Source organism: Sphaeramia orbicularis, chromosome 13 (genome assembly GCF_902148855.1).
Source record: "Sphaeramia orbicularis chromosome 13, fSphaOr1.1, whole genome shotgun sequence".
Taxonomy (NCBI): Eukaryota; Metazoa; Chordata; class Actinopteri; order Kurtiformes; family Apogonidae; genus Sphaeramia; species Sphaeramia orbicularis.
Window position 1 is genome coordinate 10,246,688 of NC_043969.1, and position 144,179 is coordinate 10,390,866.

The 144,179-nt window shown below is 38.0% G+C and overlaps 7 protein-coding genes and 3 pseudogenes across 9 annotated transcripts; 7 read left to right on the forward strand and 3 right to left on the reverse strand.

The window, feature by feature from the left end:
- Positions 1-2,256: 2,256 nt before the first annotated feature.
- Positions 2,257-12,856, reverse strand: LOC115431233 (TRPM8 channel-associated factor homolog; annotated as a pseudogene).
- A 621-nt stretch (positions 12,857-13,477) lies between these two features.
- Positions 13,478-19,875, forward strand: LOC115431848 (bifunctional polynucleotide phosphatase/kinase-like; annotated as a pseudogene).
- Positions 19,876-22,280: 2,405 nt separating this feature from the next.
- LOC115431234 (complement factor B-like) lies at positions 22,281-39,247 on the reverse strand (annotated as a pseudogene).
- Positions 39,248-40,537: 1,290 nt separating this feature from the next.
- LOC115431941 (membrane frizzled-related protein-like) lies at positions 40,538-61,068 on the forward strand. 2 transcript variants are annotated; one of them, XM_030152662.1, is made up of 13 exons: positions 40,538-40,999; positions 42,184-42,292; positions 43,538-43,675; positions 43,820-43,987; positions 46,403-46,622; positions 54,286-54,416; positions 54,558-54,683; positions 56,084-56,160; positions 56,245-56,393; positions 56,550-56,680; positions 58,357-58,491; positions 58,718-58,845; positions 60,538-61,068. In XM_030152662.1, exons 1-13 carry the CDS (start codon positions 40,946-40,948, stop codon positions 60,760-60,762), a joined length of 1,791 nt encoding a protein of 596 aa, XP_030008522.1. In that variant the 5' UTR covers positions 40,538-40,945; the 3' UTR covers positions 60,763-61,068. The 2 variants fall into 2 exon arrangements, with proteins under 2 accessions (XP_030008522.1, XP_030008524.1); XM_030152664.1 differs by having other exon boundaries at positions 43,544-43,675.
- Positions 61,069-61,350: 282 nt separating this feature from the next.
- On the reverse strand, positions 61,351-67,935 carry LOC115431942 (uncharacterized). The gene is made up of 5 exons (XM_030152665.1): positions 67,845-67,935; positions 63,897-64,748; positions 63,683-63,815; positions 62,432-62,509; positions 61,351-62,164 (listed from the first exon to the last, which is right to left on the reverse strand). The coding sequence occupies exons 2-5, from the start codon at positions 64,745-64,747 to the stop codon at positions 61,979-61,981; spliced, it is 1,248 nt and encodes a 415-aa protein (XP_030008525.1). The 5' UTR covers position 64,748; positions 67,845-67,935; the 3' UTR covers positions 61,351-61,978.
- Positions 67,936-68,812: 877 nt separating this feature from the next.
- LOC115431006 (E3 ubiquitin/ISG15 ligase TRIM25-like) lies at positions 68,813-77,872 on the forward strand. 2 transcript variants are annotated; one of them, XM_030151234.1, is made up of 11 exons: positions 68,813-69,507; positions 70,817-70,912; positions 71,033-71,266; positions 72,131-72,293; positions 72,457-72,543; positions 72,631-72,681; positions 73,745-73,795; positions 73,902-73,943; positions 74,400-74,465; positions 74,562-74,764; positions 77,048-77,872. In XM_030151234.1, exons 1-11 carry the CDS (start codon positions 68,998-69,000, stop codon positions 77,381-77,383), a joined length of 1,839 nt encoding a protein of 612 aa, XP_030007094.1. In that variant the 5' UTR covers positions 68,813-68,997; the 3' UTR covers positions 77,384-77,872. The 2 variants fall into 2 exon arrangements, with proteins under 2 accessions (XP_030007094.1, XP_030007095.1); XM_030151235.1 differs by lacking the exon at positions 73,745-73,795 and having other exon boundaries at positions 68,814-69,507; positions 77,048-77,870.
- A 3,396-nt stretch (positions 77,873-81,268) lies between these two features.
- Positions 81,269-83,511, forward strand: LOC115431849 (complement C1q-like protein 4). Its single transcript, XM_030152519.1, has 2 exons — positions 81,269-81,350; positions 82,742-83,511. The coding sequence occupies exons 1-2, from the start codon at positions 81,269-81,271 to the stop codon at positions 83,173-83,175; spliced, it is 516 nt and encodes a 171-aa protein (XP_030008379.1). The 3' UTR covers positions 83,176-83,511.
- An 8,640-nt stretch (positions 83,512-92,151) lies between these two features.
- On the forward strand, positions 92,152-93,823 carry LOC115431851 (C1q-related factor-like). Its single transcript, XM_030152521.1, has 4 exons — positions 92,152-92,158; positions 92,396-92,491; positions 92,599-92,739; positions 93,089-93,823. The coding sequence occupies exons 1-4, from the start codon at positions 92,152-92,154 to the stop codon at positions 93,511-93,513; spliced, it is 669 nt and encodes a 222-aa protein (XP_030008381.1). The 3' UTR covers positions 93,514-93,823.
- A 1,020-nt stretch (positions 93,824-94,843) lies between these two features.
- On the forward strand, positions 94,844-96,017 carry LOC115432081 (complement C1q-like protein 2). Its single transcript, XM_030152885.1, has 4 exons — positions 94,844-94,877; positions 95,003-95,098; positions 95,193-95,330; positions 95,413-96,017. Exons 1-4 carry the CDS (start codon positions 94,868-94,870, stop codon positions 95,835-95,837), a joined length of 669 nt encoding a protein of 222 aa, XP_030008745.1. The 5' UTR covers positions 94,844-94,867; the 3' UTR covers positions 95,838-96,017.
- A 4,916-nt stretch (positions 96,018-100,933) lies between these two features.
- LOC115431918 (collagen alpha-1(VIII) chain-like) lies at positions 100,934-103,742 on the forward strand. Its single transcript, XM_030152636.1, has 7 exons — positions 100,934-100,996; positions 101,746-101,848; positions 102,153-102,332; positions 102,493-102,651; positions 102,759-102,847; positions 102,948-103,028; positions 103,114-103,742. The coding sequence occupies exons 2-7, from the start codon at positions 101,746-101,748 to the stop codon at positions 103,243-103,245; spliced, it is 744 nt and encodes a 247-aa protein (XP_030008496.1). The 5' UTR covers positions 100,934-100,996; the 3' UTR covers positions 103,246-103,742.
- Positions 103,743-144,179: the final 40,437 nt, after the last annotated feature.

Consider the following 144,179-nt stretch of genomic DNA (forward strand, 5'->3'; position numbering starts at 1 on the left):
TGCTTATATTATAAGCAAGTAAATCAAAACTTAACTGTTTACTTCAGAGTTTCAGTATAACGTTCAATACTAGTTTGTAATCACAGGGACTGTTTACCGTGCACCGCGCAGTCCGTCTATTTAAAGTGCCGTATAGAAAGAAGAACGCTCGTCGAAGGTTCCGGGATAAGTAAGATTAGACTCTTGGGTTGCATCCTGCACCAAAATTTCCGCTGGTTTATCACTCCAGTAACACTCACTCATAACCAAGAATATAAATCCAGTCTCAGAGCAGTTTTCTGAACAGCTTTGGCAATGCTAGTATCAACTTAACAACATCTGTAAACATATACTACATTCAAATCAAATTTTATTTATATAGCGCCAAATCATACAAAAGTTATCTCATGACACTTTACATATCGAGCCGGTCGAAACCAGACTCTAATCCAATTTACAGAAACCCAACAGAATCTTCCAGGAGCAAACACTTCTTGTGAGTGGTGACAGTGGAAGGAAAAAGTTCCCTTTAACAGCAGAAACCTGGAGCAGACCCAGACTCCTGGAGGATGGACGTCTGCCTTGACCAGCTGGGGTTAAAGTGAGAGAGTAAAGGAGGAGAAAGAGAGAGTGATAGAGATAGAGAGAGACTGGGGAGAGAGGGAGAAGGGGGGAAGAAGGGGGAGACACATGGATGGAACTGATGAACAAAAAACTGAACTAGAACTGTTAAAAGTAGATTAGCTGGTGTTAGTATAATTACTAGAAACCAGAACAAAGGTCCATGACTGTTAATATTGCTACTACAAATACAAGTACTAACAGTGGATATATTGCTACTACAAACACAAGCATTAGCAGTGGATATACTACTATTACAACAGTTAGTACAAATAATAGAAACCTCTACCATCTATGGGACTATATATAAACACTATCATAACTACATGGATAAGTGAATGGTGACAATGAAGGCAGGAGAGAGGCAGGACCACAGCAGCAGGTCCAGAGATGATTCAGAGAAAACCTGTGATGATCCTGGGAAAACCTGTGAGGCAATAAAGCATAGAGACTCCAGGGAAGTCAAGTCAGTAACATGAATTCACTGGGGCGTAAATAGAAGAGAAAATTAGGAGAGAAAAGGTCAGGGAGAAAGAGGAGCAGAGAGGAGGTCAGAGAGGAGGAGGAGCAGACAACTCAATGTATCCAGCAGAGGCGATTTCTCATAGGCTGCAAGGGAAGCTCGGCTTCCCCTAAAATTACGAAAATTAAATGGTTAAATATGTTCGGTTGTGTGTGACATTTTATTGACTACAAATGTGTTAGAACACGTTCATCTCACAGACAAGTTCGTTCAGAATCAGCTTTATCACAAATCAACGGACTCAATGTTGTTGATTTCTCATACATTCCCGTTGCGCGGTTTTCCATACGATCTATGGTCAGTGCATTTGCCTGTAGATGCCCGGTGTCCATGCACTTCAATGGGACTGAGTGGAACAGTTTTTTTCATTGCCTCAAAACTGGACGGTACTTGGACAAATGCCATGATGTCCCACCCCCGGACACTCGGCGTCTCTGGGGGTGAAAAAAGCTGTGGGTGGAACTTGGCTGGGCTGGATGCCAAGCTTCCACGCGCTGATTGGACGATCAGTCGAAAGGCTGCATCCCGTTTGATTGACAGCCAGCTTTCAGAGTTAAAAAATTTTTGGGGTGGGGTGGGGGGTTTGGAAGAAAATTAAAAAAAAAAAAATTACACAGGAGTGCTTAGAACTTTTGCATCAGAAATCAGGGCTAATGTGGTATTCAATATTAAGCCCCCTGCCCAGTTGTAGTCATGTATGATAGTACTTTGTTTTATTTTACAACAGATGGTTTTACAAAACAGAAAACTTGACTCATTTGTGGAATCAACCAATGTGAAAAGCTTAACTGAATTATTCCAAGAGATTATCTGTTCTTAGTTTGCGGTAAAACTTCAATGTTTCACTGAAATTCAAGAAACTGTGAACCAAAGAAAATAAATATCTGTGAAAAATCCATCACTAACACATAACAAATAAGCATTGGCAAGATGACAGCTCAAAGATATAATATATTTATATATTTTAAAAGCATTAGGTAGATTTGTTAAATGGTACATTTTAGGTTTATTTTGTTTTTGAATTATGGTGAACTCATTTGAACTACTTTCTACTTAATAATAATATATAGTAGTAGTAGAAATTAAAAGCAACTTCAACAAATGATCAACTCAGTTTATTTTATAAATACTGAGGAAAGAAATGAAGCCATAACCAAAGGAAAAGCAAAAGAAGTGCAAGTTAATGAAATTCCCCTCAAACTAATTTTACCAGATGCTCATCGAGCATTTCTGTCCGCATTTTAATCAACAGTTTGGTAAAACTCAGTCATATTGGACCATGGGGTGGTCCGTCCATGGAGGCAGCTTGGACAGTTTGTCTTCAGTGTCTCTTTCTATGGGCCAGCCCCAGGACTTAAAGAACCCGCTCAGATTCATCTCCACAGCCTGGGAGAAAGTCACAGCGTACAGGTTCATCTTTCCTTTGTTGTCTTTGGGGAAGTTGCTCATCTCATGGTAGGCAGCAAACACCCTCTTGAAAGCATCCCAGCCAAATTTATCCTGAGCTGCACATTGGACGAGACACAGAGTGAAATAGGAACCTTTTTTTTTCCTGTGAAACAATTTATCATCTTGTTGATAACACTCCAAAGCTTTGTACACTTAAGTTGCCACAAAGTTAGATCATAGGATAGTTTTTGTGTCAAGAGAAATATTAAGTAATTTACTCTCACCTGCATGTATGTCTCCAGGGCGACCCACATGCTCCATTTGCTCAGGTTCCTGCCCCCCTTGGCATACTGCTCTGCACGACTGTTTCGTTTTGCTAAAGTCATGTTTGGATGAGCCTGCACCATGAAATGAGGTAATTATAAAAAATTACATACCAGAGAAAAATTGTAAGTATTTTTTAAACATAGATGATTCTGAAGATTTATTTATTCCATACTCCACCTTTGCTCTGTGATTCCCAGCACCTCCTCATGTACATACACTGACCACAGGTTGCATGTGCACTCTGTGGTGTGTGATGGGAACTCCCAGCAGGCCCTCTGCTGGTTGTGTCCTAGCTCATGGATGATGCCCCAATGACCTTCAGTCTTTGCATGTTTAATGCTGACCAGTTCTCCAGCTGTAGATCTGTGTGCCATGACAGGATACCCTGCATGCATCCAACCTGAAGAAAGGAAGAAAAGAGGAAAAAAATAGCTTTGCTTAAACTAAGACATCTTAACTCTAGACATAATTTGTGGAGTTGTACACAAAAGATTACACTACTATATGTTACATATAAATGTGAAATACACTGTATTTGTACTCTTTTTGCATCTCACTGTCAGCGTATTTTATCCTGTTGCTCTGTGACAGGAAATGACACAGTTAACAGTCATGAGCTTACTGAGGTGGAAACTCTGAACCATCCATGGATGTGAATCTAAAAGAGTCTTTATGTAGAGCTCAGAAGACTGGGCACACCTTCAAAAACAAAGTAGTTGGGTCGACTGTACTAACAGAGAAAATACACAGATGGGTGACAAATTAAAGGGAAAACCAACAAAATGCCACAACACCATATTCCATGAGAACTACTTCATTACTCCCTGGCATTGATCCTAGAACTGTCTGAACTGCACAGGAGGGATGAATACCATTTTTCTAAAAATGTATTGCCTCATTGTGTTTTAATGATAGTGGTGAAGATTAACACTAACCCAACTAACACAGGGTCCAAAGCCTGACATAGGTGGCTGCAGCATATGATTAACAACATCATTTTCATACTCATTTCAAACTCTACTTTGGTCTCTATGGATGGAGCTTTATCATTCTGGATAAGGCCACTGACACCGGGGTTTCCTGTAATTTGTCACCTCTCTGTATATTGAAACCAAACATTCAGTAGGTGAAAAACTGAGCGTGAATGCATTTAACCAACATGTATGTAAGCTTCTGACCTCAAGTGCTTATTGTGCCTATTATAATCCTGTTCATCTGTTGGTGGCATTCCTTATCTTTCACACAGCCTAGGTCAAGGCAGGCTCCATCTGCCTGTGACACTGAAAAGAACTGGCTGACAATAGCATGCACATGCTGCATCAAAGCTAAACACTTACCATGAGAAATCTGCACATCAGTTACAAAACGCTCTTTACGAGCAAATTTATGCGGTATGACAGCTAGGTCGGCGACGCCCCTCATGATGTCGTTCCAGAGTGCTGCCAACTCATCAGGACGGTCCAGGTCCCGAACAAACTCCGATGGCACGGTAAAGATGATGTTATCAAACTCCAGCTCTGCCCAGGGGGAGGGGCTGAGCGCAGCAGTGACCAATCAGCAGCAGTTGTCACACCTGAAAAAAGACATAGATAAGAACACAACATTCATTAAGGCCACTTTACAGACAATCCTAATTTTTAAAGTGTTTGTGCTTAGTTTCACTCATGCTTCAGCCTATGTCTCCTGTGAAAGTTAACAGCTAATTGCACAAAACACAGTACATGCATGCTCTGGGTACTTTGTTTTTTTTGCTAATTGAAAAGTTGTATATCCACCCTGAACAACTGGTTTATCCTTAATGAATTTTTTAGAGGTATCATTTCATACATTTACACTGACACATTTAATCCCAAAAACTGATCAGTCCCCTCATATTCTAGAAATACATCACAAATAATTCATATTCAGGTCATGAAGACCACATCAGTTTAACCAACTCACCAGATTTATAATTGGTGCAGGTACAGCTATTTGCACTATGACCTCCACTCCCTCCACTCGTGTTTTGGGTGGTGCCACCAGGTAGATGAGACCCCCCCATAGGTTTCGCACATGCATCATCTCTGATGAAATGGGAAAACGCTCATGGACACATGGTGCTCTCTTCAACTCTTCAGCATTGAGTTTGTCTGTTTGACAGCCTACCTGGACCTGCAAATATATACGTAAACTACGTGTTACTGATTAAACACATACAAACATATCCATTAAAAATGCAGCTTATCTGGAACTATAAACAGTATTACAGCTAAATGTAAAAGTGACATAGAGTGATTTGTTATGCTTTATATAGTTGTATATTCTGTATTTCAAGAATCTGTTGAATACTTGTTTCTGATTTATCAGTGCCAGCTTCCTGTGCGTTACAGGACATGCAATGTAGAGAAACTAATAGACTATTTCTTTTGGCGAAAACAATAAAAACATTGCTAAAATGAATAACTTTATTTTTAAAAAATAGTTCTTGTGAATCAATGTGATAAAAGACCTGCATGATGCAGCTTCTCAGGCAATGTTTGCAGTTCTCTCCAAAAGTAGAACATTTTTCCTGCCACTAGATGTCCCCCTTGACCTTTTTGACAAGTAAGTTACACCTGTTATGTATGCCTGTGAAGTGTGGGGATTTGAAAACAATTTATTTTCTTGAAAAATTACATCTTCAATTTCTGCAATATATTCTCAAAGTGAAAATGGCCACCTGCAACAAAATGGTGTATGGAGAATTGGGCAGATTACCCATTAGCATAGTTATAAAAAAAGGTCCTGAAAGACCAGCATGCACGAAAATGGCAGAGTGAAATCAGGAACATGACTTCATGTGAAGTTAAATCGAAATATAAACTTGAAAAATATCTGTGATGTGAAAACCTTGGTTACAGGCAAGCAATTTGTAACTTTAGAACAAACAAGTCATCAGCCGATACAAAGGTTTGGAAAGAAGTCAGAGTCTGACATTTGTGCTATAATGGTTGTGTGGGAGACAAATTCCATGTTTTATTTGAATGTACTAAAGTACAGGTTGTTGAATTTAGGCAAAAGTATTTGCCAAAATACTACTCACAGCATCCATCAATGTATAAACTTGTAATGCTTCTTCAGTCCAAACAACCAAAAACAACCCATAAATAAAGCACTTTTTTGAAAAGGGTTTTACCTCTTTTCAGCGAATTTTGTTATTATTGAATGTATATTATTTTCTCTGTACGACATAATGTTTGTGCTCCATACATATTTGGTGATGAGCAAAATAAAATACAGAAAGAAAGAATGATTTCTTTTGTAAAAAGATGCCTAATACAGTCTTGGGGGTGACAAAGCCATCAGGGTTCATTTTGCCATAATGACCGGTTCATAAGTGATACTGTGATGTGTCTTATGTTAGCAAGATTTGCTTCAATTTGTGAGTCAAGAAATGGGTATAAAATAATGGTGTTTATTTTTATATATTAATGTGGTCCCTAGTCTGGCTCACAGGATGTACTCTGCTGGAATGATCCTGTAGCTATTTTAAATCACCAATGGGATGACTGGGATTCTTATTATTATCTTTTTGTTATTGTTATGAAATTCCCCCTTGTTATGTAGAAAAATAACAGCCTCAGCTAAGCAGCGATTACACACCGAAATTTAATGTTTTAACCAGAACACATTATTTTGTGGTGTAGAGACTTAGTCATAATACCACTGGACACGTGTTAATGTCTGGTTAAAACAACTTCTCTCCTGACACAGTTTCACAAAGGCGCTGTTGCTGAGACAAACTTGGTGTAAAAACAAGAGTCTACGTAGGCCCTGCCTCCCAAAAAAACACATTCTCCTCTGATTGGTCCATTCGTGAAGCAACGACACATAATGACCCAGTGATAGCTCATAACTTTTAGTAGCTCCTAGGCCCTCTGTAGGGGACAAAAAATTCAAGAAGCCATCTCATTGAATGCAATTTTCAGTTGTAACCCTGAGAGCAGGAAGAGTCATAATTTTGTTATTGTTTACAGGAACTCATAAACCATATACACAACATTTTTTGTCATCGTTGGGTCAGATACTGATATACAGCTGAGGTGTAGCAAAAGGCTGATGGCAGAAAACACAAATGTGATCTTAAAAATGTATCCATTTCTTACCTCCCATCCTTTGTTGACGATCTTCTGGTATGACCATGTAGGTCTTCATACCAGGGGACAGGTAGAGACCTGTACTGACCCATTCCTCCCCTCCTATTACATTCACACAAACAAATGTCAATATAAAACCACACCTCTACAACATATTACTTAACATTAGTTTGTAAAATGTATAAAATGCATATTTCCACAGCAGTAAGGCTCTGACCTGCTGTATTAACATTAACTTTGATCCGTTGGTTATAGACGACTGGCATTAAAGGGTTATTCTTGATCAGGTAGGGCAGGAGCTCATCAGGATTCAGGCAAACCTTAAACACTTCTGACCCCACATTGAGGAGGAGACGGTCCCTGGGAGTCTTCACAGGGCGGTTTCACACACCTTGAAAGAAAATCCATCATTCATGTTGTAAATAATGTGACAGAAGAGCAGCCATCAAAGCTCTGTAAAACTTAACAGGAATGTTTTTTTAATCCTTGTACCTGAGGCATTCCTGTCTTTTTCAAGATCTCAGTGAGGGTAGAAACCATCTGTGCGTAGGAGGAGCAGTCATGATTCTTCAAGTGCAAGAAGCAAGCACAATCATTTCCCAACTTTCCAAGACACTCTTCCTCATGTTTGGTAAGCTCTTTGCCTTGGGTGACATGACCAGCAAAGCGATACAAAAGGTGGCGGAAGTGGTAGGTGTCTTTGACGGCCCGGCTTGGGACAGGGGCCTTGTAAATCCCTCCACTGATCGTAGCTTCCAAAATGCTCAAGCCCATTCTGTTAAGGATCTTATTCCCTGAAAGAAAGTGTGTGGAAAAATCAGCTTTATCTACTACATTGTTATTGATAACTAAAGACAAGCTCTACCAAATACCTGGTATTTAACTGATCATATGACTGAACCTGGTCTGTTATGAAAACATTGGTTATTATTATTTTTTTTACTTGAAATTCAATATGTGAAGATGCACCTTAAGTAGTGTTAACATGGGCCTGATCTGGGTTACTGCATTTGTAGTGTTCACTGGATGTGCCTTGTATGCAGTACTGTACATTATGAGTACAGTTGCCATGAATGTCTTGATGTTGTTGTCTTTTTCTATTAATTCTATGCCACTATTTTTGGGTAAGATCTGACACATATGACTATTTATTTATTTATTTATTTATTTATTTATTTATACAAAGCCCTCACCTCAAATGCTAGGTGTCTTAAAAAATGTAACACTTTAGTTTTTTTTAAATATCAACAAAAAAACAAAACTGCAAGGCAGGGAATAAAGTAACATGCATTAGATGAAATGTATCATAGCTGTCACTTTGACCTTTGAGTCACTTCACTGAAGAGGGGGGAATCAAAATGTGAACCCCCCACCACCACCTCCACCATTTGCAATTGTGCATGAGTAATGATATAATAATGTCCATTTCCAGAAAGAGCATCGTAGGATTTATCAGGCAAACAAAAGATTCTCATTCAACCATAACATCGCTTGTGATGTGACTGAAACTAAAATGAGTCAGTTGTAAGTTTAGCTGACATAGACATTGTTCACTGATGGCGTGGGGAGGGGCTCTAAGCTTTGACGAAAGACATCGTTTAAAAACCAACCAAGCCAAATGTCTTTGACAAGTTGATCAAAAAACAGGGTTAAATCAGGGTACTGAGTCAAGTTTGAGCTGCCCAAAGAAAAAGAATGTATAGTTGAAAGGTCCAATGCCCTGGTTGATCTAAATCGCCCGTCAATGTGAACATGAGAGTGAATGGTTGTTGGTCTGTATTTGTCAAATAAATACTGTAACGAAAAACATGTTTAACATACCTGGGAGACAGAATTGATTTATCACTAGTAGTGCACAGTCACAAAAGAGGCGGTTCACATTATGATGCCTGTGTTTGTACCGCAATGAGTGGAAGATCAATTATTTTTATAGGTGACACCTGAGATGCAGACCTTGTTTACCGTACTTGTTCCTGTTACTCACTCTGCAATCTTCTTGAGATTAGAGATAAAAAAAAAAAAAAAAAAAACATTGTGTTCATTTTTCAGACACCCTGTATATGAATTATTGACTGCAATGAGCACAAAAGTACAAATACAAGTGCAATGTCTTGAGATACGGAATTGGTTCTCCACTGAGGTTTCATTAAACCATAGCAGAAGTAGAGAGTGCAGCAGACGACATAATTAAAAGAGTTTCAGTCACATTTCAAATGATGGAAAATACTACAAACGTTTCTGACGTCAACGATCTGTTTTTGTAGAGGTACTGTATGTATAGTTAACTATCACAATTATGTAAATTAATTCTGGTTAAGAGAAAGTGTTTTGATTACAAAATCAAACACTTGTGGTGTATCATCATACCCGAGAAATCTGTCATTGGGTTTTTCCCCGGATGTGTCTGTGCCCAGTACCAGGCATGTCCACCAACCAGCAGGCCTCCTCCCTCTGCCACAAACTCTTGGATTTCATCCATATGATCACTGCTGTACGCTGTACACACAATACACTCAGGTCTTTCCTGAAGCTCGTCTTCACACACTTCAAACCTGATTTGCTAAGAACCTGGAGGGCATTATCTGGTACAATGCCAACAACACCATTCTGGCCTTCATCCAGCCAGTGAATGGCATTTATCCAAAACTGACTCAGTGCCTGTAATAAGGACAGTTGGAAAAAACAAAAACAGATATTGGCACTATGTCAATCTTTATGTATTTTGCTAATTGCTGATAAATGTACATTATTAAAGAAATATTAGGCCACAGCCCACCTCTTTTCTAAGAAATGCTTCATGTGTCACCACAATGACACGCCACCGCCCATAGTAGGCTCCTGCCAGGAATGCACGTCCATCACTGGTGGTCCCAATGGGGAACGCGAGTGGGCCATGGACCAGAACCTCAGAAGGCAAAGCTTCACCCTGGATGTCAAACTCTGAAACTCCCTGGAGTAAAAACTCTAAGTCCTCTTCAAAATCCTTACCAACTCTGTGTTTGAAAAAAGTAAAAGGTCCAGGAAAAGATTCGCCAGTTAAACATTATGTTAAACATACATTAAAGATAGTGTATTAAAAGATAGTTTTCAAAAATTACATCAATTTAGGTGTTTGCATTAATAACCCAAAATCAGATAGGTGAGCTTTGTTTCTTTATGGAAGAATCTGACAGCAGAAAAAAAGTTAGAGATCTAACATTATTTTCCTGCAATTTTGTTAGCTAGACAACAGAAAATAACTACAATGTTTAATATTCAGTCAACTAGGGATGTAACGATTACCGATATGACAATAAACCGCGGTAAAATTCCAGACGGTTTGTATTACTGTTTAAATTCTAATTATCATGATAACTGTGTTTGATTACCACACTTTGAAAACTAATGGTACTGCTCATTTCCTGGAGACACAGCAGCATTCCAGGTGCTATCTATCTATCTATCTATCTATCTATGAAAAAGAAACTCAAACAACTCAAACTTGATCTGGAAAATGGTCAAACAGTGGCCATAAGGTGACATCTTTAATGCACATTTGTATATTTGATTGTTTACATGTTAATATTTTGATGTTTCTGCCAACAGAAAGTAAATTGTGGCTATTATTTAATTTTATTTATTTATTCATTTTTCAAAATAAAACTTGGTTAAATTATTTCAGTGTGTGTATAAGTACTTTTTGAACATTTTGAGCACAATTTCAACAATATCGCGATAATAATGATAACCGTGATAATTTTGGTCACAATAACTGTGATATGAAATTTTCATATCGTTACATCCCTACAGTCAACATATATTCATACATGTTGGTATACATACTGGCATTCCATACAAATTAAACATCTGGCACATTTAAGAAACAGTGATTAACATTTAATGATATAAAGTAAACTTTGCATGTTATAAAATAATTGTAATAAATAAATAGGGCCTACACTCTGAAAACAATTTAAAATAAGTGATAAAACGGTGAGGTCAGGAATTAAAATATTTTCAGCACTCATGTAAAATTGCAAATTTGAACATCTTCAGATGTGAAATGAGACTTACTGTACAACCATCCAGGATGATGGGATTTGAGGATAGACTGGAAGGTACTCTGCCTCTGCATGATGTTCAGAGAAGTAGACCCCTGCCACTCCAGACAGCTTATTCCCTACAAACTGGAGCAGAGTATTTTCCTTTGGGTGATCTGCAGCCCAGCTCCACGCCTGCCCGGCTATCAGCGCCTCCTCCAGCTTTCAGAAATGCCACCAGGTCCTTCTGATCTGGACCCACACTGTAGGCATCTGTCACATACACACCAACCCCAGATCACGGCTGAAGGATCCCACAGTTCGGGTTTGGAAGAGGGGTGTGCTGACATTATGAGCGACTCCCTGGACGTTCTTGTGGATCCCCACAGACTGGTTTTCAGATCCATCTCCTCTCAGCCAGACCAGAGCGTTCTCTACCAGGGCAGGAAAGGCAGTCAGGTAGCTTTCATGGCCCAGGACCACAATCCGTCCAGATCCGTAGAAGGAGGCAGCCATCAGCACCTGGCCATGACTGTTCATGACCAAAGGAAAAGAATGGTCTCCAGTCAGAACTAGGTGACCAGGAACACTTGTGCCCCTAAGGTCTAGCTCTCTCACCCCTTTCATCAGGGACATGTAGCCTCTTTCCTGATGGGACTGAGCAGCCTTGGTCGTCATGGTGAGGATATTTGACGTTTTGCAGGGAAGCAGAAAACAGTTGTGTTGAGTCGGCTCTCCTGAGGAAATGCAGATTTAAATGTAATGGAAGGTGCATTTACACCACTAAAAAGGATATTTTCAAATTAAATATAACTGAACATGCATTTAAAGCAAAATAGATGCAAGAATATATCACAAAAACCTTTAAGCCGGTGATTGTTACCTTGAAGGGAAGACTGGTGTTTTACTGAAAGTGTCAGGCGCTGGCAGAAGATAGGAGAGGACAGATGTCAGTAAGAGCAAGAGCAGGTTTTAGGAGGAAAAAACAAAGACAACATGGGGGGGGGGGGGGGGGGGGGGGGGGGGGGGGGGGGGGGGGGGGGGGGTGGGGGGGGGGGAGTGCTTTAGTAGCAAAACACTATGAAAACAGACCTCAAATGATTGGTTTTGGATTACAGAACTGCTCGTCAACATTCCCAGACTGAGAGCCACCTACTGCTTAAACAAGATGCGGAACTCAGTATCCTCTGACTGTTAACTGCAAGAACAGGCCTATCCGCTATGGAAAGTAAATATTTTCTAAAAATTGTTTCTCACTGAAACATTTTCTACATAGTAAATAACACGAGACCAACATTATTCTATCACTTTTATATTGTTGTTTATCCTTTCATTATAATACCTCGGTTTTAGCAGACAAAGGGAGAGGAATTTAAAAAGATTATACAAATGTTGCAGTATTATCTTTGAAACAAGCCAACCTAACTTTAAAGTTAATAACATCAGCCTGCCCAGGGACTACAGGTGGAAATTAGCACTATGCTACAACCTGGCACACTACAGCTCTCCTTTTTAAGGTTAATGTATATTGTACATTGTCCTTGTCTAAATAAATAAAAAAATGAAAATGAAACAGGGTTTTTACAAAGTGCAAATATAGATTATAACACGTTCCCTTGTGACGCTACAGTTCAATACAGTCATTCATCAAACTGTTTTTAGTGAAAAACTCTACGTTAGACTCTTAAATGAACAGTACATGACATTGTGATAAATGATGAATAATTACTAAACTTGAGCCCCGACTCCTTCTGTAAACACACGCATCAGCTGAAGAAATCTATTTTTGCATACACACCTGGGAAGTCCGTCCAGATCACAATCCATGGACCCATAAGTGGTTTTTCAGTGGATTTCCAGGGTATGGACTTTATATCCACGCATGAATGACTTCATGGACTTTACTTTGTTACCCACATTCATAGCAATACGGATATGATGGGGCAACCCACGCAGATGACTATGTAAAGTAAATCTAATTATTAAATGCAGACAGGAGGGATCAACTCATGTAAGCACGATCATCACAAACATCACAACTATTATTACCCTTCCCCGCTTTTCATTTTCAACGTAGTAGGCTATATGTTTACAGATGTTAAGTTGATACTAGCATTGCCAAAGCTGTTCAGAAATCTGCTCTGAGACTAGATTTATATTCTCGGATATGATGAGTGTTACTGGAGTGATGAACCAGTGGAAATTTTGGTGCTGGAGTCTAATCTTACTCACCCCGGAACCTTTGACGAGTGTTTTCGTTTCTATACGGTGCTTTAAATAGCACGGTGCACGGTAAACAGTCCCTGTGATTTCAAACTAGTATAGAAAATGATACTGAAACTTCTAAGTAAACATTAGCTTATATACATGCTTATAATATAAGCAGCCACTTCCGCGAGGAGATTTTATTAATGTAGTTTAATTGTTCGGTTCATCCTTTCTGAAAACGTGCCCTTAATACCTCCAAACACTCAACTTAAAAGCCCCACTGTGGTTGGTCTTAGATGTCTTGTGCACTGATCAGCGCCTCTGGAGCCCGGGTCCCACTTGAGGACGGACGAGCTGTGACTCTGGGCCGGGGTCCGGACACCGGAGTCACCGACAAGAAATGTTCCAGGCACCAGGGTGAGAAGGAGTGGGCATGAGCCAGATGGTACATGTAAGCTGTTAAATAAAACCAGTCTGACCCTTGTGCAAAAGTACATGTAAATAAACTAACGGTAAAGTCATCATACAGAGCTTAACAAATGTATTAGACCACCACCCAGTGTGAGGGTTATACCACAGTTGCTCTAAATTAAGAGCACTGGTATTTACCAAAATCATTTTTATGTTTGTGCAATGCTTAATCCACCATTGTGTAAAGCTATTTAACCAAAATGATAATTTTAATGCTAAAATATAATTTTCATCTTTAAACCATGGATTTTGAAATTCAATGTTTTACAGGAAAACAGAATTAATAGACAAGCACTGGATTGTTTCTTGATTAAGATGTAAAACTATAGGCTAGTTATTTACTTGCATTCCTGAACAAACAAAAAAAATAGAGGTTGAATGTCATGCTTGATTAATTTATGACTTCTCAGAGAAACCCAGTAACAAAGGAGAGTAGGTTCTCTGTCAATAAACTAAAAATGAGTAAATAGTCTTATATAGGTGTGTTTCTGTAAGTAAATCATTTTGCTGTGTGCATTAATAATTGTGTTACCTGCAGTGAAGGTGGTGGGCTTCTTTTGTAGACAAGGCTGTGGTTGTAACTCAGGTATGAATCTCAGCCCAGTTCATATCTCAGTCAGTCTGTGTTTAAGGAACCAGGGTTCCTTAAACATAATTGTAATACAATATCCACACCCTCTCTTGTTATCTTGCTTGTCATAAAGTAGTTTATGGCTGTAAAATGCCTTCAGTCCAGAGTGTCTACATGTCCTGTTTTACTCCACAGTGGGTTCCAATCCAAGCTTTCTGGACAGTGAGAAGCTGACCCGGGGCCAGTCTGGTAAACTTAAGCACGGAGGGACTCTCTACCTGGTTAACCAGAACCACCCATTTAAGTTGCGTTACTGCTTAAGCTCCAATGGAACAGCCACCAGTGCCACACCTAAAGGGCTGAAAGCAAAAGATAAGACCAAGGGAGGAAGGAATGAAAAGGAGGCACAGTCAAGTCCGACACCAAAGCGGAGTATAAAGGATTTCTTTGCTACGTCTCCAATGAAGGTAATCTGTGACAGAGTTTTGTCGTCTTTCTGTAATGTTACATCAATTGAAAATGAAGTAACTGAGAGACAGTGTATTTTATCTGAACTGTATCTGTTTTGTCTTTAGTCTTCCAAGAGACCACTGAGCCCAGAGAGGGGGCAGCCTGAGGTGAAGCGCACACGAAGGAATGAGCAGGCCTCAGATGGGAAGCTGGAGGAAGAGGACGAGGAGAGAGACTGGCAGAGGAAAAGCTCAAACAGCTACAAGAGCTGGCAGAGAAGTCTCTGTCTGATAGGAGTAACACCCAGCCTTCATCTGCTGCAGCATCGCATCATCTTCAGTGGGATGTCTGAAGAACAGTTGGCAGCAGATAGGCAACCTGATGCTTTACACCGCTGCTGGTGTCAAAGGGAGCGACAAGGTAGGAACTGGTATAGGTGAAAAGAAAAGATTTAATTTAGATTTGACTTGAAGTATTTTGCATTCTTGCATTGCCTGAATAATTATAGATCATGTTTACGTGTGTTTGCAAAAATAGAGGTGAGCAGTGTGTATAGTCTCACCAAATGGCATAGGTCTTGTATGTTTCCTTAGTTATCCCACACACTACAAATCTGGCACTTTTCTTATAATACATTGGTTATGGGGCTGCTAACCCTCTGTTTAAAGACACATGACAAACACAGGCGTGGACAGCAGCGACTTTGAATCACCCAAGACATGTTATGATAAGGCGTTTACAAGGCCAAAGGTAAAGCCTTATTTAAAAGACACCTCATGTCTAAAGATGGGTTTACTTGTGTTAGATAATCTTTTTACTCCTATTAACATGGTTTATTTTTAAGTACAGTTCTGCATATTGTTTAAATGACATTGACTTTCATGTTTGGTCATTAACCAGTGTCATTATGCAGATTACACTCTTTCATCTTAACAGTAGAATCCCTCTTTCTGCTCTAGATCGCTGGATTCGACATCAATGGTTGCATCATCACCACCAAGTCCGGCAAAGTGTTCCCAACTGCACCAGATGACTGGAAGTATGTCTCTGCTTTAATTGTTTTCCAGAAAACAAATCATGTTGTTATTCTCATCTGTATTTCTATCTATAGTTTGTAATCACATTTAATCTTCATTAAAAGACAAGATCATTAAGAAACAATGCATGTGTGAAAAATGAGCACTATGTGTAGTAATTACTTGTCTCTCTTGTTTTTGAAGTTTGCCTGAACATTGGGTTGCAGTTCCACACTGCAGGAATTCTTCCTGGGCTGGAAGAGCGCCGTTTTCTATCATAACCACAAATAATACCTTTTTCATATCTGAAAATGTATGTTTGAATGTATGATATGAGGTGTCCTGAACTTTATTGTCTGTCTCAAGATGAGATAAAACTTTACTGATACTGGTCACAGCAGCTGAATAATACAGAAGGTAGCATAGAAAAATCATAAAACACATATACCCTTGCATTTGTCCTCAGCTGGAAAATCCACCTTCTTCCATACTCACATCATTCCAAAGGGCTACTTCTATGTCAACAGGGTGAGATAATCCTCTACGACAAATCGAAAAACATCTTTCCTGAAGTGGCTGTGACTATATTGTGACTAAATGCTAGTGTTGTGTTTTTGTGGCAGGATACACTTGGGTCGTGGCAGAGCTGTGTGACGGCGTGTGAGCGCGCTCTGAAGGAAGGCCGCAGTGTGGCTGTAGACAACACTAACCCAGACCCAGAGTCTCGCAAAAGGTAAAATAAGATAGTTCACAGCTTTCCTTGTGCTTTAGTGTTCTGTGCAGACAGTACAGTGTTTTCACAGGATTCACATTTATGCAAACAGAAGTTTTAAACAACTGAGGGTCATGGATAAATGAAGAATAAGTATTTGCAGAGAGATGAGTGTATTTACAGACAGGGTGGAGATCATGTACAGTGTACTTATTGTACAGATTTAGGTCAGTCTGAATACTTGGTCTCATGGAAGAACATTTTCATATTTTCTTAATACTACCTCAGTGGTACGTTAGACTCAGCAAATATTCCTCACATTACAACATTATGGAAATGATCCAGGTAAATATAATGAATGCATCATTTGCATAATGGAGCAGACCTTCATAAGAGCCCAAGGTTCACTCACTTTATAATCCCTGTAGGGAAATTTGGTGTCCACATTTTACCCATCCTAATACACACACAGTACCTAGCATTAGCATTAGCAATTAGCATGAGTACCTAGCACACAGCTGCCACTGAAGGAACTTGAAGACTAACTCCAGATCTTCATCAGCATCATGATCAGGGACACTGACAGGAGAATTAAAATCTATGTACCTGGAAAAGCTTGGATACAGAGATAAAAAGAATAGAGATTTCACTTTAACTTGGAACCCTTTTGTAAACTTTATTCAAGGCATCCCCTTCCAGTAGACTTCTTCATTCCTTCTCTTTTTTCATTTCAGTCCTCATCTTTGCAGTGACCCTTGGTATCATATAACTGTTTACAAAAAACAGACTATTAACGCAACCATTATGCATCAGACTGTAATCTTTATTTAAATTCTTTCTTTTTACATGATAAAAGTCAGTCTAACTGTGTGCCCCCTTTCTTTTCTTTACTTTCTTTTCATTTATTTTTCTTTCTCTCTGAGCCTTTGGGTGGGTGAGTGGGGTTTGATGTTTGTGTGTGTTGTTCTGCGCTTGGACTAGTTCATATGTCCTATGCTGTAGATGCTTATTTGAAAACTGAAAAATAAAGTCTTTAAAATAAATAAATATTTAAAAAAATATACTATATATACCTGTTTTTAATGGAAGAAGAAGAAACCAGCATGGCGTGAAGACAAAATAGGTAAACTCAACATACAAAGACTCCAGTCCAAATGAGAATCAAATTAAAAACCCTCTAGCTGAGAGGTGGAAGCGCTAACCACTATGTCACTGCACAGTCCAAAAGTGTAGATCAGCATAATTAAAGCCACATAACATCACAGAAGTCCTGCCCAGTATGTCAGAAGTTTTTACTCATAGAAATGTTACCAAAGAGTAAAGAGAATAATTTCACACTAACCCCCATCATGTGATCATTAAATTGTGGGGTGTAAAATTAACAAATGACAAAGAAACAGATGACCTGTCAGTTAATGTTATATGACATGAAACAATCAGAAAATATGAATATAAGTTTACAGCGATCAGTGATGTGATCAGAGAAAGACTGACTTGATGAATAAAGATGAAATGAAAGGAATACGAAAAAAAATTAATAAAGAGGGAACAGCTTTATATGAAAATAACACCTTTCTGAAAAAAAAGTGCTGTGTCTAAGATGAAGCAGATTAAAGTATGAGTATGTCATGAATATTAGCTTATATGCGACAGTAGATGATGTTAACAGCAGGTTATCTGACGTTGTTTGAGTCTGATCCGGATGAGAAGATCCCTCTGCTGTGGATGAATAAACTGATAAAGACAATAAAATAATTCACAAGCCATTATGATGAAAATAATGTAGAGACTAATTTTATATCAGCGTTGGTTCTGTTATGTGTATTTTGGAATGTTTTTCTTTCACATTAGATTGTAAATTCATTCAGTCAGCTGTTTAATAAGTCATTATGATGATCATACGGTTTCCAGAATATTAATGTTGCCTGGTTATCATTGTGTTATATTCCAAAATCATTCTTGAATGAAAGTGTTTTCCATTTGTGGATAAAGGCCAACTGTATGTCTGTCATACAGCAGGCCTGTCTAAACCGCTTGGAAATTCCATTCATACAAAACTCTAAAAATGACAAAATTAGTGGATGCCACAAATTCTCCGTCACTCATACGAGACATTTAAGAACAAACCTGTTTGTGCTTGTATGAGGCCCAGAGTGCGGACACTGTTCATGCAAATATTTCAGTCTGGATATGAGGAGACAGTGGAGGCAGCGAGACAACATCATCATAAGTCACCGTGGTGTGAAAGTGACTTCAGGATGATGAAGATTTCAGTTGTTTCAGGCAGTTAATCTATAGGAGATGAAGTTTAGTTTGAGACCACGGACAGAAAGGCACAGATCGTCAAATGTTAAATAGATCATGGAACAATAGTAATGTTTGAGGATCTGAGTGACCAATTATGCCGTAAGGATTACCAACTCTGTAAGGAATTCTGGGGCTTGCCAGAAACTGCCTTGTATGTTATTAATAGAATTTTCAGAAGATGATGGGATGCATGTATGAAGTGTTGAGGGCAGCCCCAAGAAAATGGTTTCACCAGCACGTTCTTCCAACAGTACATTTGAAGTTCCTCCAAGGAGCTGATTTAGTACGAATGGTCCACTAGAATTCTACCAAAACACAGTGCTTTATTCTGTTCATTAAGAAACAGACATAGAGGAACAGTCAAGGTTTGGACCATAAGCTGAGACTTTAAGACAAAGTTTCCAATCACAGTATTAATATGCGGTTTCCAGCAGATTTTGTGGTCCAAGATCACGCCAAGGAAATTAATTTCATAACCCTTTCTATGTTTACTTTATCAGTGCATACCTTTATGTCTGTATTTCTCTTCTGATTTCCTAATAATATAAATTTAGTTTGTTCAAATTTAAAGACAATGTATTCATTTCAAACCACTTTTACTTTATTTATTTCCTTTGTGACCATCCCCAAAAGCTGCTGCTATTCCTCACCAGAAGAAAAACTATTTGTGTCATCTGCAAATAACACAAATTTTACAACATTTGATACCGTGCAAATATCATTTATATACATAATAAACAATATAGGACCTTAAACTGACCCTTGAGGTACCCCACATGTTATTTTCATCAATTTAGATTTGTACAGATTCAATTGGACATATTGTTGTCTATTAAATTTGTAGCTCTTTAACTTCCCCTCACATAATAATAAAATATAAATGCTGTTACTTCTGTGTTTTTATTCAGCTAGTGTCTTGGTTGTGTTTTTCAGATATTTGGATGTGGCCAAAGCAGCAGGAGTGTCCTGTCGCTGTTTCCACTTCTCAGCTTCTCTGGACCAAGCGAAACACAACAACCGAGTATGACTCACCTCTCCACACTGTCTCTATTTGTTTTGTTTCATCTGGGCTGGTTGTGACGAGTGTTTTTAATACATTTTTGTTTCAGTTTCGTGAGATGGCTCCATCAGAGACCAAACACGCCAAGGTCAATGACAAGGTTTTCCCACAGCTACAAGTAAGTGACTCCCAGTAGTATGACCTATAATCTCTGAAGTTAGAATTCTGGACAGCACTTTAACGCTAAAATTCATGCATGTCATAAAAGTGTTTTAGGTTTCTGTTTTCATACAATATCAGAAGAAAACATCAGAGATAATTAAGGGAATTTTTTCAGTGTTTTTTTCCAACAGCTTTTTAGTTAACTCACTTTACTTTTAACACAAAAAGCTTTACTTTCTACCCTTCATATTAGAAAAAATGAAATAATAATTCATAATCTAAAAGATGAAATAGAAAACAAATAGACTATGTAGTCGAGGAAAAGTTATTGCTCATTATTTTCAGTATATGTCTCATTTTATTTGAGGTCAGAATGGGTTAATAGTCTGGATTTATATTAATGTAATGTGAGGTTGAGTTAATTTTGCACAGAAACAGCTGGTAGAAATGTCACTCAAAGGCCTAATCTTATATTTTTCCACTTTTTTTTTTACTTTTACACATGTATCTGTACTTTTGCTAGAGTAAAGACTGTGTGTAATTCTGTTTTTTTATACCTTGTAGTCTTGCATATTCAGACCCATTGCCACACTTCATTAGCACACTGCCACTTTTGTAATTAGGTCTGGTTCCATCCATTATCATTATAGAACAGAGGAATCATGGTTTATCTAAGTTGTTGTTCGGTGAGTTATTGGATGGTGTTGAGGACAAGATGCAACAACTGTGTATTCACAAAAGTATCAGAGTGAAGTTGTCTTGGTGAAACATCTGCATGTAAGGAAGCATGTCATGGTATTAAGGTTATCAATCCACGCAAAAGAAAATGAGGCTTAAGGGTATTTTCCCAAAATCCCCCAGTCCTCTGCTCCCCCAACCACTTGGAAAAAACACACCACCTGGTGTCAAAATATGACATCATGTAAACTCAAGGTAGTGGCATGAAGAAAAGAGAATTGTTAGACTATCAGTATGAATTCAAATTCATTGACCACACTGACCTGATATTGGCAGAATAATGGTCAGAGAACCAATTTTTTTCCCACAAAACTCCACCTAATGAATGAAAATGACCCCATATGAACTCTGGATGGTAGTGAGAAAATAGACATTTGTAAGACAATCAAGATGAATCAAATTTTATCTCAGCTGGCCTATTATTGCTTGATTTATGTCCAAAAAAACTGCTTTTCAACTAAAGTGCCGCCCATTTGGATGACTTGTAATACTCAAAGAGAAGCTGAAAACGATAGGGTTCTTCCACTAGGGGTCCCCTATGTTGGTTATCAAGGGATAAGAAATCCAATCAAATCTGTCCTAGTTATCTCGTTCACACGAAAGATATCCGGCAGCAGCAGCTGGGGTAAAACCATTATATCCTGAAACTCCATTTCGGGGATCTAATGACATGTAAAATGATGTGCGTGTCAGTAAAATCGTGCCATTTTTAGGGTGGCGTTCCAGCTCAGAGGTTGTTCTTTCACACATTGAGAAGACTTTCAGTTGACAGGTAGGGGTCGGAAGGAGAATGATAATCCTGCCACTGTGTAATGGAATACTCACCCTTATTGTAACAGAGTACATCCAGTGACTCAGATGATGGTATTAGTATTTCCCAGTATTTGTACTTGGTGATAGTCGCTGATAGTTAACTCAGGCGTTTTAATTAGAAATACGGACTTGAGGAAAAAATAAAACTTCGTTCTCCCATCCCCATCTAGATTTATACTTTTTCTTGCAGTTAATGTTTATTCCAACATTTATTGTATTGGACATGAAGTTTTATTCAAAGTATTTTTACTTAATGTTCATTTCAAGAATCACCTGTTTTTGTTTTTTTTCTGAAGTGAAAATATTCAGTCCATACATAGTTTAGTGTGATTTCACTGTCAAATTCTAGGGGAAGGATAATGGTGGTCATTAATCAGCTATTGGCTTTTTCCTCCTCCAAACTATTGTTATTGTCTCAGCCTTGTTCTGACCTTTCTGACCTGGTATTTCTCTCTGGACAGGAACACTGTGTGGCTCCCAGTCTCTTACTGAGGGATTCTCTGAGATCATCCACATCCACTTCAATCCCAAACTTCAAAGACAGCAAAGCAGAAAACCCTGTTCCCACAGTTTTCCGAAGGCTGATTGGACAGCACGTAGGCTAAGATTTGGACTTTGGACGGAGAAATAGATGCCTTTTACTGACTCCAGCCACGACATAATGTTAGGGATCCTAATGTCTGTATGTTCATTTTTATGCTCACTGTCTGACCTGAAGCTACTGGATCTGCAACACTCAATTAAAGCTGAGTTAGATCAGATAAGTCAGTCTTCCTTTAATAGGTTTGAAAGAGTATGCACACTTTTTACATGATTAGAAACAACAGAAAAATGAAAAAAAAAAGGTTAGTTTTTTCATGATTTGAGCAAAAAACAAATATAAGCCATTACTTGTGTGTTATATGTTTACGGTACTAAAAAAAACAAAAGACTAACAATAAAACTTTGGAACCTTGTGATATGTATGTGATGTTTATTGAACAGAAACACCTTCTGTATCTAAAGAGGTCACCCATCCACTTCAGCTGAATTCTGCATCTGATCTGTTTTACTTTATGGTCCCTGTCAGCTGATTGGTCTCAGTCATCATCTGGTAGGAACTGGATCTCACGACCCAAATGTGTTTTAAGCCATGGCATTATCTTAAAGACGTCAATGTGAAAGTCACGAGCGTCTGCTGGCGGTCTATCACTGCTGTATCTCCTGTGTCCTATGATGGGTGTTTTACAGACGTCAATGGTGCCCCAGCTCACTACCCCCACCTGGTGACGAAAGCAGGGCAGTGTCAGTGTGGTGTGTAGACGAGACTTCTTCTAAAGCACAGGTGTCTAACATACCAAACCATGCCAAAGGGTCCATTCCAGCATATGGGATGAATTTATGAAATTCATAAATTACACTGAGGATATTAACAATCAACGGTGTCAAACTCATTTTGCTTCAGGGGCCACAGACAGAACAATTTGTTTTAGTTTGTCGTGTTTTGTGTATTTGTTGATCCACTGAGATCTGTGAGTTGTGATGTATGTGTGTAAATGAGAAGCTGATGCAGAATATTGTTAAAATTTACCTATTTTTCTCAAGAAACTTCATTTTTTTCATGATTGTTCATGTTAATCACATTTTTTTCAAGGATACTTTAAAGATGTAAAAATTTTCATAATACAATTTTACATTTTTCACTCTAAAACAAGAAAGGTTTGGAGTTGACATTATTTATAGGTTATTATTTTATTGGTCCACCCCACTTCAGATCATTGTATGTGGTTGTATGTGGCCCTTGAGCTAAATGAGTTTTGATACCCCTTTAAAATTTAAAGGGAACTTGTGACTTGCTCACCTGAAAGTAGCGTTTTCTTTTTTGCAGGAACAGAGGTCCACCAGAGTCACCTGAAATAAAATGTCCACATATAAGTGTTAAATAACCTCTGTGTTTGTCATGTTGTCATATTGTCATTATCACATTGTCAGTCCAGACCTTGACAAGTGATTGCATCTTGTTTTCCTGAGGTGCCTCCAGAACAAAGAAATCTGTCTGGCACGTATTCCTCCAGCGTCACATCTGTTGGCGGTTTTTAGAGTTTGCCTGGCTTTCTCCACACATGCAGCCCTCTGCAGAAAAGTAAATAATGAAACAGTGAAACACACTTTATCACATACATGTGTATAAAAACATTTGATCTGGTAATAGATTCTTTTGGTTCTCACCTGAGTGTCTGCGTGAATATGTGTGTCTTTACGAACTTGTCCGTTTGTCGTCTTGTGGATGAAAAAGGCAGGTGTCTGCTTATAAGGAAGCAGTTCCTCCTCTGCTCACAGATGTACACACATATGTTTACATGTATTTCAGAGGAATTTCATAGGAAGAATTTCACAAATATTTACAAGTCAGTGAGTGGAACACAATTAACTTGTCAACCAGAGTTCATCCATTCAGGCTGAAAAAGTCCCACATGCTAAAATTTAGTTGGACTGCCTTTACTTTTTCATTAAAACTTGCATTCATTGTATGTTGTAAACATAATTTTTGACAAGTACTTATGCAATGTCACAACCCCCACCCCCTGGGAATTCTGCTTCTTGAAGCTATTCACCTAATTCTTTTCAAATTTAACACACGTTCTTTACCACTAGTAGAGGTGCAGTGCAGTTGACAGCTGAATTTAATTTTTGACTATATATATATATATATATATATATATATATATATATATATATATATATATATATATATACATACATACATATATATATATATATATATATATATATAGATTATATATATATATATATATATGTATATGTATATATGTAAATAAATTTTTGAAAATGTTTGAAACAATTGAAAGTTACAACTTGGCCAGAATGTTGTTCTTGGTTTGACGGAACTACCCAAAAAAGGACAGTTGTTTAGTTTAGTTTACAATTATGCTTAATTACAAATTCTGAATTAATCCCTGGGTGGCAGAGTATCTGTAAGCAGGAGGGGCAAAGTGTTCGTAAGCTCCATTTACTTTTTTTCTTGTTTCCATTGTATTTTGTTCACATAACGTTGCTGAACATTTCCGTCCTATGTTGCATGACTCTTTGGTCAAAACCTTGTATTGTGTTCTCAGTGTGGTTCAGGTCTAGACAATATGGTGTTCAATCCATGTGTGAAAATGACGTATCATGCTCTCTGAACCGCTCTTTCACAGTTTGATCCTGATGAATCCTGGTATTGTCTGTGCCATTATGAAAGAAAAAATCCACCGATGTTCAGACCTGGTCATTCAGTATTTTATGGACACAAAACGTCACTGAACCTAGACCTGACCAACTGAGTCAACCCTAGATCATAACTCTGCCCCCACGGCCTTGTACTGTAGGCACTAGGCATGATGGGTAAGAATTTCATCCACCACTCCTCTCACTCTGATCACTCTGGAACAGGTCAATCTGGACTCATCAGACCATCAAACTGATGGTTGTTTACATAATGAGAACCTACTCACTGCATCAGTTGGGGTTAAATACTTATTGCAGATGAAACATCACCGTGCATTAATTATCAAAAGGAGGATCTGAAATAATTGCTGAGTTGAATCCAGGTGGTGAATTCAGTGTCCAGGCTGTGTATATCTGATCTATCACATATTATGGTTCAGTCAAAGGTCACTTACTGTGCTGCAGACAGGTGGAGTCGATCCTCTTCATGGCTCGGCTGGCTGGTACGGTACATGGCAAACAGATAGGTCTGTGGTATAACACAACTGTAGTCAACACTGAAGACATTTTTACCAAGACACAATATTCCACTTTAGCGAGCAGCACAATGGCACTAAAACAAGAATGGATGTGCTCCTTTTTTATCCTCAAGATCTAGCTTTAGCTGTGTTTTGTTACTAAGATGTATTTGTGGTGGCTGGTACTTCACAGATGCTCTTCTGAATGCTTTACCTGGCCTTCCAGGAGAGAGGGAGGCTCTTATTCAGCCTCACCAGAGCTACATCATAATCATAGAACTCAGATACGTTTCTGCGTTTCAGTGCATTGACATTGAATCTGGGGTGCATGATGACTGAAGTGGACATCACAGGCGTGTTCTCACCACCTAGAAAAGAAGAGAAAAGAAAAGAAAAGAAAAGAAAAGAAAAGAAAAGAAAAGAAAAGAAAAGAAAAGAAAAAACTTCCTGTTTTTTATTACATTATGAGAGTGAGAGCAGTCCTTTTTCCTAAATAAGAGAGCATGTCTGGTACTAAAACATTCAAATTCTAAATCAAATGTATGACTTAATGCTCTTTTTAACATTAAAAGGGGTTTTGAATGACATTTGTGATCTGAAAAATGACAAATGAAAGCTGCCAGACAAAAATAGTGGTGTCAAATGTATATTATTTGGAATAGAAGTATAAAGTTGCAAAAATAGAAGTACTTGAGTAAACTACATCAGATTTAGACAAATACATGAGCTGAAGGAAATACTTAAATTCCACCACTGTTAAAATGAGCATGTGGTCATTTAGCAGATAGATAGATAGATAGATAGACAGACAGACAGACAGACAGACAGACAGACAGACAGACAGACAGACAGACAGACAGACAGACAGACAGACAGACAGATAGATAGATAGATAGATAGATAGATAGATAGATAGATAGATAGATAGATAGATAGATAGATAGATAGATAGATAGATTCCTTTTATTGTCATTGCAAATAAATACAACAAAATTTTAAAGCACAAGGTAAAAATGGAACCCATAAAAAAGTATAAGAACAATAAATACTAAAGAATAAATTATTGCATTTGTACTCCACCCCCGCACTACACACATGCATGCAAAACAAACAGGTAGTGCCTGGAAATATGCAGTGATCATAAAATAAGCCATTAATGCATAAAATAGTCCCAGATTATTGCACAGGCCCTTATGTTTTAGTGCATTATTTAGTTTGGTGATGGCTTGAGGATAAAATTTATGTAACAGTCTGGTAGTGCGTGTCTTTACTGGCTGGTAGCCCCTCCCTGAAAGTGGATTAAATCAATGACTTTAAGTTGGACATGTTGCACAAAGTTAGTTGGTACCGACCATATTTTATTTCCACCTGCTGAGGGACTTGATCTGTTCCGACTCGACCAAAGCAATGAGCAGACGTCAGCACCCAGTTCTGACTCACAATAGAGCCGGCGCATTTCTGTGACCTAGGTGTAGTCTACAAGAGAGGGCAAATGTGATCAGATAAATGACCACACTGAAATCTACCAAAACAAAAGAGGATTCTCTGTTAAGGCTTGAGCGTTTCTCTTACTCCTGGCAGAGTGACGTGCCATGGTTTGGTGTAACCTTCCTGCTCCTCTTCTGTGACGTCTTCCTGAGCCACTCCACACATCGTCACTGTCTTATCACCTGTAGCAACAAAATCATGGTAACTTCAGTCTTCAATTTGAGTCCTTTTATTTTCACAGTTAACCCATAAAGACCCAAACATCCACTGGCATCCAAAAGCATCTACTGATCTGTAATATCTAACACCTGTTGATCCACTAATCCTATCAATACATGGAAATAATTGGTGTAAAATGCAGTTTGTCATCTTTTCATGGTCATTAGATATGACCCATTGGACGTTCAGAGGCTCTATAGCAGGGGTGTCAAACTCATTTTAGTTTCAGGGGCCACACACAGCCTGATATAATATAAGTGGGCCAGACCAGAAAAATAATACAAATAATAGGATAAGAACTTTTGAGTGAAAAAAAAATAAATTCCGTTATGAAAATGTTTACATCTACGAATTGTGCTTGAACATAACATGAACAAATACACTACAAACAAAAGTTAAGGATATTCATTTTTTGGGGTCATTTCTTTGTCATTTTTGCCATTTGTAAATAAAACTATGGTCATTAAAAAAAATTGTTTCAATTCAATTCACACACACAAAAAGTAAGAAGCACTGTACAAGAATCCCAACTGAAAAAAATAGCCCAAAAAATAAAAATATCCTTAACTTCTTGTTTGTAGAGTATGAACAACCTGAAAATTCTTAGCAAAAATAAGTGTAATGTTAATAATATTATGCCTTAGTTTATCATTTATACATGTGCATTACAACTTAGAGATCACAGTGGATCCACAAATACACAAAACATTTACTAACAGGGAGAATATTATTAAAATTCCACATACTTCTCTTGAGACATTTCAGATATTCACTTTTTATATATATATATATAAAAGGCTAGTTTATTTATAAATGTAACTATTCTTGTGTAATGGAACTTTTTTTACACTAAAACAAAGAGAAAAAAATTGTAGTTTTCATAATTTATAGGTTATTATGATAGTATTTTACTGGTCTGATCATTTTTAGATTGAAATGAACTAAAATGATTTTAACATCCTTGATGGTTAATATCTTCGTTGTAATTTTTGCATTTCACAAATTCATCCCAGGGGCCGGACTGAATCCTTTGGCGGGCTGGTTTTGGCCCCCGGGCTGGATGTTTGACACCTGTGCTCTATAGTGAACATAGAAACACTGTCATTTTGTACAACACTGATTCACCAGTAAAACCCATAGTGTTTGACAAATGACATTGGATGGTGATGCTTGTTTTTATGTTCAGTTATTGATATCTTTGCTGAAAAAGTCACTTTTTCTTCATTTTTCTCTGTTTTGATAGAATAAGTATTGAATTTACTCTGTGTTTTCATGAAGATTTAATTAAATATAGGAAAATACATGATTTACAATGAAAAATACTAAATACAGAGGATAATATTATAATAAATGGTGATAAATCACATAAGAAACAAAAGTAGCACTGGGTGTTTTTGGGTTAACATTCAGCTGATGAATTGACAGCAAAAATAGTTGATGTAACCTGTTGAGAAAATCCTTCTACTTACTGATGATGCTGTTAAAAATCTGTCCCAGTACGCTGTAGCTTTGGACAATGAATACATGATTCTCATCACTTTTCTTTGAGGCCAAAGAGTTCAGCTCATCTTTTTTCACTTGTTCCCCAATTCCAAACACATAAACATCTGAAAACAAACACAGATGTACTTAGAACTGCCTGCATTACCACAATTAGTGAAATCTGTGTTTGTGAAAATAGGTATATCTATATGCATTTATGAATGTATGGTTGTACATGTAAATATTTGTTCAGATACATACGCGTATATCGTCGGCTTCCTGATAAAACCTGCTAAGTGACATTTTTGGTTGGGAATTCAAACCTGCTATCTCCCCTATTATAGCTTCAAATTTCAGTCTCCTGTGAAAGTTGTTTACATTCCGTCATAAGTACCAACATTAAAGGAACAGATATTTTTTTGTCATATTTTCACAGTTTCCTGTTATATAAATGTTTTTTTGTTTCTCCTGTAAAATTTGCCAAAAGTCACATAGCAGGTTTTATCAGGAAGCCGACGATATGTATGTGTGTAAACTGATGAATACTGATTTCTTCCCTTCTGTTTCTGTCATCAGGTGTATAAAATTCACACACATACACACACACACACACACACACACACACACACACACACACAAACTATTGCAAACACGTGAATAAGTCCTGGACATAAAGAAGATGCTCCGACCACAGGAAAAAACAAGATAAGCTACTCAGATATTTTTGAGTGAGGATACAAAAATATGTTATTAATAATAATATTATTATCTTATAAGTGTGTTAATATGATTTAATTAGTCGTGCAAATAATACTAACCTCACATCCCTCTGGTGCAGACAAAGCTTCATGTCCCCTGTGGATAAAGTTTACTCACAGACGCTTTTTGTTTCCTGCTATATCACTATATTTAGTAAAATACTGACCCAGTTTTGAGTTTAAGTCCTATTGTTAAACACAGCCAAAACTAATCCAGACTAAAAATGTGCTCTTTTATGGTCTGTAACCTCCACTGGATAACATTCATTTTATATTAAGGTTTAATGTCAAGGTTAAAGACTCACCTGTTCACTGCTGCCTTTGACTAAAAGGCTTTTTACTTTTTAAATTTTATTTTCTCCTTCGAAACTCTGCACTGCAACCTTTACTTTAATATGTGTGTGTTTTTATATTTTTGGGTTTTTATGTGTTGTTTTCTTCCTTGCTGTTTTTAATCACCTTTTACATGTTTCTTTTATAATGTTTTAAATGTGTTTCTTTTCCCCTTGTTGTTGTATTTCAATGTCCTGTGTGAAGCACCTTTTGCCTTGTTGCTGAAATGTGCTACGTAAATAAACTTACCTTGCCCACGTTCCTTTGAACTGATCAGTTTTCAGAAAAACTATGTCAAGTCATTTATAACAAATATACACATTTTGCAAATATTTTCCTCTAAAACCTATTTTCAGCATTATATTAGACTTATTTGTAGTAATGGTCGTGTTAGTTAGTTAACCCTCCGGTATCCCATCCAGCAAGGCCCTTATTAAGCACCAAGTGTGCCATTTGGCACACTTGTGGAATAATGTCAAAACAATTTTCATACAGTTCGTTTTTAATTCTTTTACACTTTTTTCTATTTCATCAACTTGAGCCGTAAATAAAAATACCAAATACTCAGTAATTGTCCCATTTTTTTTTAACCCTTTAAATGCCGTGTTTGTAATGTAAACTATTGTTTTTTTTATGCAAAAAACACACAAAAAATATTTTTTTCAATATACTACATAAAAAGTGGATTATATATTATTTGATTTTTTTCATCCTGGCATATGTCAGTGATTAACAGCAACATTGGATAATTTGCATTATTACTTTTGGCGCTAGGTCAAATGTTCAAAAATACTAGCATCTGTCACCAAGTGTGCCAAAATGGCACACCTATAAATCAAACTATTAAATATTATATATTGATTTATTTTTCTGCTCTAATTTGATTATATTTTGCAAATCACGGTTTTGCCCTAATCATCATACCTATCAAATAATCATTCATTTTAGATTTTTTTAACCTTTTAAACAATCTCTTTTCATCATGATGTCACTACATTTTTTCATGCAAAAAACACAAAATATGTTGTTGTTTTTTTTTTCAAAATACTACATAAAAATTGGATTACATATTATTTGATTTTTGCCGCCTGGCATATGTCAATGATTAACAGCAACATTAACAACATTAATAAATTAATTTAGACCCTCACCTCTCAAATGAAGCCCAGATATCAGTAAAAGCAGGATTTATGCCTTCATGGCTTTTGGATCAAAAACAGTGGTTATAATAGAAGAAATAGTGCGTTTTAGGCACACTTGGGAGACAGATGCTTGTCTTGTAATTTTCTTTTCTTTACAATGTGTAAATTTTAGTTGGTGGCCAGAATTTTAAAGATCATTCACAAATGAACAACTTTTGAATCTTAACCTTATTTAAATTGTGAAAAATAATCTGAAGTTTTTAAACACGAAGTGCAAAGTGTGCCTAAAAAGCACACCCAGATACCGGAGGGTTAAGAAAATAACATAGACATAAATGGTGCATGGGTAAATTTAACCCAGTAGTAGTTTTTAGTAGGTAACAGCCCCTGGTAGTTCTAGTGTCCATTGAAGTAAAAGGTAAATACAGTCCATATGTGGTGTTTAATTATATTTGATTATGATACCCAGCAGCCTCTCGTTTGTTGTGATCGGTGGCTGTGCTGCTATAGGCCCAGAATGTTCCGGATCCTGGCAGAGCTGCCGCCGGCTTGGAGCCTACGTTGGAGTATCCTACAGAACATACAGACGAACAGAGAAGAAAAGGCGGTGTAAAACCTTCCCTGCCTATGCTTGTATTTTAAAAATAATTTTCAACCACTGGAGACGCTCAGCAGATTGCTGTTCCTAGTATGAGCTTAAATTTTGTGTGTCTTTACCATCTGTTTGTAAAACAATAACGTTCTGAGTCTCATGAAATGGTTCCTGTGTCTGTTTTGCTTAAAAAAACTGATCAGTTCGTAGACGCGGATCAGCGCAGAATAGATGTTGGTGCCCGTCTTCTGCCCATGACTGCAGGTAAACAAATTCAGCACCTGAATAACTGGAAACAAATGAAACAATAATTGATTAACTTCTGAAATGACAATGTGCGCCTTACTGTGGTAGTTCAAACTGCTCCAGGTTCCATATAACGTGCTCTGCATTACCGCTTTCAACAGTTCGTCTTATGTCTGTGATGGTCTTTTGATTCACTAGCAAATGACAACACATGGTATCTAATTTGCACTTCATAACTGTCCAGCTAGAAAAAAGAAAACAACTTTATTTATTCAGTCACCCATCCATAACAGTTCACAACTGAATCACAAGTAGGCCTCAACTGGCCGACTCCTCAAGTTCTGGAAAAACTGAACAAACATGATTCAAATTCAAGAGGAAGATGGATTTTCCAGAGCTTTATATACAAAGCATGGCCAAAAAAAAGTCCCCCACTAGGATTTAACTCAATATTTCCGATCCTTCCACTGGATATTTGCAGCAGTAATTATGTTTCAGATCCAGTTCTTTATCTCGAACTGATGGAGTGGGTAGCTTCTCATTTTTTAACCCTTTCATGCATAGGCCACTCCAGTGGACAGTTCTTCTCCAGCTGTTCTCTTGTATATTCATGGGTTTTGATGTTTTAGTTCCATATCAGCCAACACAGTGAACACTTATGCACCATCCCATAACACTGACATTCAGACCACTACTGTAACTTTGCTGTTATTGATAAACCTAATCTGCAGTAACATGGTTAAGTGTAAATCAATTGTTATTTGTTAGACAAGAAGTTTTTTTTTGCCATATTATCTCCATGAAGTGAGTAATTACTAGCGTTAGAATATGTTTAAAATGTGAGAGACATCAGATTAGCAGCATTAAAAAAATTTTATTTCATTGTTTTCATATCACTTTCTGATATTGGGTTTTAAACACGTTTCTTTACTTCAAAAATTAAATGCATGGATATTTTTGTTACTCCATCGGCAAAAAAAAAACTCGATCGCATTTTTTTTTTCATGCCTAAGGAGGAATAAAAACACTGAAGAAAAAAATCTTGACTAAGGTTCTCACAATTCATGCATGAAAGGGTTAAACAACCATCAGTTTGATAGACAGAATAAAGATTGGACTATGTTTCAATGAAAAAAGGTCATGTGGTCCGATGAGTCCAGATTGACCGTGTTCCAGAGTGATTACCCATCATGCATAGTGCCAACAGTACAAGCCTGTGGGGGCAGTGTTATGATCTGGGGTGTCAGGCCTCGTATCGACAAAAAGAATTAAGGATTAGTGTTGTGATATTAATAAGATAATCAAAATGATGCCGTGGCATATTCGTGCTAAGTCTTAGCTAAAGGTAGCCCAACAAAATTACAATATTAGAGTGTTGGACTTCTTTTTTTTTTAACCAAACTGCGTATGAGTTAACTAGTTCACCAAAGAAGATGAGTTCATTTGCTACAGAACCTTCCTTAGTAAGTGCAATGGTGGCATTCCTGGATAATTCAAAATCCTTCTTTTTGATGCTGCCTGATGTATCCAATAAGATGAAGACATTCATTCGACTGCCTTCAGACACACGGAAGGATCGGCCAAATGTCACTAAAGGAGGAAAATGGGAAAATCACAATTCATGGTAAATACACCAGACAAACAAGCTGTAGAGTAAAACACTGTTGTGTAATGATACTGTTACCAAAGATATTTATCAGCTGCTTAATAATTTCTGTAAAAACCATTGTAATTGCATGAATGTACATACACAAGGACTACAAAATTTAGCTTTTTAAAATCTTGTTTACTGAAATAAAAGTAAGAATAAAAATTTGAGAAAACATTAGCTGTTTTTCTAGTTTTCCAAATTAAATTTTTCCAACTTTTTCACTTTCTATATAGGCTTTTTTCCCCCCTTAATATATAATAAACTAGGACGACAACTAATCTAAAACTACTCAAAATATAAAACATAATATAATATACATACCATTACACTTGTAAACTAACGGCCTGATCACAGTCAAGGTGTACAAGTATATTTGCATCAGTTATTAATCAGTATTGCAAAAGATCCCCCAAAACCATTCCCAAAATGTTTCTTTGGCCATCTTATTACTAGATCTTGCAATCCTCCAAATCGAAGTATGAAAAGTGCTATAGAAATAAAGTTTTGATTGACTGATTGATTGACTGATTCATTGAAAATCAGATAAAAACTGATAAAATGGCGACCCAATGAGCATGAAACATGTGCAACAATTTATTGTTATAAGAGAGCAAAATTATGTAGATAATGTTTTGTAACACAATAAATAATTACTACTCAACTCCTGTTGTCTTTTTATTACAAAATACACACATCACATTGTTTTTCATTTATTGATCATTTTTGTTGAACAGCTGTTTGATTATCGATTCTTATTTTCAGTATTAAGACAATCAACCATTTTGTTCTGAAAACCCTTCTTTTACAGCCCTTTAACTGTAATAATAGAATGGGAACCTGTTATTAAGTATTATTATGACTAAATATGCACAACTAGACAGATTTACTATGCTCCCTGGCTGCAGAAATTTGGTAACAATGTGGCAAACGGATTGTTACGTCGAACCACATGTTTTCAATGGTGCGTTGTTCACCAAAATTCATGTAGTGTCCGTACACCAATATACTTCCATCAATAATATGGCGTATATGCCTTATAGATATATTGTTATAACTTGTTCACAAATGTTCATTTGCTCCTGTACCAGGAAGACTTAGTTACAGATCTAACACAGATGTGACCATGTGGTAAGCCAGATTTCCATTCCAATCTTGCAGAGTCCGTACACCAAGTAGTGTCCGTACACCATATTCAAAATATGTGGGTCTAAATTTATTGTTTCTGTCAATATATGGAATTTTTCAGCACGCATGCTTTGGACATGACATCTATGCAATAAACAATGCATGATTATCCTGAGTGCTGAAACATTTCTATATCTGTCTGTACACTGAATAACTTCTGATTTGACAGGGGTACAAGCCTGTGAAATTTTTAAAAGACACCATAATACAAAAATATTTTGGACTTTAAAAGAGAAATATCAGACAATTAAAATGACCTGTCTGATTTTTTGATAGAGCATTATTATTTTTTATCTATTTGTGCACCCTTTCTGGTACCCTTGATTGTGATCAGGCCATAACAAAGACACTAAAATGAAATCTGTTCTGGAGCTACAAGGCTATAACAAAATAAAAACTTAACTTTGCTAGAAAGTTTGATGCATTTTTAATGTCATTTGTTATTGTGATATAATATTGTTTAGATGTTAATATGTTCACGTCAAAGCAGCTACACCAACCTTTCTTTATGGAGTCTGGTGTCAGTACATCCATGACTCCAGCCAGTGACCCTGCCATGGCAGCTGCCACTGTGCTGGGGGAGTCGAAAGTGTATGGGCCTGCGATGAAGTACCAACGTTGAATCATAATTCGATAGAGCACAGGTTACAGAGTACAGAGCTTTCAGTTCAGTAGCTGTAAACCCACCACTGGTAATGACTATATTTGTACAGGAATGTCAAGAAGCTGCTCATTAACGCAGAGAAAATGCCTGTAAAAAGTCCAACTCTACTCTACTTTGACAGCGTGGTGGTGAGCCGCTCCACTCTCTGTTCTCCAGGCAAACCCTTTCATCTGATCCCAGCAGATCCAGACCAGACTGACACCTGTAGATCACCTTCTCTCCAGTATGAAGTTGGCCTGCTGACCTGTGGGCTCCTGGTGGGGTACCTGGGTCATCACAGTCACCATCTGCAGAACAGGAACAGTAAGAGAAATAAAAATAAACACAATAGGTCATTCATCTTGAGACCTGAAAGAATTTCAAATGATATGCAGAGATCCAAGCGTATAAATGATGGTTAGGGATTGTGATGTTTTACACTTACGAGGCAGGGAGGCAGACACCCTCTCTACGTTTAACGGTAGGCCGCTGAAAACTTTTCTGTTCGATGAAAATTGAAGCGGCTCAGGCTGCTCTTAGTTCTGCTGCTATAGGCTTAGACTGGGAGACTCATGCACTGCAAAAATCTAAATCTTACCAAGTGTAATTTTCTAATTTTTTGTCAAAATTTCTCATCACACTTAAAATAAGACATAAGCACCTAAAGTGTAACTTGTAAGTGAGATGTAAGAACTTATTTTTATGCAATGGATCTTGAAAATTTTATTTCAAGAAATCTTACCAAGATAATTTTCACTTGTTCCTTTGGCATATTTTTTTTTGCTTAGTTCAAGAATTTTTTTGCCTAATTCAAGCCAAAAAACCCCCCCAAAAAACCCCAAAAAAACCAAGATCTATTGTCTAAAAATAAGTTCTTATATCTCACTGAAAAGTTACTCTTTAAGTGATTATGTCTTATTTTAAGTGTGATGAGAAATTTTTACTAGAAATGAGAAAAATACACTCGGTAAGATTTAGATTTTTGCAATGTGATACACTGACCTCCCCTCTGCTCCTCTTCTTCTTTGACCCCCTCTCTGCTTATCCTCCTCTCTGCTCCTCCTCTCTGCTCCTCCTCCTCTCTGGCCTCCCCTCTTCTCTGACCTCCTCTCTGCTCCTTCTCCTCTCTGACCTCCCCTCTGCTCCTCCTCCTCTCTGCTTCTCCTCTTTGCTACTCCTCCTCTCTGACCTCCCCTCTTCTCTGACCTCCTCTCTGCTCCTCCTCCTCTCTGACCCCCCCTCTGCTCCTCCTCTTTTCTGACCTCCTCTCTGCTCCTCCTCCTATCTGACCTCCCCTCTGCTCCTCCTCTTCTCCTCTATTCATGCCCCAGTAAATACATGTTACTGACTTGACTTCCTCCCTGGAGTCTCTGTGCTTTATCACGTCACTGGTTTTTCCTGGATCATCTCTGGATCTGCTGCTGTGGTCCCGCTTCTCTCCTGCCTTCATTGTTACCACTCATTTATCCATATAATTGTGCTAGTGTTTATTACATACTTACATAGACGGTAGAGGTTTCTATTATTTGTGCTACCAGTTGCAGTAGTAGTATATCCACTGTTAATACTTGTATTTGGAGTTGTAGTATTAACAGTTACAGACATTTGTTCTAGCTATTGGCAATTATACTAGCACCAACTGTTCTTACACCAGCTGTTTTAGTTTTTAACAGTTGTACAGTTTGCTGTTTGCATCCCCCCCCCATTTTCTCTCTCTCTCTCTCTTCTTTTAACCTTCTCTCTTTAACCCCAACTGGTCAAGGTAGATGACCATCCTCCAAGAGTCAGAATCTGCTCCAGGTTTCTGCTGTTAAAAGGACGTTCTTCCTCACCACTGTCACTAAGTGTTTGCTCCTGGAGGATTCTGTTGGGATTCTGTAAATCGGCTTAGACCTGCTGGTTTAGACTAGCCCTAAATGTAAAGTGTCATGAGATCGTTTTTGTTATGATGTGACGGTATATGAATAAAATTTGATTGATTGATTGATTGATTGATTGATTGATTGATTGACTGATTGACTGACTGACTGATTGATTGATTGATTGATTGATTGGACTTATGCTCCAGTCTAACCGTGGTTATCACAGACAGGAATGGTTCCGGTCCACTCCCCAGACAGGGTGCAATTTCTCTGAGCCGACCCATGCAAGGTGAACCCTTCCTCACAGGAGAAACTCTGCACACTCCCAACTTTGAACCACTGGTCTCTGGGCCAGAGGTCACCATGATCCAGCTGTAGCTGACCTGGACACAGCACATCTGGACAAGGCAGAAGCACACAGACAGAAGGGTGGACGATGAGAAGACGATGCAGGTAAAAAGGGTAGAAAGACTAAAACACAGTGGTTCCCAACCTTTTTTAGCTCATGACCCCATTTTAACATCACAAATTTCTGGTGACTCCAGACATTCAAAACAGAGACATTTTTTTTTGCTAAAATTAATTTGTTTTTAATCATGTAATAGTTTACCACACTATGTTGCAGATAAAGGTTAATTTTAGATGACATTAGTCTATATAATGAATATTATTATGGACAGAGGCAGAAAAACCAGGTGTAGATTACTGCACAAAGGGAGAATTTTATTTTCCCTGGTCAGGATATGTACAGTCAGTCCAGCTTGGATTTACAAGGCTGACAATTAATACTGAACAAACAAGAACTCAAACTATGAATTATGAAAGAGCTGCAGCATCTGAAACCGACCACAATGAACATTTGACAGATAAACAGAACCACAGTGCTTCAGTTTCATCTTTACAGTTTGTCTTTTATGGATTGGGATTGTCTCTGTCAACTCAACATATGTTTTTTATTTGTAAGGTTTTTTTTTTTTTTTTTTAATATCAATTTGTAGAAATTTCAGGCGACCACAAGATTGAAAAACACTGCTATAACAAATGAAGCATAAGAATACCTTTACATGTTGCCCGTGTTGCCAGTCTGCCACTGGTCAGCCTCATGGGTGACCACTCCCCATGGGCATCGCAGACACGGAGGCTGACCGGGAAAGGGTACTGCCCAGGTCTGCAGTGGTACGTCAGCACACTGCCCTCCAGCCCCCCCTGTGGAGGAAACACATGGTCCCTTTGAGTCAAGGATTCCAGTAAAGGGTTGTGTTCATGTTTGTTTCACTTTCAAGTCCATCTAGTTCCTTTTATTATGAAAAAAAGACTTACTTTTACACTGAACTTAATTTTACCTCATTATATTATTACTTCATTCCTTTACACCATTAAAAATATAATCACTGGTTACTTAAAAAATATAGAAACAAACTGACAGGCAATGTTATCTTTAATTTTTTTTTGCTAATTTATCTTTCACTGAATAAACAATTAACTAAAAAAAATATTAGGTAATTAGAGGATCTAAAACCACTTAAATGTGTTAAAAAAAATGAAATTTGATTTAAAAATTGTTGGATTCAGTTGGTTTAACAGAAAAAGTTAATGAGTTCTAATATAGTATCTAAACCTGTTAGGTAAGAATCATTTTCTTTTGTTAATCTATTTTAAGAAATTTTCAAAAAACATATTAATTATCAAAATACCACTAAGAATCAAAGACAACCAAGTCTAAACAAAGGGAAAATTTAGATGAATGATGTAAGAAAACATTAAAATGGAAACATTGCTGAAACCAGTGACTGAAATGAAAAGGCTGTATTTTGTTTTCCACAATATTATATTGTAACATTTTTTTTTCTACTGAAATTGGTTACATTTTAATTTATAATGACCCTAATGTTTAATTCTACTTAACATTTGTATGATTTTATTCAGTAATGTGATTTCATTTATTTACTCTGCACTTATTTACCCCAGTCTCAGCTTCTTTAGTGTGTACATTTGTTTTTACATTTTATATTTAATAATATATTTCTTCTTTTCTTTCTTTGTTTTCTGTTTGTGTACCACTGTTGTGATACTGTTTATTTGTACCTGTGAGTAGGAGACATGTCCACCTCTAATGCTCTCTGTGGTTGAACAGTTTAGAGGCTGAGGATCATCATATGTTTCATCGCCATAATCATACTCTTCTTGTTGCAGGGAAACTAGAAAAAACATGGTGAAAAATTTGCAAAAGCAAGTTTCCTCCCCTCATCACTGTAAATATTTTATATCTCAAGTTGCGTAGATCCCACATCTTGGCACCAAAAGCACACATATTCAACATGATCACGCACAAAACTACATTATCCTGTTCTGTAACTAAAGCATTAAACAGAAAAACTCACCCCTTAGGACAGACACAAGTAAGATCCAGAGTATGAACCTGACAAACATGACTGGATTTGAAATCAGCTGCTTCTTCGAGTGTCAAAAACCACGGCCTGAGTGCTGAGTGATCGGCAGTCAGCTGCTTTATTTGATATCTGATTATTTATTAACACAGGACCAAACAGGGAAGGAAAGATTGAGCAATTTCGGACAGAACCCAGATTTAAACTCTCATTCTCATTCTTTTGGCTGCACTTGGTTCATGTTCCTCTTGCTGTAAAAAGTATAGTTACTTGGTGTGATCACTTCAACTGCCAGAACGGCCTCATAAAAGCTGCTCTAGGCCTTTCCAGTTTAAACACATTAGGACATACACTGTAAAAAAAAATGACTGTAGAATTAACACCAAAAAGTTGTAAAATTGCAACATAAAAAAACTGTAAGTGACAATACAATGCAAAGTTGTTTATTTGAAAAAAAAAAAATTGTGTTTTAAATCAAATATAGCTGTAGTTTTTGCAGGAAGAGTATGTGAACAAAACCAGATTTGTATGTAGAAATGATGTATTTCTATTGTTTTTAGAAAATAAACTGTAAATTGAAAAACAATGTGGTGCCGTTTAAACTGCAAAGACTATAATGTTGAAATAACAGCATATTTGCTTTTTTATATATACATAAAAAAGTTATAAAAAGTAAACTTTTAACAATGTGACATTTTAAATTTGTAAATTAATGGGTTGGTAGAGTTGGTAGAGCGGCTCGTCCAATAACCAAAGGGTTGGTGGTTCGAATCCTGGCTCTGACTGTCCATATGTCCAAGTGTACATGGAAGACACTGAACCCTACATTGTTTCCAGTTGGACCTGGTGGTTTTGGAAAGTGCTTTGGACACCATGAAGGCAGAGAAAATGTGCTAAATAAGTACAGTCTATTTACCATTTAAATCCAGTGTTAAATCTACATGTTTAAAATGTTAAATCTACATGTTACTTGGTAAATATGTTTACAGTTGGATGTGTTTTTTACAGTATTGTTCTGGAAACCACAGCTGCCAGTTTTTTTTTCCATAAAAACAACAGGATTTTTTTTTACAGTGTAGATTTGGGTAACCACTGCAGTTACAAATCTTACAATCTCTATAATTGTTCTCACAAATGCCAAATTACCTGCAGGGAAAAAATAAATAACTGACTGCGATGTGGGTTTAAAAAGCTTGTTTGTATTTGTATTAGTGCACCTTGCAGTTTATGTATTTGTTAATGTATGCATGCATGTGGATTAAACATTTTAGGAGCTTAAAAGATCATTACGGGGATTATGGAGGGTTAACAGGGACCACCATCTTCACCCTCACCCCTTCTCCTCCATTCACCTCCCTCCACCTCCTCCTCAGGGCTCAGTCGTCTCAGCTGACTCGGCTTTGTTCAACACTGTGAAGGAGTTTCTAAAACTCTTTTGTAACTACCCACACACCATCAAAAACTCAAGGCAAATACAGATCCAACTCAGACCAGCAGTAAATGTGGATATATTGATAGTTTTGGTCTGAATATTTCATGTGATTTCCATTTTTTTTTTGTTTTTCCTCCACATTTTTATCTGGATCATGTTGATGGAAATAGAGCGGCTCTGCCATGCCGGAGGGTCGACAGCTGTGAGGTGTCAGTGGAAGTCGACAGTCACAGCGAAGAAGTGAACACATGTGAAGAACACCCTGGAATACATTTTTTAACATCTCTGATCTCAATGTGGCCACTTTTGGGTTTATCAGAACAGAACCCTTGAGAAGAGGAGAGCTGACTGGACAGACAGAAGGACCAGCAGACTAAAGATGTCCGACCTCAGCCAGGTAGAAGTGTACTCAGACTCCTCAGATATTTACAAGGTGAGTGGTCATGATGGTAGAACATGTCTGATGATCATGATGTTCCACTGAGGTCAAGGCCAAGGTCAAAATCTTTCTGTTTGACAGATTTTATTGAGCATCTTCTTTTTGTTGTGTTTTTGATGCTATTTATCTTATTACTGTGTATCTGTTTGTTTTTGTTGTTTTTTTAATCAGTTTTAGTATATGTTGTATTTTTTCTTATTTTACTACTTTTAAATATATCTTACATTTGAATCTGCAGACTTGTACAGCACCTTGGACACTTTGCGTTGTTTTAAATGTGCTATATAAATTAACTCGACCTTGACCATGATCATATACAAGTTCAGATCATCATTTGATACAGTATAAAATATGTATAAAGCAAAATTTCAATCCCAGTGTTACTGTTAACACCTTGCCAATTTAACTTGTATTTCTCAAATGCTGGTCTTGCAACTTACAGTATAATCCTGCCACTCAGCTGTACTTTTCATCATGTTCCAGATGTTACTTTCTTCTAACCTACATTTGGTCCATCAGGTTCAACATATAATACATGTAATAAATATTGCTATCTATACAGATTACATGTCTTTTAGAATGCATATTAAGCTCCTAGTAAAGAAACCTGGGGTCACTCTGGGTTTTTACTCAGACAGGGAAAATGTTTGTACAGTCTCTATTTTTAAGTGTTATAAACTACAAATACATTATTTATGTGAACACCACTTCTTCTTCACTGCAATATTTGGATTCTGTATGAAACAGTGTATTGTGTTTTATATCTGATGCATCATTCAGCGTCCATCACTGTGTAGTCTGTGATATGGTTTTCTGTCCACCATTAAGCACCAATGTCATATTTTTATTTACAAAGTATTACTTAGTACACTTCCATCTTATTTGTGTAAATGTAATTTTATATCATTAACAATAGCCTTTAGGACTTTTGCACCTCTATACAAAGTTCTGAAGATTTAGACAGAATTTGGTAGAACAGTGTTCTCTTATTTCCCTCCCTGGTCTTGGAGTGATGTAAGAATACTTTATAGCTACATAATTTTGTGTCCTCCTTGGATATATTTGAAAGAGATTTTATTTTCCATGGATTTTCTGTATAAATAGAGGTTAAGTAAATAAATAGAAATATAATGTTTATGAAGATTTTCTTTCTCTCATCCCACTTTCGTTTTCCTTAGAATGTGTTCTGTAACCCAGCATTTGAACTGGAGGGGGAGCGAGAGGAGAGGGTGGAGGGATTCAGGACATCCTCATCCACCCCTGAACCAATCAAACCTCCAGCAGCTGGTGAGTCAGCCAATCAGCTGGCTGCTTTGTGTGACCACACTTGAATTAGGTTAGACTGTGTGTTGGGATTAGTCATTTTAATACCAATTGCTGACCACTGCACATTGCTGCATTTGGAGTAAAGAAAATGTGTATAAAACTTGTGTGTGATAAAGAACCAAATTGAGTAATTTATTCAAAATTTGAATGTAGTAAACATGATTACATCAAAAACAAGTGGTGCCAGGCACAATAAACCTCCTCGCACGTATTGTAGCTTATTTTGGCATGGATCCAGCTGATGTCATCATGTTTATGCCTGTGCTGATGTCAGCATATCGATTGCCTCTATACATGAGCCAAGTTTAAAGTAAATTGAAACAAAATTTATGTTTTTATAGACATTGGAAATTTTGCCCAATATAAGTAAATGACAGAAAAAAAAGATTTTAAAAATTCATAAAAAATTTGAACTTAAACCTAAGTTTCCTAAACTGTACCCACATCTGTTCTGGGTCACTGGCAATCTATAAACTAAATTTAGTATGAATTCAACCAGTAGTTTTGCTGCTACAGACATGTGAAATTTCACTCATTATAAGTAAATTGGGAAAAAAAAAAGATATGAAAAAGTCCTTAAACAATTGAACTTTGACCTATTTTTCCCAAAATGTAATCAGATCTATTCTGGGTCACTGGCAATATATAAACCTAATTTGGTATGAATTCAACCAACAGTTTTGCTGCTGGAGTGTTAACAAACAAACAAACAAACTAGAAGCACTTGGAGAGTGCAGACCTCCACCGAGGCAGATCAGTGGGCCCCTGTGGCCCCCCCACCCACCCCTGATCACCACCAAAATTTAATCATTTGTTCCTTGTACCAGTATCATTTCCTGAAATTTTCATCCAAATCCGTCCATAACTTTTTGAGTTATCTTGCACAAAAACAGACAGACAAACCAACATCGACAAAAACATAACCTCCTTGGCAGAGGTAACAAACAAACAAACAAACAAACAAACAAACAAACAAACAAACAAACAAACAAAACAAACCTAAAACAATACCCCTTGCCTCCCCTTCGGGGGGCGGGGTAATAATGACTTCAGTAATTTGCAGTTTATTTTTTAGATTCTATGTTGTGTTGCTGTTCAGTGTTCTAAAGTATATAAAATGAAGATAAACCACGCTGATGACACTTAACACAAAAGTGCATGTTGTGCATGTGTCACTAAAGTGCATGTTGTGCATGTGTCTCTGAGGCCCAGGTTGGTGTCTCTTTGGAGTGTGTTCAATGCGACTGCGGGGCCTGGGCTGTGGCTGGGGGGCCGTGTTGGTCTCTGCTGCTGCTCTGCTTCTGGTAGCTGCCCTGGGACTGACCCTCGCCCTCATCCTCACACGTGAGTCGCACCTCAGATAAGAACAAAATACCTGGTCATAGAATCTCTGTCATTCAGTCTGAGAATATAAATGAAATGTGAGGCTACAGGATGTGTGAATATGATGACTTTACAAACAGTATATACTTCCTATTCCTGCTTTAGAGATAAAAGACCAATCAGCTGAGGAGGAGTTGGTGTCCACCACCCCTTCAGACCTGCTCAGCACAGGAGAGGAAGTGTCCCATTCGTTACCCACAATCCCTACCAGCATTAGTCAAAGGGATGGTACAGCTGCACCACAACCAACCAGACTGCCTACATCTGAAACACGTAGGACATCCAGGTTTTCTACAGTGAAACACACTGTCAAAGCACTCATCCATCCATCCATCCATCCATCCATCCATCCATCCATCCATCCATCCATCTATCCATCCATCCATCCATCTGTAAATAATATAAACACAGAGGTGTTCATTTCAGTTATTTATGATAGACATTATATATTATACTTCTTCCTGCAACATTTCAGCCACTAATATCTATTTCTTATGAATCTACTGTATATGTTCCTGCTAATCCTTATGTCGGTGATTTAATTATTACCTGTTGAAAATAAACGGTCGAAAACCAAAATTAACTACTTCACATCAAGACAAGTTAAGTTTAAACAATGCATCTTTTCCTTAAATGGGGCAGAGGAGGTAGAGGGTTGGTAGTTTGAACCCTTCTCAGTCCTAGTCATTTGCTGTCTTGTTCTTGGGGAAGACATTTCACCCACCTTGCCGCCACTCACACTGGTGTATGAGTGCTTGGTGATGGGTGCAGACTGGTAGCCACACTGCCACCAGCCTGCCTCAGGACAGCTGTGGTTACAGATGTGGTTTACCACAACCAGTGTGTGCATGTGAGTGTGAATGGATAATGAATCTAAAATATAAAGGGCTTTGTGTGCCTTGAAAAGCACTATAAGAAATCTAATCCATTTGTGCACTAGAAAAAATCTAAATCTTACCAAGTGTATTTTTCTCATTTCTATTCAAAATATCTCATCACACTTAAAATAAGACATAATCACCTAAAGAGTAACTTTTCAGTGAGACATAAGAACTTTTTTTTAGACAGTAGATCTTGAAAATCTTATTTCAAGAAGTCTTACCAAGATAATTTTCACTTGTTCCATTGGCAGATTTTTTTCTTGAAATAAGCAAAAAAAAAAAAAAAAAAAAAAAAAAAATTGAATTGAATTGAATTGAATTGAGAAAAAAAAAAAAAAAAAAAAAAATCTGCCAGTGGAACAAGTGAAAATTGTCTTAGTGAGATTTCTTGAAATAAGATTTTCTATTGTATAAAATAAGTTCTTACATCTCACTTACAAGTTACTCTTTAGGTGATTCTGTCTTATTTTAAGTGTGATGAGATATTTTGACAAGAAATTAGAAAATTACACTTGGTAAGATCTTGATTTTTTCCAGTGTATTATTGTAAAATTAGGTTAGATATATTAGAAATGATAAGAAAAATGGGTAAAAGTCCACATTTACCCACACTGTTCAGAGTCAGATCCCATTGTTTACACCTGTCAGCTTCATCTGGGAGTTATTACTAATGCATTCCCTCTAAACCAGAGGTGTCGAACATGCGGCTCGGTGGCCAAATCGGGCACGCCAAAGGGTCCAGTCTGGTCCGTTGGATTAATTTGTGAAATGCAAAAATTACGCAAAAGATATTAATCATTTTCTCTCCGGGTACTCCAGCTTCCTCCCGCAATCCAAAGACATGCACTGATTGGTTAACTGGTTAATCTAACTTGCCCGTAGGTGTGAATGTGAGAGTGATTGTTTATCTCTATATGTTCAGCCCTGCGATGAACTGGCGACACGTCCAGGGTGTACCCCGCCTTCGCCCCTGTGTAGCTGGGATAGGCTCCAAGCGACCCCCGTGACCCTAGTGAGGATAAAGCGGGGTCAGAAAATGAATGAATATTAATCATTTTAGTTTAAGTTCCACATTCAGACCAATTTAATCTCCAGTGGGTCGGATCAGTAAAATACTATCATAATAACCTATAAATACTCACAACTTTTCTCTTCTAAATGTAAACATTTTTATGTCATTTTACTGTATTTACACTAAAACAAACTATCATTTCACAAAAAGCACAAATAACCTGAACAAATATGAAAAAATTGAAATATCTGAAGTGTAAGTTTACCAATATTCTGCCTCTTTATTAAATGTTTTGTGTATCTGTCAATCCACTATGATCTGTAAGTTGTTATTTGCATGTGTAAATGATAAACTGAGACATAATATTGTTGAAATTGCACTTAGTTTTCTTAAGAATTTCAGTTTTTTCATGTTATTCACATTGTTTTAAAGGAGAGTTGGTAGATGTAAACATTTTCATCACATAATTTTACTATTTTAACTCTAAAACATAGAAGAAAATTTGGAGCTGACATTATTTATATATTATTATGTTATTATTTCACTGGTTCGGTCCATTTCAGATCAAATTTGGCTTAATATGGCCCCTGAACTAAAATGAATTTGACACCCCTGCTCTAAACCACCATCAGCATGTCTTAAAATGGACAGACCTTACAAACAAGACAAATCGTCAGTTGCATGGGGGGGCTTTGCTTTAGTTAATGTGGCTTTGTTTGGACCCTGGTAGGGAACTACTGTACTTTATTGTTGATGATGTTTTATCCTGCAGTGTTTTTTTCTCCCATCTCACAGGTTGTGGAGGGGTATTAACCGACTCAGAGGGCAGTTTCAGTTCACCAAACCATCCTGGCTCTTATCCCCCCAACTCCTTATGTGTATGGGTCATTCGAGTCCCACCCCCCTCCTTGGTCCAGATCCACATTTCCTCCTTAAACGTAGAGGGGCCGTCTCCATGTCTGTTTGACTGGCTGGAGGTGCAGGAGCAGATGGATCAGAGCTCTGTGGTCACCAGGTCAGTCAGATACCACTGGTCTGCATCAGTTTAACACATACAACAGCAGGGCAGTGAAGGACTTCAGTATTCATCTAATCATGACTGCAAGTGATGGAAATAATTGAGTACTTTTACTGAAGATGAATACCTCTAAAGCACAGGTGTCAAACATGCGGCCCAGTGGCCAAATCAAGCCCGCCAAAGGTTCCATTCCGGCCCGCAGGATGAAAGTGCAAAACTTAACCTGAACAGTCAAGGTTGTCAAAATTATTTTGGTTCAGATTCCATATACAGACCAAATGTGATCTCCAGTAAAAATAACAACACAATAACCCATAAATAATGACAACTACAGATTTTCTTTGTGAAAAATTATGTGGAAAAAAATTAAATGAAAAAAAGATTTCACTGTGAAAATATTTACATTTGCAAAACTATTTTTTCCACAATAAAACACAAATAAATACATAAATAAAAACAAAGATGAACAACCCAAAATGTGCAATTTTAACAATATTCTGAATGTTACTAAATGTTTTGTGCATTTAGGGATCCATCCCATCCCATCCCATACCATACCATACCAACTTTATTTATAATGCACTTTAAGAACTTTACAGCTAGCCAAAGTGCCGTACACCAAACATAAAACAAGGGATTAAATAAGTAAATAAGTAAAACTAGTGATAACACAGGGTGTAAAATGGGCTAAGAACAACAAAATACAACCATCATAAAAACAAGACAAATTAAAATCTGATAAAAACAGCATTAAAAAAAAAAAAAACAGGCATGTCACTCATTGATTAAAAGCCAATGAGAAAAAGTGCATTTTTAGACGTGATTTAAAGACAGGTAGAGACTGAGCCTGTCTAACAACTAAGGGCAACTGGTTCCACAACTTTGGGGCGACAGCAGAAAAGGCACAGTCCCCATGGAGCTTCTTTTTATTTTTTGGAACCACAAGTTGTAGCTGATCTGCTGACCTGAGAGCACGAGGGGGGGCATAGGGGTGGATCAGGTCAGACAGGTAGGAGGGGGCAAGGCCATTAAAACATTTAAAAACAAATAGAAGAATTTTAAAATCAACTCTAAAACGCACTGGCAACCAATGGAGTGAAGCTAAAACTGGTGAAATATGTTCATGTTTCCGTGTCCCTGTTAAAAGCCGAGCTGCAGCATTTTGGACCAGCTGCAGTCGGGAAAGTGCGTTTTCACTCAACCCAGCATGAAGTGCATTACAATAGTCATGTCTAGTAGTTACAAAAGCATGGATCACAGTTTCAAACAGATCCCTGGGCAGAACAGATTTTACTTTTGCAAGCTGTCTTAAGTGAAAGAAACTGGACTTGACCACATCACCAATTTGGCGGTCGAGTTTAAGATTGGGGTCCATTTTAACACCCAAATTTGACATGACCGGTTTAACCATCCACTGTGATCTGTAGTTGTGTTAATAATAAGAGATGTAATATTGTAGAAATTGTTCAAATTTTAGTTCCAAATTCCAAAATTTTAACAATATTCTGCCTGTTACCAAATGTTTATGTAACATTGTGTGTAATGTACATGTATAAATAATAAGCCGAGGCATAATATTGTTCAAATTGCACTAATTTTTCAAATGAAATTTCTGTTTTTTCAGGTTATTCACATGTTTTTTGTAAAATGCAAATATTTTCATAATTTAATTGGGGTTTTTTGCACTAAAACAAAAAGAAAAACTTGGATTTGTCATTATTTATAGGTTATTAAGTCATTATTTTACTGGTCTGGCCCACATGAGATCAAATTGGGCTAAATATGGCCCCCGAACCAAAATGAGTTTGACACCCCTGCTCTAAAGTAACTGAGTATTTACATTGTGTACAACTTTATACTACTTCAGCTCATTTACTAAAAATACTGCAATTATTTCTTGACTCTTTTTCCACTGGAGGTATTTTAGTGGCGGTATTAGAATTTTTCCTAGATACCAATTACTTGTCAGGTTGTGTTTTTTGACACCTCTCAAGATGAAAATGTCATATCTTTTATTTTGTATGTTTGAGATAAATTGTTGAATGTTTCTTTATGAGTTGAGAAAACTGACCTGCCTCTTATGCTGAAGTATTTTTTAAACCCTTTGGATTTTCTGGAAAATGGATGGTCACAAAGTTGCAAGAAGGCCTGTTTTTATGAGCTAAAAAAATTACATTGGAGTTACGTGGTTCTCACAAAAATGTGAAATGATTTGATAGAACATGATACTCTAAATTAAAGTACTTATTAAAGGAATTGAATATTGACAGCTGGAGTAAATAGCTGTACAACGCAGCATACATGTATCAAAACTACAGTATATAAATGAATAGTGAAACACAAGACAGACCATTTTAGTGCACAATGACTATTTTTAAGAATGCATGGAAACATTCATGTCGTTACATGAAATTGTTGGTAGATGGCGCAAAAGTTCTTTCCATAAATATGGGACTTCTAGGGACTGATGTCAACTTGGAATGAATATTTACATATTTTGATCTTCTCTTATGCTTGCATTTTTGGATGAGGCTGTAACAGGATTTGTGAAATTCTAAAGTGTGTGTATACATATCTTGTTCATGAATTCTTTTTAGGATTAACTGTGCAAAGTCCACACGAAAGTGAACTGTAATCTGAAGAAAAGATTTGACTTGAACATTTACAGAGTTGACAAGTCACTGAGTGTACGTATTTAAAAAATACGAAGTGAAAAACAGTATTTAGAGTTTTAATCAGGTGGTAATTGGTGGTCCACATTGGTCTTGGTCTTGTTTCTGACAATAAAGACTCAAAATTCTATTTTTTATTTATTTATACATTTACATAAACATATACTCAGACATAAAACCCACACAAACACAACACAAAAAAAAAAAAAAAAATTACACAACAAACCAACAAACCTATTAGACAAAAGAAAACAAGGCAAACTCATACAAAATACAACAACGAAACAAATAAATTATATGAACTGCTCTTAACGATGCTCAGGGCTGATTGAGAGTTAATATAATGTATACTAACAACTAATTTCTCCATCAAGAGGACAAAGGAGACAGCAGGACACTCTTGTTGACAACAGAGAATAAAGGATTCCATTGTTGATAAAACAAATTAATGTGTCCATGAACAGAAAACTTAATCTTTACCAACTTTTAAAACAAAAGTAAATCGTGCACCCATTGCGCACAAGTGGGTGAAAGCAAATCTTTCCTCTTAAACAGACTCATACGACAGGCCAATAGTGTACCAAAGGATATCGAGTCACTTTGGGCTTTGGACAATCCCAGAGCCGGTGAAGAAAAACCAAAAATGGCCATTAGGGGGCATGGTTGGACTGATTTACCCAGAGCAGTGTTAATTAAAGCAAATATATTATTCCAAAAAGTATTAAGTTCTGAGCAGGACCTAAACATGTGAACATGGTTGGGGGCAGCACCACACCAGTTACAGTTTGGCTTTGGATCAGGAAAAATCTTTGCCATCTTTTGGTTGGTCCAAAAATAACAATGTCAAATTTAACACTGTATAAATGACTGCTTAGCACAAACAGAAGATGTGTGAACCCTCTTTAAAATGCTAAGACAAAGACTGCCGCAAATTGCTAAACTTAACTCAGTTTCTCATTCTCTTTTTAGAACTGAGGAAAAGGAATTTTGATTATTTAAAAATGAGAGTATTCCCTTAAGTGCTTGGGGTCATTCTGAAATTGAGTCACATGCATTTTTTGCCGGGGCATTAGGAAACTGAGGCGTCACTTTGGACATAAAGTCACAAATCTGTAAATAACAGAAAAAGTCGCTGTTTTGGATTTAATTTTTATCAATAAGTTTGGTGAAAGACATGAATATGCCATTGTCAAAGAGATCAGAAAATGTCTTAATCCTCCTGTCCTCCTAATCAGAAAAGGCTTTATCCAAAAGAGATGGTTTAAAAAGATGGTTTGAATGGATAGGAGCTTTTAGAGAAATTGACGTCCAATTAAAATGATGCTTGAATTGAATCCAAATTTTAACAGTATGTTTCACAGTAATGTTCTTAGTGTAATCAGTTGGAGGAGTTGTGTTTGAAAAATCTGTATCTGTATCTGCACCTGTACCTGTGTCTGTGTCTGTGTCTGTGTCTGTGTCTGTGTCTGTGTCTGTATCTGTATCTGTATCTGTACCTGTATCTGTAACTGTATCTGTACCTGTACCTGTACCTGTACCTGTACCTGTATCTGTACCTGTACCTGTACCTGTACCTGTACCTGTATCTGTGTCTGTGTCTGTGTCTGTGTCTGTGTCTGTATCTGTATCTGTATCTGTACCTGTATCTGTAACTGTATCTGTACCTGTACCTGTACCTGTACCTGTACCTGTACCTGTACCTGTACCTGTACCTGTACCTGTACCTGTATCTGTACCTGTATCTGTATCTGTATCTGTAACTGTATCTGTACCTGTACCTGTATCTGTATCTGTGTCTGTGTCTGTGTCTGTATCTGTATCTGTACCTGTACCTGTACCTGTATCTGTATCTGTACCTGTACCTGTATCTGTACCTGTACCTGTGTCTGTATCTGTATCTGTACCTGTACCTGTATCTGTACCTGTACCTGTATCTGTATCTGTATCTGTACCTGTACCTGTACCTGTATCTGTATCTGTACCTGTACCTGTATCTGTACCTGTACCTGTGTCTGTATCTGTATCTGTACCTGTACCTGTATCTGTACCTGTACCTGTGTCTGTATCTGTATCTGTACCTGTACCTGTATCTGTACCTGTACCTGTACCTGTGTCTGTATCTGTACCTGTACCTGTGTCTGTGTCTGTGTCTGTATCTGTATCTGTATCTGTACCTGTACCTGTACCTGTATCTGTACCTGTACCTGTACCTGTACCTGTATCTGTATCTGTATCTGTATCTGTACCTGTACCTGTGTCTGTATCTGTATCTGTATCTGTACCTGTACCTGTACCTGTACCTGTGCCTGTGTCTGTGTCTGTATCTGTATCTGTACCTGTACCTGTACCTGTGTCTGTACCTGTATCTGTATCTGTACCTGTACCTGTATCTGTATCTGTATCTGTACCTGTATCTGTATCTGTACCTGTATCTGTATCTGTATCTGTATCTGTATCTGTACCTGTATCTGTATCTGTATCTGTACCTGTACCTGTGTCTGTGTCTGTGTCTGTATCTGTACCTGTACCTGTACCTGTACCTGTACCTGTATCTGTATCTGTACCTGTACCTGTGTCTGTGTCTGTATCTGTACCTGTACCTGTATCTGTACCTGTACCTGTGTCTGTGTCTGTATCTGTATCTGTACCTGTACCTGTATCTGTATCTGTATCTGTACCTGTACCTGTATCTGTACCTGTATCTGTATCTGTACCTGTACCTGTATCTGTATCTGTATCTGTATCTGTACCTGTACCTGTATCTGTATCTGTATCTGTACCTGTACCTGTATCTGTACCTGTACCTGTGTCTGTATCTGTATCTGTACCTGTACCTGTACCTGTATCTGTATCTGTATCTGTACCTGTACCTGTATCTGTACCTGTGTCTGTGTCTGTATCTGTATATGTACCTGTACCTGTACCTGTGTCTGTGTCTGTGTCTGTATCTGTACCTTTACCTGTGTCTGTATCTGTATCTGTATCTGTACCTGTACCTGTATCTGTATCTGTATCTGTATCTGTACCTGTACCTGTATCTGTACCTGTACCTGTGTCTGTATCTGTATCTGTACCTGTACCTGTATCTGTATCTGTATCTGTACCTGTACCTGTATCTGTACCTGTGTCTGTGTCTGTATCTGTATATGTACCTGTACCTGTATCTGTATCTGTACCTGTATCTGTATCTGTATCTGTACCTGTACCTGTACCTGTACCTGTACCTGTACCTGTACCTGTACCTGTATCTGTATCTGTACCTGTACCTGTGTCTGTGTCTGTATCTGTATCTGTATCTGTATCTGTATCTGTATCTGTACCTTTACCTGTATCTGTATCTGTATCTGTACCTGTACCTGTATCTGTGTCTGTGTCTGTACCTGTACCTGTATCTGTATCTGTACCTGTACCTGTACCTGTATCTGTATCTGTACCTGTATCTGTATCTGTATCTGTATCTGTATCTGTACCTGTATCTGTATCTGTATCTGTATCTGTATCTGTATCTGTACCTGTACCTGTGTCTGTGTCTGTGTCTGTACCTGTACCTGTACCTGTACCTGTACCTGTACCTGTAACTGTACCTGTACCTGTGTCTGTATCTGTATCTGTACCTGTACCTGTATCTGTATCTGTACCTGTATCTGTACCTGTACCTGTATCTGTATCTGTACCTGTACCTGTATCTGTATCTGTATCTGTATCTGTATCTGTACCTGTACCTGTACCTGTGTCTGTATCTGTATCTGTACCTGTACCTGTATCTGTATCTGTACCTGTATCTGTACCTGTACCTGTGTCTGTGTCTGTGTCTGTATCTGTACCTGTACCTGTACCTGTACCTGTACCTGTAACTGTACCTGTGTCTGTGTCTGTGTCTGTGTCTGTATCTGTATCTGTACCTGTACCTGTACCTGTATCTGTACCTGTACCTGTACCTGTATCTGTACCTGTACCTGTACCTGTATCTGTATCTGTACCTGTACCTGTATCTGTACCTGTATCTGTGTCTGTGTCTGTACCTGTACCTGTACCTGTATCTGTATCTGTACCTGTACCTGTATCTGTATCTGTACCTGTACCTGTACCTGTACCTGTATCTGTATCTGTACCTGTACCTGTATCTGTATCTGTACCTGTACCTGTACCTGTACCTGTACCTGTACCTGTACCTGTACCTGTGTCTGTATCTGTATCTGTATCTGTACCTGTACCTGTACCTGTGTCTGTACCTGTATCTGTATCTGTACCTGTACCTGTACCTGTATCTGTATCTGTATCTGTACCTGTACCTGTACCTGTATCTGTATCTGTACCTGTACCTGTACCTGTATCTGTATCTGTACCTGTACCTGTACCTGTACCTGTGTCTGTACCTGTATCTGTATCTGTATCTGTACCTGTATCTGTATCTGTACCTGTATCTGTACCTGTACCTGTATCTGTACCTGTACCTGTACCTGTACCTGTATCTGTACCTGTACCTGTATCTGTATCTGTACCTGTACCTGTACCTGTACCTGTATCTGTATCTGTACCTGTACCTGTACCTGTACCTGTATCTGTACCTGTATCTGTATCTGTACCTGTATCTGTACCTGTACCTGTACCTGTACCTGTATCTGTATCTGTACCTGTACCTGTACCTGTATCTGTATCTGTACCTGTATCTGTATCTGTACCTGTATCTGTATCTGTACCTGTACCTGTACCTGTATCTGTATCTGTACCTGTACCTGTACCTGTATCTGTACCTGTACCTGTACCTGTACCTGTATCTGTATCTGTACCTGTATCTGTATCTGTACCTGTACCTGTACCTGTATCTGTATCTGTACCTGTACCTGTACCTGTATCTGTACCTGTACCTGTATCTGTATCTGTACCTGTACCTGTACCTGTACCTGTACCTGTATCTGTATCTGTACCTGTGTCTGTAGCAAAACTCCATACAATACTTATTAAAGGTGTGTATTTTTCTCTAACAGGTTCTGTGGAAATGTAGCACCACCGACCGTGAACACCAACAGCAGCTCGGTGTGGGTCACCTTTCACTCAGACAGCAGCATCGCAGGCAGCGGCTTCACTGCACAGTACAGGAGCATTCTGCCCGGGCACAGTCAGTAGTGTAACCTGTGATCATCTGTATGGAACATGCATTTACTGTATATATATGTTCTTTCACACCCGTCACCCTGTCTGTCCTTGTTTGTTTGTTTGTTTGTTTGTTTGTTTGTTTGTTTGTTTGTTTGTTTGTCAGAGAGCTGCTCCAGAGAAGAGTTCATGTGTGATAGTGGGCGCTGTCTGCTGCCTGTGTCTGTCTGTGACGGACATCCAAACTGCCACGACCAAACAGATGAGGAGAACTGCAGCCATAAACACAAGGGTAAAGAGGTCACACAACACACAGGACAGCCTAAGGATTCAGGAATTAACTAGGGTATTATTAAACTTAATGTAAATGAAGACTAAAACTACAAAAAAAAGGGGGGGGGGGGGGGGGGGGAATGTCATTAAGGTTTTTTTTTATATTTTTGTTGTACTTTGAATATTATTGTTTTATTCCTAGTGTCTTTCTTTAAGCTAATGCTGTAATGAGGTGAGATTAATCTTATAAACCCCACTGGGTTTTCTGACCTCACCTGCACCATTTGTTTCTTTGTTTGTTCTAATGTTTGATTTGTTGGTGTGCAAAATAAATAAATAAAAATAAAATAAAATAAATAAGTGAAATTAAAATGATATAAGAGTTTTCAAAAGAATGAAAAGTGAATAAAATTACACTGAAAATGAAATAAAACAAAATAGAATTGTGGGTAAAATAGGTTTGTTTTCATTTTTGACCAGTGTTAATGGTGGGAGAATAAATGACTGCAAAGTATTGAAAAAAAAAAAAAAAAAAAAAAAAAAGGTTTGATTGGGTGAGGTTTTTTTTTTTTTTTTTACTAAAGGACAGATGGTGTTGAGCATGTAAAGCCTTTTGAGGTGAATCTGTAATGTGTGAAATGGGGCCATATAAATAAAACTGAATTAAAAAAAAACCCAAAGAAATAACAAAAATATATATGGGGTCCCTTTTTAGATGAAGTGCAGAATAGATAACTGAGCGGATCTGACTGCAGTCTTGGGTATTCCTATAATAACTTAAGGGACTGGCTTTCTGATACTATTATGATCAACATCTTTTTGTCCTGACCAGGCCTTTATTCACCCTGAAAGATTTCTAATGTAACAGCATATCCTGTATAACAAAACTGACAGTACTCTATTGTTTTTGTAATTTTATGTTTGTTCGTTTGTTTGTTTGTTTTTTGTGAGTGGGTGTTTTTGTGTTGTTGCTGTTGTTTTTAACCATTTGATTTTCATATTTTTATTGATATATTTTCTTATAATTCTATCCTGTTGTATCACTGGAAAATATTTCATGGGTGAAAAGAAACAAAAAAACAATTTAAAAAAAGTGAGTTACAAAGAAAAAAAAATGAATTCAACTGAATTTTGGGCTTTGGATGAACAATGGTTGTGTGAAGCATACTTGATATCATAAATTTCCAAATCCTGAATTCATCTGAAATCTCTCGACGTTCAGCTGTTTGTGCATTTTTGAACTGAATTGAACTGAATTGCTTGTAATACCTCAAAATATTAATTCAAACTAAATAAAAAAATCAAACAAAACTAGTTAATTCTTCAAAAATAACAAACACTTACACTAAAACTAAAGTGAAATTGCATGTCAAAACTATAATTCCCCTCTTACATGTTTCGGCCTCTGTGTTTTCACAGAATGTGGTGGACAGAAAACAGGCCCATATGGTTTCGTGTCCAGTCCAAACCACCCGATGCCTTATCCTCACCAGCAGGTACGTTCAGTCCTGCTTTTGCTGCACATAACCCACTCCACACTCGTCCCTTGTGTCTAATTGTGTTCCTGTGTTTCCCCTCAGTTGTGTATATGGTATATTTCTGTTGAGGAGGGCCACGTCATAACCCTCAGCTTCAGGAACTTCAGCCTGGAGACTCAGGATGTGTGTGAATTCGACTACGTGGAGGTGCACGACAGCGTGGACACTAGAGCTCAAAGGATTATGGGAAGGTGTGTGTTTTCTTACCTCCTGTACACGTATCGTTATGTATATTTCTTTTACCCTGTTATCACACTTTCAGTACGTGGGTTAGCTTCATTTTCCTCTATATAAGTTATATAATCACATTGTGCTGAAGCATCTTGTGTTTCTTGTCTTTGTCTCAGGTTCTGTGGTACCACTTTTCCACCCGACCTAACATCCTCTGGCCCACACATGACTGTGGTGTTTGTGACAGATGAGGGAGTGGCCGACAGCGGCTTTAATGCAACGTACCAGGCTGTGTCCCTCTTGGACAGTATGATTCTGACGGATAACAATCTTCCTTTGTTTCTTTCTTTACTTTCACCTTCCCTTTTTTGGCCTCTTTAGTGTTCCTCCCTTTTCTTCTATTCTCTTCCTTATTGTTGTGATTTTCCCGTATGAAACATGGATGTAACTCAAATTAACCGATATTGACAAGTATCAACTCACATCCATTTTTATCTCCTGTATTGTTACACCGGGCTACAAACAGGATGTGTCCAGAAAAACAGTAGAGAAATTTAACAAAATTTGGGTCAAAGAAAAAGTAGAGAATGTGTATTATTCAAAAAGAATCTTCATCTCTGAGCTACCGATCCTACTTAGAATACATGTTCATAGTTTATAGTGTAAGATTTATACACTTCATATACAAATATACTGTAATTTATATGTGTTTAGACAACCAGGAATTTGAAAATTTGTTTTTCAATACAACTCATTAAAGTAGAACATTTTATCTCAAAAACAACAGACCAGTATTAACAGCTTTTATTTCTTTTTTGGAGGCACACTTTACTGAAATATTTAGTATTGTGAATATTAAATAATAATATAAGGCATGAAACAGGAATGAGTGAATGACTTTGCACTTTAGCTGGACCCATGCTGCTTTGTTTGTTTGTTTGTTTGTTTGTTTGTTTGTTTGTTTGTTTGTTTGTTTCTTTCTTTCTTTCTTTCTTTCTTTCTTTTTCTTTCTTTCTTTCTTTTCAGTACTTGTGCACATATACATATATAGGTGTATTTAAAGAAAATCTCACTTTGACATCGATACACACTAACGCTTGACATAGACTTACCACATTTCATTTTTCTAATTTATTGTCACTCATTTGTATCTTCTTTGGTTACAGTCTTGTTATTTATACTTATTTGGGTGAGATCATTTTTCAAACCTCTTCAGGTTTTTATTGTGTTTTGATCTTTGTTTTTCTCCTCCTTCTTTTCTTTTTTATTATGAATGACTGTTTCCATCAAAATGGCTTCATATTAAGAATATCACTGTAATTGTTCATTTACATCAATTTCTACAACTCTATTTATTCACATGAACTTTTATTTAATAATCATTTAATGTTGTTACTTCCACCCCTCATACCCTGGCCACTTTATTGAAATGATAAATGACTAGTTTGTGTTGTGAATAACAGATGATGAATGTGAATTATTAATTTTAATGAATCAAAATTGGCTGTTTTCATCAAATCACAACAGTTTTCACTGAAACCGCTTCAAAATGACTTTATTTATTCACATTAACTTTTATTTACTTTTATTTAATAATCATTTAATGATATTACTTCCACCCCTCATACCCTGGCCACTTTATTGAAATGAAAAATGACAAGTTTGTGTTGTGAATAACAGACGATGAATGTGAAATATTAGTTTTAATGAATGAAAATTGGCTGTTTTCTGTCATCACATCACAACAGTTTTCATTGAAACACCTTCAAAATGACTCTTTTTATTATTATTTAATCTTGTATCAATTCACATACATTTTCAGCACCTCTAGTATTATGAGTTCATTTGTTACTTCAACCCCTTATACTCCCAAACACAAAATACTTCAGTGTCACTTTCCGTCTCCTTCAGTCTCTTCCTCACTCTGTGTTGCATCATGTCTTGTTGCTTTGTAGATGTTAATGTTGATTATGTTTTTGAAAGGGACGTGTGGTCCAAACCAGTTTGCGTGCAGTACGGGGGAGTGTCTTCAGCGACAGTGGTTGTGTGACGGATGGAACGACTGCTCTGATGGAGCAGATGAACAGAGCTGTGACAACTCCACCTACCCTCCTTTTAGTGAGTTCATGTTATCTCTGTCCCTGATCTAACAGGTTTTAGTTACAAGCGCCGCTAAGCTGACCAAGGAAAGTATTGGCTATTGAAATCTCAGAAAGTGGAGCAGCCTTGACATGACAAAGCAATAAAAAAAAACTGTGATGTCTTTGTGTATCAGACATGATGTTCTGGTACTTTCAGTGTCATATATTAGTCAGATCTGTTTTCCTTTTCTCTTTGTCACCAGTTTCTTCATGTGAACTGATAGAGACAGAGATGTGCCAGGGCCTGAGCTATAACTTCACCTCATTTCCAAACATCTGGCTGCCCATTGCTGACCAGAGAGAAGCTGCCACACTGCTGCGTCAGTACAGGGTAAAAGCTTTTGACCTACTCTGAATACACTGCAAAAACACCCCGACAGAAAGAGAGCAAATATCACTAAATATAACCAAATGACCTTCTCTTAACCTCCTAAGACCCAGCTGTGGGTTTTCTGTCCACATTTGTGGACAAGAGTTTCACAACTTTATATTAAAAAAAAAAAAAAAAAAAAAAAAAAAAAAAAAAAAAACTGTCCACCACAAAGGACATTCCATAAACATTTTAAACACTGCATCTGAAAAAACTGTTGCATCATGATGTTTCCAATATAGGCACTTATTTAATAAAAAACAAAAAACGCTTGTACTTTGCTGACATTTCCTGGGTCTTAGGAGGTTAAGCAAAAAACATAAGATTATTAAAGGTTTGACTTCTTCAGTTGTGCTTATTAAAAGCAATAAAATTTGAAAAGATGAAAAAGAAGGAAAATTATCTTGTTCTTCAGCCGGAATATTACATAAACTGTTGATGTAGTTCATAACACGTTAGCTGGACTATTATCAAGATAGCATTAAGTATACTCTTAATGTGGGATTTACTTGGGTATGCACTATTTTTTTTTTCCAGAAATTGCCTGCTTCAAAGATAAAATGTGCTAAACTTTTCCCTTTATTCAGATAAATTCAAAGTTCTGGTAGCTCATGCTCTTGCATATACCATATAATAAATGTCTACATCTTACATTAGAAGAACCATTCTTTTTGAGTAAATCTATTCTCTCATTAATTAACAGAATTTCATAAATTACTCACTACTATATCTTTAAAATTACAACCAACCAGCACATTTGACTTTATTTTTCATTGGTAACCCAAATTTGGTAAAGTTTTTCTACTTTTGTTTGTAGACCAGAATTATTTGACCTTATATATCACAGGTGTCAAACATGCGGCCCGGGGGCCAAATCCGGCCCACCAAAGGGTCCATTCCATCCTTGGGATGAATTTATGAATTGGAAAAATTACATTAAGAAATTAACAATCCTTTTAGTTCAGGTTCTACATTCAGACCAATTCAACCTCAAGTGGGCAGGACCAGTAAAATACGGTCATAATAACATATAAATAATGACAACTCCAAATTTTTCTCTTTGTAAATGTAAATATTTTCACGTATTTGCACTAAAACAAAGTATAATTTCACAAAAAAAAAGAGTAAATAACCTGAACAAATATGAAAAACCTGAAATGTCTTAAGAGAAGTAAGTACAATTTTAACAAGATTCTGTTACTAAATGTGTTGTGTATTTGTAGATCTACTGAGATCTGTATGTTGTAATAAGCATGTGTAAACAATAAACTGAGGCATAAAATTGTTAAAATTACACTTATTTTTCAGTTTGTTCATGTGATTCACATCTTTTGAAAGGATAATTTGTAGATGAGAACCCTCTCATAATGTAAATTTACTTTTTTTGCTCTAAAACAGAGAGAAAAGTTTGGAGTTGACATTATTTATATATTATTTTTTTACTAGTTCAGCCCACTGCAGATCAAATTTAGCTGAATGTGGCCCCTGAACTAAAATGAGTTTGACACCCCTGTTATAGATAAAAAAAAAAAAACAGAACTTCCATTTTTGCAGTGTACTCACAGGCAATAAGAAAAAAACAACAAAAAAAACAAATAAAAGAACATTATATTTTTATATGCATGTCAGGCTTCTTGTTATCTTTTCATCCAGGTGCTGATGGAGCTTGCGTGCTTCGAGCCCCTGCGGCGGCTGATGTGTGGGATGTTCCTGCCCCAGTGCAGCCCTCAGGGTGGCGTCCTCCAGCCGTGTCGCTCAGTCTGTTCCTCAGCTGAGCAGCAGTGCAGCCAAGCCCTGGACATGTTCTCCTTCAGCTGGCCTTTTAACTGCCACCTCCTGCCTGACTCACAGGACCCCATGGAGTGCTCTCTGCCTTAATGCAACAGAACGTATTAAAACTGACACGGAGTTGCCAGTCGGAGGTCATCAACGTTATTCGGTGCTTTCCAAAAAATGTGGACGTCACTTTTGCTGCATGGAGTGTTTCAGAACTGAAAATCTGCACTTTGTAAATCTGCAGCTAAGAGTCAGCAAGAAAACAACCTTCACAACACAAATGACAGGGAATGTGTTCAACAGAAGTGACCTTACAAATAAATCAGCTTTGTGTTCATGTTATTCAGAATGCACTACACAATACTGCGGTTTACTACAGCCAGTATGAATACAAGATATTTAACACTTCATCTGGTCAAGCTTGTTTAATTTCAGGTCTGCAGCACATTAAGAAAAAATGGAACAGGGAAAATTCAGGACTAGTAATCGGGTAAAAACTTTAAGGAATGTGATGCAACAGAGGGTCAAAACACTGGAGGTGGAGAAGTGTCCCATACCTATGAACGGCAGCCCCACCAAAGGGTTCAGGGTTTGTTTCTTTCTTTTTACGCTATTTATTACTTTAATGTCGAACATGAAAAACACACATTACCGACCAACAAAAACAGAATGAAAGGGTCAGAGACGTCACCTTTACAATGTTCTTTATTTAACAGTGCACCACAATGTGCTCATATCACTGCAGTGTTTGTAACAGTCCAGATTTGTTCTAAAATTAGGTCAAATTGGATACAAAAAGGTGACAAATCACTCAGGAAATCCAGATTTTTCGCATGACACAATATAACAGACTCATATGGTAAATGTATCAATGACTTACTGCTTTAGCTTTTTACTGATTAAAATGATGGCAAATATGAGGACAGAAAGCAGTGAATAAAATAGAAAGAGTCCACTGTACTGATACAGATCGATAAAAATCAGGGATATTTAAATGTTGGCCTTATGTGATTGTAACTATTTGTTCCATAAATCAAAGGACAGCTTCAAACACTGACCTGGACACAGCAATCTCATCTATCAATAAACATTATTATACGCCTGAGGCTTGGAAAGTGCATAAGAAGAAACTCCTCCTTAAGCAAAGTATTTTCCTTCTAAAGTGAAAGACAGTGAATATAAAAATATCAGTTTCGTATTCACAGCATCAACTGGCATGACAGATTTATAATACATGACTTTACATGTGTCTACAATCAGATGTGTAAATTGCGTGACAGATATGCTTCTGTCCAGCCGTATTTGGCTAAAGCAGTCGCTACAACGGGATGATGAGTTTCAGGGTTTGTTCTAAGGCGACGGCTGTCAGGCCCCACACTCGATGCTTTCCGTTGCGGAACACTGGAAGTGTGTATCCGTACCTGTCCCCAGTGCGGAAATGTGTGTAACCACGGTTCTGAGGGTTGCACAAGTGCGACAAAGACAAGGTGAAGATCTCCTCTACCTGAGATGGAAATACACAGAGACAGCAGATGCCACAAACTTCAGCTTTTACAGAACCCAACAAAAAGCGGTGGTAAATCTTCCAATTTGGATTTTTACAGATCTAGTTTATGGGAAAAAATGGACCAAATATCTAAAGAATAAAATCTGTGTGGGATTACATCACTGAAGCCACATGCTTCTTATGCTTCCAGCAATATTAATGTGCATTATTTTATATATTATACAAACATTTTATTTGTGTTCCATAGCAATGGAATGATTATACCTCTCCAGGATTTGGTTTGAAGGACAATTCCTCTATGGGACCCAAGTTAGCGAGCACAGGAGCAATCATCATCCCTGACTGGAGACAAACACAAAACACTCAGACACCATCAGAGAAAAGTAAGAAACGACAAGGAAATGCTTTTCAGAGCACATCTAAGTAACGCTGTTTTAATGGCTTCCCCACAGCTGGTCTTTCTTTATATCTATTAATATGAACCGGCTCAATATTTTTCTTTTATTCATTGCACACCTGGAACAACATGCAAAACCTCAAGTCTCATTATTTTGAAACTTTTGTCATATTTGACTTGACCAGCTGTTCTTGTTTAAAATGGTTTATCTGCCTTATATTTTAACTGCCTCAGCTATTCTTAAATGTTGTGTTTTAGTGAATTGTTTTCCATCATTTTAATTAGGGACGTGCACAACTAATCAATTAATCAAAACAGTAAGCAGAACTGAAGTATTTTTAAGAGCCAAACATTTTTTATTTGGGTTAGAGATGGAAAAGAGATGGATGTTTCATGTCATAGTTTTTAAGAGTCTATCTGAATGCTGCATATTCACGTGAGTTTTTGTGTAGCACAGGCGAGACCAGAGCAAAATGTGGCATTATTTTACTCAACTGGAAATCAATATTTTTATTCCTTATAAAATTACAAAAAATGCATGTTTGACAAAGTATTTAAAATGTTTTAAAACTTAAACTGTAAAACTGTGTTTTATCCACCCTTTGGTTGGTCACATTAATTCTTCTTCTGAACTGCTTTGTCCTCAAGAGGGTCACAGGGTGAGGGTGGGGGGGGCATGTCGCCAGTTCATCACAGGCTGGTTGGTCAGGTTTTTATATGATTTTGGTTTGGTTGTAGGACACTTGTTGACAATGAAGTCATGGCTTATCGACTTACATGTGCTTCATTACTTGACAACAAATAGTACCCAGAGTTTTTAACCCCACTGACTGTGCAAGTATAGCCCAGTTATCAGCTCTATACCTCAATATATTCTAAGATAAAATAAAGGTGAGTGAATAAATAATAACTTTGTTCAGTGTCTGGTTAGGTTTTTATTATGCAGGTGAATTTGTCCACTTGACATTACAGACTGTCTGTTCACTGTGTTCAGTCACTATAACCAGTGTTAAACACAATTACGACATTCTTGAATGCATTTTTGTGAAGTAGCAAGTGAAGTGTGGAGTGACGACACCTCTGTCTTTCACCCATCAAGACAAAAACACTTAACTCACATTGTCTCTGAGAGGTTTAAGGACACCCCAGACCCTCTCTGTTGCCACATTAACTCCCAGTTCCTCCCGGGCTTCTCTCAGTGCTGTGGCCACCACATCTCTGTCCAACGGGTCACTCTTTCCTCCTGCAAAGCTATACAGTAATGTTAATGAAAACAAAGAAGTAACTGCACATTGTTTTGAAACCATGCCTGTTTTGTAGCCCACCACAGACCTGACATCTCCTTTATGTCTGCCCTTCAGTGTGCTAGAGCGCAGAGTGAAGAGAAACGCAGGCTCTTCCTCTACAGAGCAGAGTGAGACCAGGACAGACGCCCACCTCCCCTGTCCTTTTTCCAGGCCCAGACTGGCCCCTTTTCGCCCTCGTTCCACCTCATAGAGCTTCACGTTGGGCCCCAGACTCTGTCGACATCTCATTTCATTCTGCATGGACAGACAGTCTCTCCAGGCACTGGCTTGGTGAGGGGCTGCCTGGTGGACAGCTCTGGTTTGTTGAAACAAGACACTGGAGGGTAAAAGTGAGCTGTGGTTCAAAATCCAGGGAGAATGTGCTGACAAGCTGAAAGGCTGCCTGTAAAATAAACTGCTTTGAGAAGTATTACACTGAGTCTTATTAGTGAAACTGAGTGAAGGTTGGCTTATGTCCCAAGGTTTTCTTTGGGGTTGAAGGGAGGTTGAGTTGGATAAACAGTCATGGTAAGAGCTCAGAGCTAAATCCTTCACTGTGGCGTGCTTGCACAGATTATATACTCCTTCAGCCTTTGCAATAAGAAAAACTGTGCGGGTTTGATCACAGGCAGACACACTGGTTTTGGAGCACAGGTTCTGAAATGAACAATTACTTTTACAATCCAAACTTAATGCAAGTCCACTTAAAGGGGATAGAGTGCTTGTGGAGAGTGAAAATCCCTCTGTCCCACTGCCTCTTCTGTATCTTCTTTTCTTTACATTTTGATGCCATATAGAGGAGGTATGTTCGGATAAAGCAGACGGGTGAGAGTCTCTCAGAAGCAGCAAAGGTCTTGTGGGAAAAGACCACGTCCAGAGCCGAGGGCCCCTAAACATACTGTGGAAAGAATCAATACACACAAGGTCAGTTCTGAAAACATCAGTCAGTAAAGTCATGTTGCCCAAGTAACTACATGAACGGGTACCTTAAAAGTTCAGAAATCATACAAAACGTGATCGCTCATCTCTACAACTGTTTTTATTGGGATCATGATGTACACATACACAGAACCTTTTGCAGTGGTATTGGTCAAGGTATGTTTTTGTCACTTTTAAAACAGGGTGGACGATTCATGATTTGAGTCATTTTGCAATATAGCTAAACAAACAAAAAATATATTACAAAAAAAAAAAACAGGTCTAAAAATGATTAAAAATACAATAAAGCACCAGGAGCAATAACTGAAGAAACTAACAATTGGTATATTACAACAAAACACTTGCATTTGGATTTTTGTTGAACAAAAGAGGTAGGTCACCATAGGACACACTGATCTCCATTTATTTTAAAATTTTCAGCTGAAATAAAAAGGAAATATTAGATTTATCAATTAATTTGATGTACTGCCACGGCTCACTTAAAAATTTCTCAAGTGTTTAAAGTTTATAATTTAAACCAACATGAACAATACATGTTTATATTGTAGTTTATTGTATTGATATGAGCTTGACATGTCTAATATTCTTCTTTTTGAAACTAGACTGTATTTAATTACTATAACATTTCAGCATAAATTCTGAAAGTGTCTGCTGCTAGCTGAAGATTTGTGCTGATACCATAACACGTATTTTATAGATGTATATGGTAGTTTCAATGAGATTTCCTGGGCCACCTCTAACAGAAACTGAAATCCATCTTAGGACAGCTCTCAACCAGGGGCCTCTCAGTTGCAGCACCAAAATCTTTCAACTATGAAACAGAGGAGGCTTGGTTTAATGTCCTGATATAAAGTATGTTTAATGTGAGTTTCCTGGAAATATTGGGGGAAAGGACAAAATTGAGTTGTTTTTTTGGTTTTCAAATTCTGTAATTCTCAGGGGTTTGGCTGTCACACTGTGTCAAAGTGGACAAATGCAGCTATATTTGTGGTAAATATGTAAACAATCTCAGATTAAGTATCAAATTAAGAGATTTGAATGATGGGTCTATTATATTACACATAACATTACTCTAATTCTTGCACTTTTAAAAACTACAATAAGGTATAAACGATTCCTTGACAAATGCCCACAAGACAAATCCCCACAACCTTAATGAAAAAAAGAGATAAATGCCCACAATTTGTAGTACGGCATTATTCCAATGGGGGAACTAACTATATGAAGCATGCAAATACTGCAGATATTTTTAGTACATAGGTACTGCAGATATCTACATATGCAATCAGTATTCAGTTGTTAAGCAACAATAGTCCAACTAATTATGTCATTGTAATATTATTGATACAGGATCTGAATTAAGCCTTTATGATGTGTGAATACATTAAAATAATGCAAAAGGACAGTTTAATTTAGATTTTGTTTTTTTTCTGTAGAATATTTTATGAATACTCAGGTGCTACATGTACACACACACACACACACACATATATATATATATATATATATATATATATATATACACACACACATATATACATACACACATACAGATTGTAGAAACCTAAGGTGCTTCATGGTATGTGCTATATTAAATAAAAATGCAATAGACAGTTCAATTTAACATGTAAATGCAAATACAGATTTTTCTTACATGGGACTTTAACATGTTCTTTAAGTTTATAACTTGTCGAGGTGAATATATCACATATGAATCCTCAGGCGATGGGACTTGTAGTGTTTGTTTAATTTAACATGTAACATTTTTCCTTAGTAGCTATGAATATGTCTACATACAGATGTGATGGGATATCACAGGTACTGTTTTTTAAATTTCCTTACTAACAATGTATATAATTTTGTTTGCTAATAAAATACTATGAAATAAAGTTGTGGGCATTTGTCTCTTTTTTCATTAAGGTTGTGGGCATTTGTCTGTGCACCGGTATAAACATGCACATTATACCATATCTATTGTGACTGGACTGCACTTTTTCTAATCTTAGACTGTTTTTGTGTCGATATGTAGGGTTGCACTGTAACCTGCCAAGGGACTACAGATTCAATTTAGCAGTTATGCTATCTCTGGCATATTCACATTGGCACTACATGCAGAGTTCATTCATGTGTAATGTCTCCTCCAAACAAACAAACAAACAAACAAACAAATAAATAAATAAATAACGCACTAGATGCTGAAAGACTGATTGTTACTGAGTTGTTTCACACAATGTGTTTGGTTTCTACCATGTTTCAACATTACAACATGATGAAGCAACACCGCGTGATCTTGATCCTTTCACAACACTTTCCCTTAGCAATGTTTTCTCAGTATTTTGTATTTTCACAGTTTTATTGCAGTGGTAAACTACTCAAATTGCAAAACTACGATAGCACACTATTTCCTAATAATTACAGTCCTCATTCCTGACACACATTAAATGCCACATGTGTCCAGGTGCAGAGGATTATTAACACTGATGCCAAAGGGAGCATGGTCAGGTGAGTTAAAGGGCACAAACCTGACTCCAACAGACGTTTGTTGTCTAAACACCACCCAAAGCCAGCTCTTGTTTCACTTTGGAGATATTCCTACACATCCATTAAACGACCTTAAATCCCTCCAGTGTATGAAGTACATCTCTAGTGAAGTTAGCGGGTGTAACTAATTTGCCCAAAGCTGTCAAACTTCACCTCATTAGCCATTTGCTAGCACTTGGCTGCTAGTATGTTATCAGGATAATAGTAAAATGTACATGACGTTAAATACCAGTGGCTGCATCTTCTTCGCCAACCAAAACTGTGTACACTGTAAACCGCTTGTTAACAAGTCAAGATGTTATCTATCTTGAAGTCAACAGTCAAACTCCTACAAACATGCTAACTAACCAGCTAGCATGTTAGCATAAACTCAGTAAATACAAAGGTAGTGTTAATCGTTTTGTGGTGTGAATTTAATGATAGTCACCCTCAAACATCGGCGGTATTCAGCTTAACACTATGACGTTTCAGTTATCGGAATTGAAACCGTGACTTGAAAGTGACAAACACTCACCTTGAAAGTTGGGTAAACAGCACCTGCCTGGCTCCTCACCCGGTTAGCCGGTTGCCAGTACTTAATATGGCTGCCCGTAGCTTCATCTACGTCGATTTTGCCCACACTACGCTGCGGTGACGCTTAACTTATTTTACTAGGCGGTTTGAGCTTGTTCTTTTAAGACTTTATTCATATTTTTTCTGTTTTAATGTTTTTGAATTCCGATTAAAAAAAAAAAAAAAAAAAAGTCGTCTACGCTCTGTCACTGAAGGGAAAATATTATTGCATATTTTTAATATAAGAATAATAATGTATGCCCCTTTGTAAACTTTTTGTTTGATTTGGGAAACGTTATATTCATAAAGTTGCACTACTTAATGCAACCTAATTTAAACTGAATGCTATTTTCCTTAACCAATTTGTAACAAGATAAAAATGCATCAAATGTACTTGTTTATTAAATATTTGCTTGAAGAACTGTGCCACAAGTACTCTTTCCTGTTCTTGTTTTTCTGTTAAAATGCATGACTGACTCTTTGTATTTTCTTATAAATAAATAAAACAGCAACTTTTTCCAGGTGACTAAAGGAAGGGTGGGTATAAGACAAAAGCTTGACGTTGGTGACTGTTGAAATCTTGGGGAAAACCCAAAGTTGTTTGCAATTCGTCACGTAAGTTAATACAAGGTGCCAACCAGTCAGTCCTGTTGAGTTTCTGCATGAGGTCATTCTTCAACACAATCAAAATAGTTCAGTTCTGTTTTTAAGAGATCTAACCTAACATCGGTGCATCCCAAATAATTATTAAACGCAATAGTTTTTTTTTTCATTTTATTTAATTCTTTTTGTTTGTTTGTTTGTTTGCAATGAAACGCTGGCAATTTGATGGTAAGAAATGCCATTTAAATGGGAGGTACCAAACTTAAGTGAAAAAAACTCACCTCACCTGTTTTACCTGCCCCACCCTGGCCCATGTAGCTTAAATTTTTAGCAACATGTGTGTTCTGTCAGGTGACATTCACACCAACCTTAGGTGCCTTTTCTTTTCTTTTTTTGTGTCACTTGTTGCTCTTCAATTTTTTTATTTTGGATTATTTTGAAGAGGAATTTTTGTTTATTGACACATCTGGGCATCCACAAACTCTAGCTCTTTGTTTTCAGCTCCTAATCTAATGGCTTCAGCCTGGTCAGAAGAGGAGGCCTTCATCTGCTCAGTATGCCTGGAAACCCTAAAGGACCCGGCCACTCTGCCTTGTGGACACTCATACTGCTTGGCTTGTATCCAGAGGCACTGGGACAAGGGAATCAGCAAGGGCCAGTACAGCTGCCCCCAGTGTAGGGTGGTCTTTAACCCACGGCCTTCGCTGAGTAAGAGCACTGTCCTTGTGGAAGCCATGGAGAAGCTAAGAACCAACAGCTTCAAGCAAAGCTCCTCAGCAGTGGCCTCCAGTGCTCCACCATCCATTCCTTTGTACCTGGAGGTGCTGCCTGATGTTGGAACACGACCGGGCAGTGTGTACCCACAGCTGCCCACTTTGGCCCCCAGGCTCTGCCCTCAACACAACCAACCCCTAGACCTGTTTTGCCATGAAGACAAAGACTGTGTGTGTGCAGTGTGTTGCCAACATGAACACAAGGGACATCATGTGCTAAAAGCAGAGGAAGAAAGGCGAGAGAGACAGGTATGTACCTGGCCAGGGTTGAGAAAAACTAAAACCAGACATTAAAAAAAAAAAAAAAAAAAAAAAACATTTAGGAAATTGAGTAAGTGAGGGAGAGAAGGTGAAATTATTTGGTTCACTGCCGATGTGGCATTTCAAAAACACAAAACTGTATAAACTACAGTGTTAAAAACAACAAACTAAATGACAATAGATTTGTAGATTAAATCAACCTTGTTTTCCCCTAATCCCCTAATGTGAAATGTCGAATAATCATTGGCTTTTTATGTCGTGTTAGATCTCATTCATTTTTATCTTTTTCAGCTTCAGTAAACTGTGGCTTTCCTCATAAATCTGGGAAAAGTAACTTTAACACTGAATGAACACTAACTAATCCAATTCCAGGTGCATTGTGATAGTGTGTACAAGTGTCTTCATGATTCATTCTTTGCACCACAATCCATCTCTGACATGTTGGGACTATATGAATCATCTCGGACTCTGAGAATTTGAGGGAAAGGCTTTCTGCTCATGCTCAAAGTCAGGACTAAACAGAGAGAAGCAGCGTTTCAGCCAAAATCTGGAATAGTCTTTGTGACAAGACAAACCTCAAATCTGACTATGTTTAAAATCCAAGATGAAAACATTTCTTTTTAGCTCTGCATTTAGCAACTGGTTTTATCTGCACTTTCCTCTTTTTTTATTTATTTTAATTTTTTAATATTCTGTTTAAAATTCTATATTTTACAGCAAAGTTATTACTTGTCTTTTAGTGTTGTAAAGAACTTTCAACTACCCTGAGTATGAATTGTGTCATACAATAAACTTGCCTTGCCTACTATTTATAAAAACAAACTGAACTAGTCAAATAGCTAACATTCCTGTCTGTAAAAGAGCCAGTCTAAGTCCTGTTCTTCCTATTAAACTATGTATAGCACACTATTTGCAGCACTTTTTTTTAAAGGAAACTTCCAAAGTGCTTTACATGGAATATAGGAAGATGACAAACAAGAATTATGAAGGTTGAGAAGAAAATGCATTCAAGTGAATAAAATGTAAAATTGAAATCAGGACTAACTAAAGTTTCAATTAATGAAATGTTCAGATGAAACATGATATTATCAGCAAAGTAGATGCTAAGAAAAATCAGCTAATTTAAACAATCTTGACAGTGAATTTTGTTGTGATGCAATATCAGAAATATTTGTTGAAATGATTCTATCTTTGTTTTTCTTCATTTTTCTGTATTTTGTGCATTTAATGGGCTTTTGCTATAGCACAATGTGACTGTTCTAGTTCTGTTTTGTTTTGTTTTTTTTTTTGCTTTCAGAGAGAACTTGTCCAAATGCAGGAAGAAGTACAAGGAAGACTTCAGCAGACTGAACGGAAACTTAAGGAGCTCCCTCATTCTGCTCGTCAACACAAGGCATGGAACATTACACATTTTTAGTGTGAAAACCTTGTACTAAATTACAATTTATAAAGTCTTGTTCGTGCTTGTTTACACATTTAACATCCAATTTATTTCCTTACCCCTTCTCTGCAGGCTTTGGTCCAAGCTTTGCAGCAAGAAAACACAGATTTATTCTCTGAGTTAGTCAAGACTGTTAACGTCACAGGAAGCCATGTTGGTGAGCTTCTCAACAGCCATGAAGCTGCTTTAGGAAGCCAGATGGAAGGAAAAATCCAAAGACTAGAACAGGAGGTGGCACAGCTTCACTGGAGGAGTGAAGAGTTGGGCAGATTGGTGAACATGCAGGATCATATCTGCTTTTTGAAGGTAAAAAATGTAAAGTGTGACAACCTCAAATCACATTTCCTTGGGTAAATAAATTTAAAAGTACACACTGTTAGGGAGCAATAACCTCTTGAATTGGAGATGAACAGGAGACAGCAGGCAGGGTGGAGTGGGTGGACAAAAGTGTCAGGAGGATCTGCAAGAGTTAAAGGAAAGGTGTAGAGGAAGGTAGGGAGACCAGCCATGTTGTACGGTTTAGAGACGGCTTCACTGACCTCAAGACAGGAGGCAGACATGAAGATGTTCAGATTTTCTTTGGGAGTGACAAGGATGGACTGGATTAGAAACAAACACATCAGAGGGACAGCTGAGGTTGGACATTTTGGGGACAAAGTGAGAGAGGATGGATTGAGATGGTTCACACATGTGCAGAGGACTGATGATGAAGATGGAGCTACCAGGCAGGAGGCAAAGAGGAAGACCAAAGAGGAGATTTATGGATGTGATGAAGGAGGACATGTAGGTAGTTGGTGTTAAAGAAGACGACGCAGGAAACAGATGGAACCAGATAATTTGCTGTGGTGACCCCTGAAGGGAACAGCAGCAGGAAGTAGTAGTAGTAGTAGTAGTAGTAGTAGTAGAGAAGTTTTTCCTCGCCACTGTCATCAGTCACAAGTGTTTGCTTCGGGAGGATTCTGTTGGGTTTCTGTAAATTGGCTTAAAGTCTGGTTTCGACCAACTCGATATGTAAAGCCTCATGAGATAACTTTTGTTATCATTTGGCACTATATAAATAAAATTTGGTTTGAAGTAGTAGTAGTAGTAGTAGTAGTAGTAGTGTAACTAAATCACAAAATATGTAGTTACTGTAATTTTAATGGTAACTCTTTTCCACTTGTTCTGAAGAACTTTTTCACCATGGATCCACTGGGTCAGACTGATGCCACAGGAGAATCGATACTCAGTCACGAAGAAGGAGTGGTCGCATCCATCCGTTCAGTCATCAAAGAACTACAAGATTCAGTACAGGAGCTCTGCAAAACCAGCCTGACCAAGATCACCACATTAGGTCAGTCCTCCTCTCCTCTCCTCTCCTCTCCTCTCCTCTCCTCTCCTCTCCTCTCCTCTCCTCTCCTCTCCTCTCCTCTCCTCTCCTCTCCTCTCCTCTCCTCTCCTCTCCTCTCCTCTCCTCTCCTTCTAATTAATCCTAATTAAACTCCTTTCCCCTGCAGTCAATGATAGGTCCTCAGCTTCAACTACAAGTGATGAAACACCAGCAACAACTGATTCCAACGGTCCGACTGACAGACAAAGCACAGGTACCTTACACTGAAACCATCCAGACCTGTGTTATTTTATATTGGAGTGAATAGCATCTCATTTAATTTATTTTTTCGTTTCTGTAGTGTATGAAATGGTAACAAATCCCCCTCCTTTGCCATTAAGACTGCCTCAAGGTAAGTTACATACAGTATGTAATTCCACAATTTTGGCAGTAACACTGGTCTACAAGGAAAATGCTTCCAGAATAAAAGTAATGAAATTTTACTACATGAGAGTCACTGATAAAGAAAAATCAAGTCAAAAATGCTGGTTGGCTGAACTTTCCAAGATACAGCCTTGGGTCAAAATGTGAAATTCAAGAATTAACGAGAGACTCAAAAGGAATATTTTGTCTCAGAGCTACAAGATCTACTTCAAAACACTGTCTGCACATTAGAATACATTCACTTTATAGGTTCTATTTAGTGGGAGATTTATAAAACTATTATATAAATGTACATAAACCAATATATATGTGTAATAACACTTAATCATATACCTTGAAAACATTAGCAAACCGGCACTTTTGTCATTTATTTTCCAATTAATCTTATTAAAATACGTAACATTTAGCACATTTAATATCTGAAGCAAATCATTTCTAAAAAATTGTAGACCAGTGTAATTAATTGCTCTCAGACCGGATAAATAAACTACATTCAGTTCTCACTTCAGATTTATTGGCCCCCTCCTTATGTTTGGCTGTTCACATCATTTTTTAACAATGTGAACAATGTCAGATTGTGGTATAAACTGGTTGAAGTCCTGAAGTGACCCACACGTGCAAAACAACAATAACATACACCTCACTATTGCAGTGAAGTAAACAGGGAGTGTTTTTAGTTTAATTTCTACAATGGTGTGTGGTCAAAACCAGCAGATGAAAAAGAGGATGATAATGAAGAATAAATAAGCCGAATTCTATCATAAAGTGACTCCTCCCAGCGCAGAAAGTTGAGTATGAATTCAGATGATTGTTCATAGGTCACATTAATAAAAGTCAGATCTGTATCTGATTTAGGACCACACATGACTAGAAGGCAGACTGGAATGAAAAAAGATCTGATTCCACAGTATTGGTCCTGTTCACACTGTCATGTAGAAAAAAATGCATTTAAGTCACATGAGATTTTGCCAGTAGTCTGACCATAGCCATAATCACCCCAAGTTTCTATGGTAACACTACCTTTCTCAAAGAGAATCATGCTTCGGTCAAACCTCCAGCTGTACCTCCACCATGTCCCCCAGGTAATAACAGGTTCTGTACAACACCCTGTAAATAAAGTTTGTGTAATGTTGCATGTTATGGATTTCTAATTGTTCCTTTTTTGGTTCTTCACATTTGAACATAAAGCTTCGGCTCCTCCACCACCGTTGCCTCCTCCGCATGCTCAAGGTAAATATTAACTAGAGCTGCAACCGATTAATTGACTCAAAGCGATCCAAATAAATCATTCAACCACAATTCTCCTGAATCAAAGCTTTGTTTCCTTCATTTCTCCGCTGTTAAACATTGGTTCCACTGTTGTGTTTCACATGGACGCTTATTGTGACGCACAAAGAAGCTTCAATTCAGGAAAACTGCAATAGAATATCTGCCTTCAATCAATTCGGGTCGATTAATCAAATCGGGACTTTTTGCATTGACTTCAAGCACTTAGTCGATTAATTGATTGCAGCTCTAATATTAACACAGTTGCTATTTTCTCTTAAAGTATGATGTGGAGGAGATCTGATCCATCTCATTAGTAGCACTTAAAAAAAAAAAACTAAACAAATCACATCTATCTCTGGAAGAGGAGTTGAAACTCAACTGGGATTGCATTTTTTTTTTTTTTTTTTTGCTTTGTAGCATCTCCAGGAACAACAGTGGGACCTGTGAATCCAGAACCCAAGACCAGAGAAGAATTGCTTAAATGTGAGGTCAACGTCTTCTCCGATATAAAACAGAATTTAAAAGTGTTCAAACCTTTGAGGAATGCCATCTTCACTAAACTATATTCTTCCCCTTCAGTTCGCTTTGAACCCACCATGGACCCCAACACTGTGTATCGCCACCTGCAGTTGTCAGACAAAGGATATAAAGCCAAGCTGCGGGCTGAGAACCTGAATCCTCCAGATCATCCTGAACGCTTCCACTTCTGGAGACAGGTTCTCTGCAGAGAGCCCTTGGCAGGCAGCCCTTACTACTGGGAGGTGGAATGGACTGGCCAGAAGGTGAGTCTTTAAATATCACCAACCTAGGCTTAGGCTGCATACAACGCAGTAATTGAAAATAGTGCTACACAGTCGTGGAAAACATTATTAGACCACCCTTGTTTTCTTCAGTTTCTTGTTCATTTTAATGGCTGGTACAACTAAAGGTACATTTGTTTGGACAAATATAACGATAACAACAAAGATAGCTCATAAGAGTTTAATTTAAGACCTGATATCTATCCATTTTCCATGTTTTCTTGATAATAACCAAAATCACTGCAGTTCTTACATCAATATCTATGGCATTGTGCTGACAAAAACAGCACTTTGAGGCATTCCATGTTTTCTTTTCTGTCTGTTTTTAGTCACATGATACTCACAGTAGTTAGTACTTGATTGCATAACCATTGTTTTTGATGACTTTTGATGGTCTAATTATTTTTTCCATGACTGTATATCAGAAAATGTTGAAGTACATTTTCTTTGTATTGCCCAGAAGTCACAAACTTTCATCCTTCTGTACTCTGACATCCTTTATATTTAGATCCTTGTTTTGAATAAGAGGAAAACATCACAATAAAACCTTTAATTTGGGGAAATGGAGGAAATCTCAACTAGAACAGAACGGGATCAATCTTGTACATGCATCTGATTAATCCTGAAACTCACTGCCAGCTACATACAACAATATACACAACACTGTCAAAGTACTGACTCTATTCTCCAAGTCGCCAGAATAAAATGTTCCCATTTTACATTTCTGCAAATCATGGCTATTCCTATTAACGTTTCTGAACCAAAAATCTGTTTGATGTCAACATTTCTAGATATGTGTTTTAACTGCTCATCATGCTTTTCAGATGTTTTCAGACAATATATTTTGTTAATTTTGCAGCAAATGAACCATTAACTAATTAATTTTTAATCATTATTATTATTATTATTATTATTATTATTATTATTATTATCGGTGACAACAATTACATTTTCATGGTTGGATTTCTGCACTGAAAGCACATAATAATAATAATAATAATAATAATAATAATAATAATAATAATAATAATAATAACTAGAAGCACTCGGAGAGCGCAGACCTCCGCCAAGGCTGATCAGTGGCCCCCCCCGTGGGCCCCCCCCACCCCCGATCACCACCAAAATTTAATCATTTCTTCCTTATCCCATTTCCAACAAACCCTGAAAATTTCATCAAAATCTGTCCATAACTTTTTGAGTTATGTTGCACACTAATGGACAGACAAACAAACAAACAGACAGACAAACAAACCCTGGCAAAAACATAACCTCCTTGGCGGAGGTAATAATAATAATAATTGGGTAAGATGACAATGCTTGGTGTAATATTTAAAAAGTCTACAAAGATGTGATCACAAAATGACTTGCATTATGTTCATTAGTACAGTGGTACCTTGACTTACAAGTTTTATTCCTTCCGTGACCGAGCTCGTAACTCGATTTGCTCATATATCAAATCAGTTTTCCCCATTGAAATTCACTGTAATGCCATTAATCCCTTCCAGCCCCATAAGTCGAAATACGTCGAAATAATGTCTAGCATATCCAACACTTATTTCTAATTTATGAGTAATGTGCTTTGAACCTATGTGTAACTTATATCAACCGTCTCACCAATGCATATTGACGTATGTAGACGTATTTGTCGTGATCTGGACGATATTTTTTCACCTCTTCCAGACAAAGCGTTTCAGCACCTTCCATCTGGACAGCGACTAGACTTTTTTGTGCATCAGAAGATAATACCTGTAATACCTAATATCGCCATAATCTTTACATTTAGAATTACATTAAAAAAACTAACAAACTAAAATAAAATGAATTTAAATTAAATACTCATTACTGATTTTCCAAAGCTACAGGGAGCCACAGCAGAGGGATGAAAGAGCCACATGTGTAGGTTCTATAAAAATGGGGTTGACAGGAGGAACTCAAGACGCTGTGGTGAGAGATGGAGGATCATGCACCAGAATACCGACTTTTTTTTTTATTGGCCACGACAACTAGCAGCAGGGTATCTGAGGCTCACTTTTAACTCAGATTTTGACTCACAACTCAAAGCAAAAAATCGACTCATAACTCTGAAAACTCATAAGTTGATGCACTCTTAAGTCAAGGTACCACTGTATTTAAATCAAAGCACGACCTTTTCCTAATCCAGACCAAAGCCCTCTCATTGTACAAACCCGAAAAGGACGACAAACTGCTCAAAGATGAACTTGGCTAGGCATCCTTTCTTAACCCTTTTTTCTTGCTCCATTATAGATCACCATCGGCGTGGCCTATAAGGAAATGGAGAGGAAGACTTCTGATGACAAAAGCCGTTTAGGCCACAATCCCCTGTCCTGGAGCTTGTACTGGTCTGGGACTGGATTCTCTTTCTGGCACAATGGCCAAGAAAAACTGCTCGGTTCACCCAAAGCCACACGGGTCGGGGTCTATCTGGACCAGCATGCAGGGATTCTGAGCTTTTACCGCATTACAAACGACCGAGCTGACCTCATCTATCGACATCATACAGAGTTCACGGGACCACTATACCCAGGGTTCAGGTTCTGGGCAGGATCCGGGGCTACAGTCACCATTTGCCAGTTGGATTAAGTTGTTTGTGGACGTCGGTCAAACTTGTTTATATAGTTTACTTGTTTGCGTAAGATCCATTTGATGCTTTGACATTTTTGTTGGAGGTTATTCTCAGAGATGACTGTAGTTCACGGTATTGTTTTTTGTATGCATTCATGTGTATCCTTCTAAAAATATATACACTATTGCCCATGAAATTCTAAGGAACTATTTTTATCTCTTGTGAAATGATTGTTACAATGTGATCTATTCATGATGGATAAAGTGTAACTGGAACTCAATATGTAATCATTGTACCTGGTCAAAGGTGATTACTGAATACTGATGTGTATAAATCAGAATGAAAAGAGGAATGGATCTGAAAACTCAATTATTCCAACTTTATGGGCAACACTGTATTTTCTAACAATCCAATAAAAGATCAATAAAGTCAAAAATAATAAATCATCTGTTTTTTTCCCTACATATTACATGTTTTTTCCACGTATAGAACCTCTCTTCAAGCATATCTTGTCACACTGAAGATGCCCTAAATATATATTTTTTTAGAGTGAATATTATGCAATCATTGTGACCTCACTTCCCCTCTTATGTGACTGAGGGAATACAAGAGCAGTGTAGATCATATCGTTTATCTATCTGTGTCACTTTGATGACATTCAGTCAAACCCTTCATTTATCCAGTTATCAGAAGCATCTTTAGTATTCCCAAATGTACTGGAAAAGGTCGAATTTGACCTTCATCGTGCTTTTGTCAACCAACCCCGTTCCTTTGGACAAATGTTATACATATCCTCTAAACATAAGTATCAGTTCCTGTTCAATACATGTGATTTTGACTGTCTTTTCTTGCCTAATCTTGATTTTTGTGACTCTGTTAAAGGTAAATAGTTCATTCGGTCCCCTACTGTTTAAATCATTAGGCTTGATTTGCACCAGTTAACAATCATTTGACTCTATGCACAGAAGATTCTCAAACTCTGTTTTACGTGGTGTAGAGACAGCCATTTGTGTCATGGCCTAATTGTAAAAACATTGGCCAAATTTAAAGTTGATTAACACTGATTACTTGCAAATACATTTATACTCCACCATAAAAATTGTCATTTAGAATATTCATTTGCAGAAGACAACTTGTCAAAGAAAAATATTATTTTCAGACTTTCAATCAAACTTTCAAACAATCCAGTTTTCCAGCAGCATATTGCTAATGCTTTCACCTGGAGATAGTTCAGAAATCATGCTTTTGCTTTGCTGCAAAAATATGATAAGCTCAGTTTTGTTTGGTGGGTTGTGAGCATCCACTTGACTCTTCATCACCTGTCAGGGGTATTCCACATGTCTTAGGAAAGGCACATCATAAGTTCAGGCATCTGTACGGCAGGGATTTTCAACCTTGGGGTCAGGACCCCACGTGGGGTCACCTGGAATTCAAATGGGGTTGCCTGAAATTTCAAGTAATTGATAAAAATAAAAAAATAAAAAGCTTACTAATAAAAAGCATATGGTGACAATCCCAATACATAAAAGACCTGACAAACTGTGAAGCTGAAACTGAAGCACTGTGGTTCTGTTTATCTGTCAAATGTTCATTGTGGTCGGTTTCAGATGCTGCAGCTCTTTCATAATTCATAGTTTGAGTTCTTGTTTGTTCAGTATTAATTGTCAGCCTTGTAAATCCAAGCTGGACTGACTGTACATATCCTGACCAAGGAAAATAAAATTCTCCCTTTGTGCAGTAATCTACACCTGGCTTTTCTGCCTCTGTCCATAATAATATACATTATATAGACTAAATGTCATCTAAAATTAACATTTATTTGCAACATAGTATAGCAAACTATTACATGATCAAAAAGAAATTAATTTTAGCAAAACAAAAAATGTCTCCGTTTTGAATGTCTGGGGTCACCAGAAATTTGTCAGCCTGCCCGCTGGCCTAAAAAATTATATTAATATTCATCTACTATAAAAATATAATAAATCAGGACAATGGATGTTTTTTTCAACTTTTGCTCAAAGTTTAGACCCTAAAGTTAATAAAAGTACATCAAAAGTGTATTTTAGTGCAAACTTTAATGTTCAAACATGATTTTTAATCTTTGTGGGGTGAAATATACACTATTAAAAATCTCCGACACGAACAATTAATTTATGCATATCATCGTCAATCCAGCCGAAAAAAAAACAGGCGAGGATAAAAAATTCTAATTTCTCTTTTAGTTTATTACAGTTTACTCAGGCATAGTAATAGATACAATATTTTAGACAATGGGAATAGATTCTGTGAGGTCTGTAAATGTCCATAGACACCAAGAACATCCATATGAACCTTATTATTGTGAAGTAATTCTTAATTTACTTTGGGTATGTCTTTTTAGGCATTTTTCCTCTGAAAATATGGTCAGGGTTAAACAGGTTAAAATGGGGTCATGAGCCAAAAAAGGTTGGGAACCACTGCTGTAGGGAGTTTAACACAAACCTCAATCACTGATAACATCACATTAGTGATATTATCCATTCTCTGAGTGACCTACATTGCATTACGTTCATATGAGCACTCAGTCTCAGCACTGCTTCGATGCACAGTAACACCTGGCAAACACAGATGAAAGCCGCTACCGTTGTCTTTTCTGATGGGAACTTGTCAACAGTCTGCACCTGGGGACAGATGATACCGTGACCTACATCTACAAAACAAAGCCCCAGAGAGTGTGAGTGTCTCTCTTAATTTTTTGTGTGCTATGAGCTAAAAACCCCCTGGTTGTGGGGATATACAGGTCAGGTACAAAGATAGACAGGTATGAAAAACAAAAGTCTGAGCAAAACAGGGAGGAGTTATTTGAAAGAACTGAATCAATGGGAGACATATGTATATAAATAGAGCTGTGACTCTTGACCCTGCATCAGTCACAGTCACAACTTCTGTCCTACTGAAGATATCATCAGCTGCCAGCACCACAATGAAAGGTGAGACCTGATATACTTATTTGAAAAAGGTGAATCTGCTGCATAGCATGAGGTTAAAATAGTTAAAGCTACAACTTTACAGTTCATTCATGATGCAGATGCAGTTGGTGGAAAAATTACAATAAATACAATAATAATAATAATGATAAATAATAAGTTACAATACGATGCACTAGACTTTGGAAATTTGCTTGAAAGTGCAACGTAAAAATTGGTGGTTTTAGGTAACGTTGGAATTCACAAAGTAACTCACAATATAAGACTACCACAATTCACTGCCCATGATGGCAATAACAATACAGCAAAACTTAATGCACTGATTCTCTGTGCAAACAAGAGAAAAAAATACCAAGAAGCAAAAGCCAGGAATTATCTGTTTGTTCATTGTGGTGTTTGTTTGAATTTGAGCAGTGAAATGACGCAAAGTGTAACACACACATACACTAACTACAACTTCTATGTCCATCTGTCATTCAAAGAGTAACTCTGGAAAATCATATTGGCTGAGAAATCAGTTTAATATCTTAACAGAAATGCTGTTATTTGACGACAGTAAATTTCCTTTCTAATATTTTGTCCCATCCCTAGCTAAGATTTTAAAATGATCGTTTTTCAGTTATTATTAGATATTATTCTCTCTCTTTTTAACACATGCCTTTGCTCTTCTCCTTCCAGCTTTTATATTCCTGTGTCTCCTGCACGTGGCATTCAGCATGGCACGTGCAGATTATACCAATTCAAACTGGGGCTCTTCAAGCGGATCTTCTGAGAAACAAGATGAACCTGGTGAGAACATTTTTGAGAGAGTATATCAAGAGTGTCCTTTCTATCAGGAACATAATCCGTGCATCTGTATGTGTTTATGTGTGTTCAGTGTGTACCACGGACCAGGCATCATGTGGCTGCTGTCTGATGCAGCGACAGATGCACAGGATGGAGACGTTTTTTAATGAAACCTTTAAGTACCTGGAGGAGAACCTGATGAGAACAAGGACTATCCTCAACAATGTCAGATGTAAGTCACATCCTCACAGTTTGCTAAATTTCAAGAACTATAATGTTCATGTAAGCAGTATGAACGATATGAACACCTCTAAAAATGGATTTTATGGAGTTTAATGAATTAACACTATAAATCATTAATAATCTGTTATAAAAACCTAATTTAAAAAAAGAGCAAAAATGACCTGTTACTTGCCAAATAGTGAGTCTTTTATGTTATGCCTCAGAATTCATTGCTTTGCTTCCTTTGTCTTCACCATCAGCCAAAACATAGTCCTGTCAGCTTCAACTAGCATGTAATAACCACCAGCATGCCTTAATACTTCACTGCCAGTCACTTGATCTTGCTGAATTACATAGGGACACACTGAAAAAAAAATATAAAAAAAATAAATAAAAACAGCTAACCAACTAACCAACTAACTGACTGACTGACTAATAACTAATTAACTAATAAATGTAATTATATAAATGAGTAACGCAATGAACTTCAGCACAGTTCCCAGAAATAATATAATACCCAGTTTTCTCATAAACCTACAACTTTTTATTCACAGAATTGCAACAACATTCTTGTAATATTATGACTATGTTCTTGAAATATCTCATTTTATAATTTCAGTGTGGCTCTCAGTCTCTTTTGTACCAAATAGGGAGTCTAAATCCATGTATGAAAACTCTGTTATCTTTATTATTATTATTAGGCAGTGACTTGTAAAGTGTTCAAAACCTAAATAATGTAATAACCTAACTCTGAACCAATATCAATACTTTAACCCTTTCATGCATGAATTGTGAGAACCTTAGTTAAGATTTTTTTCTTCAGTGTTTTTATTCCTCCTCAGGCATGAAAAAAACGATGCCATCGAGTTTTTTTTTTTTTTCCTATGGAGTTACAAAAAGATCCATGCATTTAATTTTTGAAGTAAAGAAACATGTGTTTAAAACCCAATATCAGAAAGTGATATGAAAACAATGAAATAAAAACATTTTTAATGATGCTAATCTGATGTCTTCTCACACTTTAACATATTCTAATGCTAGTAATTAGTCACTTCATGGAGATAATATGCAAAAAAAAAAAAACTTCTTGTCTAACAAATAACAATTGATTTACACTTAAACATGTTACTGCAGATCAGGTTTACCAAGAACGGCAAAGTTACAGTAATGGTATGAATGTCAGTGTATGGGATGGTGCGTAAGTGTTCACTGTGTTGGCTGATATGGAACTAAAACATCAAAACCCATGAATATACAAGAGAACAGCTGGAGAATAACTATCCACTGTAGTGACCTATGCATGAAAGGGTTAATGTAAGTCTTACTATAAAATGGTATCCAACCCAATTAAGTGCTTGTCCAGTCACCAATTTAATATATGTTTGTTCTCTTCTTCTTCAGCCAGCCGCAGTGCCTTCTCTGTCGCTCTGACCAACGCGAACACTTTAACGTGCACTGGTCCATTCCGTGATGACACGTTCGTCAGATATTCGCATGTCTTCATCAACTTGGGAAACGGCTATGATGTCAGCACTGGTTTTTTCACTGCTCCTCGCTCTGGTGTCTACAGCTTGGCACTCACTGTCTACAGTGATGCTGGAGCTCCTGCAAGCTCACTGGCTGCCTGCGTCAATCTGCAGGTTAACAATGTAGTGGTGGCAGGACCTCAAGAAAGAAATCAGCAAGACCAAGAAGACAGTGCCTCTATTGTTATTGTCGTTCACCTGCAAGCTGGGGACATTGTGACTGTCCACCTGCCCATTGGGTGTTTCCTCTGTGATGACAAAAGCCACTACAACACCTTCTCTGGCTACTTGCTGTATGGTACTGAATAATTTAGTTAGGCGTAGCTGCGCTGTCATTTTACTTAGGATTTACTGACAGGTTTGTCTGTAGATGAAATACTGTAGTTGACAGTCTTGCCTTGTAGTCCTGAATTTATATTCTCTATCGTAAATATACATTCAAATATAGTGCTCTCAGCTTTATTTTACATGTTTTAGTTCAGCACAAACAAACCAGCATTACTTGATGGAAGAAAGACATCAAGGTCAAAGTGCATCAAGATTTGTAAAAGTGTTTTTTTTTTTTTTTAATGTAATGAGTTTTATCCAATCCTGATAAAGTACCTGTGTTCTGACATCCACCTGTATAATGACAAGAAAATAAACCTCTATTTAAAAAAAAAAAACAGTAATAGTGTCATGAAGTATTTTGTTTTACCCTCCACATTGGCATTAAAAAACAATTCCAAAATTTAAGAAAAATTATTAAGTTGACAATTTTAAGATTGGCCAATGAACTTCACATATTTTTGGGCCATGTGCATTTCATTACTACATGTGGTTTTTTCCTGATGAAGTAATAAACGTTTAGATGTTATGTAGGTTCAGAGAAACGCATACTGTCAGTGTATTTATATGGAAAGAAGTCAAGTGCATCGTGATCAAGTCCTCTTTCTGTCATAGGGCTAGAACATAAAGAAAGATTCATTTCTGCGAGCAGCTCTGGCATCACCTCATATTCTTCAGAAAATCAAGGTGGCGCAGAAAAGGACAGCAACAGAGGACGCTCAAATCTCCAACTGGGATGAGCCAATGGGAACCCTCCGACTGCAGCTGCACTGACACAACCGTAAAGTAAGGAAATCTCATACCTGACCTTGTCATTTCTTGAGATTTCATGGTGGTTTTAATTGCTATGATGGTTAATTGCCATCAGTTTCGTGAGACAGTGTGAAAATGTGTGGGGTACATGTCAAGTACATATGAACTCTCCATTATGGTTTTGAGCCTGCAATGCACAAGCACAAAAAGTCTTCAAAAACGTAAATGGTGTTGCAGCTTCATATTAGCTCTGATCTCAAGGTTTTGATTACTTAAACCAGGGGTGTCAAACTCATTTTAGTTCAGGGGACACATTCAGCTCAATTTGATCGCAGTGAGCTGAACTAGTAGAATAATAACAGTAATATATAAATAATGTCAACTCCAAACTGTTTTCTATGTTTTAGAGCGGAAAAAAGTAAATTTATATTATTGCAAGGTTTACGGGTACAAACTATCCTTTCAAAAGATGTGAATAACATGAACAAACTGAAAAATAAGGGTAATTTTTGCAATATTATGCCTGAACTAAAAGGATTGTTAATATCTTTAGTGTAATTTTTGCATTTCACAAATTCATCCCAAGGGCCAGACTGGACCTTTTGGTGGGCCGGATTTGGCCCCTGGGCCGCATGTTTGACACCTGTGACTTAAACTGTATTATTTGAACTGAATATGAGCTTTCATTTTCATCTGGTCTTCTTAAAACTGATACTCCATCTTGAGTCCTTCACTCTCTGATTGTAAGTCTTCCATCTGTACCAAGAATCAAACAGAAGTCAGTAGGAGCCTCTCTTTGGAATATCTTCCCTGCAATCCTCTGACAGTCTAACTCAGATGAAGCTACCCACCTTTTGCAGGGCCTCCCTAATCCGAATGACAAATGGCATGGAATAACAAATGACCTAACCCTAACCCCTAACCCTAGTGGTCATTTGTTATTCAATGCCATTTGTCATTCGGATTAGGGAAGCCCCCTTTTGCAGCTATAACAGCTTCAAGTCTTCTGAGAAGGCCTGAGGTTTAGGATTATGTTTACGGGAATTTTTGACTATTTCTCCAGAAGCACATTTGTGAGGACTGTAATATTTAGTTGAAAGGAAATTTCACAAATGGACTTATAGTACAGGCGCAAAATCTATCATGGCAAAATACTTGAATTCACTGAGGTCCTGAGAGTTGACCCATTCTTGAACTAATGTTTGTAGAAGCAGTCTGCATGCCTGGGTGCTTGATTTGTCACTGTCACGTCACTCACTGGATTCTGAACAGCTAATTTGAAGTCAGTAGTTTGCCCTTTTGGCCATTTCCATGGTGGCCTTGTTGAGCTGGAAGTGACTACATTTAGACCGAAGGGGTGGAGCTTCATGAGCACATGGGTGATGAGTGAATTTAAACTAAACACTGGCTTACTGACTTTGTAAAATGGTAAATTTGATGAAGGTTAATGTAACCATTTAACCACAACTTTAGCTGACTTGCCTGTGTGTGTGTGTGTGTGTGTGTGTGTGTGTGTGTGTGTGTGTGTGTTGGGGGGTGGGGGGTCAATAAAGACAAGCTCAGACTAACAGGAGAGCAAGTATTCTTTTCTGCCCCAGATCAACAATTTGTCAACTCTTCAGATTTCACTCCTCACCAAAACAGATTCAACAAATATTAGCTATACATTTATCCAACTATGTATACTGTATGTGTAAGAATGCGAGTTACTGCCACCCAACTAGGTGTACAAGCCAAGCAAATGTAGTTAACATGGATGAAGGAACATGGCTAAAGCAGTGTTAGTTTTGGATTTGTTTTGAAAAAGTATTTTGTTTTGTTTGTGATAAACAACGATGTGACAGACACGGCACAATGTTGTTGTGTATCTGGTCCAGTCTAACCATGATCTGTTAACTCTGGTTTCAGTTCATTCAAGACTCAGTTTAGGTTAGGTTGGCCACAACACTACTTTCCTGTCTATCTGTTTGCTTTGACTGATTGATGGATTGGTTGGTTGGTTGGTTGGTTGGTTGGCTGGCTGGCTGGCTGGCTGGTTGGTTGGTTGGCTGGCTGGCTGGTTGGTTGGTTTGTTGGTTTCACTCGCTCTACCTGGCATCACCCTATCATCTCCTGGATTTTGTTCTGCACATGCATCGTTCTGTATTATACTGGTGTAATTTTCTGACATCTATTGTATGTTTGTCCATCTTGGAAGTGAGTTTTTGTCACCAAGCAGGGAAAGGACCCAAATACTGGATTCATAAAAGAAAACTCAAAGGCTCATAGGGAACCTAGCAGAAAGGCTGAAAATGAAGGGTCTGATGACCACAGGATTTGAGGTGAACAGTATGGAGCTGGAAACCAATGGATCGAATGTCTTCTGGAGGCTGGGGTGAAGACAAAAAACCCTATGAGGATTGTTCAGGAGGACGGACATGTGGACAGAAACCCTGGGGTTGACCAGAGGAGAGGCTGCTGTGAGGAGTCCTCCTTAGGGCAAGGCTAGAAGATGGATGACTTTGGTGGGACCCCTCAGATGCCAAGACCCTCTCTGAACAGCTGGTTAAACAGACATCAGCTGCGTGGCTGGATTACACTGTCAGGCTCCAGGAACTTGTAAGCAGGAAAAGAACTCAACAGCAGACTTTGGGACAAACACGCAGGTAAGATCAGTATTTATTTATTTTTTTACTTTATTCAGTTTCATATACTGTACAGCATCCGATTGGTTTGACTTCATTTTTCTTGAAACTAATAATAATAGCAGTGTGTTGATATAGTGTAGAATGAGAAAGCATTTATTATTATCTGGATGAAAAGTCTGACTTGATTTGCAAATTTCATCAGGCATTTGCATAACGAAATAATTTTACTTGTTACTCTAGTCTTACTAATGTAACTTATCGACTACATTTACTACATTTAATTCAATAAGCAGAAGTCCCAAAATTCTGTAAAGCTGTAATACAGACCTGTCAATCAAAGTCTGATACAGTAAACATGTGCCCTAAATTCTCAGTATTGGAGGAATAATTTAAAGATAGACCACTAAAACACCAGTTAGAGTGTCCAAATAAAACAAGTGAGTCCAGAATAATTATTTGAAAAAAGAAAAATAAGAAATTGACTTAGTATATTTAGAAAGAAGCTCAATATAAGACTAAGGGCCTTTTTGGAGCAGCACACAGTGGTCATCAGTGGTATTACACTTTAAGATACATCCATTTTGGCTTCATTTTGGAGTTACTGTCTTTGCCTATTGTTTTTGTACCAACATAGAGAAACATTTACAAACATTTATTATTGTTTTTTATTTGTTACTCAGTCTTCTGTGTGTTTTTGTTGGTCCATTGGTGTGAATCCCATTTCTTTTTAAAATTCCCTTTTTTTTTAATTTTCACTTTTTAAAATGCTCTACCAGTTCTCAACTTTCAATAGACTTTTTCTTTTAAATTTTTATAGCATCAAATACACAAGTACAGTATTAACAGGGGCTGCATTCTTTTTAACTGTGCATAACAGCTGATTTGGTTACCCAGAACAGTTGAATGGTACTGAGCTTTGTAATTTTGATCAGAAACATGCATTTCTGGCTTTAAGCTTTAAGAAGGAGATGGACAATTAGGTCCATTTGCCGAATTTTGAGCTTTTGAGTATATTTGGCTTGCTCCTATAGTGTATTCCCTTCAGTGTATTGTAATAATCTGTCTGTCTATCCAAATATGCTGTGGATAATAAAACTTGATCTTATCAAACTTTTTTGCCAAATACACTCAAAAGAACTTCAGTGGGGTTTTGAGTTGGGGACTCAAAATGGCAGCGTCTGATTTAAATACATTTCCAGGAAATTTGAGGTGGGGTGGAAGCACAAACCACACAGATTATCAGGAATTCTTTTACATGGGTAAATAAATTCCTGGTAATAAAAGTTAATATTGGTGGAAATGGGACTTATCAAGTATATTTCAAAGTATTTATTAACTCCAAATATATCAACTCAAGTAAAAAGAAGAAAAACACACAATCTAATCCAATGAATGATGAATGATACACAGGTGTATGTGTTGGCGTGCAGTGGTGTGAATGCAGACACTAAATGGTGGTTTAAGATGGTCACTGAGGTCACATGGGTGTAAGAAAGCAGACTAAAGGGAAACTCCAAACAAGATGTTGGATGGACTGTTTGGAGTTCCTGGGGGGAGGAGGACAAATGAATGCAGAGCACAGAGAGGGAGCTCTGAGTTTATGTTTAGGTTAAAGGTCAGTTTAGTGCAGTGAAGGTGTCAGGTGAGCAGAGAGCTTAGTCAGTTGCATGTAAAGCTAACTTAAGGCTAAAAATCAATTTAACACATGTACATTGGTAAACTTTAGCAGTTTGGGCTAAGCCCTGCTATGTTATCTATGCCCAGTTAACATTACCATGCCTATGGATGAAAATGGTGGTGTGCTGCTGTGAGTCCAGTGAATTGGAAAGTTGCAAAGGGTTTGTGCTGCGGAGGTCCGTGGCTGTCCTTTGTCTGCCTTGCAAAGTCAGTTGGTTGATGTTAATTACCTCCACCAGGAGGTATTGTGACCACTTTGCTTTGTGTCTTTGTTTGTTTGTTTGTTAGCAACTTTACAGGAAAACTATTCCAACCATCTTTACCAAATTGTCCCCACAGATAGGCCCAGGCCCTGGGATGAGCCCATTAAATTTTGGGCCAAGTAGGCCAAAGTTCAAGGTCACAGCAAGGTCACAAAATTTCAAATTTTCCTATCTCATCATTGAGCAATTTTTGAAAATTCATAAAAAATTCAAAACGACTCTGATTAGCCTCCAATTTGATACACCCATAGCTTAGAACAATATCTTGTATCTGGCACAAAATTGTCCACATCCACTGTGGAATGTGGACTCTGTGGACATTTACATTTAACATTGAAAATCCCATTTACGACACATTTTTCATTATAACTCAAGAAATATTGATTGGAATTCAATATAATTTGACATACACATGATGGGTACCACGCTTCAACTTTTTCTGCTGTATGGAACAACCTGGAAACTGTTGAGTTTAAAAAGAAATAGTCGATCCACACATGCACACTGTTCAGGGTGCTTGGCGGAGGTTTGTGTTCTGTGAACACTTGTTCTACTCTGCTCCTGTTGCATTTAGACTCAGCTGGTAAACTGTAATGTAGCTGCTGGCACAAAACTTTTCAATAATATTAACTACAGGTTCATCTCAGGCCACTCACATCATAGATGAAAGAGAAGAAGAGGCCTGGGAAGGGTCACCCATGGCCTACACTCAAACTGTTTTTCCTGCAGCTGGGAAAAGAGCATGAAGAAAGAGTGTCAAAAAGAGAGTAAAGAGTCCAGAGTCAAGAAAGCGAGGGGTCTCCTGTAAAGGGCTTTATATGACATGATGATCTCAGGTCCTGGGCCACATTATGATTGATAAGGCAGCGTGGTGGCATAGTGGTTAGCAATTAACCCTCACAGCTATATGGTTCTGGGTTCAACTCTCAGATGGAGTGCAGCCTCTGTATGTGGAGTTTGTTATCTGTTGTTCTCTTGGCACTGCGCAGGGTTCCTCTGGGTGCTCTGCTTCCTCACACCATTAGAAATAGATCAGTTCTCCTGTTTGCTCCTCAGACCACAGTGCTGATGAACATCCTGAGTGGGTCCCAGAGTGGCTTCAACAGCAGCTCGCTGCTCCAAATATGCTATTTGCTGTGTGTGTGTGTGTGTGTGTGCGTGTGTGTGTGTGTGTGTGTGCGTGCGTGCGTGCGTGTGTGTGTGTGTGTGTGTGTGTGTGTGTGTGTGTGTGTGTGTGTGGGTAAAACGCAGAGACTGAAATACAGAAGAGAGCCATCAGGATTATCCATAAAGCAGATTATCAGGAACACACTAAAATATTATTTATTAATTCTGGATTATTGAAATGGCAGGAGCTAGTTAAACTACAGACATTACTTGTTATGTTCAAGGTCACTAGTAAAGTACTACCAGCTAAATTACAAGAAATGTTTGTCTGCACTTCAGAGAATGAAGAGCATAGAAGGAAAGGTCATTTCAAGCATCAGTGTGCACGGACAACTTTGAAGCAGATGTGTATATCAGTGGTGGGTGTTAAACTCTGGAATTCTCTTCATAATGAGGTGAAGGGCTATAAAAACATATTCCAACTGAAAAAAGTGTATAAAGAAAGAACAATGAGATTATATGAACAGTTATAAGTTTTTACATTTTGCTTCGTATTTGTACTGCATCTTGTGACATATTTATTTACTTATTTTGGTCTGGTATAATGTTTTTGCCGCATTTCATCAGGTATATATTTACCTGTATTTTGTACTTTCTGGACATGTAGTTTGCACTTGGTTTTGTATTCATTTTGTATTATCTTTGGATGTATTTAGTTTGGTTTGTCTGACTTTATATAGTATGATTTTATAGCTAGTTGTGTATGGCTAACCATTAAGGCTATTATTATTTAGAAGGGGGCAGGAAATATAAGATTTTCTTCATCCTGCTCCTTTTCGAGCATGGGTGTGTACATGTTTGTTTACTTGATGATTACTGAATGTTTGCTGATGAAATGCACAACCATGAACGAAATAAATAAAATGAAATGAAAATTCCCTTCAGGTATTATAAATTGAGTTAACCTTAACCTTTAGATGGTGATTTAATTTGTGGACTAGGTTTCATACATAGATGTGAATATGTGAAGAATCCTGGGAAATTGGATTCATTTCAAAGTACAAAGATGAACATCTTCAGTTACTCAATCTCAGCACCATTTACTTACGAGCTGCATTGTGTTGTATGGGATGTCTTTGTAAATGATCTTTTGTAACTGTGGGTCAGTTCAGGTGCATGGTCAGGTCACATTGGAATCTGATGGTGGCCATATTAAAAAAAATATGACCAACAAAATTGGATCTGTCCAATAAATCTAAAGTGCACACTAAGGATGGCACATCCATAACCAAATGTAATGTAAAATTTATCCACATTTTCAGAAAATCAGCAAAAAAAAAATATAAATACATGCATTTCTATCCACTATATTATCATGGTTTAAAACTCTGCCAGATGTAATATTTCATACAATGATGTACTATCTGATTCAACTGTTGAGCTTTTGGATGAAAGAGGTATTTTAATTAAAACTGACACTGGCTTTAATTTTTGTCCCGTAAATTAAGCCTTTGTCTTTGTTTAATATTCATACTTACTGGCATTTCATTGCTCTGAACATCCAACATGGCATCTCTGTTTATTTCTTGTATTAATTCCGTGAATTTTGGAGTCTCTTCATCAAAGACACACACAAACATTATAATCTGCTAAATCTGTTTCCACTTATTTACATTTCTAATCTCTCTACACCCTCCTTTTCACCTTTCCACCTCATGTACAGTGTCCAAATTTTCATATATTGCAACTATTTTTGATGCAAAAGTTGAAAATGCATATAAAAATGGATTGATTAAATACATCTACATCCACAAAACATTGTCTCAGTCAACCACGCATTCTCTCTGCCTCCCACTGACATTTTCAGACTTTGGAAAATCTTGAAGGGGGAGGAGTTAGACTAAGAACACGAGTGAAATTACACTTTACGAAGCAAACCTGTCAGTGGTTTTCATCATGAACTTCATCCATTTCATAAAATAACACCAACCTCGCTCTTTCAGTTGCATACAGGGACTTACTTGAATGAACTTTAGTAAGTTTTAGCCAGGGAGTAATAAATACTAACACTTCTAACCACATCCATTACAAACCAATTGCAAATAATAATTTACACTGACTGTTAAACAGTTTCACACATGGGGTTCGAAGCAGTTAATGCTTAGTTACTGAACTGATCCTATGTTGCTCTGTCTCTGTGTCAAACAACAGGTGACACTTGGGTGGCACCAACAAATGCCTGGAGGGTGTGTCTGCTTGTATGTGGATTTTCTTTTTTTTTTTGTTGTTGTTGAAAATGAGAGTCCCTTGTGAAGAAGAAACCCCTTCCAAGTTAAACACTTATAAGGCAGACAGGGCGGACAATAGGAAAGCAACCAGGAGGAGCAATGTTAAAAGGTGACGAATAAAAAAGAGGTATCAAGGGAGGAGCTCTGAGAAACTATATATACACAAAATTCCAGCTCTTGTGCGCTGAACAGTCTATGCATCTTCAACCTGCCGAAACTCTGTCATCATTTACCAGCATCAACATGAGAGGTGAGATAAAATCTGCATTCTGAAAATTTGTAGATTATTTATCTGAATCTGAAAAACAGAGCTTTCAACTGAAAATGCAGACATAACACATGAGGTTAATTTTAGAAATATCTATTATTATTGACTGAAGTTAGAGGTGCCCGTAGTTAGAAGAGAATGAATGGGTTGATTTTTCTTTTGTTTATTCCTTTTTTCTTCAACAAAATTGTCTAATTAATTGGCTTTTTCTTCCTACAGCTGTAGTATTTCTGTGTCTGCTGGGGGCATCATCTGTGTACGCTCAGTATCAATGGACCCAAAATGCAACACATTCAAAAAATCCACCTCCACCTGGTGAGGGTTTCTTAAGTAATTTTGTAGTTCCTGTCAGTATAACATGAGCTTCTCTGAACATGTTTAATGTACTATTTGTATTGTAATGGATTTATTTGTATATGCAGCGTGTGCTTCTCATTATGCATCGTGTGGCTGCTGTCTGATGGAGAGGCAGATGGAGAGGATGATGGAGTTCTTTAACTTCTCCCATAACCTGTTGTCTAATCACCTGACAGAGACAAAGAATGCCATCAAACAAATGAAGGGTAAGAGACACAGCCAACAATTTTTCACAAAGATCAAAACTTACATTAAATAAACAACACAACCAAAAAAAACTAAACCTGCTGGTTAAATCAGCTTCAGTTTTGTTTGTCATCCCCTGATGTTAACAGATCATGGTGTGTAAGTGTAAAAAAACAAACAAAAAAAAAAACTTATAACAAAGCTGAATAAAAACTAAAAACTAGCCAGCTTTTCACATTAAACTTCACACAAAACATATGAAACCAGCTCAAATCAATTCTAAACTCAAGTCAGACTGAACTGAAATCGGAAAAAAACAATGTTAACTGTTCACTCTGTTTGACTGTCTCTTCTCTTCATCTTTTCTAGCCGCTGCCACTGGCTTCTCTGTTGCCTTGCCCAAACAAAACCAGTGCCTTGGCCCCTTCTCTATGGCCAAGAACATCACCTATGGAACGGTCACCATTAACAAGGGAAACAACTACGACACATCTACTGGTGTTTACACTGCTCCAGTCGCTGGTGTTTACAGCCTCGCAGTTACTATATACAGTAATTTTACTGGTCAGACGCCGACAAAGGCCTGTGCCAACCTGTCTGTTAATGGTAACACGGTGGCTCAACTCAAAGAGAAATCGAATGGTGACCACCAAGATAGCAGCAGTGTTGTTATCACCAAAAAACTTCAGGCTGGGGACAAGGTGTCTGTGATCCAGCCTCCTGGATGTGCCTTCTGTGGTGCCAACCATAACTTCAACACCTTCACTGGTTTCCTCTTGTATCTTAAAAATTAAAAGTACATCATAGGTGATCTATGTTTGTACCGACTGTTGTTCCAACTGTTGTTGAATACGGTTGCTGAAATCCCTCTGTTATGTCATGTAGTTCTTAACCTGTCTGTACTCTTTTTGCTCTTTTGTTCCCCACACAATGCTCTCCTCTTGTATAAATTCATGATGTTTCATTACCCATAATTAAAATCAGAAAACCAAATTCAACTCTTAAGAATGTATTGTGTCATCTTACTAATACAAAAAAACCCACATTTTTATGATGATTTCTTTTATGCTCAGATTTTTCTGTAATAATAAAAAAAATTGTAATAGAAAAAAATGATGAAACTGTGATGTACCTGAAACTCATCCACATAATAAATCAGACTTTGAAACAAGATCCCTTGCTTTTGGAGTGAATTAGTTTCAGTGTCTGTGACAGAATAAATACAACAGTGGTGTCTTTAATCAAAACATTGATGATAGGTTTGATTAAAAATAAATGACTGGATTTTTTTCTTATAAATTAAATCCAGTCATTTTTTTTTTTTTTTTAATGAAATTCACTTTTCTTTGGGACTATATCCCTGTTCAGACACAGATTTCACTGAAGCCTGCCAGTAAACACTGCGTGTCTGATGTCATTATGAAGAATAATATGAAACATATAAAACTGATGCATACTACTTGACGGGTAATAAAACCAAATAAGTTTTAAAGAACAATAAAAAGAAATAGAAACATAATCTAGATAATGAGTGCTCAACTGAAAAGGCACAGTGACAGGAATGAGTCATAAAGAGTGTAGCTATATCAAAGTGTTCATATCTATAATGAAAATAATTAGACAGATATCTGGAGTCTAAATGATACATATTTTACTATAGGGTTGTGTTTGCATGTATGTAATATGATACACCAGCAACCCTTGAAAAATCATATTTATAAGGACTTTTAAGTGTTTATTTATTTATTTATTTATTTTCAAATTATTTAAACAGAATTTAAAAAAATTAATAATAATTTGCTGTTGAGGAAAACTGAACTGCAGACACTTCATACTGGAGGATATCTGATATCTGGCCTGGGACTGCAACACAAAGGCATGGAGGGTGTGTGTCTGTGTTTGTTAAAAAAGTGAAAGCGCTTTGCGATGAAGAAAGCCAGCTCCAGTTTTCCAGTAATAAAAGCAGACAATGATGCAGGTGGACAATAAAAAAAAAAAAGAAGTTAAGGAGGAGCAAAATCTAAGGAGAAATCCCAGTTTTAGCAAGGGAGGGGCTCTCAGATATATATTCATGCCACTTCCTTTCCTGATCAGTCTACACATCTTCTGTCGTGTAACGTTTATCTGAAGGCATCATCATTTCACATCATGATCAGAGGTGAGACTAGAAACATTTCAACAATGGTTCAGTTTGTTTCCTGTAAAATACAGCAACCGCAGTTATTATACAGTTTTTTTGTCTGGGTTTAGCGCTGTATATGTCTTTCCACTTTTTTTTTCCAGCTGTTGTTTTCCTGAGTCTGCTGGCTGCAGCACATGCCCAGTTTGGCTGGAATGGACCTAAACCGAGCAACATACCCACCGTGGCCCCTCAAAATCGTAAGGGATTGTTAATGCAGGGCAAAATGAGGGTTTCTATATATGTATAATTATTTCCACTGCTTCAACTGTCTATTTTTGTGTGTTTATTTAGAGTGTTCAGAGCAGGCATCATGTACCTGCTGTTTAATGCTGCAAAGGGTGCACGATATGAGGACACATTTCAACAACTCTTTGAATGATCTGGAGAAAGCAACTGAAAAAACCATGAAAGCTTTGATGGATTTTAAGGGTATGGGCACAGATCATCAAAGCATCTTAGAAGCAGAAGCTAGTCACACTTCTAACATGTTTTCTCTTCTTTCCATATGCAGAAAAAAGGGTCGCCTTCTCTGCTGGCCTATACAAGGGTTTTAGATGCACTACAAAGTCCACTTCTGACCAAATTGCCATGTATGAAACTGTCTTCATCAACATGGGAGAAGGTTATGATGTAGACACTGGTGTTTTCACTGCTCCTGTGTCTGGAGTCTACAGCATCACTGTCACCGTCTACAGTGATGCTGGTAGTGAAAATAGTCAACTGCATGCCTGTGCCCAACTGCATGTTAATGGAATGACCGTTGCTGGGGCCAGTGAACAGAACACCCACGACCAAGAAGACTCTGTATCAATTGTTGTTGCTCGTGAGCTGAACGAGGGAGATGAGGTGTCTGTCAACCTGCCTGCCGGCTGCATGCTCTGTGATGACAGCCACTATAATACTTTCAGTGCCTTTCTGCTTTATGCTAACTATTAGAGAAGTTTTGCCACTATTTGTACTGACTCTTGCCCAAATAACAAGGTTAGAGTCTGATAGACAAAGTCTTCCTGTCATGAATTTGTCCTGACTGTCATGCTTTGTAGCCCATGCAGAAAAATACTCATTGTCAATAAAGTTAAAGAAAATTACACCCCAAAAACTTGCATTATATTTGATCTTCCTTTAACTGAATCAATGTGTCATGTCTACACTGTAGAAACATGTTTTGAAAACATTAAACAAGTATTAAAATAATCTGGTTTGTTGTCATTCTGGGTGGATTTGCAAAACATATATTAATTACATATGGACCTTTTAAGATAGATGTGATGGGTCTACATAGGCACCTCTGGTACAACAAAGTTGAGGTAAAAATAATTAGTTGTAGCACAATGTACATTAACCTACTGGGGTAAGACAGAATCATTCACCTTGGGGACTGTGTTACATCCTGTTGCATTTCTTCAACAGAACAATATATCATCCTTGACATATTTGACATTTGACAATGCAATTTACCCCAGCAGCATTCAATATATATTCATAAAACACATACAAAAGAAATAAAACATACATGAGAGGAAAAAAATGAAAGTGCTTGTGTATACATCACACGCTGTTTCTACTAAATATACGAGCATTCAGTTAAAGGCAGTTTGGAATTCTTTTTATTCATTCCCCACGAACACAGTGCTATATACACTATATCACTGATATTTCAGCAGAGGTCAAAATATTACACAGAACTCGGCTAAAAGTTTTCAAACTCAGTTTGTCACAGACACATGAAGGTACTACCTTCATTTACACAAACAATAGGAACATAAGTCAGGTCAATAAAGGCTAGATCTAAATAAAAGCTAGAATGTCAATGTTAGCAAATTCATTCAGTTAACAGAGGTTATGGTTTTTTAACATTGTGAAAAATGAACAAAATCAACAACTCAAAAGGCATTCTGTTTATTTGTTGTAATATTTTCATCATGGACACGTTTGTCAAATCACTGCCAACCAAATAATGCACACTGACCAACTTTCATTTTCTGTCTAAACCTAAGCCGGTTCATTCATACTCATATGAACCTAACATGAGTATTTTTGGAACTTTTATGGACAGTAAATACACTACACAAACAAACCTGTCACTCAGACATTTGGTGACACTTTGGTGAGCTAATGCTTAAAACTAGTGCACTTACTAGGTAAAAAGCTACATTTCATCATAAAACAAATGAATTTGATGGTATTGATGGTGTTTTATTATGAATGATTAGAACATTTGAGTTTGTCAGGAAGAAATATACATATAAAAAAATATCAGAAAGTCACCTGTCAGTCAAAGCCTCCTATTTGGCCTGAGATCTTATTAATGGGGCAATAATTTAAAGATTGACCACCAAGTCACTTATTATAGGGTCTAGACTTAGTATATTTAGACAGATGTCCAGTGTAGGTCTAAGGGACCCGGGGCCAGTGGCATCAGCAGCACTACAACTTTAAAATACTTATGCTTTAGCTTCATTTTGGTCCTCACTCCTCCTCTGACCCCAAACTAACCTAATTCTTCTCAGATTTTTTTAATAGCACAAATTGTGTTTTTGTTGTCAAACCTCTCTACTACCAGCGAAACTGGCAGAACAGTGTCACAAAGTATAGACCGGTGTTAACAGTCCTGCCACAAGAGTGTTATTAAACCTTAAACTGAGTTTGATGCAGTGAATGTACATTTAGTTTTACACAACAAGAAAGCAAGCATTCAGAAGAAAACCATATTTTCCATCATGGATGACAGTAATTGCTGGAATTGACATAAGATGTAACTGAATAAGTTGCTTCAGAAACATAGCAGCACACATTTTAAAATTGTGCTTCCATATGGAACATTTCCTCCCGGTAAAGGAAAATCTCATTAATTTTTGTCAGAAGTAACCTTGCTGATACCCTGTTTGCATTAAAATAGATATTTTTCCAAACAGGGGTTTTCCCCTCTGTTTTTTATTGACTGATTAATTGATTTTGCTTTAACATCCACACAACCTTCATTTTCCAAAATATCTCTACACACACATCACAAAAACAACAACAAGCATTAGATATTAAACTGTGAACAATGCAGAAGCATCTGCACCTGCAGAGGTTTTGGTTTGTCATAACTCTGAACAGCAATGACACCTTACGTTACAAACTTAAGTTAGAAAAAGGCCGTGGAAGTGTATTCTTTCTATTATTTAATATCACTTTGCCACAACACTGCTACATGTTTGTGTCTCCACATGTGTCCATGCTGATAGTCATTTTCTGTTGGTAACGCAGTCACTTATACATTTATATGGCCTTCATTTGATGTTTCAGCTTTTAGTTACTAAAAATCTCTTGAATATGTAGACTAAAGGCCCAAACATAGAAAGAAATGCTTGTTTTGCAAAATCCATTTGTGTGTACATAGCGTGAGATTTTAGTTTTCTTTAAATAAATTCCATAATTCAATAAGTTAGGTTTTTAATCACTTCAAATTGTATTTTGATTTTTCTTTCCTTTTTAATAAAACTAATTTCATATTGCTGATTTTCTGTTTATAGCGTGGACTTGAACTGAAATGAATGATTTAATATTCATTAAGTAGCATGTTTTGATCACAAGTCATTATTTCCATATTTAATTTTTTGTATCCCTACGTCAACTTTAATATCCACATCCCCCCTAGAAATAATTTGTCAAATGAAATAATCGATATAGTGTAGTAATTTTTTTTTTCTTTACATTACACTTAAATTTGTTTCCCAGGTGTGGAAACTTCATAAAGTGATAGAGAAACTATGTTTGTTCATAAATTAACAGAGGAATAATTAAAATAATGACTTGTGCAATTGAAAACAAGATATTTAATGGATTCCACCATGGGATAATTTCATTGTTAACAGCAGCAAAACTACAAACAAACAAAATGCAGAAAAGACAGGTAGAAACATAAGAAAAACAAGAATGAAACATGAAATATAAACTGAAAAAAATTAAAATAAAAAGAAATAACATTTATTTATTTCAGAATGTGTAGCAAAGAAACTCTCTGCCATAAAATCCCTTAGGGGATGGATATGTGTTGTTAATCCATGTCCTGCATCGAAGGGTTAAAAACAGTTGGATTTCTTCTTTACTACAGTGGGTCAAAGAAGGGATATGGCCCATATTAATCACTGAGTCACTCTGAGATTTATATCAAACAATCTCAACAGGACAAACCTTCTTGTATTTGCCTTCCTGCTGTGAGTCAAAGCTCTGGTTTCAAATCACATGTGAGGCCAGAGCCCAGCACTCACTTCCAGACCATGCTGTTGCAGGGATCAGGGGCTGGTCCTTTTCTAAAAGGTTTTGCAGACATAAAACACCTGATACTGTGTGTCCTGGCCTCCATCTAGCAGACAAGATACGGGAAGAACCAGGACAGCTGACATGGGACTCAGTGCACGCAGGCAGCAGTACACGCAGATTTTCGTGTAGCTCCGGTGTTGGTGCATTGTCAAGTGACAAAGAGGGGACACACTGTTACATAATAGGAGTAAATACATGAGCTAACAACAGCTAGACTGGGTTGTTTACAGGATACAAACACATGGCACACAACTTAGCATTTTGCTCTGTAATCATGAAAAGGAAATTGATCTGATATGAGTGAATGTGCTCCAGTTTTGCAGCATGATATTTATACATTTTCTGTGACTTTTTAAAGAGGATCTGCTCTAAAATTAACTGCAATTCCTGATTTCACTGGACAATGGCTATACAATAGTATTTTAGTGTCGTGAATATAATGTTCACTCCAATCATGTAACATATCCAAATGTGATCACAGATCAGGACACATTAGGTCCAACTGAAAGTGCATGTTTTTCAAATTAAGATAAAACTAATTTAGAAAAGGCAGTATGAGTAACTGCAGGAATATTTGAGACAATGAAACTGGGGTGGACCCTTTAATGTAGCCCTAACCTTTAGTACTCTTCAGCTGCAATGATCATTAATCAATTCCTGATTTCATTTCTAAATATAAAGCTTTCGAAATAAGACCACAGTGACAAAGTAGTGTGTGTGTGTGTGTGTGTGTGTGTGTGCATTCACTAGCGATCAAAATCCAGAACATTTGAAAGGTTATTATATTGAACTATATATATATATATATATATATATATATATATATATATATATATATATATATATATATATATATATATATATATATATATATATATATGAAATAGAGAATGTCATAACCTTATGGGTGACAACTGTATTTATCAATTCAAGATGACTGCTAAATAACCAATGTTTTTGGGCACAGGGTTTTTACAGAGAAAGATCTCTTGAGAGGTGCAGAGGGATGAGATGATCACATCGTTAAAAGGTTAGGTAAGTGAAAAACAAGAAGAATAACAAGGACTGTGCTTAATGAACACGATGATATTTTAGTGTCTTGAATATAATGTTCAATCCTATCATGTAACATATCCCCAATGCTCACCAAACAACAGTCAAAACAGGTGGAGTTCCAAATGAACTGGAAAAGAAAGCGTGATGGAAACACAAAGGTGTCACTTCATTCTCTTCCTTCCATCTCATCATGAGAACCAGGTGATGGTGTGTATTGTCAGATCTGGGCCAATTGATATCTGATAGATAACTCAGCTCACTTTTCTGCCTCCCTTTGACACGTTGTTTGTTGTCCATGAACATCCTTAGGGACCTGGATGATACTATCAGTATTTCTCTGAAGAACAGCAACCAGACGCCTGTGTCCTGATAAAGGATATTATGGGGGTGCTAATGAAACAATGATGATACAACGAGACAATGAAATCGATTCTTGTTTTTTCACAACAAATGAAAACAATCCACTGTCCTGTGTTACCAAGGATGTGGCTCTCCCCATGGAGGGAATTGGCAAGTCATTGTTTGCCGTATATGTGTGTGTGCATGTACCTGAGAGGGGGGGCGGACCTTCTGTCATCTACGTCCTCAAGGGGGAGGGTCACCTGAAGAGCCTCAATAATAAGTAAAAGCCAAAGCCATCACCAGTACAAAACAGTGGCAGGCAGACACCAAGACTCAGTTTCACAAACTCACAAGACATTTCACAACAAGGAGAGGGAAGATCAGAAACAGTAAGTTGTATCCTACTTTTATCATCATGACAAAGCCTTTCCAAACAGATCACTGGGGCTCATCCACCAGTCAATGTGCGACCGATACGGACATTGTCTCCTCTTTTTAGATGTCAGTTCGGCAGCGATGTGGCTTTGAGACAGCAACAGTATAGTGTGGTGATTTGGGTTTAATATAATGTCTATAAATGACTTCTAATTTTATGTGATGATTTGCTTTGAGCCTTTTTATACTTCTTAAAGGCAGAAGCTCTGTTTGTAAGTGGGATGAATTTAAGTCAGATCTGGTGGTGTTGTCTGATATGTCATTCATTTGATTGGTTTCAGATTGGGTAAATGACAAAAGTAAATGATAAGGTGCAACTGCAAAAAACAACGCTGAACACTCATTGCTTCTGACAAGTGATTTCAGAGATCAGGACACACGAGATCTGACTGAAAGTGTGTATGTTTCTTAAATTGAGATAAAACTAATATAGGGCATGGCAGTATGAGTAACTGTGGGAATATATGCAACAATGAATTTGGTGTGGACCCTTTTGTTTGCACCATTTTAATATAACAGACAAGGTGGATGTGGGTGACCATCTTAAGGATTCTTCAGCTGCATGGTCATTAAGTGGTCATTTTAAAGGTGTCTTCCAGCCTGAATTTGAGGCTTAATTTGCATATTTGCAGTTACATGGTCAACACTGACTGTTGTTACACTGGCTCTGTGGTGTGAACACAAACACCTTTATGTATTACAGATGGCTGTGTTAGCTTCCCTGCTGCTGTGCGGGTTGATGTGTGTCTCTGTAAAGGTGGAAGCAATGACCCAAACTGTTGGTGATCAGCTGAGACCACATGCAAGTAAGACATACAGATCGCATTTTGGATTTCACCTTCAAATACTGTACAGCCTATACAAAAGGTGTAATTTTTTTAACCTGCCTTTTATTTTTTACTCTGCTTTATTGCTTGTTTTATACTCTCCTGTTTTACTGTTTTACTGTACGGTGTCCTTGAGTGCCAGGATAGGCGCCTATAAATAAAATGTGTCATTATTATTATCATTATTATTATCATTATTATTATTATTATTATTATTAAGTGATGTTTGTATCTTCACGGTCAGTTCACCTCTGATTTAACTTTCTGTTTTGCCTTTTCTCAGTCGCTTTTACGGGGCCTCTGAACTGTAACAAGTGGGACTGTAACTGTACTTTCACTCGCCAGCGTGGCTGTTGTTGTGCAGCCAACGACATGTATGAACTTGAGAATGAAACTTTCATGAGGATGAAATATCTATGGCATCAGATCGAAGAACTGGCAGGACACGTTGAGCATTGTACAGGTAAACACTATCTTAAACTCAGGATTAAACCAAAATATCTTAATAAATCTTAATAAAATGTCTTGCTATTTAATGCGTGAGTTCATCGTTGCATCCAATAGGACTGGACGTTTTATACGTTTTTGTGTAGAATAAATTTCTCTCTGTTTTACACTCTCAGCTGCCAAAAAGATCGCCTTCAAAGCAACAATAAACCCAGATATTGCCGTTATGATCCCTGGAACTACTGATCATTGCTTCGGTCCTTTCAATAGTAACGTTCCTATCCCCTACGGCATCGTGGCTCTGAACCATGGGAATGGGTATAACCCCTCCCTTGGTAGGACACACACACACACACACTCACACACAGGTTACATATGAAAGTCTTACCAACTATTTGGATTAACAGAACGTTGTCAATTGTTTTGTCATTTCTCCCTCCAGGTATCTTCACTGCCCCTCGAGGTGGTGTTTATGTCTTTTCCTTCACAGTCTATTCATCTGTATCTGATGGTCAACGCCTCTACCACAAAGTAAACAAACCCAGAAGGCCTAATGGTCTAAAAAAAAAAAAGAATTTTTCTGACTTTAAAATACCTTTTTCATTTCTTTATGTTCTGTTAACATTTGTAGGTCCAGCTGATGAAGGATGGGGACTTAGTAAGTGGCGTGTGGGAGAATAATAGAGAGGATTCAGAGGATAGTGCCACTCAGGTAAGAAAAGAAAACAAGAGCAAATCATACAATAGTATTATTAGGGATGAAATAACTCAGTACATACCATTATGTCTGTCCTCAGCGTGTGATATTGGAGATGGAGGCAGGCTGTCAGGTCTACTTGGAGCTGGTTTCTGGGAGGAAGCTGTGTTCAAGCCTGGAACTGAACATCTTTACTGGTTACATGTTGTACCCATTATACAACAGCGACTAAAATATCCTTAAACTTCTGTTTTTGATAGAAGCATTTTCAGAATTTGGAACCTAGAAAAAAAATATTTCTTTGGATATTTTGCATGTTAGCACTGTGACTTTTGGCCGTATTTGTTACTTAACCTGCAGTTTAAAATTTCCAAATATGTGACCAAAATATGCACCTAAACCTTGTGAATAGAAAGTTCTTTACCTGCTCAAAAGAAAAAAAGCAATGTGAATATTTAGAATTCCAAACTCTGAGGATGATTAACATTTGCTGTAATAAAAGAATCCACTGATCAAAAAACTCTAAATGTTTCTCTTTTTCCATGGATTCAGAGGTGTAATGAGACTTGGATCTCAGTCTCTTATTGATAACTAAGTACAGTACAATAAACCTACTCTCAGCATTAACATATCAACTATGACAATTGTAAGTCCTTCCTAACCCTTTCCTTGCAGCCCATTTTCACTAAATGTTTGACTATCTTTAATAAAGAGGGAAATGCATTGTCTCTTCTACTGATGGCTTTGTGTCACTGTGATTTGGAAATAAATATTTATCCAATTAAAAACTAGCAGTATTTGTGTTTCACAATAAAGGAGAACCACATATTGGACTATCATGTACCATGACCAAAGGGTCGGCGGTTCGAATCCTGGCTTTGATTGTCCACATGTTGAAGTGCCCTTGGGCAAGACACTGACACTGAACCAGGCAGCGCTTTGCAGCAGCCGCCCACTGGTGTATGAGTGTATGAGTGTGTGTGAATGGGTGAATGTGAGGAATTGTAAAGCACTTTGGGCACCATGAAGGTGTAGAAAATGTGCTATATAAGTTCAGTCCATTTACCATTTATTGGATCGGAAGGATTATCTATCTATCTATCTATCTATCTATCTATCTATCTATCTATCTATCTATCTATCTATCTATCTATCTATCTATCTATCTATCTATCTATCTATCTATCTATCTATCTATCTATCTATTTATAACATGCAAAGAAACAAAATAAAACAAAACAAAGCAAATTAAGACAAAAACTAAATAACATTTAAATGGACAGAATCTATCTTCAGGCACATACAAGTCTGAATATTGCATGGTCAAAAAGGAGTAGGAAGAAGTATGAACTTATTTAATCCTACCCCTCAGTGATTTTACACCTTTATCATTAACTTAATACAACAATTAAACAATACTATTTTCCTAATTTTAGCATCGAACCACAACAAGTCCATAATGCAGTAACTGAATTATTCACAACAAAATGTTCATGGCAGTGCAGTCATACAAACTCAACAATTCAACCATTTTCTTCAGTAATTCCAGCATATTTATCAGTACAACATCAATCATAAACAAACAGGGCAAGCACACATTATTGTGTGCTTGATGTGTGGACCACCTGCAGTGCACCACTAAAACACTAGCCACCCCAAAGTGACTTTTACCAGATGAACCCCAAAGCTCATCACACACTCTGCAAAGGTTTGACAAATGTACAAAAATAGAATATGGTGGAATCAAACAATAAAAACACACTGGAGATAAAGTGCAGATCATTAACAAAAACAAACAAATAAAACCAAACAAAAAAAAAGTTAATACTGGTTCATTACTTTAATCAATCAAATTTTATTTATTTGGCACCAAATCATAACAAAAGTTACCTCATGATGCTTTACATATTAATTTGGTCAAAACCAGACTCTCAGCCAATTTACAGAAACCCAACAGAATCCTCCAGGAGCAAACACTAGTGACTGGTGACAGCGGAAGGAAAAACTTCCTTTTAACAGCAGAAACCTGGAGCAGACCCAGACTCCTGGAAGATGGACATCTGCCTTGACCAGTTGGGGTTAAAGAGAGAGGGTGAAGGAGGAGAAAAAAGAGAGAGTGATAGAGATAGAGAGAGACTGGGGGAGAGGGGGGAAAAGAAGGGGGGAAGTAGGGGGAGACACATGGATGCAATTGTTGCACAGAAAACTGAACTAGAACTGTCAAAAGTAGATCAGCTGGTGTTAGTATAATTACTAAAAACCAGAACAAAGGTCCATGACTGTTAATACTACTACTACAAATATAAATATTAACAGTGGATATACTACTATTATAACAGTTAGTACAAATAATAGAAACCTCTACCATCTATGGAACTACAGTCTACTCTCGTTATACCGCCAACTTCCGTTCACGGCCAAATTGGCGGTATAGCGAAAATGGCATTACAACGGGTTGCGTCCATAATGTGCATGTCTTTACTATATGATGTCTATGCTGCCTTCGTTAACCCGTTCTAATTGCGTTTCTAAATAAATCTTGATTCTGTTATGTTGTAAGGGATCATTTAAAGTGGGGAAACATTTTAAGCATTATTATACCGTGTCGGGAAATGACACCCCATCATCTTGAGGCTTTGGCTTAATCCCACGTCCTCTTCCCGACATCCTGACCTACTGAGTGTTCTGCGATAAATGAACGGTGGCCGTTCCGTAGACCTACTCGTAGCTTGTCGCGATCAGCGTCTGGCGCGTTTGTTTCAGTGCATTGTTAAAATTTATGTGTACTCGATGGCAATCACGCTGGCGGTATAACGGTCGGGAAATCAATGGTATAAGTGTTGTTTGTGCATGGAACTGGGCTGGCGGATGGCGATAGGCGGAAATGGCGGTAGCTAATGGAATAATGCATTGGGGATTTTTGTGCAATGGTTTTGGTCGGCGGTGAGCGAAAATGGCGGTATAACAGCGGGCGGTTTAACGAGAGTAGACTGTATATAATAAACACTATCATTACTATATGGATAAGTGAATGATGACGATGAAGGCGGGAAATTTTTATATTGTCTGTTTGTGTAAAATATCTGAGGAAATATACATACATTCTGCATTTCTGACTCAGAACAAATGAACTAATCATAATGTACCTTAAAAAATTAACACAGCAATTAACACCTCGACTCAGCATGGCCTGGCTCGGTTCATTCCTGAGTGAGTTGCATTTCCACTGCAGGTATAGTACCACCTTAGCATGGCTAGTGATGCACCATAAACTAAAGTGATGATATCTTCAGCACACTGCAGTTATGGCTGACAGTAGACAAAGAAATGTAACCTTCTTCTTGTGTTAGTTCTCTGTTACCATCTCTTATGTTAACAGGTCAGTTTTGACCATTGTCATAAATCAGCTGTAAAATACAATAAAAACCATTATAAATCATCCAATTTGTTTCTCATCTCTTGGTTACCTTGTTAGGCTTCCTTATCCATGAATATATTGGTTTTAATACTTTTGGTGTGAGCCTCTGGGCCTTTTTTTTGTCAGTATACCCCTCGATGTGCACTCTGCAAGTCACCAACTCTACACTGAATTGACCTCACATGTGTGGACATGCCTGTCTTTGCTTGTTTTGTTTTTGTGCAGGTATACTGGATAACAAGGCAAAATTAGAATCCCCAAAAGCTCACATGATTGGGAGAGGAGCTGGCTGTCAGTGTGTTGGCTGACAGTGCACATATGATTTCAGTTTCAGCTCTAGTTATTGCTTTATAATCTTATTTTTATAACTGGGTTGAATCCAACCCTAACAACACAAAGATTATAATTTCAACCAGAGCATTTTATAATTTAGTGGGAAAAAAATGTTTGTATTATTTTGTTGAAATAGAGGTTCCTGACAAAGTCAAAAAGCCTTGATGCAATAAACACACTTTATGTGTTTTTTTAATGCATTTAAAACCTAAAATGGGTCAGCACTGACCCTAGCACAAGGGGAAGCTTAAACTTGTATGATTTCCAAAATACATTATACAAAGACTTTTTCAGGATAGAATATAGCTGTTCACACTTCAAATCAGTGGTAAATTTATCAAGATAGAGCCCACTACAAAATTTACTCTGACCCTGGCACTGACACAACAAAGATTCTTGATCTGGACCTATCTGTGACCTGCATGAGTTACATTTGTAGTATTGCTTTGGCTTGTTTGGAACCTTGATAGGAGAAATGCTATGTAATCCCTGATGTTCCCTGCTTTCATCCAGTGGAAACACAACAAAGTCTGTGCTGAGTCGAGGGAAATCCAGCTGATAGTGGAAGCTGAAAAGCAGCATAAGTCCGTTGAGTAACCCAGTGACCTGAGGCTGCACCTACCTCAGGTGATGTGACAGTGGGCACTGTTTGGTTTGATGCATGATTACATTTTAGAAGAATGGTCTTGACCAATCTTGTAAAGTCTGCAGACTTGTAAAATCAATCCTAACTTTGTGTAGTGATAAGTGTGTTCCGAGTTTGTTTGAGATGGGTACCAAACCCCAGTATTAAACAGCCCCAAGGGCCAAATAATTAAAGACCGGAGTATCAATAGGTTCAGACAATATAGTTTTCCTAATGGTACCTAATGGTACTTCTCCAATGTATTACAGTAACATAAAAGTTGTTTTCAGTTTCTGACTTAGACATTTGCTCATGATGGATTTTTGCAATTTTCAGTCCAACTGCAAGACCTGGGATCAGATCTCTGAGAAGTGGATGAGCAAGTGGCTCAAACACACAGACATCATACTGACAGTTCCCGGTGTTCAGTGGAGATCAGGAATGTGGACACTTCACTCAGACACAAGCACAAACAATCAGGTGGAAACACAAGAGATATGTCACAAAAAATGGCAAAAGTCTGTCAAGTACAGTCAAAGAAATCAACAGTTGGATGTGTAACTCATAGTTCATCTGTCTGACCTGCTTATGTTCTGAACTACGATGCTAATTTCAAATTATTTTATTTTGAACTTATTGCTCCTGTACAAAGGTAAATACGTTTTCATTTTTATCATATTTTTTTACCCTATAAATCTTTATCTGATGTAAATTTGAATGAAACATATTGTTAAACTGAAGTCTTTTCTGTTAACTTACCAACATACACCTGAACCTATACCCAATAAAAAGACATTGTAAGACCTAGCTGCTGTTTCATTTATTCAAATTCCTCCTCTATGGAAAAAGTGTGCTGGTTTGGGCATGAAGTTGACAAAGGGGCTCACTCCAGCCCTGTGTACTTGTAAGGTCTTCACAAGTAAACCTGAGCTGAACATTCAATTGAATTCTTAAATACAGGGGAATATTTTCAGCCAGCCTTCTATCTGTACACACAACAATAAATCCGTCAGGGTTTTACAACAATATCGAAGTGGAAAGTCACAGGTATCACTTCTGTCCTCTTCAAAGCTGAGCATGAGAACCAGATAACATGAGTTATTGTTGTCTAATCTGGGCCATTGGTGATTGGCTGATAACACTGTTCTGTCTGCTTGTTTGTACGCCACTATGTCTTCAGAGAACCGATAGCAATATCAGCCTTTTTAGCAGGATGGCAACCAGACACCAGTGTCCTATTAAAAGCTATTCTTGTAGCTGTACTAAAACAGTCACATGCTGAAAATACTGTTCAGATGAATACATGAACTGTTGCACTTTGTCACCAAAGGGAAACATCTTTCACTGTGCTTTATTATCAGGAACCTGACCCTCTTTATGGAAGATATTAGTAAATGCCATGTGCCGAACTTCAATTATCTTGGTCCTCAAGGGGAGGAAAATAAATCAAAACAATCACCTGCATAAAACTCCTGCAGACGCTGACCAAGAATCTTAGTTTCACACAAGACATTTCAGCTCAAGGAAGGGGAGGAAGAGAAAAAGTAAGTTTAGTGTTTATATATTAACAGAGAGCGCACCAATTATATGCAAAAACACACTCTCCAAATGCTCATTCAGGCTCTCAACCAGCCCATATAGCACTTGTGTCAAACATGTGGCCCAGGGGCCAAATCCGACCCACCAAAGGGTCCAGTCCGGCCCTTGGGATGAATGTGTGAAATGCAAAAATTACATTGAAGACATTAACAATCATTTTAGTTCTGGTTCCACATTCAGACCATAAACTTTATTGTCCCCTGAGGGTGATTAATCTTGGGCACAGTGCTACATATCATTGCTTCACAAGACAAGATGAATAAACATAAAAAAACATCATCACATGGACACATTACAACAATGACAGTTAGTCTGTCACATAAAACAGACATGGAGTGCATTTGACAATCACAACACAGAACATATAGAGACACCTAAAGTGCAGGGGGAAAAAAAATGTAAAAAAGTAAAAAGTGCTAAAGTGCTGTGTGTTTGTTGCACGTTGTTCTATTACACTAATTTTTAACATTGTTCAGCAGTTTAATGGACGTTGGGACAAATGATAATTTGAGGCAGTTAGTTTTGCACTTTGGCATACGAAAACTTCTTCCTGATGGAAGAAGTTCATATTCGGAGAACAATGGATGAGTCGGGTCTGAAGAGATTTTTGTTGCTTGTTTCATGACCGACTGTTTCTACAGATTATCTATGGACTGATATTCTCTCATACCTATAATCTTCATTGCTGTTTTGTGCATATTGGCCAGCCTGTTCTTCAGTTGGACTGATAAGTTGCTGTACCAGGCTGTGATGCCATATCTGATGAGGCTCTCTAAGATAGCTCCATAAAAAATCAGCATAATCTGCTCGCTGACCCCATACAGCCTCAGTTGTCTCAAAAAATACAGTCTTTGCTGCAGTTTGTTACACACGTTGTCTGTGTGTGTATCTAAAGTGGGTTGGATCAGTAAAGTACTGTTGTAATAGCGTATAAATACTCATAACTCCAATTTTTTTTCTTTTTAAATGTAAACATTTTCATGTATTTACACTAAAACAAAGTATAATTTCGCAAAAACTGTGAATAACCTGAAATGTCTTAAGAGAAATAAGTGCAATTTTAACAATATTCTGTCTGTTAATGATAAACTGAAGCATAATATTGTTAAAAATTGCAGTTATTTATTCAGTTTGTTCATGTTATTCACATAGTTTTAAAGGATAGTTTGTAGATGTAAACATTTTCGTAATGTAATTTTACTTGTTGCACTCTGAAACATAGAGGAAAGTTTGGAGTTGACATTATTTATATATTATTATGTTATTATTTTACTGGTTCAGCCCTCTTCAGATCAAATTTAGCTGAATGTGGCCCCTGAACTAAAATGAGTTTTTGACACCCCTGCTGTATATGTACCTGAACAGCAAATCTCGCATTATGACCAAAATCTTAACTTTATGGTGTGATTCGATGCCATGTCATTTGGAGACACACACATTTATTTGGTGGCTTCATTAACACGTTGTTCTTCTCAGTCTCCTCCAGGCAGTTTCTATTAACTTTGAAAACTTTAAATTATGTGTCTAAATCACTCATCACATTTAGTTTAACATTTCATGAATTTAAAAAACACTCACATGGCAAAGGGTTCTTGGAGGCTGTTATTTCTCTTTGTTTCTCCTCTGTCCAATTAAACTTTAAAACAGGGTGATCCATGACAAACAATCAATGCTCAATCCAAAATCACTTGAGAATGCAATCTTATTCCCAGTGCCCAGTAATTTGTGTGGCTTAGTTTGATCCAGCACATGATTAATCACCCAGAAGTTGTTGGTGAGCAAAAAATCCTATTAAACATTGTTTGGAGCTCCTCACTAACCCCATTATTAACAGTTCAGGCCATATTTAGTGTGGGGGTGTTATTCCCTTCACACAAATCAGGACTCTATGAAAATAATGAAAAAATGTTCCAACTCTTTTTATGAACATTGGAAAAACACATGTACAATTTATGTATCTTTTGTCATTTTATTTTACACTTTGCTAGCCTCATAGCATAATTGTCTAAGTCATACTCGATATGGAAAATATATTGGAACATGTTGAATTCAGGTGTTTCTTTTGTAATAGGGACCTGGGCTACAAAACTATACTGGGAAAATGTCATAACTAGTTTTAAATTGTGGTAAATATCATATTGATTATTAATATTGATGTTTTTTTCTTCAAATCAGCATGAACAGGACATCTTACAGCTGTAGCCATGATGTGTCCCAATATTTTTGTCCATATAGTTTATAAACAATATTTCGTTTTTAAGTTTATAGGGAGATTTTTCTTCCTAAGTGAGATGTGAAGTAGATGGTTAGTTGTGGTAGAAAATTATTTACAGACAGAGCATGAAAAATATTTTAGAAATTTAGAGGTAGAACATTTAAAATCGTAGTCATGGATGGAATAAAAATCAATGTTGAGAGAAATTAAGTAAAAACAAAACATGTCTGAGGTATTTTGGAAGAAAAAACTGATTGATTGATTGATTGATTGATTGATCTATTTATTTCGAATATGAATGTCAAAACAGAAGAAAATAAATAAAACACTTAAACATAAGACATAAGACATATAACACATATTCGAAAAGGAGTGAGAAGAAGTACAACTTATAAACTCCCACCCCTTCTCCTTATATAATTAATAACAATAATAAAGATAACAATTTAAACCAATGATATTCATCACAATATAAAACTATATTATGACATTTGTCATTATTGTTTTGTAGCTCAGACCCCTGTTAGAAAAGAAAAACCTGAATACTTTTGTCCTTATGGTGTATGACTTAAAGCAGTTATGAGGCTAATAGCACTTGAATTTCCCTATCTATCTATCTATCTATCTATCTATCTATCTATCTATCTATCTATCTATCTATCTATCTATCTATCTATCTATCTATCTATCTATCTATCTATCTATCTATCTATCTATCTATCTATCTATTTTTAATTTCTTTCTGGGTGATTTTGATTAATAGAGACAAATGAGTCACATCTTCCATACAGAGTCAAACTGACCCATTCACTTCAACCCATATTTATCTATTTATTTTCATTTTTTATTTTATTTGACAGGGACATCGCCCAGTAATGAACATAGTCCATAATACCAATGTAAATATGACAGAGTTAGCGTAACTGCTAAATTGCATCTGTAGTCTCACGGCAGGTTACAAATAATAAAACAAAATGTATCTCAACACAATACAGAATATATGGTGGGAAAATTGCAGTCCAGTTACAATAAATTTATTATAAAGTGCATGTTTTAAAGTTCAAGAATTAATCCATAAAGACCCAGTGTTACTTATGCGGCAGTTCCCAAGTGAAAATTTCTCTCTATTTAACCTTTCTTAAGCGATTTATCACCATTTATTATAATATTATCCTCCGTATTTTATGTTTGTTCAACATAAATCAGTTTTTTTTCCCATATGTAATTCACTGAGCATGTAGATCTTCATAAAAGCTCAGATTAAAAGTTAATTGTCATATCAGGAACAGAGAAAAAAAAAGTGACTTTTTCAACAAAATGTATCATTAACTGAATGTGAATCAAGTGCCTCCATCCACTGTCATTGATCCAACTCCATGGGTTTTACTGGTGAATCAATGTTGTAGAAGATGACAGTGTTTCCACATTCACTGCAGAGCCTCCAAATGGGTCATATCTGATGACCATGAAAAGATGACAAACTGTATTTTACACCAATTATTTACATGTATTGATCGCTTTAATGGATCAGGAGTTAATAAACATTTTAGATTGGTAGATGTTTTTGGTCACCAGTGGTTGTTTGGGTCTCTATGGGTTAAAGTGCTTTAATTATGTATACGTTTAAAATATAGAATGAGATGCAAAACACTAAAACAGACTTACCATTCAACTACTCAAGTGAGAGGTAGACAAAGTGTGGTGCATGTATGAATATGTACGTAAGCATGCACTGTACAGTGACAGAATATGTATGTTGAGGATTTGTTTCAATGTTTAGAGATAAATGTTGTAAATGTTTAGAAGCACAAATTTTTAAAAAAAGGACCAAGGTATGAGAAAATATGTACAAGGTCTGTGTTCATGTTAGATCGATGTGAAATCAGCCCAAATGTCAAAGTATGTTCAGTATGTTTCAGTTTGGTTTTGATACTGCCTTAATGTATAAAGACCCAAACATCCACTGGCAACCAAAAGCATCTACTGATCTACAGCGATTAATATCTGTTGATCCACTAATCCTATCAATATGTGTAAATAATTGGTGTAAAATACAGTTCGTCATCCTTTCATGGTCATCAGATATGACTCATTTGAACGTTCAGAGGGTCCATAGTTACCGTGGAAACTCCATCATCTTCGACAACATTGATTCACCAGTAAAACCCATGGAGTCTGACAAATGACAGTGAATGGATACACTTGTTTTTACATCCAGCTATTGATATATTTGCTGAAAAAGTCACTTTTTCATCATTTTTCTCTGTTATGACAGAATAACCTTTGAATTCACTCTAAGTTTTCATGAAGATCTAAATTAAATAGCGGAAACTAAATATAGGAAAATACATGATTTACAGTGAAAAATGTAACATACAGAAGATAGCGGTGGTGATAAATCACATATGAAAGGTTAAACAGAGGGAAAATTCATGTAGGAACTGCCACAAAAGTGGCACTGGGTCTTTATTGATTAAACATGGTTGGTATTTTTAAATATTTTGGCAAGAAAATGTATTTATTCTGTCATGTCGGATCACAGCCTGTGTAATATTTAAAAAAAAAACTGGTTTCCCATTATGCTCTTGGTTTGTTTCTGATCTGGTCTTGGGCTCAACATGGTTTCAGGCCCTCAAAAACCTAATCTTGTCTTGGTTTAGATACTGTGTGGTAGTCACTCAAATCTTTCCTACAACAACACTTATGTTGTTCAATAGACATGGCTCCGATCAATATTACTGATATTATGACTGTGTGTTATTAATGCAGCCATAAGAACACAAACACTAATGTATCACTGGGTAAAGGTATAGAACTGTCAGGTGTTTTGCGAGTGACTTTTTGATCACATTTGCTCAAAAATTACCTCCAACTGTCAACAGGGGGCAGCAGTGTCCCAGAAAGCGACCAGTGACTAGAAACAGATCCCAACAAATGAATCCTAGGGTCTAACAATCTGAAAAGCATGACGCCTGTTACAGTTTTTCTCGATTGTTTTACACATATTTTTCTGAAAGCATGCCTCATACTCTCAGAACCCTACACACAAATCAAAAAACACACACAGTGGGCAAAACCCCTTAAATCTCCAGCAAAATGAAACTTTACATTAAAAATAAAAAGTTATTTCTTTTTACAATTTTTTTTTTTCAATCGCTTACGCACAAACCTTTATGTAGCACACAATTTCTAAAACCTTTCACTCAAACTTCACAACTCCACATCAAATCAGCAAAACCATAGGCTAATTCTTGCCTTGACACAGTTTTCAATTTAGCTTTTAACTTTTTGCATATCAATACACACAATTCTCTACTTAACACACAAAAATCTATCAGGAGGTAACTTTAATTTCCTATTTCAAACAAACCAATCAAAATGCCACACTTATTCATCAGTGCCTCAGACTCTGCCCTCACATGTGCAGGAAATAATTGCTTTACTGAACACCAACCAAACACTGCCTGACACTAGCCTATAAATAGGCCAAATGTCAAGTTACCTGTCTTGAACAATGAATAACAACAATGCAGAGAGAGACAGGGGAGTCACACACACACACACACACACACACACACACACACACACACACACACACACACACACATACTTGTCTTTGTGCTATTGTAAGGACAGATGACCAGACCATCACTTGTGGGAACCAGCCTTTCTGAAGGTTACACAGCACTGAAAAAAATCAGGCAGCATCCTGGAGTGTAGGTTAACACCTCACATTACCAATTAGACAAAGTAGAGTTCCCTGACCTGACTAAACAATCACATATGGGGACTTGTCTGGTATTTCACAACATCTGGAGTCAGTACATAGACACGGTCTGGGTTTTCTCTCTTCCTGGGACAAATTTACACAGAACTCAGGCCAGACCTACATTGTGGAACCATTGAACACTTGTCAGTTGCATTAAAGTGCCATGGAACCAAGATTCAACATCATATTTAGCACGTGAAGCCTGGAAACTTTGGTCCATTTTGTGCCATGCTACGATTTTGAGCAGCATATTTCCTCCAAGTATTACAAGACCATCTTAGGGACAAGACATTTAATTATCGCTATATTTGTCTCTTAATTTACTGCCAAACCTGCCCTGATATACATTTAAAGTTCACAGGAAGCATCTTTCTTACAAGTGGATTTGAATTTTTCTTTGGGGAGAAAGTACTCCCCTTTCTCTTGGATGCCTGAACTGTATTTTTCATTTAACACAGTGCAGTGCTGCTGGATTTGGACCATTTTGAAAATGATGCTGCTTTGTGTTTTGTGGTACACTGTGCAAATAAATAACAATTGAATGCCTGCTATAGTAGTCAAGAACTGTCTCCTTTTTGTAATGTATGTGCTTGCATGAATATAGATAAATAAGATTGGGATTCTAAAAGTCTCCATGAGAATAATGATATACTGTCACTCAGATAAGGCGCCACATCAAGTCTCATACATAACGGCATCATGGGTGAAACACTTCATATTAACTACGTCTGCTGTTAATGGCAGTATATCCGTACATTTTTCATTTTCCCATTTAAATGTTTATAAATTGTTGTAGGCTGTTCCAAACATGAGACTTGGACCAGTGGGTGCATTTTAAAAGCTTAACACTTTTATTCAACATTTTCCAGGTGACTGACATACTTACTCAAAAACTCTTAGATGTCAATAAGACTTAGATCTGGCACTGACCATTCACAGACAGGACTATTAAAGGAGTCTGAGATGAACATTCTAAACCATGCAAAATGCAAAAATTACATAAAGATATTAACAATCATTTTAGTTAAGGTTCCACAGTCAGACCAATTCAGTCTCAAGTGGTTCAGATCAGTAAAATACTGCCATAATAACCTATAAATAATGACAACTCAAAATATTTCTCTGTAAATGCAAACATTTTCATGTAATTTTACTGCATTTATACAAAAACAAACTATAATTTCACAAAAAATGTGAAGACATATGAAAAACCTGAAATGTCTAACTAGAATTCAGAGCAATTTTAACAATATTCTGTATTTAAATGTTTTGTGTGTTTGTAGATCCACTTTGATCTGTACGTTATAATGAACACATGTAAATGATAAACTGAGGCAGAATATTGGTAAAATTGCACCTATTTTTCTTCCGAAATTTTAGTTACCTCCGCCAAGGAGGTTATGTTTTTGCCAGGGTTTGTTTGTTTGTTTGTCTGTCCGTTAGTGTGCAACATAACTCAAAAAGTTATGGACAGATTTGGATGAAATTTTCAGGGTTTGTTGGAAATGGGATAAGGAAGAAATGATTACATTTTGGTGGTGATCGGGGGTGGGGGGGCCACTGATCAGCCTTGGCAGAGGTCTGCGCTCTCCGAGTGCTTCTAGTTTGTTTATGTTACTTGCATTATTTTAATGATACAATTTGTAGATGTAAACATTTTCATGATATAGTTTTACTTTTTTCACTCTAAAACAGTTTGGAGTTGACATTATTCATATATTATTATGTAATTATTTTACTGGTCCAGCTCACTGCAGACCAAATATGGTTGAATGTGACCCGTGAACTAAACTGAGTTTGACAGCCCTGTTCTAAACTTTCCTCTTAAGAGCTGTGATTCTGCTCTTGATGTAAAATTGGATAGCCAACCAATTCCTGTTTCTGAGGGCTACTTTTTCCTGTTCAAGGCACTTATCGCAGTCATTTTTCCCTGAAACATGGCAGGTAGTGATGAAGGACATCATGTGCTTCTCCACAGCCAGGACCTTGTCTTTTTCCCACAGCCTCTTTTTAACAGGCTGCCGAGCTGCTAAAAAACACAAAAAACAAAACAACATAATCATTTCTGTTTCCAAACCTATGAGCAACTGAAATACTATTGAAGCTCCATGTCTCATTAGAGCAGTGATTCTCACACTTTTTAAAGTGGAGTACCCCTTGAAATATACTTTTTTAGTCTTGTATCCCCAAGTCTCGCTTCAGCATTATTAATTTAAAAAATTAGGCAAAATTTGTTCCTGTGTCAAAGGAGTTTGCTTTAATATTCAAAACTTTGTTAAGAAACAACATACATTTAACTGTAATATATTAAAAATAACAAATTTTTATAAGTGGGTCAATGACTTGATGCCTATATATATTTTTTTTTTTTTATCCCAGCCATTTATATACATTTGAAGGACTTAAAAGTTTAAAATAACTTTAGAGAATGCTCAAAGACATCTTTTAAATGTAGTCTTGAATGGAAAATATAAAGATCTATTTTGGGTGTGCATTTAACAGTTTTACATGAAAATGTCTAATTGGTGTAACCATAAAAACCTTGCACCAAATAATTTACCTTGATTAAAAAGTGCAAAATTTGGTTTAAAATGCCTTAAATATACACTATATTGCCAAAAGTATTGGCTCACCCACCCAAATAATCAGAATCAGGTGTTCCAATCACTTCCATGGCCACAGGTGTATAAAATCAAGCACCTAGGCATGCAGACTGCTTTTACAAACATTCGTGAAAGAATGGGTCGCTCTCAGGAGCTCAGTGAATTCCAGCGTGGAACTGTGATAGGATGCCACCTGTGCAACAAATCCAGTCCTGAAATTTCCTCGCTCCTAAATATTCCACAGTCAACTGTCAGCTGTATTATAAGAAAGTGGAAGTGTTTGGGAACGACAGCGACTCAGCCTCGAAGTGGTAGGCCACGTAAACTGACGGAGAGGGGTCAGCGGATGCTGAGGCGCACAGTGCGAAGAGGTCGCCAACTTTCTGCAGAGTCAGTGGCTACAGACCTCCAAACTTCATGTGGCCTTCAGATTAGCTCCAGAACAGTGTGCAGAGAGCTTTATGGAATGGGTTTCCATGGCTGAGCAGCTGCATCCAAGCCATACATCACCAAGTGCAACGCAAAACGCCAGATGCAGTGGTGTAAAGCACGAAGCCACTGGACTGTAGAGCAGTGGAGGCGCCTTCTCTGGAGTGACCAATCACGCTTCTCCATCTGGCAATCTGATGGACGGGTCTGGGTTTGGCGGTCGCCAGGAAAACGATACTTGTCTTGCATTACTTGCATTACATTACTTGCATTGTGCCAAGTGTAAAGTTTGGTGGGGGGGGGATTATGGTGTGGGGTTGTTTTTCAGGAGCTGGGCTTGGCCCCTTAGTTCCAGTGAAAGGAACTGTGAATGCTTCAGCAGACCAAGACATTTTGGACAATTCCATGCTCCCAACTTTGTGGGAACAGTTTGGAGCTGGCCCCTTCCTCTTCCAACATGACTGTGCACCAGTGCACAAAGCAAGGTCCATACAGACATGGATGACAGAGTCTGGTGTGGATGAACTGGACTGGCCTGCACAGATTCCTGACCTCAACCCCATAGAACACCTTTGGGATGAATTAGAGCGGAGACTGAGAGCCAGGCCTTCTGTCCAACATCAGTGTGTGACCTCGCAAATGCGATTCTGGAAGAATGGTCAAAAATTCCCTTGAACACACTCCTAAACCTTGTGGACAGCCTTCCCAGAAGAGTTGAAGCTGTTGTAGCTGCAAAGGGTGGACCCACGTCATATTGAACCCCATAGACTAGGAATGGGATGTCACTGAAATTCATATGTGAGTCAAGGCAGGTGAGCAAATACTTTTTGCAATATAGTGTAGTTTGGCATAATCTCCCATTATATTCATGTAACAAGAATGGAAGGTATTTTTTTAAATAATTATTTAAATTTCAGTATTCATTTGGGGAATCTTGACAGTCAAGTAAACTTAATGAATTGTCAAGATGGTAGAACCACCCTTAGCGGCCATTTTGTTAATACTGCAAAAGAAGATCATGTGACAGGAAATTGCATCTTCAAGAAAGACACTTACTGATCCTACTCAACCTGTGTCAAGGTCATTATCTCTCTTAAAAACATGAGTTATTTGGACATTTTTAGGACATGATGTTGTGCTCTGACGTTTATATGTTAAGTGGTATGACCCAAGGAAAACTACTGAAATGGCCAAAAAAAAAAAAAAAAAAAATTATTAATTTGAAAAAATCTGTTTAAGATATTTACAATAAGGTCAAGGCTGATGATAGGTGTCCATATTAATGCCTGAAAAAATGATTTGAAATTGAAATGTTGGTGTGACTAGTTACATCAGTTGATCCCTTTAGTGAATGTTTCCATTTAAGACCAACATGGTACATTTATTGATTACAGATCTATGATTTTTTTTTTTTTTAAAGAAGCTTTATTAGCAGTGATATTCATTGATAAAGGTGAACAGGCAGCTTCAAAAGAAATGAAACTTGGCTTTTTTTAATCAATACTTTTAGACTGATTAAATTCACATAAATAATCAATTTAATTTATTTTATGACCAAAAATATTTCTTTTTACATTTATTGAAATATCAATGACATTTGTGTTATCTATTTATTTCAGTTAATAAATGCTTCAGTATTTGTTATTTTCTGTCTTTTTCTGTCTGTTGAATTCAGAGGAGTCCATTTTGTAATATGATGACTGTGTCCCAGCTAATATCCCACCAGTGAAAGGAACATTCCAGATTCACCAAGTGATATCTGTGATCTGATGGACAGAGGTTTCATGTTTTTGTGCAAAGTCTGAAGTACGCCACTGTTCCAGCCCATTTACAGCTGACTTCTGCATCCAAACAGAAAGCCTTCCCTCCACCTCTGCCGAATGTCTGCAAAAGCTAAATGTCAAATTAGTTCTTGTAAGGTATGATAGAAGCCCTTAGTGGGACAAGTCACTCAGGTGTTAAAGGGTAAAGACAGAGAGCCTGATTTACTAAGATCACAAATAATGGGTGCAAACCTTCAGTAAATCAGGTCCATAAAGGTGTGTTTGATGCAGCAGTTGGGTGAGAGGAACCAGTTCAGCTGGCCTCATCCACCTGACATCTAGTTCTATGTTGAATCTGATGGACTGCTGACCATGTCTGAGCCGGGACCCCTAAACTCACACCACTCAAAATTAAATTCTGACAACTGGAAAGATTTCCAAGCTCATATTCTTTAAAAGCAGAGACTAGTTCTTAATGTTATGTGTTCTATTTCAGAACTTCTTAAATGAGTTGCTCATCTTGAGGACTGTTAACTGACATTTACCTTGTTTTATACGCAGAGATGATTGTTCTGTTTGTCAGTCACATTTTGTTCCAGAATGGACAATATTTAATTTGGATACATTAAAAATAATTATAAAAAACATTTCAGTTCCTCTTGTGGACTTTTATGCTTGGATATTCATTATTAATGTCTTTAATAACTACTTTTGGCTTAATGGGATGGCACTGTCTTATGGTGGAACTGGTTTATGTCTTTTGGTATAACCAGTATTTTACCCAAAATATATAAAAATGCAAAATAGATATTTGTAGGATTTGTTTTAAATGTCTATTGAAAGGTAAAGAAAGAATTTCTGCCTTTTAAACTAATTTGGTCAAAGGTTCTGTGGAAAAACAGATGTGCTGTTTGGTATGTGTGTATGCTCACTGACACAAAAAGACACACATTTCTGATTTAGATATTATCTGTCTTGGAATCTTTTAAAGGGCACTTGTAAAACAAAATGATGATTTAAATCTGCTCCCTCAGCTACTCATTTTGTAGAGAAACTCTAAATACATTTCTCATTCTATTTGGGTTACACCACTTGACATTTTCATGGACAGTAACTTTTAAACTTATGGAAAAAAGTATAAATCCCTTCTCAAAATGTATAAATCAAGCAAAACTGAAAAATCAACACACTAATAAACTTGACTCAAGCATTGAAATTAAATTTTCAAAATATCTTTAAATTACTAACCTTGTCACCCATGTTTTGTCACTGACCCAAGTAGGGATGGGAATCGAGAACCGGTTCTTTTTGAGAACCGGTTCCCAGTAGCTCGATTCCTTGGAATCGTTTGCCTGCCTGCTTAACGATTCTGCTTATCGATTCTGCCTTCATTGTGCATGCGTGATGACATCACACGTACGCTGCATTGTTTTGGTCAGAATGTAGCCAACATGGTGTTGAGGCAGAAATGGTCTAAAAATGATGACAACAGGTCCACTTACTTGGAACACTTGCAAAGCTTCCATGTCTTCAAAAGGGTGGAATCCCTCCGATCTGCTCAAACATTTGTCCACAGCATGTGAAGCATTTACAGGAACGTCACATATTTAATACTCTACTTAGCGGCACTTGTGAATGTAGCGCCAGAGTGAATGCCGGGCCGGTTCTGGTTAGGGCAACAAACGTCGTAACTCCTCAAATACAAGTTTCCGAAGGTAAGAAGGGAAAGGAAATGAGGTGCACAACAACAGGATACAAGACGAGCCGAGTCGAACCGGTTCCACGTAGTAGAAATGCGGCAATAGAGGAATTAGTGAAGCATCTTTAGTTTCACTTTCACTGTACGCCCCCCCCCCCAACCAGCCTGGCATCATCTGTTATTATTTGTACATACTGTAGATGTTATGTTTTCTGTGCAGAGATGGAAATATAAAAGACAGTTAATACAAACATACCCGTTTGTATTCTTTTATTCCCTCACCCAGTGAGAATCGATAAGCAATATAGATAATGGAATCAGAATCGTTAAATTCTTAACGATTCCCATTCCTAGACCCAAGTACATTTTGAGTGCAAAATATAAATTGAAAAGTGCCCTCTTTAATTGACAAGAAAAATATATTAATTGGTAAATTAATAAATTAACCTTTCATTAACAAAAAATAATGACTTATTTACTAAAATAAACTCATCTTGAGTAATATAAAATAGAAATTTTCTTAAAATGTTACTAAAGCTTAAACAAGATAATTGACAATATAACTAGGAGTGTCCATTTTATTATATTAATACATTTATTGTGTTTTATATTTCAGCATTAATTCTCTTTTATTTTGTATTCAGTCTATGATGACTTAATGTATTTAAAAAAAAAAAAAAAATATATATATATATATATATATATATATATATATATATATATATATATATATATATATATATATATATATGTATATGTTTTGTTTTTTAATTTAATTTAATTTTTTTTCCAAGTACCCCCTGGGCTTCTCCAAGTAGCCCTGGGGGTGCACGTACCCTTATTTGAGAGACTGGATTAAAGCAAACACCTCTTTGCTGTAATACCCATTTACAGCCTTTACCTATTTACAGCAAGTACCTAATTACTGTAAATTAGACAACCTCAAACAACTTGCCTCTGTCCTTTTTTGGTGACCACGCTTGGCGTTGATTTGTTGAGGTGCATCGGTGCTCTGCTGTGGTGATGCAACACCAAGGTGCACATCTGGCGAGGCATCTTCTTCCGTCTGACCAGATGTTACTTGACTCCCTCTTATAAACCAGAAGAATGACAAATAACCAAAGAAATCCACCATAGCACACAAAATATCTTCAACACTTTGAGCTAAGGGTGAAATATCAGCCAAAAGTGATGGTAGTCTTTGCATCTCTCTGATTGTGTAGCACAGTCACACTAGCCATTCCACCCATTTATGGTGGTAATTCAAATTTTTAATATTTATGACCCAGAATCTCCAGAACTTGATCATGTAGCTAATACCAAAAAGAAAAATACACTAATCAGATGAATCATCAAATGAATTGTTTCTTGAAAATGATAGAGTGTAATTGAGACACTTAAATAAGTGATATGCTAATAATATCACTTAGTGATATGATCATAATATGTTGAAATACAGTTTACAATATTTACAAGCATGTGTCAACTAACCCTCTAAATAGGATTATATGGTTGACAAGAAATGCTTTTCTTTTGAGGAGCTATTAGTTTGAACTCACAGGAAGTAAGGCACTTCATGTGAACCCAATTTGTTACTTAAGTAGTCGTAACAATTTTCCAGGAGAAAATCAGTAACATTTAAAGATCTCTATATATAGACAGACATAAAACACATTTATTTACCACTGAAATTTCATATAATACAGAAAATAGATATTCTCTGCAATTGATTTTATTGATGTTATTAGACTGAGCACAAAAAAAAAGAAAATTCTATTAAATTATTTCATTTTAATTCAAGTTCAATATATGAATCCTGAACCAAAGACAGTCAATTTTGGATGGGGTGGGACTCCTTAGGCTAATATTTTCTGTATACATTTTGTCAAAAATATACAAAAAGCATTGTTATTTGTTAAAGTTCAATTCAATTAGTAGTATTATTAAAAACTGATTCAATAAAGATTTGTCTGGGGAGAAAAACAATGAGTGTGTCTCGGAGATGCGAAATGTACCCCTGATTCTGAAATGACCCACATGTCTGATGACAGCATACATGGTCAGTGGTGATTAAAACATCAAATGTAGCCAACAGTGAGCATTTCAGAGGCAGTGTTTTCTCTTCCCTTTATTGAAGAGTTATCATGTGATCACCAAATGTTTCTGTTCCATTGTACGTCAAATATACCTTTCAGTTGTCCATATAGTTATAATATGTCTGTTCTTTTTTCAGCCTCTGTGAGCGCAACCACTTTCTGTGTGATTTAGTTGACTGTGTGACTGAATATATTTTATTAAAAATCCAACATAAAAATAAAAACTATATATGTGACACATTAACATGATAACTCTTCAGTGTAGGGAATAGAAAATACTGCCACTGAGATGATCAGGACTTTTTGCGGTTGTGGCCGTTTTTGGTGCATGTTGTGGTCTAATGGTGGACGGTAACTACTAAACCCAATAGTATCTAAACTACTTCACTGAGCTCAGTGTCACAACAGTAAAATGAAACATACAACTGCAGCAGTCAAATTAATTCAAAAATATTCAATATTATGGCACAGTAGTGACTAATGACCATTTTACAGGTACAACTGGGCATAAAACCTCATATATTTAACAACTTTGTCACTTATCTGGATACTTGTACTGTGTGTCTGTCCAATTATTTCTCTGTTTCTTTCATTAACCGTTTGTGCTTAAATGAAAAATAAAACTTTGGAAACATTTCAGCTGAACAGTGGTGCATTATACTGTTTCCTATGGTACAGGTGCCACGGCAAAATCCATGTACCACTGCACCCCCCCCCATACCCCCACAGTATTATGTGGACGTTCTACGCATGCGTGGTAACCAACCGAAAGGCAGACACGTGCTCCCCCAAGATGAACTGCACGTGTGCGGCCGAGCCCCCCCACCCCACCCCACCCACGCGCGCGCCACACAAACAGATCAATTCCACAGGAAACACTGCATTATTGACCCTTTGCACGTTATGTCACGCTCTGTTCACGCCGCAAACGAGCGCCATGACGGACGGCGGAAGTGCCGGACTGTACACTGGACGGCAAACCGGCTAATATGGAATTTGATCTGAACGTTCTCGTTTTTGTTTGTTTTTAACCCTGCTTTACACGTACAGCGGTTGCACACAACAGTTCCATCCTACTTCACAGACACCCATGGTTTCAGCTGGTTCCACACAGAGCCTGGATCTGATGGACCTGATATTACAGATGGAACAGGCTCTGTTTGTGTCCATAGCATATTAGCTCCACCAAATGCTAGCTAGGTGGCTAGACTGGGTTAACTACTATGAGCCACTATGTTCCAGTGGCTATCATAAGTAGCCTTCAGTATTAGCTCTGTTGTAGTGGCTGCTTTTTTTTTTTTTTTTTTTTTTTTTTTTTTTACCAGCTACTCTATGTTATATAAAATACAGTAATTGTCATTATGCTGTGTCATATATTATAGTGGTCGAACTTTACATATGACTGTGTGTAGATAGTAGAAAGGCAGACACTCAACAACAGAGTTAATACTGTAGGCTACTTAGGACAGCCACTAACATTATTAAACAATGTTTGTTAATTAGAGCTGCTTTTGGTTACAGTCTATTTGAGTTTGGATGGCACGCTGGGGGAAACATGTTAAAAAAATACACCGCTAGCTAGCTAACGTTAGCTGTAGCTTTCCTTATGAGATCCATTCATCTGCCGTGAGCGCAGTACAGCGACTTACCTGAGACTAAGAACTGCTGTCATCCAGACTTTTGTATGCTTTTAGATCAGTACGTGTACACGGGGACACTCCATTTAGAACAGAATGGTACAGACCGTGTGCTTTAAACTCCGGTGGACTGGAGGATTTTGCTAAATCCGTAAACACATCAGGAGGGAGAAGGTAAGGGTCGGCAGCTAGCCTTGCTATCGCTAGCTTCTCCAAATAACGTTCTTTGTGCCCTCCAGTAAGGTGAGTCACTTCGCAGGACAACTCCAAAACTTTATTTTCAGTGCTGGTAGACAGAATCCGTCGCTCATTTGTTTGTTTGTTGTGTTGCTTTTGCCGTCCACCATGGGTTGAACCCCTAGTCACGTGATAACGGTGACGTCGGTGCAAAGGGTCAGTAACACATTTTGAATAATTACTGCTTTAAAAAGGTTCGGAGCTCTAAAAATTGGAATTGTACTGTTGCTAGGTTACAGGACTATGAAATGTATAAATCTAGTGGCTGGCTGTTAACCGTCACTTTTCCCTTTCGGATCTGGAAGAGAAGTTCAGTGTGCTAGAGCTCAAGATAATTTCAGCCATAGCTTTGAAGATAGCGGATATAACCATCGACAGACCAGCAGGAGAAGAAGAACCGGAGACCCAGGACCTGAAAAACCGACAAGGACCAGGATCAGCACCGGGACCAGGACCGACCGGGAGCGGGATTAGGACCGGCCTTCTTCTCACCATGCGGAAGGTAAGAATCTGCTCCTAATTTCAGTCTGTTCATTTGATGTAAATGACAGTGAACCTCCTCAGACCCACATATGGGTTTACTGTCCATGTTTATGGGGAAGAGGTTCACAACTTCAAACCAAAAAACTACAACATCAAAACTGTCCACTGCAAAGGGCAGAAAACATTTAAATAATGCACCTGAAAAAATGGTTGTGTCATGTTTCCAATGAAGGCAATTATGTAATTTAAAAAGGCCAAATGTGAGACTTCCGGTGACGCGATGACTAAGGCAGCAGCTTGAATTCGGAGCTCCTGAGGAGAGTGCTTATAAACTAGCCAATAATCAGTCCTACTTTTATTTTCCATTTTAAATTAATTGTATAAAGTGGTCATCATGACAAGCCTCAGAAAAGAGACGGAAAAGAGGATTAATAAACCACCGAAAGCATCGAAGGACCAACAAAATGATTCCGAACAGAGTGCAGTGTGCGAGGACAGCATGGCAGCTATGCTAGCTGAGTTGCGCACCTTAAGAAAGGAACATGCTGAAGCCTCGAAAGATACCAAAGAATCTTTAACAAGAGTAGAAACTGCACTCAGTGAAGTAACTGAAAGAACGACACAACTTGAGTCTAGACTGACAGAATATGAAGAGAGGTTGGCTGCTGCGGAGGAAAAGTCACAACGAAGTGAAAGAGCCCTACGCTATTTACTTTATCGAGATGCTAGCATATCCGCGAAATGTGAGGACCTTGAATCCAGAGCAAGAAGGAACAATTTACGCATTTACGGAGTAAAAGAAGACGAAGAAAACAACAGTAACATGATAGATTTCATTAGTGACCTTATCCGAACATCACTTACATTACCAGGAGACCTGAACCTAAACATAGTGAGAGCACACCGCTCCTTAACTATGAAGCCGAAAAACCCAGAGAGTCCACCCAGGTCCATCATCGTTCGATTTCTGGATTACAGAACCAAAGAAAGGGTGATCCAGGAAGCATGGAAACACCGCGGAGGAACGACATATAAAGAGCAGAAAATTTTTTTTGACCAGGACTATACAGTGGATACCCAGAGGAAACGCAAGCAAGTGAGAGACGTAATAAAGCGACTGAAAGAGAAGAACATAAAAGCACAATCGCCATTTCCAGCCAAGCTGAAACTTCACCTGGAATCCGGAGTAAAGACCTTCACATCCCTCGCAGATGCAGCCGAAACACTGGAGGGTTTGGGTGTCCACGTTGAAGTGGATGAACGGGAGACACTGCTCACCAAACTTTCACGGAATAATTGGACCGAGACTTCAAATAGACGGGGCATGATGACCAACGCGGATCTGAAGGGATTTTTCTACAATGGAAAATGACTGTGGACTCATTTAATACCGTGAGTAAACTGCGGTGAAATGTCAATTAATACATAGACAACTGTAAAGCAATACTGATATGTTTTGGCTAGTTTATCCATAGAAAGCTACAGGGAAATATATTGGAAAAATAGACTCTCCTCAACTGAGTTCCCTTTACTTTTTTCTTTTTGTTTTGATACTTTCTGCTTTAAGATTATTATTTTGGTAAATTTACCGTTTACGGGCTATTGTAAAGACATCCGACTTACGTTTAGCCACTCGCACTGTGTGCACACCCGGAGAGACTGTCACTACTCTCTGTCCTTGGTGAGACTGATGGGTTTTAAATCAGTCGGGTTTTTGGAAGTCAGTTTTTTCTTCCTGTTTGATGAATGTTCTTATTTTCATCTCTGTTCTCTACAATGTTCGATGCTACATGTAAAGGGTGTTATTGTGTGGTCATATGAAGTGCATTATATGTTTTCAGGAAAACTTGTGTTTATCTTTAAAGGATGTATGAAGGGGTACAGCTGTCCAAATGGATAAATTGACTATAGTCAGTTACAATGTCCATGGTTTAAATCATCCTATAAAACGAAAAAAAATAGCAAACCAGTTGAAAAAAATGCATTGTTCTATTGCTCTGTTACAAGAGACTCACTTAAATCAAAATGAACATCTAAAACTAAGAAGAGAATGGGTCAAACTAGTATATAGTGCTTCCAATGGAAAGAAAAAAGGGGTTGCAATTTTAATAAACAAAACTGTGGCTTTTAGTGCAGAAAAGGTGGTACAGGACAAATTAGGAAGATTTGTTATGGTAATAGGAAGAATGGGGGAATCTGATATCTCAATTTTGAATGTTTATGCTCCAAACGAACACGATCCAACTTTTTTTAAAGAACTGGGGAATGTAATAGCAGATAATGCAAAAGGTATGTTAGTAGTAGGAGGAGACTTTAATGCAGTACAAGATGGAAAGATAGATAGGACCCCAATGGAAAAGGGACCCCCAAGTCCTAAAACACACATGTTAAATAATTTCATTTCTGAATTGGGACTTGTAGATCCATGGAGAACTAAAAACCCTAAAGGGAAAGATTTCAGTTTCTTCTCTAATGTTCATAATAGCTACTCTAGAATCGATTTTTTCTGTCTACCTCTACAATATATTTATAAAGTAATTGATTGCCATATTGAACCTATAACCTTAAGTGACCATGCTCCGGTCATATTACAAATAGATTTAGGAACGCATTCATTCTTTAAGTATTGGAGACTGAATGTCTCACTACTGAATAATACAGAAATTGTAGATGACTTGAGACAAGTCTTAAAAGAATATTTTGAGATAAATGATAATGGAGAAGTTAATCCTGCAATCTTATGGGAGGGAGCAAAAGCGGTCATAAGAGGAAAAATCATACAGATATCATCACAACAGAAGAGAAAGCGACTGGAGGACCAGCTGAATCTAGAAAACAAAATAAAACTTTTAGAGACACAACACAAAGATACAAGATCAAATGATATGATTATTACTGAACTCAAGGAAGCAAGAAAAACTTTAGATAAACTTTTATCACTCAAAGCAGAAGGAGCTTTAAGATTCATTAAACAAAGATATTATGAGAGTGGAAACAGGGCTAGTCGTCTCCTAGCTTTTCAACTCCGTAAAGCTCAAGCTGACCGAACTGTCGCCAAAATAGTCCATCCAACAAGTACTAAAATATATCACACCCCAAAGAAATAGCAGAGGCATTTGCGACATTTTACAAAAATTTATACAGAGAACCCAGATTACAATCAACAACTGATAACACCAACATTTTCCTTGAAAAATTAAAGTTACCCACATTAACGAAAGAGGCATCATCACAAATGGTTTCACCCATCACAGAAGCTGAAGTAAGAGATGCAATAAAAAGAATGAAAAATAATAAATCCCCAGGAGTAGATGGACTTCCCGGAGAATTTTACAAATGCTTTATTAATGATCTAGCACCAGTATTAACAAGGGTATTTAGATACGCCCTTTCTAGGGACAACCCTCCTGAAACTTGGTCACAGGCTATCATATCTGTAATTCATAAGGAAGGGAAGGAATTAACATTCTGTGAAGGATATAGACCCATTAGTTTGCTATGTAATGATCAAAAACTGTTGACAAGTATTTTAGCACGAAGAGTTCAAGTATATATTGGATTATTAATTAAGTCAGACCAAACAGGGTTCATCCCATGCAGACAGAGTTCTAATTATATATGGAGAACCTTGAATATTATTAACTATGCGAAGAAAAATAAACAGACATCAATGCTCATAAGCTTTGATGCACAGAAGGCATTCGATACTGTGAATTGGGAGTTTCTGTATAAGACGCTGTCTACAATGGGATTTCATCAAAAATTTATAAACTGGGTTAAAACTATTTATAAAAAACCAAAAGCAAGGGTCAGAGTAAATGGATGCTGTTCTGATTTCTTTGAATTGAAGCGAGGGGTGAGGCAAGGAGATTGTCTTAGCCCTCTGCTTTTCGCCATTAATATTGAACCCTTAGCAACATATATAAGACAAAATAACAAAATAAAAGGCATAAGGGATATGGGGAATACAGAACATAAAATATCCCTATACGCAGATGACATCTTGACCTACATAAGTGAACCAATTACATCTGTTCCTGCCTTAATGGATACTCTGAAAGAGTATGGTGAACTTTCTGGTTATCAGATCAATCAAACAAAATCAGAAGCTATGATGCTTAAAGGACAATGGCCTACTCAATTAACAGGAAGTTTTAATTTTCACTGGTCACAAAATTCAGATACCTAGGGATAATTTTAACGGCAGACATATCAAAATTGTTTAAAAACAATTATGGAAAATTGATGAATAGTATAAAAGCAGATCTTATAAGATGGGAAATGTTACCACTTTCTTTAATCGGAAGAATAGAAACCATAAGAATGAATATTCTGCCCAGACTGCTCTTTCTTTTCCAGTCTTTACCTATCTATGTCTCCTCCGCTACTTTCACCACCATAGATAAATGGTTCTCAAAATTCATATGGCAAAGTAAACCCCCAAGGCTTAAATTTAGAAGATTATTGTGCACAAAAATCAATGGAGGCCTGAGTTTGCCTAACATGAAAATATACTATTGGGCTGCCCAATTAAGACCCATGGTCTCCTGGATACTTCAAGAAAAGGATACTATTTGGGTAGGAATGGAACAGTCTGAATGCTCAGATATTCCATTGAACTCCATCCCATTTCTTAACTTAGATACTGGTAGGATGAAGAAGTTTTCAAATATATGGGTTAAAAATACTTTGAAGATATGGCTTACTGTTAGGAAAAAATTACAACTACCTAAGACTATATCCAGGGCCATGAAAATAGCCAACAATCCAGAATTTCTCCCATCAAAACTTGATAAGGGCTTTGAAAGATGGAAAGAAAAGGGTTTAGAAGTTCTAGACCAGTTATTTGAAGGAACTATATTAAAATCATTTGAACAACTTAAGGAAAAATATGATTTATCAAACCAGGACTTTTTCAGGTTCTTACAAATACGAGACTACTTAAACAGACATCCAGAACGGGAAAAGCTCTGCTCTCTACCATCTAAAATAGAACACTTTTTAATTTCAACAATAGATGGAACAGTGAAGAAAAAATTTATATCATATTTATATAAGATAATAAATGAGGATATGGGAGAGAATAATTTAGATATTAAAGAGAAATGGGAACTAGAGATGAACATAATAATTTCTGATGAACAATGGGAAACTTCATTTGAACAGGGACATAAAACAACAAATAGTCCTAATTGGAGGGAATACGGATGGAAGCTAAAAATGAGATACTTCAGAACGCCTCGTATAATATCGAGATGGAGCAATACCTCATCTTTGTGTTGGAGGGGTTGTGGCTTGGTAGGAGACCATACACATATATTTTGGGATTGTCCAAAATTATCAGAATATTGGAAAAATATTCAAAGAGAAATAAAAGCATGTTTGTCCATAGACCTACCAATGAAACCATCACATTTTATACTGGGCATAATACCTGAGGATCTTCAGGAAAACAGTCAAACAAAACTGCTTAGAATACTTTTATTGATTGCAAACAAAGTAATAACAACCTCTTGGTTAAAGCCACAACCCCCCACAATAGTCCAATGGAGGGATAGAATTCAGGATGTGTACAACATGGAATATACCACTGCAGTGTTACAAATGAAAAGAGAAATATTTATGAACAACTGGACCCACATTAAGTCACATTTTAATTTGATGTAAGTGTTGTTGCTTTTCACTGTTGTTGCTGTTGTGGATTGCTATTTTGTTCTATCTCAGATTCTGAAAGAATGTCAAGGTTCTACCATGTTGTATTTTAATGGCTGATGTTGACCTCTCCTGAATATTCTGGTCCCTGTAGCCTTGGACTTGATACAACCATGGACTACTACCCCCATTAAGACTGAGATGTATATGTATATATATGTATGTATGTGTATGTATATATATATATATATATATGTGTGTGTGTGTGTGTGTGTATGTATATATATATATACATATATCTCTGGTATATAATGATTTGTTACAATGCACTGTATGGCTACACACATGAAATCTAAATAAAAAGAAGTTCAAAAAAAAAAAAAAAGGCCAAATGTGTCCTTTTCCTGGGTCTGAGGAGGTTCAAGCAGGACTCAAACATGACAAACTAATGTAAACCATGCCAGATTATTGAATAAAACTCAAACTAAGACATTAGATTGAAGGAAAAAAGGTATATCTGGAAAAACTGATTAGCTTTACATGAAACTGAGACAAAAACCAAACACAACTCATCAAAAGTCGCTTAATTCATCTAAATAATACAAAGAAAAGTAAAACTGATGGAAACTAAGATTTATTGAATAATCTGAAAGGTTTGAGATCAAACTACAAGGTGGATTTACTGTTGTACTGTTTACTTCACACATTTAGTGTAATCACACAGTTACTGTACACCCACAGTTACTGTACTCACATAGTTACTGTACACGGACAGTTACCTTACACACAGTTACTGTACTCACACAGTTACTGTACATCCACAGTTACTTTACTCAGTTACTGTACATTAAAATTTACTGTACTCAGTTACTTTACTCATACATTTACTGTACTGACACAGTTACTGTACTCATACAGTTACTTTACACCCACAGTTACTGTACTCAAACAGTTACTGTACATTAAAATTTACTGTACTCAAAGAGTTACTTTACTTATACATTTACTGTACACACACATTTACTATGCTCACACAGTTACTGTACACACACAGTTACTGTACTCATGCAGTTACTTTGCAGACACAGTTACTGTACTCACACATTTACTTTACTCATACAGTTATTTTACACACACAGTTATTGTATTCACACAGTTACTGTACTCAGACAGTTACTTTACACACATAGTTACTGTACACACACAGTTAGTGTACTCACACGGTTACTATACTCTCACAGTTAGTGTACTCATACAGTTACTTTACACACGCAGTTACTGTACTCGATCTGTTAATGTGCATTAAAATTTACTGTACTCACACTGTACTCACACTTTACTCATACATTTACTGTACATATAGTTACTGCACTCACACATTTACTTTACTTACATGTTACTGTACTCACACAATTACTGTACTCACACAGTTACTATACTCATACAGTTACTGTACACACTCATTTACTTTACTCACACAGTTATTGTAAACACACGGTTTCTGTACTCACACAGTGCACTCATACAGTTTCTTTACGCACAGTTACTGTACTCAAACTGTTAATGTACATTAAAATTTACTGTACACACAGTTACTTTACTCATACATTTACTGTACACACGGTTACTGTACACACACATTTACTGTATTCACTCAGTTACTGTACTCACAAAGTTACTGTACTCACACAGTTACTGTATTCACACAGTTACTGTACTTACAGTTACTTTATTCACACAGTTACTGAACTCACAGTTACTCTACACACAGTTACTGTACTCACACACTTACTGTATAAACACAGTTACTGTACATACACAGTTAATCTACTCACACATTTACTCTACTCACACATTTACATTACTCACAATTACTGTACTCAGTTACTGTACACCTATAGTTACTGTACTCAAACAGTTACTGTACATCTAAATTTACTGTACTCAGTTACTTTACTCATACATTTACTGTACTCACACAGTTACTGTACTCATACAGTTACTTTACACCCACAGTTACTGTACTCAAACAGTTACTGTACACTAAAATTTACTGTACTCAGAGAGTTACTTTACTCATATATTTACTGTACACACATAGTTACTGTACTCACAAAGTTACTGTGCTCATACAGTTACTGTACACACAAAGTTACTCTACACACACAGTTACTGTAGTCATACAGTTACTTTACAGACACAGTTACTGTATTCGCAGTTACTGTACTCACACAGTTACTGTACTCATAGTTACTTTACACACACAGTTACTGTACTCACAGTTACTGTACACATACAGTTAATGCACTCACACTGTTACTGTACTCACACATTTACTTTACTCATATGTTACTGTACATACAGTTACTGTATTCACACAGTTACTGCACTCACTCAGTTAGTGTACTCACACAGTTGCTGTATACCCACAGTTTTTGTACACACACATTTACTTTACTCACACAATTACTGTAGTTATTCAGTTACTCTACTCACACAGTTACTGCACTCACACAGTTACTGCACTCACACATTTACTGTACTCACACATTTACTTTACTCACGTGTTACTGTACATACAGTTACTGTACTCATACAGTTACTTTACGCCCATATTTACTGTATTCACAACGTTACTGCACCCACTCAGTTAGTGTACTCACACAGTTGCTGTATACCCACAGTTATTGTACACACACATTTACTTTACTCACACAGTTACTAAACACACATAGTTGCTGTACTCACACGGTTACTGTACTCACACAGTTAGTGTACTCATACAGTTACTTTACACACACAGTTACTGTACTCAACCTGTTACTGTACTTTAAAATTTACTGTACTCACGCAGTTACTTTACTCATGCATTTACTGTATGAATGTATGTATGAATGCATTCACACTGTTACTGTATTCACACAGTTACTGCACTCACACATTTACTTTACTTACATGTTACTGTACTCACACAGTTACTGTACTCATACAGTTACTGTACACGCACATTTACTTTACTCACGGTTACTGTACTCACACAGCTACTGTACACACAGTTACTGTACTCAAACTGTTAATGTAAATAAAATTTACTGTACTCACACAGTTACTTTACTCATACATTTACTGTACACACAGTTACTGTACACACACATTTACTGTACTTACACATTTACTTTACTTACAGTTACTTTACTCATACAGTTACTTTACACACACCGTTACTGTATTCACACATTTACTTTACTCACTTGTTACTGTAAACACAGTTACTGTACTCACACAGTTACTGTATTCACACAGTTACTGTACTTACACTATTACTTTAGTCACACACTTACTGTACTTACACAGTTACTTTATTCACACAGTTACTGTACTCACACACTTACTCTACTCACACAGTTACTGTACTCACACACTTACTGTACTCACACACTTACTGTACTCACACATTTACTCTACTCACACATTTTCTCTACACACACTTACTCTACACACACATTTATTGTACACACATAGTTAGTGTACTCACACAGTTACTTTATTCATACACTTACTGTATACCCACAGTTACTGTACTCACACAGTTACTGTACTCACAGTTACTGTTCTCACACAGTTACTGTACACACATATTTATTTTACTCACACCGTTACTGTACTCAAACATTTACTTTACTCGTTACTGTACACACAGTTACTGTACTCACAAAGTTGCTGTACACACAGTTACTGTACTCATACAGTTACTACACTCACACAGTTACTGTACTCACACATTTACTTTACTCACATGTTACTGTGCATACAGTTACTGTACACACAGTAACTGTACTCATACATTTTCTTTACACACAGTTACTGTACAAACAGTTACTGTGCTCACACAGTTACTGTACTCATACAGTTACTTTACAGCCATATTTACTGTATTCACAAGGTTACTGCACTCACTCAGTTAGTGTACTCACACAGTTACTGTATTCCCACAGTTATTGTACAATCACATTTACTTTACTCATACAGTTACTGTAGTCACACAGTTACTCTACTCACACAGTTACTGTACTCACCCAGTTACTGTACTCACACAGTTAGTGTACTCATACAGTTACTTTACACACACAGTTACTGTACTCAACCTATTAATGTACATTAAAATTTACTGTACTCACGCAGTTACTTGATGGTTTCTATGGTAGCGCACCCGTTGCAGCGGCCCAATGTCCCTAATCATCGATCGAAATCCTGTTTGATGTACTCTGTGCTGTATGTACACTGTGCTGTCAAATGGCAATAAAGAAATCTGTAACTTTAATCATACATTTACTGTACACACAGTTACTGTACTCACACAGTTACTTTACTCATACATTTACCATACTTACACAGTTGGTGTACTCATACAGTTAGTGTACTCATACAGTAACTTTACACACACAGTTACTGTATTAACACAGTTACTGCACTCACACATTTACTTTACTTACATGCTACTGTACACAGAGTTACTGTACTCACATAGTTACTGTACTTACTGCACTAACTCAGGTACTGTACTCACACAGTTACTGTACACACACATTTACGTTACTCACACAGTTACCGTACTCACACAGTTTTTGTACACACACAGTTACTCTACTGACATAGTTATTGTACTCATACAGTTACTTTACACACAGTTACTGTACTCAAACTGTTAATGTACATTAAAATTTACTGTACTCACAGTTACTTTCCTCATACATTTACTGTACACACAGTTACTGTACTCACAGTTACTATACACACACATTTACTGTATTCACTGTTACTGTACTCACACAGTTACTTTATTCACACAGTTATTGTACTCACAGAGTTACTGTACTCACTCAGTTACTGTACTCACAGTTACTTTATTCAGTTACTTTACACACACAGTTACTGTACTCACAGTTACTGTACTCACACTGTTACTGTATAAACACAGTTGCTGTACACACACATTTATTTTGTTCACACAGTTACTGTACTCAAAGTTATTGTACTCACACAGTTACTGTGCACACATTTATTTTACTCACACAGTTGCTGTACTCGCACAGTTGCTGTACTCACACAGTTGCTGTACTCACACAGTTACTGTACGCACACAGTTACTTTACACACATAGTTACTGTACTCACACAGTTACTGTACACACACATTTATTTTACTCACACAGTTACTGTACTCATACAGTTACTGTACGCACACAGTTACTGTACACATACATTTATTTTACTCACAGTTACTGTACGCACACAGTTACTGAACGCACAGTTACTGTACACATACAGTTACTGTACGCACATAGTTACTTTCCACACATAGTTACTGTACTCACACAGTTACTTTACACACATAGTTACTGTACACCCACAGTTATTTTACACACATAGTTACTGTACACACATAGTTACTGTAGTCATACATGCAAAATTAATTTTTTAGTTAATATAATTTTTGTTTAAAAAGCCAAACATCACTCCTTTAAGTGATTTCTCTTCATTTATTCGAATATGTTCAGTATGTTGCATTCTTTTGTGAAAATCAATTTTTTTTTCAGCATTTAATTCACTGATCATGATTGATGTCCATTAAAGCTCAAATTGAAATTGAGGGGTATTATATCAAAAAGAAAGAAAGTGGAGGAAAAAGTGACTTTTTCAGTAAAATATATCATTAACTGAACATAAAAACAAGCGTGTCCATCCACTGTCGTTGATCCCACTCCATGGGTTTTACTGTTGAATCAATGATGTAGAAGATGAAGGTGTTTCCACGATAACTATGGAGACTGAACGTCCAAATGGGTCATATCTGATGACCATGAAAAGGAGAAAAACTGTATTTTACACTGATTTTTTACATGTATTGATTAAATTAGTGGATCAACTGTTATTTATGTTTTTATATCAGTAAATGATGTTGGTCGCCAGAGGGTGTTTGGGTCTTTATGGGTTAAAGTAGGACTAAAAGTGATGAAAAACTCACGTAAACTTTGTCTCAATAGATAGATAGATAGATAGATGTGTACAAGTAAAAAGCAACACTTTCAACATCACTCAAATGATCTAAATAATACTCAAAAGAGGAGTTAAACTGACGGAAAAAGTTAAATTAGTTCAATAATCTGACATGTTCGACTTAAATCTAAGACTGATGTAGAAGAACAACTGAATTAAAACTAGTCAATTTATCTAAATAACACTTCAAGTCGGAGTAGAAGTGATTAAAGCTGACGTAAACCAGTTCAGATTGTTCAATATCTTTCCAACTATCTATTGCTTTACTGAAATCCTTCAAATATTGATTATGGTTAAATAAGTTTTCTTTTGCTATCAAATTATTTGCTTGCTGTGGTGCACATGGATAATTATATCTAAACTAATTTTTGGTGTTAGTCGTCCAGGTTTGTTCAAAGTAGGGCTGCACGATTAATCGATTTTAAATCAAAATCGGATTTTTTAATTTGGACGATTTTTTAAAAAAGGGAAATCGTAAAATCGATTTCATCTCTCTCGTGCCTCCGGGCCGCACGCTTGCGGGCTCCCGTAGGCTCCTCCTCCTATCAGTGACAGCAGTCTGTCACAGAAGTCCGTGTAATGACCGGACTTTAAATGTGTTAATGAACCCGCAGTACTTATAGTAATGTAAGCCGGGGCTTCACGCACGAATCCAACAACTGAAATATAACTGCATGCGGATCACTCATCTTCCGTTGTCCCGGATCCGTACCGTACTGTCTTCTTCCGAACCGGGTCCGGGTCTCGGGGTCATCAGCCTCAGCAGAGGAGCCCAGACAGCCCTGTGCCCACACACATCCACCAGCTCCACACATAGAATCCCTCCAGCGTGTCCTGGGTCGGTCTGTTCCACGCACAGATCCCCCTATTTAAATAGAACCTCTTGGGGATCACTCATATTAACGTGGTCCACGCACACACGACTGATACCTGTGACTGACTTACACTGGTATCACTTCTGTGGACCAGATACCCCAAAAATAAATAAATAAATAAATATATACATACATACACATATATATATATATATATATATATATATATATATGTATATATATATATATATATATGTATATATATAAATTTAGTCCTCTTACTTGCAAAATTTTTCATTCACAAATGTAAGTTCTGTAACACAAAACCAAATATTATTAATTTTTTGAAAGATGTTGAACTTTATTTAAAGCTGTTAGATAAATCTGGAAACAAACAGGCTCTAAAAAACATAAGTATTTGCTCTGATTTGAACATTGTATCATAGTGTATTCCCCCTGACAAACTTCTGTTATTTTCTTGTTGTATACATTGTTTGTATACTCTACTTCATTCAATAAAGATTTAATTAAGAAAAAATAAACTTCTGTGGGTTCATCACGTGATACTATCACAGATTTGACGTCAGAGCAGTGCCTTGCATTTTGGGCTGCTCACGAAAACGACATGCTGACTTCTGTTGTCTTTTGTAGTTTTACCCAAAAATCAAAATCGAAAATCGAGTTTTTAGAGGAAAAAATCGGGATTTTTTTTTTTTTTTTGCCAAAATCGTGCAGCCCTAGTTCAAAGTAAGACAAAACTGACATGTTTGCTTGAAAACTTAGGATAACCCTAATTGAGCAGATACTGCTTAAACCTCCAACTCCACTCAAAGCATGCTACTTACTATTGTTATTTTTTTTATCAGGACTTATAATAATAATCAATCCTTAATACTTCTTTTCTTTCTTTGCAGCAAGGAAACAGCTTCCAGCCGCCCATTACTGGATGTCAGGTGACCCCTGACCGTCCGGAGTGGGTACGCAACCGCCAGCCCCCCATTGCTGGCTCTCAGGTGGCCCCTGACTGCCCGGAGCAGGAACACAGTCCCCTGCCCTCTTCCCTCAGCTCTCAGGTGGCCCCTGACCGTCTGGGCCGGAGACCCAGACCCATGCTCTCTTTCTTTGGCTCTCTGGTGGCCCGTAACCGACGGAGATGCAGCCCCATGCCGTCTGCCTCCGGCTCTCAGGTGTCCCCTGACTGCCCTGACCGGAGCGGCATCCCCCTGCCCCTGCCTTTAGCTGTGAGGTGGCCCCTGAAACCAGCTCTCTGGTTTACACTGACAGCTGGGCCTGGAGATGCAGACCCCTGTCCTCCGTCACTTACCCTCAGGAGGCCCCGGAGCGCATGCCCTCTGCACGATCAAGGTGGAGAGCATTTTTATCTACTGTATGTTGCTGCGGCTCTCAGGTGGACCCTGACTGCCCCGACCAGAGCGGCAGCCTCCTGCCCTCTAGCTCTCAGGTTGTCCCTGACTGCCCGGGCCACAGCAGCAGTCCCCTTCCCTCCACCTCCAATTGTGAGGTGTTACCTGATGGGGAGCAGGGAGGCAGCTCCCTGTCCTCTGCCTCTGGCGCTCAGATGGCCCTTGACCATTCGAATCGGAGACGCAGACCCCTGCACCGCCTCTTCGGCTCTCTGGTGGCCCCTTACCGTCAGGGCCGGAGACACAGAGCCCTGCCCTCCAACTCTCAGGTGGTCCGTGACTACCCAGACTTGAGCGGCATCCCCCTGCCCTTCACCTCCGGGCCTCAAGTGGCCCCTGACTGCCCAGTCCATAGCGGAAGTCCCCTGCCCACTGTCTCCGGCTCTCAGGCGACCCCTGACTGCCAGGGTCGGAGACACAGAGCCCTGCTCTCCAACTCCGGCTCTCAGGTGGCCCGTGACTGCTCGGACTTAAGCGGCAGCCCCCTGCCTTCCACCTCCAGGTTTGCAGCTCCCTGCCCTCTGTCTCTGGCTTTCTGGTGGCCCCGGACTGACGGAAATGCAGACGGAGACCAGAGCGGCAGCCCCCTGCCCTCTGCCTCTGGCTTTCAGGTGGTCTCTGACTGGCCGGACCGGAGCAACAGCCCCCTGCCGTCTTCCTCCAGCTCTCTAGGGGCCCCTGACCACCCGGGCTGGAGCTGCAGCCCAAGACCACCCCCTTGCCCTGCTTTCTCTGTCTCCCTCTTTGTCTCTCCTTCTTTTTTCTCTCTCCCTCTCTCTCTCCCTCTCCCTGTCTCACTCTCTCTCTCTGTCCCTCTCTCTGTCTCCCTCTATCCTCTCTCTCTCATACCCTCTCGCGCTCCCACTCTCTCCTTGTCTCTCCCTCTCTCTCCTCTCCCTTTGACCCTCTCTCTCTCCATCTGTCTCTCTTTCACTCTGTCTTTCTCTCCCTCTCTTGTCTTCTCTCTCATCGCTTCTCTCTCTCCCTCTTTCCCCCTCTCTGTCTCTCTTGGTCTCTTCTACTCTTTCTTTCTCTCTCTCCCACCTTCCTTCCAAATTCCTGAGGTCAGAGAGGCAGCCCATTCCGTCCGGCTGCCCAAGGACCCCTGGCTGGCCGGGGTGGAGGGCCACCCATCCACCTCCGGCTTTTGGCCCTTATCCTCCAGCTATTCGGGGACCCCCGACTTGCTGGAGCGGAGGACCATCCCGCCGCCCTCCATCTCTGGCTTTCAGCCCTCCGCCTCCATCTTTCAGCCCTCCGCCTCCATCTTTCCGCCCTCCGCCTCCAGCTTTTGGCCCTCCGCCGCCGGCTGTTCGGGGCACCCCGACTTGCCGGAGCAGAGGACCATCCCTCCACCCTCCAGCTTTCGGCCCACCGCCTCCGTCTCTTCTGTAACCCCCGACTGGCCGGAACAGAGGGCCACCTCTCCGCCCTCCGCCTCCGGCTTTCGCCCCTCATCCACCAACTATTCAGGGACCCCCGACTGACCGGAGTGGAGGACCATCCTGCCGCCCTCCGCCTCTGGTTTTCGGCCCTCCGCCTTCGGCTGTTCGGGGACCCCCAACTTCCTGGAGCGGAGGGCCACCCTGCTGCCCTCCAGCCTTCGGCCCCCCGCCTCCGGGTTTTTGGTGACCCCCGACTGGCTGGAACAGAGGGCCACCCCTCCGCCCACCACCTCAGGCTTTCACCCCTCATTCACCAACTATTCGGGGACCCTCGACTGACTGGAGTGGAGGACCATCCTGCCGCCCTCCGCCTCTGGTTTTCGGCCCTCCGCCTTCGGCTGTTCGGGGACCCCCAACTTCCTGGAGCAGAGGGCCACCCCGCTGCCCTCCAGCCTTCGGCCCCCCGCCTCCGGGATTTTGGTGACCCCCGACTGGCTGGAACAGAGGGCCACCCCTCCGCCCGCCGCCTCAGGCTTTCACCCCTCATCCACCAACTATTCGGGGACCCCTGACTGACTGGAGTGGAGGACCGTCCTGCCGCCCTCCGCCTCTGGTTTTCGGCCCTCCGCCTTCGGCTGTTCGGGGACCCCCAACTTCCTGGAGCGGAGGGCCACCCCGCTGCCCTCCAGCCTTCGGCCCCCCGCCTCCGGGTTTTTGGTGGCCCCCGACTGGCTGGAACAGAGGGCCACCCCTCCGCCCGCCGCCTCTGGCTTTCGCCCCTCATCCACCAACTATTCGGGGACCCCCGACTGACCGGAGCGGAGGACCATCCCATCGCCCTCCGCCTCTGGTTTTCGGCCCTCCGACTGTTCGGGGACCCCCAACTTGCTGGAGCAGAGGGCCACCCTGCTGCCCTCCAGCCTTCGGCCCCCCGCCTCCGGGTTTTCGGTGACCCCCAACTGGCTGGAACAGAGGGCCACCCCTCCACCCTCCATCTTCGACTTTCGGCCGTCATCCACCGGCTTTTCGGTGACCCCCAACTGGACGGAGAGGAAGGCCACCCCTCCGCCCTCCGCTCTCCGCCTTCAGCTTTTGGCCCTCATCCTCCGGCTGTTTGGGGACCCACGCCTGGCCGGAGCGGAGGACCATCCCGCCGCCCTCCGCCTCTGGCTTTCGGCCCTCCGCCCCCGGCTTTCGGCCCTCCGCCCCCGGCTGTCCAGGGCCCCCTGACTTGCTGGAGCAGAGGGCCACCCCTCTTCCCTCCAGCTTTTGGCTCTTCGCTTCCGGCTGTTTGGTGACCACCGACTGGCCGGAACGGAGGACCACCCCTCCACCATCCGCCTCCGGCTTTCGGCCCTCCGCCTCCGGCTGTTTGGTGACCACCAACTGGCTGGAGCAGAGGGCCACCCCTCCGCCATCCGCCTCTGGCTTTCGGCCCTCCGCCTCCGCCTTTTGGGAGACCCCGACCAGCTGGAGCGGAGGGCCACCCCTCCGTCCTCCGCCTCTGGCTGTAGGGGGACCCCCGACCGGCCGTAGTGGAGGGCTACCCCCACGCCCTCTGCCTCCGGCTACCTGAAGACCCCTGACCTGCCCTCACACTCTTGCTGTCAGGTGGTACCTGTGGGGAGCGGGGATGCACGGGATGCTGTCTCCCTCTCTCCTCTCCTTCTCATGCCTTCTTGTGCTCTCACTCTCTCCTTATCTCTCCCTCTCTCTCACCTCCCTCCCTCTCTCTCTTTCCCTCTCTGCCACCAGTGAGAGAGAGAGATAGAGGAAGAGAGAGATCTTACTCTCTCCCTCTCCCTCCCTCTCTCTCTCTCCCTCTCTGTCTCTCTCTGCCTCGAGTCTGAAGGGCATCTCTCTCTCTCTCTCTCTCTCTCTCTCTCTCTCTCTCTCTCTCTCTCTCTCTCTCTCTCTGTCTCTCCCTTTCTCCTGGTCTTTCTCTCTCTGCCTGGGGTTAGAGGGCATCTCTCTCTCTCCCTCCTTCCATCTCTCTCTTTCTCTCTCTCCCCCCTCTCTGTCTCTGCCCCCTTCTCTCCCTCCCTCTGACTCTCTCTCTCTCTCTCTCTCTCTCTCTCTCTCTGCCTCTCCCACCCTCCCTCCCTCCCCCTCTCTCTGACTCCTCCCTTTCATTCTCCCTCTCTCTGCTTCTCTCTCTCTCCCTCTCTCTGTCTCCCTCTCAGTCTGTCTTTCCTCTCACCCTCTCTCTCCCTCTTTATCTCTCTCCCTCTTTCTCTCTCTCCCTCCCTCTCTCTCTTTCTCTCTCTCTCATCTCTCTTTCTCACCACCTCACTCTTTCTCTGTCTCTCCTTCTCTCTTTATCCCCCCCGTCTGTCCCTCTCTTTCTCTGATCTTCCTCTCCCTCCTGCCCCCGTCTCTCTCTTTCCCACTCTCTCCCTCTCACCCTCTCTCCTCTCACCCTCTCTCTCCCTCTGTCTCTCTCTCCCTCTGTCTCTCTCTCCCTCCCTCTCTCTGTCTCTCGTCTCTCTCCCTCTCTTTCTCTCTCTCATCTCTCTTTCTCACCCCCTTAGTCTTTCTGTCTCACCTTCTTTCTTTGTATCTCTCTCCCCCTCTGTCTGTCCCTCTCTTTCTCTGATCTCCCCCCTCCCTCCTGTCTTTCCCTCTCTCTCCCTCTCTGACCCCCCCCCCCCCCCCCCCCCCCCCCCCCCCCCCCCAACTGGTCACGGCAGACGACCATCCTCCAGGAGTCTGGGTCTGCTCGAGGTTTTTCTTCCACTTAAAAGGGAGTTTTTTTCTCGCCACAGTCACACAAAGTGTTTGCTCCTGGAGGATTCTGTTGGGTTTCTGTAAATTGGCTTAAGAGTCTGGTTTAGACCAGCTCAAATTGGAAAGTGATTTGGTTTGATTCGAATTTATTTGGCTTAAAGCTGCGGGAGACTTTCGTCACCAATTTTTCATCAGATCTGT

Coding starts and splice junctions, on each gene's coding strand:
- LOC115431941 (XM_030152662.1), top strand. CDS start 40,946: ATGTCCGACCTCAGCCAGGTAGAAGTGTACTCAGACTCCTCAGATATT. Junction 56,394..56,549: donor GCTCAAAGGATTATGGGAAG/GTGTGTGTTTTC, acceptor TCTTTGTCTCAG/GTTCTGTGGTACCACTTTTC. Junction 58,492..58,717: donor CTCCACCTACCCTCCTTTTA/GTGAGTTCATGT, acceptor CTTTGTCACCAG/TTTCTTCATGTGAACTGATA.
- LOC115431942 (XM_030152665.1), bottom strand. CDS start 64,747: ATGTTTAGGGGCCCTCGGCTCTGGACGTGGTCTTTTCCCACAAGACCT. Junction 63,816..63,896: donor AGACATAAAGGAGATGTCAG/GTCTGTGGTGGG, acceptor ATTACTGTATAG/CTTTGCAGGAGGAAAGAGTG. Junction 62,510..63,682: donor TTAAACCTCTCAGAGACAAT/GTGAGTTAAGTG, acceptor GTTTGTCTCCAG/TCAGGGATGATGATTGCTCC.
- LOC115431006 (XM_030151234.1), top strand. CDS start 68,998: ATGGCTTCAGCCTGGTCAGAAGAGGAGGCCTTCATCTGCTCAGTATGC. Junction 69,508..70,816: donor AAGAAAGGCGAGAGAGACAG/GTATGTACCTGG, acceptor TTTTGCTTTCAG/AGAGAACTTGTCCAAATGCA. Junction 74,765..77,047: donor TGGAATGGACTGGCCAGAAG/GTGAGTCTTTAA, acceptor GCTCCATTATAG/ATCACCATCGGCGTGGCCTA.
- LOC115431849 (XM_030152519.1), top strand. CDS start 81,269: ATGGAGACGTTTTTTAATGAAACCTTTAAGTACCTGGAGGAGAACCTG. Junction 81,351..82,741: donor TATCCTCAACAATGTCAGAT/GTAAGTCACATC, acceptor CTTCTTCTTCAG/CCAGCCGCAGTGCCTTCTCT.
- LOC115431851 (XM_030152521.1), top strand. Junction 92,492..92,598: donor AAAAAATCCACCTCCACCTG/GTGAGGGTTTCT, acceptor TTGTATATGCAG/CGTGTGCTTCTCATTATGCA. Junction 92,740..93,088: donor TGCCATCAAACAAATGAAGG/GTAAGAGACACA, acceptor CATCTTTTCTAG/CCGCTGCCACTGGCTTCTCT.
- LOC115432081 (XM_030152885.1), top strand. Junction 95,099..95,192: donor CACCGTGGCCCCTCAAAATC/GTAAGGGATTGT, acceptor GTGTTTATTTAG/AGTGTTCAGAGCAGGCATCA. Junction 95,331..95,412: donor AGCTTTGATGGATTTTAAGG/GTATGGGCACAG, acceptor TTCCATATGCAG/AAAAAAGGGTCGCCTTCTCT.
- LOC115431918 (XM_030152636.1), top strand. CDS start 101,746: ATGGCTGTGTTAGCTTCCCTGCTGCTGTGCGGGTTGATGTGTGTCTCT. Junction 102,333..102,492: donor ACACGTTGAGCATTGTACAG/GTAAACACTATC, acceptor TTACACTCTCAG/CTGCCAAAAAGATCGCCTTC. Junction 102,652..102,758: donor TGGGTATAACCCCTCCCTTG/GTAGGACACACA, acceptor TTCTCCCTCCAG/GTATCTTCACTGCCCCTCGA.